We start from the raw sequence: 143,294 nt of genomic DNA, 5'->3' as shown, positions 1-143,294 counted from the left end.
TGAAAACACAGTATCAGACTGAAGGCAGCTTCCCCTATAAGCTGCATGCACCATTTGCCCTCCACAAGGACAACCTGCATTTGAAAATCTGAAGGCACTGACTGGCATACCTAAGCCCGGTAATGTAAACTGCCCTCACCCCAATGCCATTCATTTCCCTTGAAGAAGCCACTTAACAGTGTTTGCACTCCATAAAGCACTCAAAGGAGGGAAGGTAGAACAGACTCATTAACCACACATTAAGTTCCCGAAGGAGTAAGCAGAGTATCTGACACAGGAACGGGTTTCTGAATTCACACAAACTCATCCATTTCATCTGATGCACACACATAAAAGAAGAATCACAGAACATTGTAAACAAGCGTTCCAAAAACGTTCCCTTTAGCTGTAGCTCTTACTGATCGGCTCCTGCACTCCCTCCACCAGCTATGCACTCCTTCAGCCCTCCTCCTTCTTTTATTTTGGGGGCTGGGAGGGAGAGGAATAGAACATGTATAGATTAAAAATCAGGTCTCTAACCTGGCTCAGCACGCAGCCCCGCAGACATACCATCACTACTGAGGTGACAGCACATGGTGGGGAGGGAAGGAAAAAAAAAAACGGCAGATGGGAATACGAGCTGTTTAAGACAGCCCCACCACTAAAAGAAACGTCTGTGTAACCACATCCTCTGTTTTCAGTCTCAGTTCAGCAATGTGTCCAGCAGGAAATAATTAGATTTGGCTTTCCCAGAGTAGGTGTTTGATGGCTTCAGACTGCTGAACAGTTGCTTCTTTTTCTGCTTCCTCTTCAACAGTTTCTCAGAAAAAGACAGTGACCCTCAGGACACACTTAAAAAAAAAATCTTTAAAGGAAGAGCATTGTGTAACTATTAAAAGATTTACTAATTGTTACCTCTTTTCACACAAAGGAAATGAACTGTACTCTTCAAAAGGGATCATAATCATAAGCCTGAGTTATCAGTAAGTAAACAGACATTGAGACAGTCCAATTATATCATCCACAACACAAGAAAGACAGCTGAGTATAGAAAGTAAAGACAGAAGACTCTTGAAATTGCTATAAATCGTGCTTTTGAGATAAAAAAGTATCTATGGAGACACCTCACACATTCCCTGGGAGTGTAACAATCTTGTGATAATGTTTTACACATCCTAACAATTTATCTGCTTTCTGCTCTAACATTCTAATCATTTTTGCTCTGATCCTAATCTGTACCTAGTATGGCTGCCTCCCACCTAGTACCACACAGCAGTGTAATCACAGCTCAACAGTGAAGGAAACCCAGTAGGGCTTTTTATTATTAATACTATTAAATTCAGGGGTATTTTGATTGCCTGAATGTGCATTTTACCTGAAGGTTCAAGGATGTGAAAAATGCTACTGCCATGCTGTGCCAGAAGTCAGAGTTATAAAAACCAGTTGCAAGCATGCATTCCTCCCCAAACCTTTCCTAATCAGTTCATATTCAAGACTAAGACTTTCCTAATCAGTTCATATTCAAGGGGAAGAAGACTTAACCCCTATTTTGGAAAAAAAAACCCAACATATTCTCTTAGGCCTGTGTCAAAATGTCTTTTGCACTCCCTCTCTCTGCATTTTATTTCATGATCTGCCTGTTGCTCAAGATTTGGAAGTCTCCCACATAATGTCAGAGCGGACAGCCTTAATTACAGCTGCTTCCACAGCTGCTGGAACCAGCAAACACAGCACTACTTAGATTTTGTACAGCCAATATGATGTCCAAGAAGCTATAACTACCAATATTTCACTCTCACCCTGAAATCACATTTGGGATCTAAATTGTGAGAAAGGACTGAAAAGGGTGCAGTAAGTTAATATCTGGTAATTAAGAAGTGTACATTCACCTACTTGTGAAAAGCTTATGGCATTTGCTTTCGGCCCTGAGTCTCTCCTTTGAGCAGAAAGCATAAATCCAAAGAACAGAAAAGGAGTTCACACTCAGCCTCAGATCATACACTTATTTTTAAATCTATTATTAGGTTCTACTTAATCACAACTATTAGATCACTCATTTAATCACTGCAGCAAATTGGAACAAATGCATGTCCCTCTTACTTCATACACAGAAATGACTGAAGTATTTTTGGAAATACTTATGAAGAACTAAAGGCCTAACCTACACTTCTAGTAGTTCTACAGTAGGGATTTTAACTGTGTCTTTACCTGAAAGTAAAATTAACATACAATTAAAAAACACACTTTCAGTAAGTTAGCCATGCCTTGGCTAACTAGCCCTGACGTCAAATGCAACGTCAAAATAAAGACAGAATTGCATACTGAATTTTCTCAATGCCCACACTGGAAATGTTTGGATAGACACATTCAGCCCAAAGAAGCTACATTCTCTGTTTTCCAAATATTCAGAGACATGTCTTCAAATCCTTCCCAGAAATAAAAAGCACATTTTTGTTTCCATAATCCAGCAAAGAAGCCGAAGACTTAAACAGAAACATTTTTAATGCCTTCAAAATGTATTTTCTATTGATGGTAGACTAAGATGCAGTTGCATGGCAGAGGCTCTGACACTGCCTGGACAAACATGATACAAGAAAGGAAGCGCTGTAAGAAGCAGCAAACCTGAAAACTCTTACTCAGCCCACTCAAGGCTGATCTTGCAAAAGAGAACCATACGATCATATTAACAAAAACTTCCTATGATGCAGCATAAGGGTACACAGATAAAGAGCATAAAGGTCTCAGGAGCGTATTTCCACGGCGTAAGGTCAGTTTTCATCTTTGATTTGAGGATACATGAAATCTTGAATACAAGATTTTACAGCCGCAGACGGGGGCGATCTAGTCCCCATTGGACAGGCGTCTGGGACACTCTGATGTTACTTTAAAAACACATCTAGCTATAGCACGGACAAGCATCTTCCCAGTGATGAATTAGTCCTGCTTAACACAATCTGGTGTGTGCACGGAGCGGTGGGGACAGCGGGCGACTGCTGCTGCACAAACCCTTGTAAACTACCGTCAGTGCTATCAGACCTATAAAATCAGTAAATTCAGCACCGAAGCATCAGTAAGACACCCACCGCCGACCTACTGAACTCGAAGTGACCGGGACAACGGAGAGGGAAACGGTGCAACGAGCCCCTCGCAGGGGGAGAAGGCGGAGAGAGGTTGGAGCGAGAGTGGCCTAGAGGACACTGACGCGGGGGCTTCGGAAGGAGCTAAGCCGGCCCGCGGCTGAAGGTAGCGGCCATGCCCTAGCGAGGAGAGGCCCCTCAGGGCTGTCCGGGGCCCCGCGGAGCGGAGCTGTCCAGCCGCGCCGGGCAACTGCCTCGCCCCGCGACCGTCCGGAGGAGGCCATGGTGGGCAGGAAGGTGGGCAGCGGACAGGCGGTGCCCCCTCCCGCTCCACACCAACAGCCACCGCTGAGGGGAGGGCCGGGCGGAGACGCGAGACCCGCATCGGGGCGGGACCCCGCGGGCGGGCCCGCGCCCACTCCCTCCTTTCTTTGCCCCTGGGCGCAGAGGTCGCCTCGCAGCTCCCAGCCGCTCTGTACTGTACCTGGTCACGGCTCCATCTCGCTCCGACCCCGCCCGTCCCTGGCGGAGCCGCTGCCGCCACCCGCCGAGAACGCGCTTCCCCGAGCACTGCCACCCGGCCTCACCACAGTCCACCGGCGCCTCGCAACCGCGGAAGCGCCCGCCCCTCGCCTCCCTCCCTCGGCGACACGCGCCAGGCTCCACCAGTCAGAGTGGAGATGTGCGGATGAGCGCCATCAGGACTCACCAATGGACCGCGAGCACCTGGGGAAGCTAACGGGCCCGAGGCAGGGCGAGGGGGCGGGAAGAGGGCGGGCCCTCTGCGCCTGACGGGGCTGGCAGCCAATCGAAAGGCAGGGATGATGTCATCGGCAAGGTGTGGGGGCGGGGCGTCCCCAGGGAAGGCGGGGGCGGGCAGAGGCGGGTTCAGCCCTTAAAGAGACAGCGGCAAGGGCGAACGGGAGGGTGGCTCTGGAGTGGCTGGCGATTAACTTTTGGGGGATTTATTTCTTTATTATTTCTTGAGGATCTGGTTTTCCTAAGTGGGGGTATGGGAATAGCGTGGCAAATTCTTAGTTGGCGTGAGTGGGCAAGTGAGAGATCCCCAGGCCCTGAAACGGCACCGTGGAACCAGACAAGGCATGCTAGGAATCTGGCACAAGCAGGCTGCAAGCCTGCCCCCTACTCCCTTTCCCTTGCCTACCCCAGGCCCGGGACGTGCTTACCCAATACCACCTACCCCTAGCCCTTGAGGTGGACCTGGGTGGGCCCTTGGTCCTGGGGGAAAAGGGCAGCCCTGCCAGAGGTGGCAGGGAGTGACCAGCTGCCATGTTGCCATCATTGTCTGACCTGTGACCTCCGGTGGCTGAAACATCTGCATGGCTGGATGAGGGGGTCTGCTTTTCTCAGAGAAGCATGATTTTTCCTTGATTTAATTTGAAGCTGGGGAAAGAAATAGTAAATGGGTGAAATTTTCATAGCAAAAACTTTGGTTAACTCGGGAAAGATTGTTGAGAAAATAAAGGAATGATGCCCTACCTAAAGTGTCGTGCAGAGGATCATAGTTAGACTATTACAATGCGGTTATAAATAGTTGGTGAATGTCTACCTGCAGCGTTGTTCTCACCCCTGCTTATTGTATCTTAAAAGAATGTTAAGGACATGAATCATAACAGAAGCTGTAACGATGCTCAGTGAAGGATTATCTCACACTGCAAAGTTGAAAAAAAATAAGGTTGCCTTTAAAAACAAAAGGGGACATGAGGAAGGTATAAAATAATAAACAGTATGAAGAAAGCGAGATTAGGCCTCTTGTGTAGTAAAAGAACTAGAGGACATGATATAACTGCAAAGCAGTATATATAAAATAGGGGAAAATGTGCCATGTGCAATTAACCTATGAAATTCATAAGAAGCTTCATGATACAAGAAGAACCAAACAGCCAGTTACTGCCAGTCTACCGTTATCTCACCCTAGTTTCTAATCCTGACAGTTACAGCTCTTTGCTTTTCATTCCCAGAGATCTAGTTCAGCTTTGGCTATACACATAAATCTTAATGTAATGTAATTCTTTTCAATGCTCTTTGACAGGGTTAGCCCTCCAGAAGTAGTTTAGTGAAAGAGTAAAGTCAAAACCATGAAACGTTCTCATGCATGATAGTCATTCTGGGAAGCTTAGGTTTAATGACAACTCAGAAATATTTACCTTCCTTTTCTCCCATGTTTGTTAAGAACAGCTCTTTAGGGATCTGAGAGAAAAGCTCCAAGTGGATGAGAGAGCATGGATGTCTCTCATTTACAGTGCTGGGTTTAGAAAGAATGGTGAGGGGCTTGTTCTTTAAATCCTTTGCTTAGGAGACTCATTAATAGATCTGTTTACATGCGGGCAGTGATGATGTTTTCGAGGGCATATCACAAACTAATGACAAAAATCACAGCTATGCCTATTTTGTCAATTCACAAGCCAGAGTCCTACTCACCAGGCTGTATCTTCCCTCAAACAGATGAATGTTTAAGAGATGGAAGCCTTCCCCTTTGTTTCTATCCTTAGGCTTCAGTGGTTTGCTAATGTCTTTACTGATACACACGTTCTACATATTACTGGTTGTTTTCAATATCTACTCCTACATTTTTCTAAAGTTCCAAAGGTATTTACAGACCTTGATAAAGATACAGAAGGGAAAAAGAGAAAGCAAGAGATCTGCTTGCCCACAAAAGCCTTCTATCTTCACCAGGAATAATGGAATGTGAAGAACATGTATTATGCAAGCTGTGGGTTTTTGTCTTGTTCTATAAGACCTCTTTGTCATTTTCAGTAGCTTCCAATTACCTTAAGACTTATAATGAATGAACTAAATTAACATTTTATTAAGAGCTGTATAAGAACAGTCTGCAGTGTTGATAAAGGCAGCAGATCAAGTATATTAAATTACTTCCATTTGATTTAATACTAGAAGATTTACACTGAATTAAGAGAACACTAGTGAGGTATAACATAAAGCAGAATTCAATCTACATACAATGGGACTAATTCTAAGTACAGACTAATTCTGAGCTCAACTGTGTAATTACAAAATGAAGTTACTTTTGTTGCCTACCATGGGCCACTAAGCTTAGAATCTTCCACAGAAATATTTGATTTTCCTAACCTGTTCTCTTAGTCATCACTTTCTCAGCATTACACTCAGGTTTGCATTTGGATTTCCTTTTTCTTTAAAGAAAAGCAAGAAGAATGTGGAAAAAACAGCAAATTAGAACAAAGCTAAAAGGTGTCCCTAAGAGTATTTCTAAAGGGAAAATTCTTAAAATGGCTTAGTGCTGAGCTTAACCTTAAAGGCTGGATGGCCTTCAGCCATCTAAAGATGACTCTGCTTAAAACCTTAAGCTAATAAAGAAACCTTAATGACTCAACAACTCAGAACATGCCTAATTATGTTTATTGTCTTGACATTAGGCTGGTGGACAAATCATCTCCCAATGGAGAAAGAACTGGGTCAGCTCAGCTATCTATTCCAACTTTTTTTTTTTTTTTTTTTTAATGATGGATTCTTCTAACTTGGCTTCTGACTATTTGTATGCATCTTAGCATCTCAGGAAGATCCCCGTTTTCCCAGTGGTTTGCCTAGGCCACAGCAACAGATGTTCATGTATGTGCATGCACAAGTGAGAGTATGCAGGGGCTTTCCAGGGCCCTGAAAAAACTCCTTCCAGAGGCACTTCTCCAAACAGAGGTGTTTGCCAGCCCTTTGCTTAGGCAGGGCCTGTATGCCAGATGCTGTGGCCAGGCAAGGCACTGACCTGGGCTACAGTGGAAGCTACCTCTGTAGTGCCTCTCCCGCAGCAGCTCTTCTGAGCATTTGCCTGTAGATGGTTTCTCCTGGGTGGTAACTGCTTGCATCCAGGCTGGATGAGCTCTTCCACCAGACCAAGCACTGTCAGTCACTTGATCAGCTCAGCTTCTGTGTATGGCCTCTAGCCAAAGCCTACACTTCCCTCTCAGGCTGCAGGGATGAAGTTGACAAGGAGGGTGTGCCTGGCAGGGGTGGTTAAGGAAAGGAACAGAAGGGTGCAGAAGCAGCTACTGGAGTTCAGGCATGTGTGTTTGAGTACACAGGAGGAGTAGTGGGCTGTTGATGCTCAAGACTGGGCTCCTAATGGAGAGAAAATGGATGTGAAGACAGCATTCTGTGCCTGGTTCAGCTCTGAGCAAGCAGCTGCTTGCAGCCACCTCGGGTAGTACTGCAGTCCTGCTATGTGGGAGCTTTAAAGGCAGTGGTTGAGTTTGGGGTTGTGTTGTAAAACTGGGAGGAGATGGTATGTTCTCAGCCTTGTTTATCAAGTCCTGACAAGTAAGAGCAAAGAGACAACCAGAGGAAGTGCCTAACATGATCCCCTGCCTTCAGAGAGGTCAGTAGCTTGCACTTCTGACTGAATCATGTTCTTTCTATGGTTGCGTTCCTGTTTTCCACGTCCTGCACATCATCAGCTAGTTGCTGTCCTATAACCCCCTCGGTACAAATGCCTCTTGGGAAAGGGGTTGGGAGAGGATAAACATCTTACAAGAGTAGTTCAGCGACTGTGTTCAAAGCATTAGAGACAACCAGTTTTCCTGTCATACTGAGGATTTTCTGTTTTGAAGTGGTTCAATGATTTCAGTCTGGTAAACCCCAACATATTTCTACCAGTGTAAGCTTTGCTAGACAAATAGTCAAGCTTCTCATCTGTTGTTTTTCACAAAAAGAGGATTTTATGTGCTTAGCTGCTCAGAGAAAGAGTAACATATAGGAAAAGGAGAGCAAAAGCAACTGACATCCTTTAAAAAATATGTCCTGTTGGCCAATGCCAGGCACAAGAATTTCTGATAAAAAAAATTGTTGGAGGAAGTGGGAAGTGCATGTCCAAAGTATGTGGACTAGTATCAGAGTTCAGGCTTAGTAACTACTGTGTCTTCTGTCAAAGAATATATAAATTATTAACTTAAGTCTGTGGCTTCCAAGTTGTGATCCACGTGGGTAGAAAAATGGTTACAAACTGATCGATTCAAAAGTGCAGTGATAAAGCTACGTTGTGGTTCATAAGGAAAGTTGAAGGTTGGCCATAATCTCTTTGTCTGAGAGGACTGGAACAGACGCCAGCACGTTTTGGGGGTTCTTGTAGTATTTTACTGCTTCCCATAGATGGAGCCAAACCCACATCGTGCACCTTCAGGTGACTCACCAGCAGTGAATGCATCTTCCCCAGAAACACAGAGCAGAACTGTAGTAGGCCAGTTTGTCATGTGTTCCCAAGCCCCATTTCCTGCCCATTCCCCTAGGTCGATTCCCTAATGCTGTTCTCTCTCAGGTCTGTTCCCACAGTGCGGCAGCAGCAGGCAATGACACACGAAAGCACTAATCTGACACTGACCTTCCCATTCAGCTCGAGGGGAAATGTTTTTCAGATGTTACAAGTATTACCTTTCTTACTACATGCTGTAGCACAGTGAGTCTGTTGGTCTATTCTTATGCTTATTGAATGGATAAAGCATTAGGAAAGGGTCTTAGGAAATAACGTTGGAGGGTTCTGCCTTCTACTGCTGTGCTGTGATCTTGGGCAAAATTCTGCTCTACCAGGTCTTGTGACTCTGGCCTTCCACTTGCAAAGCGTTTGGGATCTACAGATGCAGTACAATGACTTGTACATGAAAGCAGAAACTTCAGAGAATAAAGAGGAGGGTTCTACAGTCTCTGCCACTTGCAAAGTGGTAGCTAAATTACAGCAATTTGATTAAAAAAAAATGTAAAGAAGAAAGGCACAACTATCAGCCAAACAGAGAAAAGAGTATTACAGGGTAAGGAGTGAGCATTTCCTGCCTTTGGATGTAGGAAGTCATAGCTCCTGACTGCAAATCATAGTTTTCTTTGCTCACTTCAAGAGCCATGGAAGACATCTCAACATCTGTGTTCAGAACAGTGCAAAGCTGCTCATGTTCCAGGAAGGAGCAAGAGTAAATATTTCCACACGGATTTTACTTACCTGGCAACAGGTTTCATTACACCAGAGTTGAAAGTGTTGTGAAAACATCTGAGGCAGGTAGTTTTCTCAAAAGATCATTAAATTTAAAGGGACAGACTTACTGTTGTGTTGCTCATGAAAGACTAATTGAAACATGGAGGCTGTGTGTCAATAATATCCCAGTAATACAAACGGGCACCTAACTGGTCTGCATCCAGTTTTGTATCCCTGTGGTTCTATGCCTACAGCTGCATTTGCAGCAGTTCACAGAGACATGCGGTGTGCAGCAAGAGTCTGTGACAATCAACTGAGGAGGCTGGGAGGGATTCTCTGGTGACAGAGCAGTCTTTTGTATTGAGCCTTCTCTTTCAGTGGCTTGCTGTGAAGAAGGAAAAGATGCTGGAGCCTACACTGGTTTAGCAAATTCTCATCAAGACTATTACTTCCCAGCTGCCATTCTAAGTCCAAAGTCTGCTCTTGAAGGAGTCCAGCTTTCTTTCATTGCTAGAGATGGTGCAGCTGAAGGATTTATAAAGAGGAGATCTGAGCCCCACACAACCCTGGGCCTCCCCAGAGAGGTGAGTAATCAGCATGGGTAGAGGAAATGTGTGACACTCAGATCATTACTTTGTTTAGATGTTTCCTGTGCAAATGAGTACAAGAGGATCTTTGGATTTCTCGTTGTAAAGCCCGGGTCTGATTTCGGCTGCGATATCATCCTGAACAAGCTGACTCATCCAGCAGGGTTGCAGCTCCAAGGAACACATGCAGAGGCTGGGAAAGTTCAGAGCTATTTTCAGAGCCTGCACCAGGGAGTTGTAGTGTGGGGTCCCACTCTCTGGAAGAGGTGCTGTCCAAGAGCATTTGAGAGGCTCAGTGAAAACTGGACACTACTGCCATGACCCCACAGGCTTCAAAGCAAACAGACCACAGCAGCAGAAATTAGTAAAGGCAGCAATCACCATCCACTGGGAAATGGTTTCTTCAGCATTTCAGTCTTGCCAATCACCTTCACATAGCTTAGCTGCATCACATAGTCCATGGAGCAAGAATTTGGCAGTGCACAGATGAAGGCAGTCCTCTGCAACCTGACTGGAAGCTCCTCTTCTGCTTCGATTTACATTTACCTCTTTAACTTGACCAGCTACTGTGCCTGGTATTTCCATCTCCCTAGTCCAGCTAGGGCCTGTTAACATAACATTCTGCCTTCCAGATTTAATAACAAGATTTTTTTGTGATAATAAACATTTTAAAATGTGATCTAAAATATATATTAAAAGCAGTGGAGGGAAAAGCTCTGGAGGGAAATCAGAGTATGCTGATTTATGTCTGAGAAAAGAGGGATCAAATGAAAGGAAAAGAAAAACAAGTGTTTAATGTTGTCTGGGGAGCACAGCAGCAGCCTCTCTTGGACAGGCCTGAAGCTCCTTCAGAATAAGAGATCCAGAAATGAGCATCCCAGGGAAAAATAGGGGGGGGGGGAGGGGGGGGAGGGGAAAGAGGCATAAACAAAGGAAGTAAGAATGAAAATTAAGTCGAACTGCTTTCCATTTGCCCCTGCCCCTGCAGCATCACAACACTGAAGTCCAGCAGATGAATCTGCTCCCAAAGAAATTCTTGTGTGGCAGAGCTGCCTGGCTGACACCGAAGACTCTTCCAGCTGCTGGTAACATAACAAGAGCGATGGGCTCCTGGCCAGGGCTCTCCTGAGAAGCCCACACAAACCAGACGAGCGCCTGTGGGCGGTTGGTTAGCACTGGGGACTGCTCAGCATCTTGGATGCCGACACTCCCCAACTCCTTCTGCTCACAGGGAGCCATTTGTCAGAGTCAGAGTTAAATGTCTGGTTAAAGGGCCTGATGATGGAGTGCTCTCTGCAGAGCTGATCTCTCCAGAAATGTGCTGGTTCCAGTGTGCAGTATCAGGAAACAGCTTTGCTTGAAATATGCAGGGGATCTGATTTCAAATAAATGGATGCTGGAGGAAAGGGGTAGGTTGGAATTTAAAGATCAGATATGACTAAGGAGAGGGAGAGATTGCTATACTGAAGTCCCCTGTGAATATTTATTTTACAAGGAGACATCCAGGAAAGGGAATATAGAGTTTTGTTATGTGTGTACTAGAAATGTATTTACTACAGAAAAAATGAGAATTTCACAGGCCATCACTGAGGACAGGAGTCATCTTAAGTCTTAAATAAGATTAGAAGGGGCAGGGGGGGAAAGAGGATAATCAGAGGTTGTTACTTTTATTCTTTCTTTCATGTTTGAGGGATAAAATCCCACTACCTTCAGGACATAGAGCAACCTCAGAAAACTCATGACTGAGAATTAACTTCTTGTGTGGCCAAATTATCCTGTTCTTCTCTTGAACTTTTCTGGGAGTAATCCTCTGCTGGTTTGTGTCATAAATAGGATAGTAGCCTGCAGGGGTATATTTTTTCAGTATGTTTGTTACTGCCAGGGTGTGTTAGTAAAGGTATGAGCTGGAATTTCAAGGACTGTTTCCAGGCCCCTTTTCACTGACAGAAAAGCAGTGACAAATGTAGATAGGGGTATAGTGACTGACACGATTTTTCCACCACTCAATTCTATCCCAGACATGTGGGGGTTTTTTTCACAGCAACTCTGCCTTCAGAGCATCTTTTAGATTAGTATTGTCCGAGATTGTATCTTAAGCATCATCTATCTTCTGGACATTGTCTTCATCTCTATTGCCACCTCTGCTGTAGTGAAGAAATCCAACCTTCTCTGGTGCCATCATGTTCCAGATGTCTTCAGTCTCTCCATGGCAGTTCATCTTTGGGATCTATCAGTGCATGGGCAGTGGGATCTGTCACATTGGGCAACCCCATGTTCACTCCCCTTGCTATGGATGTCACAGTTCCCCAGCACCCCTTTTTTCACTGCTGTGTGCCCAGAATGATGTTTAGCCACTATCCACCAACCTTCTCCCTCAGATGTTTTAATTCTCCTCTTGCTGACTTGGACATTTGCCTCCAGTTGGCATGTCCTTATCAGCATTACCCTGGTTTGGCTCCATGGCAGCTTCATCCTGGCTCTAACAGTGCCAGTGATTGTGGCATTCACAGTCCCTACTCTGTTTGCATGCTGTAGTGACCTTCACTCCTCACATGGTGCTACATGCAAGCAGAAACTTCAAGAGATTAAGTCTCTTCTCCCCCAGCTGCCCAGCAAAGTGCCCAGCTTCAGGTGAAATGAGCCACAGAAATTGCAATTGCTGTATGCTTGGTCTTCTTTATCTGCTGGACATGGTATCAGTTGCTTCTATAGATACATATAATTTCTGATTGTTGTCTGCTCTTGCACCTGAAATGTGGACATCACCCTGGGCTGTGCACAGAGCTGGCTTGTGTTCTTGGAGTGTCACAAGAGCTGTTGCTGGACTTCAGGTCAGTGGTCCAGGACAAGCAGGGACTGACCACCATTTTTCCCAGGAGGCAAATAGCAAGCCAAAGATTAAAAGTATTTGATCTAAAGGGGATACTAAGTGTTGCATGCAGGTGCCTGGATTCAAGACAGCCTTCAAAAGGGGGTTTAATTTCCCTGGTGAATCCATGCTTTAAAATGTTTAAAGAAATCCATTGTATAATTTGGTTGGATGACAGCTGTATAAATTTAGAAGAGAATGGTAATAATGATTCACTAAACTTTGGAGGATATAAATAGTGGAGGAAGGAGGAATGGTTAGAGTGGTGCAAGTGTGATAACCAGAAGGACTCAAGTGGATTTGAGAAAAGGAAAAATTCTGGCTCAGTACAAGGAACAAAAATATAAACTAAATAAAGCGAACTAAAATAAGTAACTGTACAAAGCCTAAAAAACCAAACAAAACCTTTCCTCCAAGTAGTTATTTTGAAAGAGGAAAAGTACCAGATACTACATTGAGTTCTCTGCAAGCTTTGCTCTTGTTATGAGTTTTTATATGGGAGCCACTCAAAAATTTGTGGTGATGGTGGCTGCCTAAAATGGAAAGAGCCAACAATAATAACCGCTGCTTGATTTGAATAATCCCCAAAAGGGAGAGGCTGAAACCCCTCAGAAGCAGTAAATTAAAAGTGAACAGAACCCTGGCACGTGTGGTAAGTGACGCAGCTAGTGAATGGCACAATCTTCTGCTGGGCATTGCACATAGGGAGGGCACACATCATCATTTTCCATGTCTAAAATGAAAAGCCTATAAAAAGCATTTCTTCCACTTATGGAGACAAATAATTGCACAAGAGTGATTTATCTTCTTATTACAGATTTCATCCTCTTTCTCTCTTTTTTTTTGGTTTCCTACTTTCCATGGTGAGTTTTTCAGTGCAGAGGGGAAAAAACAAAAAAAGGTGTGTGATGTGGGTAAGAATCTGGTGCTGATGAGAGGTCTGAAACTGAGAAAATGTCACTGCTTTTCAGGTTGACAAGGCCCTCTCTCCACTGGAGTGTCCCTGGGGTTTAGAAGATGTGATGAAGCACGTGGAGGAAATGTTAAAACATCAGGCAGGAACAGGAACAGTCTTTAAATGCATTCACTGTGCTAGAAAATTGTAACAGTAGCTAAACAAAATGTTTAACGGTGTGGAAATAGAAAGTCAGGCTAAGGGTCAGCAGAGATCAAAGCCAAGCTTCCCAAGTCGACTTTTTCTATTTTCTGATGAAGGTTTCTTAAAATGAAGGCTAGAAATACCTGTATGGCTGCACCTTGGTGGATGAGTGTCAAACAAGGCTGGTCTCAATCAGTGGGACAGATGCTGCAAAGGAGAGCAGCCTCTTCAGCTTTGTGAAGGATTGACTCCTACACAAGCAGGGAGGCAAAGAGCTGCTGTGCCATGTCCACAGTACGTTAACCACTGGTATTTTCAGTACATACCAAACCCCAGATCAAATAACTCTGCTGTTAGATCATGCTAAAGTGCTCTGCTGCTTATTTCTCTCTGTCACATGCAAGTTACCAGGCTGCAGAGGCACCCCTGAAAGCAGTACGTGGAAGTTTTAAACTATATAAACTTTGGGTCTTAAACCAAACAAATGTGCAATCATTGAGCACTCGTTGCTCCGTGTTTATGCTTTGATGAAAAAGCCTGGGATTCCTGCTGGCAAGCAGGATGACAGTTTTAAAAGGGCACAATGCAGTGCCAGGCAGCAAGTCGCCACCCCACCCCCCTCTGCTGGCCCTGGCAGGGCTAAGCCATGCAGAACCATCACTCTACTCCTTCCTGCTCCCCTGGTTTCTGCACCACAGGCACCCGGCCCAGCACTCACCTTTCTGTGGAGCTCTGGATCCAGAGCAGGCCAGTGGTTGTTTGCAGGGAGGAGGCAGGCGACAGGAATGTGTTGCCATCAGAGCACTCTCCATGTTTTTAAGCTTTTGGGCATTTTATTTCAAGGGCAGTGCTCTCAGAACACTTTCATTCACGTGTGTTTGGAACTGCCAGGTGATGTGCCCTTTTTTAACCGGGAAAGTCCTCAGCGTGTTTCACAAGGTGAACATAAGAAGCCCAGGAACCACCAGCAAGCACAAGTATCTGCAGGCTTTCTTCAAAGCCCGCAGGCCTGCTGCTTGCCAGCCCATCAGTGCTCAAAAGAGGTGCTTGGCGTTGTCTGCAGGAGAGGCTCCCTGGCCAGCCCCAGGCCAGAGCCGCAGCCCTGCTGCAGCTCTCACTGGTGGGGCAGAAGTGCCGTGCCGTGCCGTGCCGTGCCGTGCTCTCAGTGCTCTGCTCTTTCTCTGCTCCACAGCAGCCCTCGGTGTGACAGCACTGCTGATATGCTTGAGTAGACTCTGGACTGCTTCAGCCAGTGCAGGCTGGGAGGATGAACTCCAGTGCCCTGTCAACTGGTGAAGCACACGGAGATGAGTTTAATCCCTCTCACCAAGTCCTGCACCATCTTCTCCCTCCCAAGCCCTGTCCTTCCCTCGTTTTTGGTTCTGTTTTATTATTCTCTGCTCCCCAAATTTTTACCACTGATATTTTCCCCATACCTCCTGTTTTTTGTTTTAACCACTTTGTCTCCTCTGCAAACACACACTGAGAACCCTGGGGCTGTTTTAGTCTTGAGAAGACTGAGAGGGGATCTGATCAATGTGTATAAATATCTGAGGGGTGGGTGTCAAGTGGAGGGGGCCAGGCTCTTTTTGGTGGTTCACAGTGATAAGACAAGGAACAATGGGTTCAAACTAGAACATAGAAAAATTCAGCTCACAATGAGAAGAAACTTCTTTACAGTGAGGGTGACAAAGCACTGGAACAGGCTGCCCAGGGGGGTTGTGGAGTCTCCTTCTCTGGAGACTTTCAAAACCCACCTGGATGCATTCCTGTGCAGACTACCCTAAGCGATCCTGCCTTGGCAGGGGATGTTGGACTTAATTGCCTGGAGGTCCCTTCCAACCTCTAATGTACTGTGATACTGTGATACCCAGCTCCCACTTCAACATTAAATATTGGGAGCCCTAACCATGCTAAGAGCAGTCTCTCTCAACATTATTATCATTAAGGTTATCATTATTGGTTTCATTATCTTTATGAGTATCACTGATATTCATGTAATAATTGAACATGACACCATATAATAATTGCAATAATATAAAAAACAGGCAAAATAATGCCAGTAATGTAGCAGTGTCCTGTTATGGGGAGGAACAATCCCCAGGAAAGCTCTGCTTCATCCAAGCATGGCACATGTTGTGGAGACATCATCTGCCCATGCTGAGGGAGATGTAGGAATCAAGTCAGTGGTGCTCTTTTTATTTAAATATATATGAGTTATAATCTCAACAGGCATGTACCAGGGGGTAGTAGAGAGCCCAGCATCACTTCTGAAGTCCCCAGAGTGTGGGGCTGTATTAGAAAATCTTAAGGAAATGGGATGTGGTTTTCTTTTTACACTAACAGATCTTGTTTCCCTTAGTCAGGGTTGAAGTCTCTTTATCTTGAATTTCCCAGAGACAACACAGACCACAGAGAGACTTCAGCCCATACCACTAGTCAATGTTATCAGCAACTTTAAATGAGAGTTACTAAGAGGAAAGGTCAGGTAAACTCAGCTATTTGTATTCCTCCCTGCACCTCTCATAGCGAGATCTAGCCTTGCTCATCTTTCCAGGTCAGCAGTTTTATTGCTAGGTGAGACACTGGAGGAGCCACACGTACCTGCAGGAAGCTGCAATGTTTTGCTATCCTTTTGTTTTGTGGCAGAGGCAGCAATGTAAAAGGACAGAGATATCCAGCACAATGGCTTGTGGAGTGGAGGAAGAACACCTACAGCCTTTGTGAGATCCATCTCTCCATTGCTGCTAGTGATGGGTCTGTAGCACCAGGTAATCTCCAAAGGGATTTCTGCTTGCCACTGAATATGTGACCATGGAAACAGGTGGACAAAGGTTATGTCAGATTCAGCAGGAGCAAAGGTGGTTGTGTGTCTTTTCAGACACCCACATCCTGAGCAAATCAGGCACTGTCCAAACTAGGCAAAGTGTTCGTATGTTTGGCAGCTCAAGAGATGTTTCATTAGTGATAGCAAGAGGGAAAACACAGACATTAGAAAGGTCAAGCCATCTCAGTCCATGCTGGTTTGGATTTGCTGTGAGTGGAGCTCTGTGACCCAGCAGCATGAGCTCCAGCACCTCACTGTGCAGAGGAACATCTCCATCAGCAGAGCCATCCAAGGGGTTGTTGAGGAAGGACTTGGCAACAGCCATCCTCAAGGGAAAAAGATCCAGTTCTGTGGGTTTATTTCTGTTGTCTATGTAGTAAATCTCTAGACAGAAGTCTGAGGCCATCATCTCCTGATTCAAGGCCCTCACTAGCAATACTGATACTCATGGAATCATTGCTTCCCTACACCTCCATCCATTCCTTCCGTCAGGTGCACCTCAGCACCCTGTCACCTCTGCAGCATGATGTATTCCTATCAGGTAAATGATCAAGGCTGAAAACACAATAAAATAGGAGAAGAGGGCCAGATCTCTTTAAATGGCTGTTGCTACAGAAAGCCCTCCAGGAAAATGCAGCCCTTGAGGTTCAGCCAGCCAGCCACAACCATGACCAGTCCTGCCTGGACGCGTGAGCATGGGGCCCTCCTGGTCCTGTCTGCCTTTCTGCGGCAGAGCCGGTGGGCATGAGGAACCAGACAGTCTGTGGCCATATTGGTCCTTCCAGACACCCTGAAGCCTGTTCAGGGCTGGAAACCCCAGACAAATTCCCACAGGCCATGTGGATGACCATTTGAGGTGGGAAAAGCCAAAGAAAATCCATCTTTTTGGTTGCCACTTTGTTCCACTGACCAGGTCTGTTTCTGTGTTCAGAGATATTCTTCATGTGGAAAAAAAGAAGGGGGAGTGTGCCTTTCTGCCTCTACTCTTTTCAAGGGGTTGGGAAAGGGCCCTTCCTCACCTTCCAGTTTTTCCTCTGTGTCAGAAATTTATGTCTTAGCAAAAGGTCTTGAAAGCTTCTGGTGATAAAGAAGGAGAAGTTGTGTGAGCAACCAGCTGCAGCAACATTCAGGAGGAATCTGAGGAAGGAGAACCGAGTTCATTGAGACCACTTGGAATTCTGTGTGCCACTGAGGGGGACCAATAAGCAAGAGGCAGAAAGAACCGATGAAAAGTAAAGTTTCCAAGAGCAATAGGGAAGTAATCATCACACAGGACACTGCTGGGAAATTGGCTTTGCAAATACAAAGCCTCCCAGGCATGGATGGCACTGGCCATGTTATGTCCTAATAAAACCACTCCCTCAAACCACAGCCATGGACCCCAGCTCTCCTTGCCCTTCAGCTTCCTTTTACATGGCTTTTGGCCTTCCTACTGCCACTGTAGCTGATGGCTACCCTGGATCCAGAGCCTCCTGAAGCCTGAGCTCTGTTTACTCAGTTGGTGAAATAGATTGCTGCATATGGTTGTCCTTTTGAAGTTCATCATTCACTTTAACCACAGCCCTGAAAGAGCTGCCCACAGGCAGACACGGGCTGAACCCCAGGCAGATATTGCTGCTGAGTAGTTGGTGAAAGTCAGAGCTCAGTTAACAAGCATGGGACATAGTAAAAGCATGAGTGAGAGCTTTCATGGTGAAAAGGAACAGTAAATTGAGCCTTAAGCACAGCATGTCTCTCTTACACTTAATTTAACACTCATTCCGACAGCTCCTGCTGATGCAGACCTTCTATCTGCCGGCTGCAGCCTCTCCCACAGCCATGACTCAGCCAGCCCTTGCCTACAAGCCTTATTTGAGTGAGACTATCTCCAAGAGGCTCTAATAAAGTTCAGTCCCCATGGCCCAGCCATTTCTCACTAGGGCTGTTAGGCATGATTGCATCAAGCTAAATCCAGGAAGAACTGATCCAAGCCACTCACTGGAAAGGGAAGAAGCACTGCTTCAGGCCTAAGCTCACTTGTGGGCAGGAAAACACCTCCAGGCTGTTGCTGTCTGTCCTCCCTGTCCCATGTACCTGTCCTTGCATTTGAGGACCTGCATATTTTATTACATGAGCATCACTCAAGTAATTGCATTTGCTATTCTGTTTCTATTGGATGGGGGCAGAGGAAAACAAAGCTGCAAAGGCTTGAGAGTGCTGACGGCCATTGTCCTGCAGGTATGAAGTTTGGTTGGTGATTAAATATTTGTGTTTCCTTCATGAACTGGCTTTGCACCCAGTGGTATGCTCCCCTGGCCTGGGCAGAAGAATTCTGCCACTGAGAGAAACCACCCTGCTAACTATCCTTGTGCTGCCCATGACAACATTGCCATCTGATCCCATAGAGAACCAGTTTCAGGGGGTAGAATTTAGAAAAACAATTTAAAAAATATAAATAAGTTAAGCAGAGCTTTAAAAGAACAAACAAAAAAGGTTTTTTTTTGTTGCTGTTGTTGTTTGGGGTTTTTTTTTTGTCAGATCTGCTCCCTGCACTGGCATATTAAAGGCTTCAGCGAGGATTACACCAGAGGGAGAATGGCCCCACTTGCTCCTGTGCTGCATGCCCCCTGCCCTGGCCCTGCCTGACTGCTGGCTGGGTGATACAGAGCCCTGGAGCAAGGGACACTGGATGCAAAAAAAAAAACCAGGTGACATCCAATGAGCTGTTTGAACACATGAATGCTTGGGACAGCTCGAAGCAGGGAATAAACGGCTGGGGAAAGGAAGGTGATGCTGAGCTTAGCCCCCCAAGACCTGCCAAAGAAGTTCCCTGGAATGTTTGGGCGACTTCTTATGTGCTGCAGGACAAACATGGCTGTCTGCAGCCCTGGGGTCAGATATGTTTGCCCTTTTTTTCCTGAAACATTGCCAATTAGTGTTGTAAAAGATGCAGCTTCTCTTCAACCCCTTACCTGCATCCCTCAGAGGGTTGAAGCCATTCACCTCTGCCTGAAGTTTCTACAGGGAGGAAATAAACGTGATTTCAATGGTCTGGCTGCCATCCCCTTCTTCCTTCAGCCATCAGTGTGCCCTCATACAGCTACAAGTCTGGTAGTGAGGGGAGCTCCCATGGACCATATGGCTCCCTCACTGCATCACCCATGCCAGCACCTGCTGTGCACTATGATGCACATGGCCAGCTCATGGAAGAGCTGATGGGGCTGAGGTCCCTGCAAAAGGAGCAGTCTGAAATGTGGTTGTCTGCAAAGCCAGCAAACATCTCCACTCACTGAGGCTCTGGCTGCAGCAGCTGGCAACTTCCACAGAGCCCACAAGAGGCCAGAGGGTCCCTGAGGTGCCAGCCCTGCACCACACTTGGAACCAGGCAAAGGTCATGGTCTGTCAGGGAGATGAGGGGATTTTACTGGAAAAATCAAGAGGTACAAGGGCTCAGAAAGAGAAAAAGAGGCCAGAATGCTAGTTGGAAGTGATGTTCACAGGGCTGACTGGCTGCTGGTGGTGGCTGCAGCCACACAGTGTTCCAAGAAGTCAAGGAAAAACTGCTGAAAGAAGGGAGCCCAAGAGTAGGAATGGTCTATTGAAAAATCCTGTCTGAAGCACACAGGAAGGTGAATTTAGGAGCAAAGAGGACTGAGGCAATACTGCAGCCACACCATGCCACCCACTTCCCACCTTCATCCCAAGAAGGTGCCCAGAGACATTTTTGGTCCTGACTTAAACACTTTGCTCTAAGCAGGAAACTAAGAAATGTGTTTATTTCTTAGTGAAGAGGAAAATAAACCAAAACCAGAGCAAAAGCCTCCCCTCAAGATTACAAGAATGAAAGATGGGCAATGAGAAACACTGCTTACAGTGCTGGGAAATGCAGTTGTCATGTCAACCAGCTGCCATGGGCACAGCATGATGAATGGAATTGGGCTTAGCAGGGAAGCCTGCTGGCTTGCACTGGCCCAATCCTTATGGAAAGAGAAGAGAGCCTGAGGACAGCTGCATCTAGCAGCATGCTGCAGGGTGGATTCTGCAAGCACCAGGTGCCATCAGCACCTCAAACCATGCAGTTTGCCCTTGAGAACAAAAAGAGGTTTCGAGAGAAAAGCCTTCATGATTATCTCCTTCCCATGCCACAAAGCCAACATCCTTGTTCAGTTCAGTCAGACACAACCAGGGAGCAAAATAAGGAAGCAAACAAGCTGAAAGAGGTGCATGTCCTGAAAGCCACAGGTGCCAACTCGTCCCTGCTGGGAGTTTCCATTCACCTGTCACAGATGAAGAAAAGCCACCTGAGAAACCATGCAGGCCACTTCAACAGCATCTGCACCAGCTATGTACCTGATGGAGCCACTACTACCTCATTGACTTCTGCCAGTGACTGAGGGCTGAAAATCCCAGTGGGCAGCTTTGCTCTGGAATAAACGCTGGAAACATGTTGGCTGTGATATCTTTGTAGCCCAGAGAATACACCCCTGCCAGTACCTCTGCAGGATATCCTGCTGATATCCTGGAGAAGCTGGAGCACAGATTCCCCTCCTCTGAAGAAGCCCACATTGCAATTTCATAGAGAGGTCAAGGTGACAGTAATCCCTTCCCACAGGGTCCCCAAAGTGGGAATAAATCCCAACATGGGGGCAGGCACAGACAGCACTGCCAGGCATGGAGCATGACAGGAGTTCCTTCAGCCACAGCAAAACCTCACATCCAAGCCACAGATCAGTCCTGACAGATCATTAGCCTGGGGCTGGGACCTGACATCATCACCAGTCTGGGGCTGGGACCATGCCCCGAGCCTACACGCAGCTCCCTGTTCCCATGTCCCCCAGCACTGCTGAGGCCTTCTCTTGAACGTCTCTCACTGATTGAATTTGTCTTTGCTGAAGTATTGTCAGGTCCCAGCAGCTGTCATGGGGCTGGGAGTTGACAGGAGCTGTAAACTGTTACCAAAAGATGGGGTTTCTCTTGCCAATAAGTGAGTGTTGTTAGGCAAGCTGATCCAAGAAGAGGGAGAAGGAGAAAACCAGAAGGAGAAAAGATCACGTTTCCCTGCCAGTACTCTAGGTCCTGCTAAAACTTTAGCCTGAGCTCCCATCAGAAAGAGCTGAATCAGCACAGAATCAACAACTGAGGAAAAGAAAACAAGAGAGGGAGTGAGAAAACAGAGGTGGGAAAAGCAAGAGAGCAGCAATCCCTGCCACCAGTCCTCACAGCACCTCCTCTGAAGGGCTTCATAGGCTCTTGTCCACCTGCCCTCATACACATACTCACAATGAGAAGTGATATGTTGCACAAAATGAGTCTTAAGTTTCCTTCTTTCCCATCACTAAGCCTTGGCACAGTGCCTCCCTCAGCAGTTTTTATGCACCGAGGGTGTCTGACAGCTGCTAAAACAAACCCAGCCCTTTTCTCTAAGTGTGCCCCTCTCACTGATTGAAGGGTTGCTGACACATTGAGGGGATGAAGACGCCAAAAGCCCAACAGACAAATATTTCAGCATAAAGAAGAATTAGTGGGAGAGTGGGTTGGGGTGGAAGCAGGAGGAAGCAAAGCTGTATGGGCATGAAATGCCAGGAGCACCAAATGATGGCTAGGATGGGCGAAGAAGGGCTTTTAAAAGAGAGGGAGGGACTTGTGCCTTAATTCCAAAGCCTGGAAAAAGGATCCCATCCATTGGCACCTGCAACCCATCTGCACTTGCTGAGGCCACTGGTGGACATGAATATCCATGGTGTCAGATTCCAAACTTAAAAATAATTGGTGCCCCTTGGGTTGACTGTCACCTCTGGAAGGGCCAGCAAAGTCAATCAGAGCACTGAGGAAGCAGCCAGCCAATGAGAAACTCCACAGGCCCCTCAACAGGAGTATGTCAAGCACAGAGGAGCAGGAAATTGGTGGTGTCTAGGCAGGCATGAGGCAGGTAGAATGTCCATCAGGAGCAGGAGTAGAAAGGGAAGAAGGCTCATACAGGATCCTTACTCATCACAGCTTCTTAATGGCTCCCAGGATCCACCTCCACCTGCTCCTCCACAAACATCACAGGCGTTGTGTAGGCACAAGGTGGGGGACAAGCCATGGTCTGGCACTGATCCTGGCTGCCCTGCACACAAAGGCAGGGAAGGTGGTGGAGGGAAGCATCAGGCAGATAGTGCCCTGGTACCGACACAGTGGGTGGGCTTTCTGTTTTAAGCCAGGTTTGCCTTTGCACAAGCACACAGGGACATGATGTTCTCAGAGGTGTGTAGGATCAGACAAGCTGGGTTTGGCCTGCAAAGTGTTAATGTGGCTTTGGGCTCATCCTCCTTAGCTTTTTGCATTGCTGTGGTTCTCAAGCCCAAGCAGAGCCAGCAACACCAGGGGTCCCTCCAATCACGAAGGGGCAGCTGCCGTAATGGTCTTCATGAGAAATGGTCTTTGGTGGAAAACCTGGGGCCTCCACTGGTCCCAAATAACTCCAATATACTGCTGTTCAGGGCTAACCACAACAGCTGCTGGAGGAGGAAGGGATGCTAATGGACCAGGTGCAGGGGAAGGAAAAATGCATTGGCCTTTGCCAAAGGATTTATTGTTTTGCCAGTTGTGTTTTACAGGCAGATACTTTGCAACACCCTTAGGTGGGCGTCCAGGCATGTGAAAGTCCCTTAAGCCACGCATTGTGCAAAGGGAGTGAGTGAGGATGCCAAAGGCAGCCTCTGCAGGGCCTCCAGGATGAGAGCCAGGAGCCAGCAGGCACCAGCAGCAGCACAGGTCGGGGGATGAGCAGGAAGGGTGGCAGGTTTTCACAAGATTAGCTGCTCGCTCGGGTTGCAGAGACCAGCAGCACCAGTTGCCTCTTCTACCCAGCCCGTCTCTGCCAGGAGGTTCCCACCTACAGCACAGGTGGGGTGCAATGTAAGGCTGAGGGTACAGCCCAGCACCATCCCTACCTGGGCAGGAGGGGGTGCCACTGCTGATTTTTTTCTTGGTGACATTAGAAATCAGCCTTCAGAAAGGTGGATTTGGTTGTCTTTATTTTACTCTGCATGTTTGAATGTTTCTAGGGAGAAGATTTGGGTTGTGAAATGATTTTTTTTTCTTCATTTTGGGGCTGTTTGGTCTTTTTGTGTTTTTGTTTGTTTGTTTGTTTGATTGTTTGATTGATTTGGGGTTTCTTGTTTGATTTGGTTTGGTTTTCTGCTTTGTTTCGTTTTTCTTTTACACTTTCTTTAAGTATGTGCTGTGAAAAGAAAGGGCCATTTCCTTCAGGCAGCCAGAGAGTCCCTGTCTCACCCTGCCACAGGGCCATTAGTCCCTTATGGAAAACTCCACCTGCAAAAGCTGACAGGAATTAAAGAATAACATGGATTTATCCAAGCAGCACACATAAGCTTCCTTGTTCCCACAATTACACAGTCAGAAAATTAATTTTGATCAACTGCTCCCAAATACCTTCCTGCGCAAGTAAAACCTGGCAGGACCTCTTTCCTCTGCTGTCACTGAGGAATCTCACAGGGGCTGCAGCTCTCTCTGAGAGACCCTGAAGGCACTTTACAAAGCCACTGTGAGTGCAAGGCCCTTTATGTAAGGGAGAACCGAATTCCTTGTCTGTCCTGGCTGGAAGCACCAGGGACTGCTCCATCTCAACATCCTTTGGCTCAAGGGGATGTAGCAACGGCTTCTCCTGCCCCACCTGTACCAGCTCTATTCACCCTGCCTCAGGCTTCAATCCAATCTAATGAACAACCAATCTATCCAAGAATTAAACTTATGAAAGCTTGGAGACTTGGTTTAGGTTGTGAAGGGAGATGGAAACTGTATGTATGTGACCCACCAGGAAAATTACAAGAGTAATCTTTCATTTAAAAAAAATATTTAAACTACCCAGTGTACTACTGGGTAGCTGCTGTCTGATCTCAAACCAGAGACCTGCTTGAGAATTGATCCAGAACAAGAGGTACTTGCTCTGGAAAATCAACACAACTTCTCAATGAGCATCACAAATTGCAGCCATCCAGTATTCTTCACCAAACAGCCCAAATTTTGCAAGACCAACTGTCAGCCTAGATGAGAGTCTCAAGCTTTTTTGTGTGCTCTAGAAACCAGGTTTATCTTCCTTTTGTTTTCTGATGTATGAATGAAGTTTTAGAAGTCAACCACCAACCCCATCCTAAGTGATTCCAGATGTTTCTGGCTGTAGCCCACTTTTGGGGTAAGGCAGTCCCAGTGGTGGTGGAAGGAGGCAGGAGAGGTGATGGTCCCCTATCCTCAGAACAAGTAGCTCCTGTCTGCAAACAAACCACCCAACTCTACAGCAGACTCCCCAGGCTACCCCTTCCAGCTTAGTAGCAAGCCTGGGAGAGTGGGAAAATGGATACAGTTAAGTTGGACATGAAACATCAGTAGAGACTGCAGGGAGGAGAAAGATGAAAAGTGCTCCTCAGCTGCTTGTGTGAGTGCTGATGCCAGCCTAAACTTGTTTGCTGGTTGCACTCAGTGGGCTGCAGTTGTTTCCTGTCTTGGACCATATGCCTTAGGCAAAGCAGCAAGGGACCCTCCACTGCTGGGAACTCCCGACTAAAATCACCCCTTGACCCATCCTGCTTGGCTTATGAAAGACCAGTGCTGCAACTCCCTTGAGTGTTCTGTAGTCCAGATAAGGGCAACCACAACAAAAATGAGTCAGTTTAGCTCCAATCCTGCTTTTTTTCTTTTCCCCTGAAAAAAGGATGAGGGGAAAGATTACTCATTCTCTGTAAAATTACTAATTCTCTCCTGAGGAGAGACTCCCACTCACCCCAGCTTTGCATCCTAAGCCTGAAAAGTATGCACCCCTATTTTGTACAAAGACCTCCAGCCACTGAGAAGGAAACTACTTCCCCACTGTGTGTATTTTGTCTCCTTTTCTGCCTAGTACCAATTTTAGCAAAGTAACACAGGGGAAATTAAAGCAGAAACTTCACATTTGCCAGGGCCACTGGAAGGGGTCTAAAGCTTAATGTTTCCACCTTTCACCATGGCAGTTTGTACAGTATTTGTACAGTGAAGGTAGAAAGATAAATACCTAAAGGGCAAGTGTCAGGAAGACGGAGCCAGACTCCTCTCAGTGGTGCCCAGGGACAGGACAAGCGGCAATGGACACAAACTGGTGCACAGGAGGTTCCAAGTAATCCTAAGAAAAACTTCCTTCACTTTGAGAGTGGCAGAGCACTGGAACAGGCTGCCCACAAAGGTGGAGTCTCCATCTCTAGAGGCATTCAAAACCTGACGGGACATGTTCCTGTGTGATTTACTGTAGGTGACCCTGCTCTAGCAGGACTACATGAGCCTCTCTAGTTGGACTAGATGATCTTCAGAGGTCCCTTTCAACCTCTATCATTTGGTGATTCTGTGAAAGAGGAAAGGAGGCCCTTCTCTTTTCTGTTTGCATCTTTTTAAATGATCAACACTAGAGAGCAGAACTATAAAACAATGGCCTGATAGAGCCTCTCCTCATTCCTGCTAGATCTTTTCTCAGTAAAAGAGATAGTAAGAGGATCTTTGATGTCTTCTGCACTACCAGCATGCCAAACTTATCTCTCCATGGATTCCTCTAGTGTAAACAACCATAAGTGAGTTCAAACCATGCTTGCATTTCTTACCTGTATTCCACAGAAGAGATAATTGCAAGAGCAGACAAAAAATACAAGCCCACCATAAGATGCAGCATCGCACAAAGTAGGAGGCTTAAAGAAGGAAGGTAGCTTTTGTAGTTCCTGCAATTTTTGGTTTCTCTTACCAAACTCCTTGAAAGACAGGGCAGGAATAAATCATTACCAGTTGTAATGGTGCTGGTATAGTGTAGACTTGTGCCCAGAAGCAGGTAACTGCATCAAACAACTCAGCCCAGCTCATCAAAGCAGCCATCACAGGGGGAATTAATTCCTGGGCCTATGTGATATCTGAGCTGAGGTTTGGGAAGTCTCCTAAAAGTCCCCCACTGGCTGAGAGCGTTTAGCACACACCCCAGCCACAAGTTGCATCACGATCAAGAGAAGAAAGATGTTAAACTGCCATTCCAGGTTCTGTCAGCAGTGACCACTGCAAATGTCAGCATTGAACCAGCTTAATTTTCAAGCTTAAAAGCAGGTCATATTTCCACTGCATTGACCCCAAGGCACTGAAGAATGGAAATCCTTTTATAAAATCCCCATTTTACCGATCATGAGACAGAAAAAGGACCTCATTTTGCTGTAAAGTAAAGCGAACGTTTGCTTTTCCACACAGCATGAGACCCTGGGAAAGGATGATGACGTGGTCTGAACCAAACTAAGATGGCTGGAGGATCACAGAGTATACACTATTGAGCTTGGTAGCCCATGTACATTCTTGAGGAGTTACTCAAAGTCCCTTCACATGGACCAAACTGCATTGTATGCCCCATGCTCACTTTTGGATCATACAGCAGAGCTGCTCAGATGTCGGGTGACACACGCACAACTCACCACATGGCCCAGCTTGCACGCAGATGCTGGTCATTTACTGGGACACATCATCCTCACATCACAGGCCACAGTGCCACATCTGGTGATAGAGTGGCCAAGGAGCTCTGGAGTCCCTCAGCAAAGAAGGGCTGCAGTGAGGAAACACTAGAGAGCAAATCCTTCAGCCTGTGCCTGAAAGGTGAGTGGGAAGGAGAGGGGCCAGGAGGAAGCCCCAGGCAGGGGCCACAGTCAGCCCTTCAGACACAGCTACTGCCTCTGCTCTTGAGGCAGCTTTGCTGCTGCCAACCTCTGCCAAGGACAGTCAGATGTCTTTCTGTGTTACACCGGAAAGCCAAGCTTCATGCTTAGGCATCACAGCATACATCATATCAGCTGCTCAAGCAGCTAGGAAGGGAGAGTCGAGATTCATTAATGTGGCTTTAAAGTTAATTACCTTTGCAGAGCAGTGTTGCAGTGAGGTCTTCTGACAAGCATGTCTGTCCTTGGTGGATGTGCCGTGGCAGGGTGAGGCTACATCACTTTTTCCCTTCCTTTGCCTACCAGAACCACATACACCTTTCCACCAGCAGAAAACAGCACACTAAGATCTATCAGGACAGAATAAAAGGGTTTGTGGTCAGTGTGCTGTCCAGTTAACAGATGATTTTGATACTTCCTCCCTATTTCTTTCAGTATATACAGCACTAGATAACTGCCCTGTGGCAGCTAACTTAAACTGTTCTAACTTCTGGAAAGCAAATGGGCTGGAGAGGTGGTTGCCTGGGACAGTTCTTGTTGCAAAGAGTCAGTTTTCATAACAGCACTTCCAAGTCTTTATGTGTTGCCTCAAACAAAGAAAATAGATGTCTACAACCACTCTACAAACTGCACAGGCTTTTACAACTGAAAAAGCAGGTTTCCAGAGCTATCAGACTGCATTCATTTATTCACCTCTGACTTTCTAATGTGACTAGAAAGGAAACTCCTCAGGGAAAAGGAGTATATCTAGGCAGGATGACAGCTATGTTGAAGTTGTAAATGAGCAGAGGAAGTGTGGCTTAGGGTGAGTTCATCAGAAGAGACTCAGTTGTACAAACCAGAAAGCAGAGACTGAAATCACGACTGCTGGTGGCACTGTGAAATTATTTGGTGATAGCTTTAAGCCAAATGCTCATAACAAATCTGCCCAAAATGCAATCAATCACACAGAGCAACAACATCTACATTTTCCAACCCAAGTAATTCACTCCATCTCACAAAATCACACCAAACCTGCAAAATAAAAACTGCATTCAAATGGCCTAGCAGGTTTTGGTGATGGTGACAGCAATATGAAAATATGATCCCACCACATCCCTGGAGCATCCTGAATTTAAACACAACTCCTTGCCACAATCACTTTACAAAGATGATCCAAAGGCTGGAACACCTCTGCTATGATAGCCTGAGGGAGCAGGGATTGTTCAGCCTTATAGCTGAAATACCAAATGCCAATATAAAGCAAACAAAGTTATACTGAGTCCTGTGAATGTACAGTGGTCACAATAAACAGGAAAGCAGCTCTCAGGAGCAGGAGGGAACTAAGCAGGATCAGGGGCCCGAGCAGGAGCGGGGCTCCGAGCATGAGCGGGGCTCCGAGCATGAGCGGGGGCCTGAGCAGGAGCGGGACCCGAGCAGGAGCGGGGAGCCGAGCAGGAGCGGGACCCGAGCAGGAGCGGGACCCGAGCAGGAGCGGGGGTCCGAGCAGGAGCGGGTCCGAGCAGCGGCTGAGCAGGCGGACCGCAGGAGCGGGATCCACATGAGCGGTCTGAGCAGGAGCGGGGTCCGAGCAGGAGCGGGTCCAGGAGCGGGGCCTGAGCAGGAGCGGGACCGAGCAGCGGGCCGAGCGGGACCGAGCAGGGGGATCCGAGCAGGAGCGGGGTCTGAGCAGGAGCGGGTCGAGCGGGGATCCGAGCAGGAGCGGGGTCTGAGCGGGGAGCCGAGCAGGAGCGGGGACCGCAGAGCGGGAGCCGAGCGGGGGTCTGAGCAGGAGCGGGGGTCTGAGCAGGAGGGGGAGCCGAGCAGGAGCGGGGAGCCGAGCAGGAGCGGGGGTCTGAGCAGGAGCGGGGGTCCGAGCAGGAGCGGGGTTCTGAGCAGGAGCGGGGACCCGAGCAGGAGCGGGGGCCTGAGCAGGAGCGGGGATCCGAGCAGGAGCGGGGATCCGAGCAGGAGCGGGGAGCCGAGCAGGAGCGGGACCCGAGCAGGAGCGGGGGTCTGAGCAGGAGGGGGAGCCGAGCAGGAGCGGGGAGCCGAGCAGGAGCGGGACCCGAGCAGGAGCGGGGACCCGAGCAGGAGCGGTGTGACATTTATGGCATGGGATACACCTGTGAGTCAGCATGGGTCAGCTGTCCTGGGTGAACTGAAACTGCTGATGGTCTACAGACCATGGCAGGCCTACAATTCTGTCCCAGCAAATCCAGGACACCGACTCAAGCGATTCTATGATCCTCCTCCTGCAAGGGGGTGCAGCTTTTCTACGCAGAATGGCATTGACCATATCCTCATCACCAGCTCCTGGTGTGCCCCTTCTGCAGGCTAAGGTTCAAAATCTTCAGACTGTAATTCGGTTTCTTTTGGACCACGTAAAAGCCTCTCTGCTTCGGTTCCTGCCCTGCCCGGTCCCCGGCAGGACGAGCAGGGCTCGGCTGCCATCTGCCGGTGTCCTGCTCCTTCCTCCACCAGGCACATGAAAAACCGCGAGAAATACCAGAAAAAAACCCCAAAACCCGCGACACGCCAAAAATGCAGAAATGCAGGTACATCCCCAGATAGAGCCCTCTTTATCTCAGCAAGAATAAACCAGGCTCCACAAGAAGAAGAGGTGCATGATCGGGTTGCTGAGCTTCACAAAGTAATATCGTTTTAGACTTGGCTATGAAAGCTCATGGTATGCTACAGGAGTGGTTAACATCTTGCAGGCAGGAGCTATACAGTCTCCAGAGTAAATTCTCATTTTTAAAAGGTCAGTCAAACATACGCCCTCTCAAATGTGAAGCCAGCGTGCCACTCCATTACAGAAAGACTTCGATACATTCTTCTGTTCCAGCATTAAAGTTTCTATGTATTTGCTCCAGAACAAAAGGACATTTCTTCTTATTGACAGTGAGGAAAGAATTTATTACCTCTTTCTCCTTTTCTTTGTCCTCTTCCCTCCTTATGAGGGAAGTATTTAGACTGAAGTATTTATAGGTAAAAGTATTTCAGTTTTCCTGGAACATTCTGGTTTATTCTTAATAAATACTTTGAGAGTTTTGAAAGCAGCATATGAAGTCTCTAACCAGTATCTTTCAAAATGTTATAGAAAGGGTAAAAAATGCAACAGGGAGATAATAAGCTCTCTTCCCTTGTGAAAAAAAAAAAATTAAAAGCTCCTCATGCATTGCCTGCTGTCATCTGGGGAATCTCAAAACTATAAAACTGTGGTGTCAAAGCATTTTTGGTTCATGGTCGCAAAGCAAGCCAAGGAGAAATAATTCAGAAGAAAGGAAGACATTTATTTTGCATGCAACAGGTGACTCTGAGGCTTAGGACTGCATGGACACGTGCACAAGAAAAGATGATGAGAAAAATCCATCAAATTAGTTTTCTCGCATCAGCATTCATGAAAGGCAGCACTTCATAAAACCTTCACATCAGCAAGCCAGCACAGCTCCTCAAGGACATTAAAAGAACATCAAACTTCCTAAGAGCAACAGGAGATGTTTTTTGTTCAAAACAGCAACCCTGGGCCTCTTGGCATGCCATCACTCGGCTAAGGGGACATTCAGCAGGGCCCTATTGCATCTCTAATCCATCCAGACATGCTGAAATCTTCTGTCCATCAGAGATTAAGATCAGAAAGGCCAAGTCAAGAATTGTAAAGCGACAATTTTCACTAAGGAACCATAGTGGAGCCTGCCAAAGCCTGGCTGGCATTTGTCTCTAATTCCAAATAAATCCTATCAGAAAAAGAGAACAAACCACGTCCTCCGTATCTGGATGGAAGCGTTCAGCGGAGATTAGTTGTTACTAAGAATAAACGAACACGTGCTGTGATGCCAGCTGGATAACAAGCAATTCTCCCAGTGTGAGCTGAGCACTGGGGGAAGTCAGAAAAAAATGGGGTTTTATGGTTAAACTGGGGCTGATCCCACTGCCCTGAGGCTGTCAGGATTCAACCTTCTGCACAGATGGCCCTGAGGCCAGCACACGTGTTGTCATTTGGCATTACAGATAAAGCTACAAATACAACCTTGTGAAGAGGATTTCCCTGTTGTTAAAATCTTCTCCTCTGAGATTCTGTTCCCAACATGCCCAATAACCATGTGCCTTTTAAGTCGCTTCTGACTCAGTTACAACCTAGCATATCAGTTGGGAGACCTCCTAAGCCTTTTAATGCAATTTTATCAGCCAAAATCCAAGTGAAAATACCAGCAACCTGGACATGCCTATTATTTTCTTCAGCTGCTTTGGAAAAAAATCACAGCAAGCAACACTGCAAATTTAAAGCACTGAATAAAGGGATATTCTACAAGGAAAAAATCCTATCCAGACCCTTTGGGCTCCAAATGAGCTAGTTACTTTAAAAACGAAGGCTCACCACTGATGCAGCTGAGGGGATGATGTGAACTGGTAGTTCATTGCTGCTGCGACAGCACCCCCATGAGCCAGGCACCGCCATGCAAGTGCTGCCTGCAGCAGGATCTGTTAATGTGCTGGAGATGTACAGGGAAGCCTTCACAGATAGTTTTTGCCCTTGCTATCACTTGTGCAACACTGCTAGGTGTGGGGGAAGACCCCTGTCTCACCACTCCACCACCACACTACAGCTCTTCTGTCTCCTCCAGCCACAGTAACTGCACTGGTATCTCTTGGACTGCAGAGGACACAGAAATAAGTATCTTTGTGCAAGCTTCGGCCCCTTTACTTTACAGGGACTGCACTGTCTTCACAGCTGTGTTGACAGGTTCACTACTTTGCTACAAACAACAAACTTGCCAGGCAAATAGTAGATGGATCTCTTTTTAGTAATTTGTCAGAAAGTCTTGGGAGTCTGTTTATTTCAAACACAAACTGAAGGATGAAGAGAGACGTTAAAAGTAATTTTGTACTGGGCAGCTCCCAACCCTGCCATGGCAGGGGGTTGGAACTAGATGATCTTCAAGATCCTTTCCAACCCAAAGAATTCTGTGACTTTATTGCACGGCATCATTTCAGAATGAGCTCTTTTGCTGTTGTTTCTGCAATTTTAAAGCTAACCTATTTCATCCAGCGCTACCCAAACCTGTAAGCTATACATACTATGAAGTAAATTAGATCCTGATGCTACACACTAATGAAGTCTTACACTGGGTCTGCTTGAACAGCCTTGTGTAGACCACACAGTCATGAACAGCTCTGTTTGTGTGAGAGATGGACCTGCCCCTTCTCCAGACCACAAAAGCTTGCGTTGATGAGGCCTCTGCAGCCCACACTGTCAGAGCATGCCCTGAAGGTGAGAGAGGCTTCTGCTGCAGGGGACAGCAACTTCGAGAGGCAGAGAGAGGTCTGTTATGCAAAGAGCAGGCTTTGCATACTTCATGCAGAATTCAACTTTTTAGATTAGGTGATAAAACAATTGTAACAAAACAAGAGGTTTAGATATCCTGGCTCCTCATGCAACACCCTGCTTGAAATCAGAGTGATTTGTTTTGTTTAAAAAGAGAGCAGAATCCATCCCAAACATTAACAGCGGAATCACTTTGCAATCTCTAAGGTTCCATAGGGATTTCCTGTTAGGTTCTCTAAAAGTGAATTAACACAATTTTTTTGGCTGGAACATGCAGTCAAACACTGACCACAGGAAAGATGCAGCTGCGCTCTGAGTCAAAGCTTTAATTTCAAGTACCTGTGAGTGGAGCTTCTTGTGCCACACCACCTCATACTCTATTCTCTGTGTCAGTCTCTAGCTTCAAATGCCAAAACCTGTTTTGATTAGGAGTCACTTTTGTCTAAAAGAACGTTTGTGTGTTTTGTGTTGCGTCATGGCCATGTGTCATTAGCTTTCCTACAAGAAATTTTTCTTTCAGTGAAATGATCCAGCTACAGAGCCAGATTAGCTGAACTGTGTCTTGACACCACCTCCTGAAGACACACAAATATCTGTCTACAAAGACCTGAACGGTGGCTGTCAGGTGGATGGAACCAGTGCTACCCAGAGACAGGACGAGAGGCAATGGATGTAAACTCAATCACAGGAAATTCCATCTCAACATGAGAAAAACTTTTTTACTGTGAGGCTGATGGAGCACTGGAACAGGCTGCCCAAACTGGTTATGGAGTCTCCTTCTCTGGAGATCTTCAAAACCCACCTGGACACATTCCTGTGTGACCTACCCTAAGTGGTCCTGCTTTGCAGGGCAGTTGGACTCAATCTCTGGAGGTCCCTTCCAACCCCTAGCATTCTATGATTCTGTGATTTGCTTGCAAGAGTGGAACTAATAATTTATGTAACATATTGCATAACAGAGCAAAATTACTGTATTTTGCTTTTATTCATGGACAGTATTTATCTACCAGGGATGACTTACTGACATTAGTATTACGATCAGAAATACTGTCTTTTGTAGTTTACTTGGATAAATTACACTTTTTACATCTCAAGGATGCTTACACACACACATCCCCCCCTTTGAAGCCTGAAATAATTTTAGTGATTTCTAACAGAAATGTCAAACTACAACTGAGATAACTTAGGCAGAGGAACAACCCGTAACATGAACATTTGCCTGCTGATTGGGCAAACAACTGAACAGCTCCTCAACCATCTCCAGCTTGGCTCAATCACATGAAGCCAAGTAGTCTTCCAGTTAATTCAGTCTAAGGTCTAAATCAATACTGCAGAATGCAGAAGCAAAAAAAAAAAAAGGTTTTAAATACCACAGATCTATCCCTAAAAGGAGATTGAAGATGCTCCTGACTTCGATAGCTTTTGGGTTCACCCCTTTATGAAGCCATTTCATTATACAAACTGGTCAGCAGAGCCAAGCAGAGTTTAATACAGGGCATCTGTTCCAGGTTTAACACTAACACAGACACAGCTAAGGCCAGCACTCTCTTCTACAGTTTTTCTATATTCAGCTTTTTGGTTTTTTTCTTTTTGCAAGAATGAGATACTCCTTTCTATCCCTTTGAAACAGTATTGGCTGGCAGGCAAGTCTTTTTTGGCTAGATAGCAAGCAACAATTAATTTCTTCTTACAGCTATACCAACGAGAAAAATTATAGAATGGCCTGGGTTGGAAGGGACCTCCAGAGGTCATCTAGTCCAAATCCCCCTGCAGTAAAAGCAAGGACATCCTCAACTAGATCAGGTACCTTTCTGTATTTGCAGGAACTGCTCTTTCATGCCACAGACCAGAAAAATCTAAGAGATGCTGAACTGCATCTTCCAGCAGCCATGCAGATTCCAGCCAAAGTAGCAACACTTTGTGTAAAGCCACCAGCTTCTCTGTTTCCCCACTGCAGGAATTTTAAAATGAGGTAGCTTATCAAGAGCAGCCACACTACTGATGCTGAATGTCTAATTAAAAACATCAAAAAGACAGCAGAGTGTCTTTCCCTGGGATAACTCATTTCAGTCAAAAGAGTATTTTCACTGGAATTTTCAGAATTATGATTGTTTCTTTTCCCACATATGCTCATTAAATTTCATGTCATCTATCAAAGTATAATTATAGCCCATTATGCTTTTTTCATTCTTATTTGTGATATGTAAATCTCATGTGGACTGAAAAGCATCCAGCACTGAATGAAGAGCATTTTTCTTGTATACTCTTAAAAGAAACAGTGTAAAGGGTTTATTCTTGACCAAAAGACAGCACTATCTGCAGAATTGCATTCCAATTTCATACTTAGAGCTGAATCAGCTGAGACCCAAAAAAGGTGCTATTTAGCAATTCAGTAACATTTCCTGCAGCACTTCAATCTTCTTCCAGATATCCTTGGTGTTAAAACTACCATGGAATTTCTCAGTATTTGAAGAGGGAGGGGGACAGGCTCTTGTCATTTGTACTCTGTGCTAGAACAAGGGGCAATGGATATAAACTACAGCACAGGAAGTTCCACCTCAACATCAGAAGGAACTTCTTTACTGTAAGGTTCACAGAGCACTGGAACAGGCTCCCCAGAGAGGTTGTGGAGTCTCCTCTGGAGACTTTCAAGACCCATCTGGATGCATTCCTGTATGACCAGCACTAGATTATATGGCTATGTGGTCCTGCTCTGGCAGGGGGGTTGGACTCGATCTCCAGGAGGTCCCTTCCAACCCCTAACATCCTATGATCCTGTAAAACTCTTCTTTCAGAACAATCCTACTGCAAACTTTACGATGGACACAGCAGGATTTATTTGGATTTTATGGGCTAGAACTATTGAACAAAACTATGCAAAAAGAACACAGAAACTTACAGTAACTGGGACAACTGTTACGACCTTTATGCTTTATGGTCAGGAAAACGTCTGGAAAGATCAGTGGAAAAATAATTAAAGCACGTTTTTGAGAGGGCATGCCACGTCTGCAGCATAGGGTTGAGCTCCCTGCCTGACATGAATTCACATATTCTCACAAGGGACAAGGTTGCAGAACTTCATGCATGTCTGTGGAACAAGCCCATTTCCTTGAAGCAGCTTGAAGTACTCAGCTTGGCAAAGCAAGAGGTTATGTCCGTCCCCTCTAGCCAGTACCTGCATTCAAAATTGCCAAGATTCAGAATAGGTGGATCCAAGAAGGCAGTGTGCCTACTCACTGGCAATGTACATTCTAGCAGTTCAGAAATCTCACCACCAGATATTTGGGGCAATATCCTATCACACTTCAAGTTAAAAGAAAACTATGTCCAAACTCTTGTTCATTATGAATTATTTTAATGAACCAAATATGAAGCGACATAAACACAGATCAAGGAAAATAACATGAAAGCAGCCCCACCAGCTGTTGGCAGAAGGTAAAGACAGAAGAACAGCTGATGATGACTTGAGGAAAGTATAGTGAGATACTCATTCATTCCAAGAATGTCAAACAAATCATATAGTACTCCAAATTGCATGTCAAGTGCTTAAATAAGGTCTCTGCCTTATTTTGTAACAGAGCAAGTCCACAGAAGAGCAGGGAACGGGCTATCCCTGAATTTATGGCAACAGGTCCTAAAGAGTGTATTCCCAAATTTCTCCAAATACTGAAGATGGAAGTGGCTAACAGGAAAGAGAAACAGAGACAGTGAGGACCCTTTGTCACCCAGCCTGGTCTCAGAAAGGAAACATGTTTTCTAGACCCTGTAATCTTTGGCATAGGTTCTTTTTTCAGTGTCTGCGTGAATGCTTTAATCCCATGACTGTGAAGGTGGCAGCTGTCAGTTTCTCATACACTAGAAACATAAGAGCAGCAGTAAGGACTGTCTGCAGGAGCTTTGCTTCAAGGCCTTTGTAGAGTCCCATTAATCCAAAACGCCTAAGGAGGAAAGAAACAAACACGGAAGCAAGCGTGAATGACCTTCTGTAAATCAGTACAATACAAAGAAAAATTAATATCACAAGTTCATGACAACTGTAAGAATCTTATCTTAAATTCATTCTTGGTCTGAGTGACAGATGTTTAATAATAATATTTTAAAGAGAAAACTCCACAGAAAGTTAAGTCTTCTGTGCAAGAAACTTGCTTCTTTTAAATATGAGAGGTGAGGTAATTGGTACCCATAGATATCCTTGATACCACTTACTGTACAAATATTTAGGAGAATTTGGGTTTGCGTACTTATTCTGCAACATATAAGGAAAGCCAGGTTGACCCAAATGGCAACTTTCAGGGAGGAAAACCTCCCAAGTCAGATCCAGCAATATTCTCAACATACTAGCAAGAATCAAGTCTCCTATCACGTTAAAAAAACACCTGGGAAGCTCACCGCACTCTCTGTTGAAGAAGGTAGAGAACGTTTCTCAGGCTGCCTAGCGTTCGGTTCTCTGGGTTCAACCTGTGGCGCCCAAACTGAAATAAAGAAGAGTGTTTCACTGTGCTATTTCCCCATGGTGCCAGGCACAGCAGCCAACACATGTCAAAACATTTTCCAGGTTACACTAGCCATTGGTGAAGAACTAAGGCCAAAGCTGACACTAAAGACCTTTACACAGTAAACATTAAAATGGTCTGGGATATGCTGCAATAGTTCTGGGTTTAAGATGGATTCTAAGAAAGTTTTACACACGGCCATATTTGCTCTCTTTCAGTTGTTCTGGAGGAAACAGCTTTCATGATCTCCAAAGCACAATTTGCTGAGTCTTAGTAGGGATATGACATTCACAGCAAGTTCTTTCTGGCCTGATTAGTTTTCGATTACCAAAGATTCAAAGCCTCCTATATGTCTGAAAACCATTACTACATTGAAAGTGCATAGTTGAACCCAAATTTCTTTGCCCAACAATGGTCTTGGAGGAAAACATTTACAGGTTAACTGCTACAGAAGAATCCAAACTTGTGTCCTAAATACTACTTCTCTTTTACACGCTGTGTTTGCTTATCCCCAAACTGTTTTTCAGTAGGTATGGTAGCTGCTGCTCTAAATTTATGTCTTGGGAGTTCAACCAGAAATTTCAGCAACTCTGATATACATCAACAGTACTTTCAGCAACCTGCAAATATGCATTATTAATAAACTAGGGTTGCCACACTTGTATTTACAACAACACAGCCAAATAGCTTTTGAAGCCTCTATTATGCTTCTTTGCTAAGAGAGGTGAACTTGAGCAACTGCTTATGGATGAGTTTCTCCCAAAACTTAAGCAACTGCTGCTTCTTAGGCATAAGAAATTACCTTTGGCAGTGGGCAGAGCACACAAGCAGATTTAGGCAACTCAGAAATCGTAAGAAAACACAGGGATGACACAGGATCCTTTGCTAATGTCTTAAGAACCCAGGTGGAAACAGCAGCAACAGAATGCTACTGGAAATCTCTGTTAGGCAAATACATGCTCACAATCCATTATCTTCTCATCAGCAACTAACTCATTTGATAGTGATAAATCAATGTTAAGGGTTATTGTCAAGAACTCTGACATGCCCCCAAAAATTGCTAATGAGGTTTCAAATTACAATGCCACTATCCAGATTACTCATGTTTTTCCAAACTACACCAGGATTAGGTGCTTCCTTCTCCTCTTTTTCCACCATCACACTATTTTTGTACTGCAAACAAAGGTTTGCCCAGGGGAGAGGAGAAGGGGAAGCTAATTTCTCCTAGGACATCAATACTTCACTGATTGCTGCAGACAATTTCCCAAACGAACTAGCATTCTCTACACTAGAGAAGAGGCTTTTAAAGAGAAGTTTTCACCCAGGATCAGTAAGAACATTAACAGTATTGCTATTTCTCCAGAGGCAAATTTAATTTACCCACTGTTTACTGACATATAGGCTAAAGAACAATTTCACTGCATAATGAGTAACACCAGTGCCATCTATTTTTAATGACTGAAAAGGAGATAGACATACCAAATGACAAAGCTGGAACCTGCTTCCCACTATCAGTTACACAGAATAACTGTTCATTATAAGGAAGCAGAAGAGTACCTTGTCAAAATGGTGAAAGCAAAAGGTGTAGAGACATCATTACAGAGAACCCTAAACATTTTCAAACAATAAGTTTCTGATGGTTTCAGTTTTCAGGTTGAAGAGTCCTGTACTTATATTTTAATGACAGAACGTAATGATGATGGGCAAGTTTTTATGAATGATGTCAAGTTTCTACTAGCTTGTAAATTTGCTAAAATTGTTTCAAAAAGCCCACAGCTATACAAAACATACTTCATGCAGGATTTTATTTACGAAAATACTCTTTTTTTTTTTTTTACTGTCAGTGTGAATAACAAAAATTTAATCAAATCTAACAATGGCAGCTTTAGATTAGAAAGCAAATTACAAAGTAGTGCAAATCTGAACTGGAGAGCACAAGTGTCACAGATGCATGTTTCTGCTATTCTGGACAGAAGTGTTCAGGATTTCTGGCTATTACTTCTTTCACAGAGCAAAGGGAAAGAAATCACCCATAGTGACTGCAGAACTACAGACAGGGTCCTTGTATTCCACATTACCACAAGGAGAGGATGGACTGGTATTGACAAGTAGCATAGAGGCCACTATTTCACAGTGGCCTGCTGGGAGAAAAATCCTACCACCACCAGGACACTGATGGTTAGCTGTGCTCCAGCAGAAAAGAAGATCATCACTGCTCAGGCAAGTGAGCAGTGAACTAGCTGACTTCAGCTGAGGTGAGCAATATGCAGCAGCTGGTTAGCAAATCAAGCTGGCAGCATAACTTAACAGAACTGCCCTGATTTTGAAGAATGACAGCGTCAGCAAGAGACAGAATTTTCACAATGCCAAAAGGAGACAGACACAACATGAAAAGTCTAGTAACCATTTCTACAGCAACCACAGAAAAGATCAGGGGTTGAAGCTGTAACATTGATACAGCCCTATGGAAACTGCCCTGTCATGCAATGCTAAAGCTGAACTGGAGCTCTCGAACTTTCCTTACAGTTGTGCTTCACTCCAGCAGAGAACACAGCAGATTTAAAACACACTGATGCTGCAACTTATCCAAACTAAGCTGTATTTGCTTACATGTTTGTCTGTATCTGTTACTTCAGTACAAGTCTGTGTTACTAGTTTAACTTCTGACATGTGTCCAGGCTGTTAGAAGTGAAGACACCAAATGAAGGTGCTAGCTCAGCTATCATCAAACTTCAGAAAAGGTGACTGCTGACCAAACTGCAGTGTGGCTGACACATAAATCATGCAGGTGCCATTTTATGCACCATTAGGATGGTGAAATAGAAAGCTTTACAGACAGTTTTACGTAGTGTCTTTTCAGGGTAGCAGTAAACACACAGTAAATATTCAAGTTCTGTTGGTTTGAAATAGAGCATCTGAACTATCAAAAAAAAAATCAAAATACATTTAATCCACTCTAATTAGAGAGAAGAAAAACTAAATTAATCACAAAACCTGCATGAAACCCACTTTTTCCAGATGAACAATTAACAAGAAAAATCTCCAATTAGACAAGTCTAAAAAGAGACAAGCCTGAGAAGAGGCATCTTTAGCATGGGAGGCTCACATTCACAATAATTCTACTAATTCTGCAATTTATATGCATTTCAGAACATGAGAGTGGTTTTACCATGTAAGCAAATTAAGGCTTCCCCTCACTTTGGAAAATATCACTAAATTTCATGGGGAAACATTTATTAGTACTTAACTGTTATAAAAGTCATCAAGAAGCAACTTACAAAAATAGATTAAAAGCACTGAATGCTTGCTTACATATGGCCAGGTCTTTTGTCCACTCACCAACTTTATCTTGTTTCAATATTATATCAATATTGGTGCATACTGAGGGCAGCAGCATTATCCAGCATGCATACAAATCACAAGTGAGAATAAATTCCAGTGTTCCCATTACCATTACAATTAGTGCACAAGGCCAGGCAAGTGGTTAAAGATATTATTTATGAGGGAGCTCAGCTTCCCCTGATGATTCACATCCTGGCTACTAACAAGGGCAGGCCATCACACAAACAAAACCTAAGAAGAGAACTTTTTTGCTATTACTCCAGGTCATCTAGAAACAAACTGGTTTTAGAGGATTTAATTTTAACTGCCCACTTGACACAAAAGATATATTCAAAGAACTAAATGTACATTTTTGTAATGCATAAAAGCAGTATGGAGCATCAGCTTCTGTGAGACACTGTACCAATGCATTATGTTGCCAATCCTAGCAGCCACCTGCAACAAACGTGCATCAGGAATTCCAAGTTCTATCCGAATCTGTCAGTACAGGATCAAAGAAGAGAGGTGTTGTTATCAATGACTCGCATCACACAAAAGGAGCTCCCACAGTGATAGGTTCATTAGCAAAAAAGGAGAACAAGCCATACACACAAGGCTTGCATTATACAGAACCAGTCAGAGGCAGTTGCCCTGAAATGGAATTATTACTTACCCGCAGAATTGACTGTACTGTCTGCAGAGGATAAGTGAGCGTGGTGGCAACTGCTTTGGCTATTGCACCAATGACAAAAGCATCCAAAGATGTGAGCTGTTCAACACATAAAGGACATATTACTTCCACACAGTACCAAACCAGTCAGTTACCCATATGTGTCTGAGGATTCTGGTACCTGCTACCAGGTTCTTTAAGTAATCTTGGCATAAAGATCTCATGAAGTCTTCTCACTTTAAAGATTTAGTTACAGTTCAACCAACTAAAGTGTGTTTGTAACTTCTACCTGCTCAACAAGCTTTTGCATTCCTTACTATAACTAGGTTACTAAAACACAGTGGTGATGGAGCCCTATGACTAGATCAGTTTAAAGCACCAAGAGTAGACAAAAGAGGGGAGTAGCATTTCACATACCACCAATCAATAAGTATTTCAGCTTTTGCAACATGTGAACTAATAAATTGCACAACACTTGTGAAAAAGTAACACTAAAAGACTCCTTGAACATCACTCTATAATCCTGATACATAATCACTATGCTATCAGGCAGAATCTTAGTCTTGATGACATAGGCAAAAAATCTCATCCCTTAAGAACACCTGTTGAAAGCCCATCCTCATCTCCAAAGCCCACAACATTCCATGATGCACCAAATACACCTAAGCTAATTACAGTGCATCTCAGTCTAACAGTGTGAATTATCACTGAAAATGAGTAGGTGCCCAGATCCAACCATGCTCCAAATTTGTAAATTATGTTGATTTCAATCAAAAATACACACACATAGGCACACCTTTGAAAAGACAACCTGATATACTTAAGACAATCAGGGAAAGATAAAATAGGAGGAAAAATGTAGTCCAAAATAAAAATTAACATTGCTAGGGGAAAAAAAAAAGTATGCTTCCTCGCCACTGATCAGGGACAAAACATGCCCTAATTTAAGGCAGAACTAAGTAACCGAAAAGAAACACAAGAAATAAATATAGCAATTGGCCAACAGACAAATAACAACACAGAGGGAAGCTCAGTTTGTTGCTCAAAAAATGTATTGTCCATTGTAACTAGACAGAACCATTAGGTACAGAGTGCTACAGCTATAGCCTTGACTACAGATAAATGAGGCTTGGGGTTTTTACCACGATTCATGATCTCATGTAAAAATAATTTCACTATGTCTTGAGAAGAACCAAAATGGTTTTGTAACATGTCGATATGATCTAACAATTTAACACAGCCAAATGCATTCTGAAGTCACAAATGAATTAGCAAAGCACTGCAGCTCACACATACAACAGTATCATAAATTTTAGCAAAATGCTGTTCAAGTTTGCTCGATCATAAAAGGAACATGAGTTCAGATGAGCTGCTACATCTAATATAAAGAAAAAAGAAAAAGAATCAAGAAAAAAGGGACTGCAAATCAGGGACAAAAAAGTGATTCTACCTCAGTTTAGAGAATCAGGGAGGTATGGTTACAATGCCATGTTCAGTTCTAGTGTCCATCCTTGGAAAAAGAATATTGAAAGTTTGAGGGCTTCAGGAAAAGCACTACTCAAATGACAGAGTCCAGAACAAATCTGTGATACTTCAAAGGTTCTATCTACTTGATGTACTGGAGAAAGGGTTAAAGAGGTGACTTCTAAACAGCCTGTACATCCAGAGCAATATCAAAAAAAAGAGAGAACAAAACAGATATATTAGAATTGAACTCTCTACTTGAAATCAAGACCTGTGACCAAATCTAAACAAATGTGGATAAGAAGTGAACTTTTAATTTTACTGGAAGAGTATCATAGGAATACGTTCCCTAGGGATGTGAGATTCATGTCTCACTTCACGATGATGGAATTTTTAGAAGCTATATGAACTCAAAAGAAACTCAAATATACAAGAATCAAAATCAAACCTACGTTCCTGAATTTGCTCAAGTAACACATGTCAAAGAACTTGTCTTACAACAGAGCATGTCCATCACCTGGCTTCAAAACATACTCACTTGCTGCTGCTTTTTCAAAAGCTTGCGTTTGAAGCCTTCATAAAACATGAACTGTATGGCAGGGTTGAAGACCAGTAGCAAGGAGGGGAAAGTACCATTCCATAAAGCTAAGACTCCTTCATCTCTTACTATCTGATGAAAGGCATCTGAGAAAAAAAGGTGTAAAAATTGTTTAAAAATAGCAAAAAACCCCACTGAGTACAAACTTGTGACTGCAGAAGATGAAAAGTTATACTTAAAGCCTAATATTCAAAGTGTATAAAAATCCACTGCAGCCTTTTATGTGACTTTTTAAAGCTTCCATTCTAATCTGGAAGGTAATGGAAAAAAATAGTGACAAAGGAGGTTCTTGCTCACATTGCCATAACATAAACAAACCTTACCATCTGCTCTTTTTAGTACAAGCTCTTTATAGAAACTACACTGGTTTTAGTACAAGCTCAGCATCAACATGAAGGTCTTCTAAACATTCTTCAAATCATCAATCTTCTATTTTCAAAAGGAAGACAGCCTGAACATGCAGGTAATTAAGAGACTGAGGCAAGTGAAGTTTGATTTGCAGATTGTCTGTCCCAATTCAGACTCCCAGCTACGAGAAGCTACTCTGTTCCAGAAGTGAGCAGGTAACTTTTATTATAAGATGCCTGCTCATGCAAAAGGTATTTTAGTTACAGGTGTGTATACTACAAACTCTTAATTACCATCACAACTGGCTAAGTCCAGATTCCTGTAAAAATCAATGACTGCAAAGTCACAAGGAAACACAGAGATTCCAAAGTGAAATCTATTACATGAATAAAGGTCTTAAAACTTGAGAGTCCTTGGTGTATTTTATGTCATGACATTCTCTTTGCTTGAAGACAAGAACAAGTGCTTACCTATTATGCCTTTATAGTTCGTTGGTACAATGTCTTCATTTCTAAATTTTGCTCCCTGCAGCTTCAGACGTGTGTTCACTACCCAAAGAGGAGTAGTCATGAGTACGTTCACTACACCTAAGGCATAACACAGCACAAACAAAATCAGCAAGACCCAGAAGAAGGTTTTAAACGTTTTATTGCACGCTTTTACCCCAATTCATACACTACTGAAATTACACAGCATAAGTACACTTAAGGTGGGAAACACAGGATTCTGCAAAAATTTCAAGTAAGGCTTAGAAGTGGCCAGAAATGACATGATTACAGTAATAAAACCCAACAGTAAAGCCTGAAAGCCAGAAAAGCCAACTTAATTTCCTTCTTTACTTCCCCCAAGTATTCAACCACTCATTGTGCCTACAAGAAACAAGAGCCTTCCTCTACCCACCACCCCAACAAAACAAACAAACAAAAAGCACAAACAAACACCAAACAAACAAACAAACTCCACCAAACCCAAACAAAACCAGCCCACAACCCAGGCCTTTTAAAATCAGCTTGTATCAGTATCCTTGCATGAGCAATTGTTCCTGCAGAATGTTCTGGCAAACATAGGCACAGAGTAGCAATTTTCCACACTGGATTTGCTAGAAAAGCCACTAATGTCATCGTCCCTTCAAAGAAGCCACTGCAGCATCCCAATAGGAGGAAGGGATGAATAATAACTTATAGTCCCACTGCACCTGCATTTAACTAGGGACTTACTGTCACCTTCAGGTGGCAACCCAAAAAGATGCCTGAAAACTGTCACCCCCATTAAAAACTCTTACTTATTGCAGTTGAAAATACTTCAGAACTGGTAGATAAGAAATAGATTTATTTTATTCCTCTGAAAAAAACCCCTATCATCTCTCCCTGTCACTTGTCTTCAACATCTAAATAATGATGTTTAAAGACCATGGTAAACAACATATCAAACACAAATAGAATACTAGACAACAACAGTGCTGTGCTTTGTGCCAGAATTCACGACAGCAACAATTTATGCACCTAGTTATGAGGTGGGGAAGGCACAGAAGAGCAGTCAGAGCTGTACAATGAAGCAGTATACACAGTGGGACCTCCAGTGGTGTTCACAAACGAAAAAAACATAGCTATAACATACTTGAAAACACATTTTGAATAAAATCCAGATTTTTCAGAATTACCTGCAACAACCCCAAGAACTAAGTCTTTCCCAGTTGTTGAATGTTGACCTTTGACCCAAAGGGCTTTAAGACTATTAAATGTATAAAAATAAACAAAATTGGAGCAGCAAAGGCTGGAGATAACAGGGAACCATCCTCGATATGGTGCTAACCTGATGGAGGAGGAAAAAGTCACAGTAAGGATCAGCAAAGTATTTATCTGGTTGCGTTTAGAAGTTGGTCCCAGAAAAGGACAAAAGCATAGCAAAGAAAACAAAGCTATTTGATAAATACAGAGAGTCCATTTGCTTTACCCAGATGAGAAAAGCAATTTTACACATGTGTAATATGAGACAAGACTCTACAAAATAATGCAAACAAGATGTTTATGATCTTGCATCACATTTCAGATTTGTTGTCATTTGTGGGTTTTCTAGTTACTCTGGACATCTCTCATTGCTTAGTCACGCACTCCCCATACCTATTGAAGAAACAGTGCTCCCCTCTTGCCAGAATTACTAATTTTTTTGTTTCACAGGAAAAGAAGGATAAGCACTTTTGCAGTCTCTCCACTTCACTTAACTTCTTGGTTCTTTTCTTTTTCACCTTTTTTTTTTAATTGAAGTTTACTTGCCACGCTCGTGTGGCAAAAGTAATGCAGGAATGTGAACGAAACAGATCTCTGAAAAGTACTCAAGCACACAACTGCCAACTGCTCAAGTTAAAAGGTGGTAAAACATTACTGGCCAGTTTAAACTTTTGTCAACTTTTGTGTCCTGAAATCTTTAATGTTCCACAGATTTACTTAGGAAAATACTTGTAACAAGGACACACAAACCACTGTTTTTCCCAGCCAGCTCAGCCCAGGCTGCATGACAAATACTAAAGCACAGTGCTGCTGAAAGTTGATAGATCTTGAATCTCACCAGTCCAGAGTCACTTGTTATTTACTTTCACATGCACAGGAGAAAAAAAAAAACTTCTAACTGGGACACCATCTCAATTCTCCCGTTGAAAGTGGCTCAGCCACCCCAGGAGTTTCATCTTGGTTGTGAGAAACAGACACACCCAAGTATCCAGGCATATGAAGCTGGTTTATCAGGTACCCGAAGGGACAATTGTGTACAAACCTGCATTTGCAAGGAGGCACAGCTACCTCATGGAGGCACAGTTACATCACTGAACAGATAATTGCATAAAGTGCTCAAGAAAGTTAATCCAAATTAGTTGAAGTCAAAGATACAAGATTATGCAAGTCCTATCAAACTTACATGTAGACATTTTAATTCAGAAAAAAAAAAATGAAAAACTGTCCACACAAATAGGGGCTAATTATTCCACTTTAAAAGCAAATTCAAATTAGTTTCAGAGCTTGTCTACATGAAGACAAGCAGAAAATTAGTATCTACTCACAGGCCTTCTTCTTTGATTATTTCCAGTAGAACAGCTGGTGTTGTCTTAGACTTCCGCTTCTCATCAACTGGAAAATAGAATCAAACTTTCAAATTATTTTTATTTTTAGCACTCATTCTGAAGTCTTTATCCTTCCTATTCTGAACATACCACAGAGGAGCACATTTCTTCTTTCTAATAAAGGACAGACATTCCCTGTTTCTGCAGCAATTCCAGAAAGCATGACTTATTTTAATTTGCTAGGTAAGGCTGCTTCCTCCTTTAGTTTTTTTCTTTAATTCTTCCCCAGACTAGTTGGCTCTGTTGTGCACCAGAGCATCTGTGGTTACCAATTCTAACCTAACTGTTGTGACATGAACTGAAGGCAAGTTCCCCTTAGGTAACAGACTAGAATTTGCCCCGCCTAACTGCTCATAAAAATTGTTCTTTGCATTCCAGACTAGCACCACTAGCAGAGCAATCTCTTACAGTTAATCTGTAGACAGCTAAGATTAGCAAAACACTGTCTCTTCCTGCACTGAGAGCTGCTCAATAGCGATATGGTGCTCATTTCTCAACCACATATTTCTAATGGTTTGGTTGATGATCTCCCTCTAGTACTCAACAGCACTCTAGTCACAGCACCAAAATGTTTGGTGATTCCATGACTTTTGGTTAGAAGACAGAGCATTAGAGAATAAAAAAGTTCATGCCCACATGCCTTTTTTTTTCTACCCTGATTTTTCCCTTTAAACCATTCTCAGGAATAATTCTAGACTTGTTTTCCATGATGCTGCCCCCGCGTTCTGAAATGTTAGCAGCAGCCAAAAGTGAACAACACACAAATGTAACCCTGGGTAATCTCACATCTTTCCTTTTGGTCATAGATAACAATTTAAAAGCCATGCCTGGCAACAGATCACACAGCCTTTTCAGCTAATTAAAAGGTTGCCCAATACTTTCAAAAGGGCCAATTACCCTCAGCTGGAAAAATGGTATTAGTGATCAAATAGTGTGTTACATAGCTAAGATTCCCACTCATCCCATTCACAGGTCCCCCTACAACCACTCTTAGAAGTGCCCAAGCCAAGATGAACAAAAACATCATCGTATAAAGAAACTACAGTTTGACACTTACCCTGAAGTCTAAGCCTAGCTGTATCCAAAGGAAAAAATACAGTCATTGCAGTCACACTGCCCTGAAAAACAAAATAAACTGGCTATATACCATATTGGTAGCTCTATAATCCCCTTTGTAGCTTTTCACTTCTCATCCAGAAACCAGTCACTGAGTAAGTTTAAAAGGAAGATGAACTCTATGCATAACAATGTCTATTTGAATGGGGGGTTTGGTCCCATGCTTTCAAACAAGTTTTTTCCCCTCTTGTATTAGATCAAGCTAACATTAAAACCATTAGAAGCTTTCTGCCCAAAGAGAAAGTTTTTGAAATATGAGAGGTGATAATGTGGGCACCAGGAGACAAACATACAGCACTTTCTCTACCTTCCATTAGCCTCAGTACCCAACTTCTGGTTTAAAAAATAAAGTACTATGCCACAAGCAAACATTGTATTACAATAACTTTGTTTTGACTTAATAAAACCCCAACACCTAGATTTTTGTTCATTTAAAAACTGATAGTACATGTTTGTTGGGACTTAATCTGCCTACTAAGATCTGCCTACTAAGACACACCCTGAAGCATTAATGACAGGAAATCATTACTAGATGTCACCGGATTAACTTCTTGTGAATCTAACACCTTTCTTCATGTCCTGTGCTATCCAACCACTAAAGCTTCTAAATGGAAGAACCAGCAGCCACTCTCCTTTACAACAGGGTTAAACACTGTACTTGCAAATACTCACCAAGCAGCTGTTCCCTCTCTCTCTCCACTAGCATTCAGCTTAATCTTTCTTTAGCACTCCAGCATCAATATTGCACAGCTTTTGGAAAAGATCTCAAGCTCAAAAAGACCCTGGCTTGGTGTAAGCCTGTTAACACTCTATGGTAGCATTAAATGCATTAAGTGGCTGCTGAAGCTGTGGCATTCTCCCATCATCAGCCATGCCAGCCATTTAAATGGTGGAAAGGTCTGGTACCGCAAGCCACACACGCACTGTGTTTAAAGCATGGGGCATAGTCTGACTTGACCTTTCTAGAGCTATGTTATGCCATACTTAATTTAAGCAAGCTTTGCCTCTGGAAACACTCCAGCTCCTGAGTAGGCTGCTTGGACCTATCACTGCAACAGAAGATTATTTTCCAGGTGGTGTTTCCTCACTAAGACAACTCTTGGCTGAAGTCTTAGCAAGACTTAAGTTTTTCCAGTTTTCATTACACCAGGTAGCAGATGAAAGGAAACACTGGGCCATAACTACCTGGTTATTTTAACTCATTTACTTAGGGCTCAAATCAAAAAGGTTGGTTCTCCTCTCCCATATACATGTCCTATGTGCTTATTCTCAGTACCTGCTGTGTACACAGGCTGGACAGCCAGCAGGACTAGTGAACCCATTTGACTAGAAATTTACAAAAAATAAGTTTCCGTTAGAAGGCTAGTGCCTTCTGCCATAAAAGTGCCAGAAAGAACCAAAACAGACTCCTAATGACAGCTGCATTACAGCAGCTCTGAAAACAATCTCAAAAGTTACACACAGCTATACACAAAACAGCTACATGACTGCAGAGTCACTGCAAGTTCCAGCATTCTGCTACTCCATTTATCCTATCTCCACCCTCCCGAAGTGGTATTTATCCTAAATCCTACTCTCAATGCAATCAACTATACAGCAACACACACACTTGCACTCAAAATCAGAAAATGGGGAAGCAGTTGGGGTAATGGCACACAGGAGAAACGGGTAGACGCAAGGTACAGAATAGAACAGAATACTTCAGCTAGACCTACAATGATCATCTAATCCAACTGCCTGACCACCTCAGGGCTGCACAAAGGTTAAAGCATATCATTAAGGGTATTGTCCAAACACCTTTTAAACACTAACAGTTTTGCAGCATCAACCACCTCTCTAGGAAGCTTGTTCCAGTGTTTGACCATCCTCTCAGTAAAGAAATGTTTCCTAATGTCCAGTCTAAACCTTCCTTGGCAGTTTTGAGCCACTCCCACACAAGCTCGAACTGGTTTAAAACATGTATGAAGCTACAGCTCAGCAGAATAATGAGATAACTCTGCTGATCTAACAGATTACTGCCAGTAAAAGATAACTGGTAGCCTCTACCCTCCTTTTATCGAACACAAAAATAAATTCAGAAAAGCAAAGTTCCACTTACGAACCCAGGAGAAAAGTAAGAACCCAACTACATGGTGAGGTGATTGCCAGAATAATCACAGTATATCAGAGGTTGGAAGGGACCTCAAGAGATCATCAGGTCCAACCCCCCTGCAAGAGCAGGATCACTTAGGGTAGTCTGCACAGGAACGCATCCAGGTGGGTTTTGAAAGTCTCCAGAGAAGGAGACTCCACAACCCCTCTGGGCAGCCTGTTCCAGTGCTCCAGCACCCTCACTGTAAAGAGGTTTTTCCTCATGTTGAGGTGAAATCTTCTATGTTCTAGTTTGAACCCATTGTTCCTTGTCTTATCACTGTGAACCACCAAAAAGAGCCTGGCCCCCTTCACTTGACACCCACCGAAGCATCATATGGAGAAGACAAGATTTCATCACTAGGTAAGAGAGAAATCTTTCTACAGCAACAAAAGGTCTTGAGGTGGGCTCAGATTCCTCAATGAATTGCACTTGAGACCATCAGTTCAATGGTAACTCATACTACTGGTTGCAGGAACGTATCCTGAGATGTAGGGCCCTGTACTGTTGAAAGGGAGAAGTTCAGAGTCAACTTTCCCCACCACCTCCCTGTCTCTGCCGAATCTTGGTAGCTTGCCAAGTCATGCTGTTGCTGAATAATCACTAGGACAGGTACAAACTGGCTTAAGCAATCCCATGTCTTGGTCAACTGTATTCGTGCTCCTGCCTCCTCTGTTTTATCAGCTTAACTTTTTGGGCTCTTACAGGATGATGCAGACGAGGAAACTAATTTGTCAGAAAAGTAACTTTTTCCACTGGGTTACTTCAGCCAGAGCAGTCCCCTCATCAGCCATAACAGCACATAAACAGCTGTGCAGTAGCCAAGAAGTAGCAGTAAGTGGCCAGAATAAACAGCCTGAGGTTACTGCTACCAAAAAACTGATGTGCAGGAGCACAGCCTAAAGTTTGATTTGCTAAATAATAAATAGTTTAATACATTTTAGGAAAAGAAAGAAAAAAATTGTTTTCAGACAACATTCAGAGTCAAAAAATGCAGCTTGACTACTGCTGTGACACTCCTACAAAACTCTCATTCCTATGGCTTTTGTAGCAGGAAGATTACTTTATAGCTATATACAGAGTTAAAGAATACTTATGCAATTCAATTAAATTAACATTCACAGAAAGTCAATCACTGATTTTTACTTTTTTTTTTTTGCTGCTCACTAAAGTATTCAGGTGTACAGCATGATAAGACCTTCCCTCAGCCTCCTTTTCTGTAGGCTAAACACTGCAGTTCCCTCAGCCTCCTTTTCTGTAGGCTAAACACTGCAGTTCCCTCAGCCTCCTTTTCTGTAGGCTAAACACTGCAGTTCCCTCAGCCTCCTTTTCTGTAGGCTAAACACTGCAGTTCCCTCAGCCTCCTTTTCTGTAGGCTAAACACTCCAGTTCCCTCAGCCTCCTTTTCTGTAGGCTAAACACTCCAGTTCCCTCAGCCTCCTTTTCTGTAGGCTAAACACCCCAGCTCCCTCACCCATTCCCTCATAAGACTTGTTCTCTAGACCCTTCAGCAGCTTCGCGGCCTTCTTTCAACACACTGCAGCCTCAATGTCTCTCGTTGTGAGGGCTCCACACCTGAACCCTATATTCGAGGTGCAGCCTCACCAGTACTGAACACGGGGAGTACCACTGCCCTGTCCCTGTTAGCCACACTGGTCCCGATACAAGCCAGGATGATGTTTGCCTTCTTGGCCCCCTGAGCACACTGCTGGATTACGTTCAACCGGTTGTCAAATTCCACATCCAAAACCGGTGACCAGCAAAGCGAGAGGTTTGCAAGCGGCGTGCTCACACGGGATGGGTGCCGGAGAAGAGACTCAGTATCGGGGAACCCTCATCCCAAACTCTCAACTCGTGACTACGAAGATCTCAGGCACGACCGCGCAGGGGTCGCACCTCAGTCCAGTTACCCCAGCCCTGCCAGGCCGCACCGCCCTACCCTCCGCACACCTCCGAAGCCGCCCCCTCAGGCGCGGTCCCCCAGACAGAAGCTTGAGGCAGCCTGCGACCTCCCCAGCGCCTCCCTGCCAGGCCGCCCTGACTGCCCTTCCTCCCCACTCGTCAGCCAGAACCCCCCTCGGCCCCGGCCTGTCGCTGGCCGACGACGATGAGATGCCCCCTCCCCCAACCCGGCGCTGCTCGCAAGGAGCCCCGACCCGCTCGCTCACCACAGCGCCGGACACGGCGTGCACCAGGCTCTCGTAAGAGACGATGGAAGACATGGCCGTAACCCTAGCGGGCTCCGCCGCCAGCCGGTCCGGCCGCACCTCGGCACCGGCTAGACCCGGGCTGCCTGCCGCTGCTGCTGCCGCCACCCCCAGTCCCGCCATGGCGCCCGCCCTCCTGTCACGTGCCGCCTCGCCCCGCCCACCGCCGCCGGGTCCTGCGCGCTGTGGGGCGGAGGGGACAGGCTGGCGGCAGGGGCTGGCTGGGAAACAGCCGCGGGAACGGGCAGGAGAGCGGCGTTAGGCGGGAATTTTAGCTGTAAAACAGCAAGCCGGGGGAGATGTGGGGTTAGTGGATACCCTGGGCACTGAAGAGCTGATTGATCGGAAGACTCTTCAGATCTGCAGTGTTTGTTCTGTATCTATATTTGTATGTCAGGTTGTTTTGTTTTTTTTCCCTCTATATCGAGTAGTCCTTACCTTATATAAGCTTAGAAAAATTTCTATGTCTTAAAAATATAAAAAAATCAGGGTAGTTACCCCATGGGAGGAACGCCATTGTTCTCTCTCTGAAACGACAATAATGTATTTTAGCTTCCCTTTCACAAACATTTAGCATAAGCATTTAATTGTGAAGGGGAGACAATATTTAACATTGTCAGCCACTTCTAGCTAAAGCCCAATATCTTTAAAATTAAACACTTTTCCAAGTCAATGATTTCTTAACTCCATGTGGACCAGCCACGCCTGTTGCCCTTTCCAGCTACTTAATTTTCTCCTGTTTCCAGGCCATAAACCCTTACTTCTCTTCTGCCTTCACAGCTGAGAGGCTGCCCAGTGCCCACAGCCAGAGTACACCATCAGAAACAGCATCTCCTGGGATGTTGTTCCCTTTAGCTGGGGATAGAATGGGAAGCACTACAAAGAGTATCCACACTGGTAGCTGGCCAAGGGCAGGGTACCCACAGCTCTCAGCAGTTAGGTGTCACAGTGTCAAGGCTATTAAATACATAGTTCAGAAAATGTTAAGAATCCTACAGCCCCCTCTTCACCTTTTATGTAGAGGAGGTTCTGCAAGGTAGGAAGATGCTGAAGAAATTAAATGAGGTTGGAGATGCCACATTTGGGATGATCTCTGGCTGTTCTTCCCTTGGTGTTTTTTGCCCATTCTCATGACATATGTACACTGGTTTCCAGATAGCTTCAAGGCTTTGCCTGTGCTATCAATCCTTCTCTTCTTAGCTTTACTTGTACTTTGGAAAGAACTATAATTAGCAGTAAAAATAAATACTCTCCTTAGCTTTGCCTGATGTTATTCCTGGGACCTTCCATTGTTACTCCATCAACTTTCATTCTCTTTCTGAACAGAAAAACAAAACAAAACCAACTTCACAACTTTTTTTTCTTGTTTGCAGCATTTAGTCCTTCAACCACAACTCACCAGCTGCCTTTTGCCTGAGCTGCCAAAGCTCCTAGCACTTATACCTGTGGTAGAAATCACATTATCTAAACAAGAGCAGTGCAGTTCGCACATTACACACTTCCCAAGAGCTTCACTATCACACAGGCAGATAAGCCATTGCCTTCTGGGAAGGCATTGTTTCATCAGGTGGCCTAATAACAGACCATTTGTCTTTTTTTACCCTTCTGTGAGAAAAATCCTATGATCTTCTGTGAAGGGGGGGGGGGGGGGGGGGGGAGCTCTAAGAACATGGGCTACTTTTCCTTTCCATTTGAGAAAAACATTCTTCCAGTGCAGTGCTCCAACATCCCTGTGCTCCAGCTTTGGATGCTGACATGAGCAACCTAAGAGGCCACAACTGTCAGTTCTCTTATGCCAGGCTGACTACCACTGGTAGTCCCACTATTTTTGCTTTCTTTTTTTTTTCCCCCCTCTCCAAATAAGAGTCCCTGCAACAGATGAACACAGAGTGAACAGAGCTTTGGTTCAGGTAGCGCCAACACACAGACCCATCTGAAATCAGCTCTGCAATGCAAACTGAGAATTACTCTATGCCATATCTTCTCAGGAACTAAGGAACTTGGGCTATGCACTTCTCAGAAGCCAACACTACCATCCTGAGCTGGGATTGCAGCCAAACTGAAACTGCTACAGCTGCACAGCTGTGCATACACCAAAAGGGGGTTAATTATGAGTCAGTGCTATGAATCCCTGTAGCTCTTATGAGCCAACTGAGCTCTCCTGTATGGCAGTGAGCTGCTTGGTGATGATCTCTTGGAGCAGGGATGCCTCTCAAGGTTACTCCTTGATGTGGATGCCTTACTTGGCATTTGATATCTGTAATGAGGTAACCAATATTGTAAATTAGGCCTAAAGGTATATTGCATGCTAGCAGCATTTATAAAACTACCTATCTATAGCATAATTACTAGAATTGCAGTAAGTAGTAGAGTGTTTGACCATCAAATCATTATCAAATCACAGTTTAACTACTACTTATTGCTTAATAACCATTCAATTACCATTTCATTTTCAGTCATCGATTAATTTGACCATCATTTAATCATTAATAAAATCCTTTTAGTTAACTCCAAAATGATGACTTCTCTTAATTCACTTGTGACACCCCTCTACATGCAAAAGACTCAAACGTATTGGGGTTTAGAATTGAGGTGTACATATTTCACTGTCTGTCTCCTGCCAGGAGCACCTTAGGTTTTACAAACCCTGGGAACAATTACACACAACGTGGCTTTGCACAGTCAGATACATGAACTGCCCCAAGCAGGACTCGAGCTCAAATTACTGCTGTTCTTGATTCTGTCTCTCTTGTGCCCAGGGAAGCTTTCACCAAGAGTCAGTTTGTACTGCAGACTGGATTCTCATCATGTGCACCCAGATCATTCTGTACTATTACTATTCTATTTAGCAGCATCTTTCATACAGCACTATGCCCTGTATGTGTTGAAAACCAGAATGTTAACAGGTAATGCAACAGCCACAATACTCCACAACTAACAGACTTTGATTTTGCAACATACAGATCTAGCGAAGCTACCCAAGAAAAACTACAGATTATATTAAACCATGCCAGGGTGTTCTGTAGGGAAAACAATGGAACCTACCTGTAAAAAGTTTCATGAAGACATGGCCTTAGGTTTTCACACAAACATTGCAAATCCAACAGTTTTCCAGGTAACCATGTCATTTGTGTAGGCAGAGCTTATTGAAGGACAGAAGGCACACATTCTCTCTTCTTCCTTAAATCTGTCAATTCTACTAGAAAGCCTAGAAAATGTGAATCAACATAAACACCCACAAATACAAACACATTCTCTGTATGTGAACTGCATCTTTGTAATTCCTTATTTGCATAACTGCAATTGTGAAGATTCCTGTACAAAGAGGTAGCACATCTTGAGAAACTTTAAGCTGGACAGATTTTCTTTGGATAGCTCACAGCTTTGATTCTGATTTGTGACAGAGGACACAGTTAATTGCTCCAGAGGTCAAATTTACTGTCTCTCTGCACTGTGTCTTTCCTTAGCAAATAAAAGATGAACTCTGAACCTAAACCAACTTTACCCTGCTACTATAATTAAAAAAAAAAAAAAAATTGGACACGCATGTCTCCCTTTACTATTTTTTTTTGCTTAGTAATTCAACTCACTAGAGGAAAAACATGTTAAGGCAGATTTAATTACTACTTTCAAAGGGACTTTGACTCCATTACAAAACTTTATCTTTCAGAAAATGCTGATAAACTGGATAATACTGCCAGTGCCTCACAGAGTAAAGCAACTAGACATTAACATATGACACTGTGTTGACAACTTGAATTCATTAAATAGCTCAATGTTCGATCACACAAACATGGCAAGATGTGACTTCAGTCTAAGACCATGGAAAGACCAGACTGTTCCAGAAGCAAGCATTATAAACACAAATGCATTCAAAGGCCTGGTTTTTAAGTACATCTGTGAGCACACTTCACCTGAACAGATTTTGACTGAGCCTCTGGAGTGCTGCTGTCTCAACATACCTCATCTAGGCTCAGAGACATCAGAGAAAAACTCTGTCTCAACTCTTGGTATCAAGCCAGAGGGTTTTTCATGAGTGCTACTTCTCCTCCCATCTGTGTGGGGAGAGAGAGGGTCTTATGAGAGTGGGCTCTGTTAACCCAGGCCAACTGCTAACTGATTTAGATGTCACCTCCCTGTTATTTTCTTTACATTTCAGTAAGAAGTACCTTGGTCTTTCTGAATATCTTTATTCCAGACAAATTATGCTTACCCTCTGACTGCTTCAGGTGCTGTATTTCAGAAAGAAATTCCAAGATAAACTGCTACCCCAAATCCTGTAATCTCTCGCATTTAATTTCTGTACAGTTAGTAGCAACTTGTATCCATTGTAGCCACTGAAGTGTTTGTACAGTAAAAAAAAAAAAAAAATCTGGGTTTTAGTAAATGTGCGCAACAAAGGTGCCAAAGTTTGTTACCCACTTAACAAAAAGAGTCATAACACATTCTGCAAATACATTTATTTATTTATTGACAAGATCTCAAGCTTGTCCGAGAGCATCCATCCAGAATATACATTTCAAAGGTTATTTGTACATCAAGGACAGGTACAGTAGTAACTTGTAATCTGCTAACAAAATGTTAACATCTTGGTTAGTCATAAAGGTCAGATTTACAGGAAAGTCCTACATATTTACATTAAGACCTCCAGTTAGTGGGGGTGAAGGAAGGTTTGTCTCATACAAAGTCCCTGTTTGTGAAGACCACACCAGGAAAACATGACTTACCTAACCTCTGATCCCCAAGGTGATCAATGACTTGTAGGCCCAAGTCACCTGAATTTTTTTTCTGCTCCATAGCACAGATCCACTAGACACCACCTGACCTACTGAATTTCTTTTGTCCCATTAAAACCGTTCCTGCATCATCTGAAGTTGCATTTGATTCTGACACTACTGACCTCCTATGTCTTGTCCTGTACCACTCAACATAGTGGTCAGTGTGTCCACTTGGAAGCTACCCTTTCTTCATCTCTTTGGTAATCCAGAATTACTTTTCTACACCACTACCCTCAGTATGTCATGAATGAAACAAGGTTGAGGCCCACCTCTGCAAAGCTCTAAATGAGGTTTATGAGACACCTACCATTTTCTCAGTGAATCCCTCTCCTGCCTGAGGACGCCAATCCACATCTGTACCAGGCTAACCTGCAGCCAAAGATTGGAAAGCAACCCTGTAACCTCTACCACTATTCCAACCACCTGCTTGCCCTACAACCCAAAAAGCACTGCCACATCCCTCAGCCTAGATGCCCTGTGGGATTTCAAAGAGCTGCCAGATACTTTCAGGAAGGAAAATGCAATGGTCTGCAGGAAGGTATATGCCAAAGCCAACCTGGCTCCAACTCACCCTAGCTGAGTCCACAACCTCTTATCACTTTGGGTGAAGGATTCTGCTCAGACAGCAGTTCCCACAGCAATACTGTTTGCTCTTAGGTTGCACAGAAGAGGGATTCTGTGACTCCATGTACGAGCATATGCAAGTGTGGCTTATATGACCTCTATGCAAATGACCTGAGGTAACAAATAACAGTGGCATTTGAAGAGTTATTTTAAACCACAGATATTACTGCTGGCCACTGGCAATGAGCTGTTCCAACATGGTTTTACCTTTGCATAGCTTTTTAATACTCACTGACGCATTCTGACTCTGGCCTATCACTGCTCTGCCCAGTCTTGTCCCACATGCCTTCACCCAACTTTGAGACAGTCTGCCTCCTACCCATCTGATCATTGACCTTCAAAAAATACAAACCAAACCACTTCAACAAATAGCTTTTATTCACAGCCCAACACTGAAGTGAGAGAAGTTTTCAGACAAATTCTGGTAATGGCACCAAGTCTTGCATTCTCCACATTACTACACAACAAGACACACTGCAGAAGTAGAGCCTGGAAGTGGCATCTGACCTGACATTTGTTATTCCTCAAGGCGGCAGCTGGGCAACAAAGGACAGACAAATCACTCAGACAAACACAGTAACAAAGCTATGGCCCTCTACCACCAGCCAGCTGCAGGGATATCGTCACACCTTTTGGCAGATCAGGTTATCTAATGGCACTGGATTGTTCAAACAGCACAGGAGTGACTTTTGACAGCTGAAATGCACACCTGGCCCTGGGTCAGCACCTCCAACATGCACTGCACCACCTGACCCATTCATACATACATGCTGGCAGCTTTCAGACAGCTGAGCTACTACTGACACTGTGCTTGCAAGAACTATGCCTAACTCTGTGCTACAATGGAGACAAGTCACCTAAAGGAGCTCCCAGTAAATACCAGAACAAGCCGTGAAAATAACAATTTCCTTATATAGTTACCTATAGCTGACATTTGGAACTTACCATCATAACTCACCTTCTGTGCAGTTAACTTTCTGCACTTCTGTTCAAACCAGTTTAGCTGCTTAGATGCCCACATGCTAATCTGGGGAACAGAGATGAGGGCCAACCATCTCCTCAAGTAACTTACCAGGTAACAATGAAAACACGAAAACAAAAACCCCACCACACTAAGGAGTCATAGGATGTGCATTCCCAAAGAACAAGAGTTCAGCTAGACTTCTAATGCTGACACCAAAATTGGGGAAAATGTTTTTCTGCAGTCAGTTGACTCTTAATAAGGGCAACTGATGTGTAAGCAAGCAGGGAGGACACAGTAATGATCACTTTTACTAGCTAGGGGCAACTTCCCACTTTTGACTAGTCATGGATAAACAGACATCAACGGCCAAGATTAGCAACAGGAATCTGCAGAGAATAAATATATATATTTCAGATATTCTAATTCATGCACAGCACATGTGTACCAGCCTGAACAAAGAAGTTGAGTGTCAGCCCATGTGGAGGAGGGACCTACTTAAAATTATCTCCTCTGGAGAACAAAGGGGGGGGGGGGGGGGGGAAATCAAGAGTATGAGCAAAAGCCAGGCACACAGCGACACTCAGTCCTTGAGTTCATTTGGTCATGAAGACAAGCCCTTCAGCATTTAGTTCCAATTTCAACTGCCAGTCACACATACAGTTTAATTGAAGCACTTCCATATTTAATTCAAGCAAAATAGTTCTTACCAGAAAGTTACACAAACCCAAAAAGCTTTATTTTTCAAAACCATACTTTATTTTTTAAAGGCTAAGTATTCAGAACTATCTTTCTTAAGCAAAAACGATTCACATTTCTTTCTGCAGGGTCATCAGTATGCCAAAAAGCATTTTGGGACTTTTTTTTTTTTTTTTTTTTTGCAACTGTTGTTGAGTTCCTACAGCAGTCCAGACTTGTTTTAAAATGGTAACATCAGTTATGGCTTAAAATACAGAATTACAAGAGTTAACACAAATGCCGGGACTCAAGTGGTGAACAGGTAACTATGGTAATTTTTCCACAGAAAAATTGTGTTTTAGCTAAGACAAACAGAAGCAACAACTGTCTTTATCAGTAGACAAATCAACTGAACCTCATCAACAGACACTGCTTCACGGATACCCATTGCTGGTAATCCAATCACAAGTGTGAGAACAATGTTCTGTCAGCTTCAAATACTTCAACCTTTTTCTTCACATCACAAGTCTCAAAAATATGGAAGCATGAACCCACAACCACAGCTTTTTGTTTTGTTGGGGTTTTCTGTGGGTCATTTGTGTTTGGTTTTTTTTTTCCTGGTATGTGTGTGTTTGCTTTTTGAAGAAAAAGATACAAGAAAAGATGGAAGACTACAGTATGTGGTGAAGGAAGAGTCATCACCTCTACAGAGACAGCAGGACTTTGGCCAGAAAATTTTAATCAGTAAGCATGTAAGGACTCAAACTGACTCAGAACACAGAGCTGCAATTTTGTTGTGTATTCCCTCCCTTTCACTGATTTGTAACTCTGCATTTACATGTTCTGGATGGCTTGCATTCAGTGGGACAGAGGTAGTGATAAGATTCCTTCCCTAATGTTTCCAAATAGATGAAAGCTGGTAAGCATGGCCCCAAGGAAGGGCAAGTGCAACCAGTGGGGGACCTGCCAACTGGGAAAGGACAAGAGCACAAGCAGACAGTAAGCCGCTCTCCCGTACCCAAACTGATAAATAAAGTGTTATGTAAAGGTGCTGGACAAGAAGTGAGAAAGTCACAAAACCTCTGTGGCCTCTGCAATATGTACTTCATGCCAGGGTGTGCAAAGGATAGGACTGTACCTTTGCTGCACAGATGTGATCCAAAAACATTACGTTACTTGCAGTACTGCCAGAAGTTCCGGTGTGTATCTAGCTAGCATGGTTACATTGACAATTTTAACAGCTATATAAAAAAAAAAGGACTTGTATTTGCAGACAATTCCTTTATCCAGTTAATTCTTCAGATTTGTCCCACCTTTGCTGTTTGTGACTAGGCCAACATTTCTGTCTTAAGAGGATTAAGACAGCCTTCAACTGTTAAGTGTTCCTTCCCCTTTGCTCACTGAGAGTAATTAATAATTATTAAAAAAATCCCAAACAACAACAGCAGGTTTTATACCTTACACTCCTAGAATATTACAATTTTTATAGGAGTGTTAATTCAGAGGAAAACTGTCTGCAGTACTTACAGCAAAAGTTTGCAACTCTAGGTCAAGGAGGGATGGTGGAAACTAGGCCATCTAAATATAATTTGAGTGCTATAAACCAATCATTGAGTAAAGTCAACACTTGGGGCTAAAGAGCAGTCTCCTTCAAACACCCCATTTCTCTTCTTAAGAAGATCAGAGGTACAATGGTTTGTTTTATTGCAACACTGGTTAGCCAAATCCAATCCTTCCCATCGAGATATGATTTTTAAGAACCAGGGATTTTATGGTTTACTGCCAAATTTGGCAGACAATTTACTGATGAGATTCATAACCTTGGGATTATTCTGGTATTTGGACATATTTGCAGGGTTCTGGGCAACATCTTGGAATGCAACCATGACTTCTGGATCCTGCAGAACAAAAAGCAAAAAATTAGGGCATTTAGTCCAGAAAAGTTAGTGGTTATGTGGTTCCAACATGAATCTAGTCTGGCTCAGCTTTTAATGACAGTTTTGGGCACAAGGTGCCTATTTAAAGCCCAATGATAAAATGCAAGTTGTTAACACTGCATCAGTAAACACCATCATCATTACTGAACTTGCTACACTAATAGCTCAACGTGTGATAAGAGTGGGATAAAGTAAGTGTTTTTTCCTTAAAACAGGAGCCAAACATCACAGCCACACCTACTAGATTACTTCAGGCATCTTCAAATGTGTTTTGAAGAAGGCAGGAGCTTTGCATGTAGCATGCACAGCAGGATAACCCTCCTCTGAGAAACAGCTGCTACACCTCCCTTTGAACCCTTTTTGTTTGAGCAGCAGAAACTTTCACCTGTGGAACTGCAAGCAGATGATGTGGCAACATTTGACTTTAAATAAATAAACCTACCAATAAATAAACGAACAAACCAGTACATAAATAAATAAATCTCTCATTCTGAGTCATTCCCCACCTCCTCCAAGAAATCACACTTAGAAGAGAACCTTGTTAGCTTCCATCACACCATGTTGCAGCTCCACTTTCAGCAGTAACTCCTCACTTTGAAAAGCCTCTTAAAATTAGCAATTTGGGAGATTTAGTATCTCCAGATTTTTTCACAACACATCAGAGATAAGCTACATAATAGCTGCCTGGTATCATTATCCATCAACATATTCCATAGCTGCATGGAGTAGAAGCCAAGCAGTAGAAACCTAAAGACTAAAGCTTACACCACCAATTCAGAGCAGACCAGAATATAGTCAGTTGGACATTTAAGAAGGTGGCAGAGCAGACATAGGCAAAATGCTAAATAAATCATATCTAGATGTAAAGTTCTTAAGAGATCAGCAAAACTCAAGTCTTTCCTGACAGGTTCTTCATGTTAAAGCCTGCCTTTATTATCAGGAAACACCATCAACACATTCTTGCAAGAGAGTCCTACAGTATGTTGGGCTATGCGTAATTAGTGTGCAATGAAGCCTTCTTAAAGGCATGTGAGCTGTACCCCAAAGCTCTGTTTCTCAGCAACTCTCATTTCAAACTCCTGCATTTCAGCATAAATTAGCCAAGCCATGAATACAGCTACAAGTCATGGTGGGTTTTTTTTGATGGTTTGTATGGAACATTGCTGATTGTGGCAGCCTAGGTAAAGCTTTGGTTGCTGGTGTTTGGAAACACTGAAGGAACCCATGAACTTCTGCATAGAAAGTGATGCCTTTGTTGTGATTTCAGAGCATAGCATGTAAGGGTCCCTTGTCATCCTTTGATTTAGATGAGGATCATAGCTGTTCAGTGAGCTGGAAACAGCACAGCAATCCAGTAACAAGACTCTTTCTTATATTTGATCATGTTTGTACACAAATGCAACTATATGGTTCAGATTTTTCCTAGCCCACCTGCCCCTAAAACTGATGTCAGATATACTCTAATCTGATGGAAGAGTTTTCTAGCGTAAAAGCAGCCACGACATGGAGCAATTTGCTAATTAGGAAATTAAGCAAGCCCACTAGGGAAGTAAGCTTTCTGAACATGAATTTAGAAAATGCCAGATGCAGAACTATTCTGATGCTTCCTTGCCTCTGGCAATAACCAAACACTCAATCCCCTAAGAGAAAAGAAATGTTCATCTCACTATTATTGTAATATTTGTGTTGCAGTAACATAAACAATCATTGGGGTTTTTTTTGTTTGTGTATAATTATCTCACCACAATGTGTGTCCATTCAAAAAAGGAGCAAGTGAATTATACTGAGTGGAAAATAACAATTCAAGAGACTCAAAAGAGATCGAGAACTCTATATAGCACAGTTTTGCCTATCATAGGCAAGTATGGGGGTGGATCTTTAATTATGTTCCTATCAATCTGAAAAACAGCTAACACTACTTCCAGACAGTCTGATGCCACACACACAAGGAGAAGTTTTCCCAACAGAAACAAGCAAGCATCTCATTATCATAGAACGGTCTGGGTTGGAAGGGACCTCCAAAAGCCATCTAGTCCAACCCCCTCTGCAGTAAGCAGGAGCATCCTCAACTAGATCAGACCACCCAGAGCCCTGCCAAGCCTCACTTGGACTGTCTCCAAGGTCACATCTTTCTTCCTTCCCTTAGCTCACAGGTGATGCTCTTCCATCATTCAGAACATTTAGCTCTAATTTTAAACTAATACTCACCTGCATGGCCGCAAGAACTTCTGGATCACTGAGAATCTCATTGAGACCTGGCATACCTGCCATTCCTGGCATACCTCCAGGCATACCCCCAGGAAATCCACCTGAAAACCCCCAACAAGAAGAAGAATGAATGACGATGAGCATTTAATTCGTCTATACAAGAAGCTCACTTCCTGTGCCACACCTCTAAAGCCATGTCTTCCGTAAAGCTACAGATAGTCATCACATTCTTTCTGTGAAGGCATGTATCTTATTTTATCCATTATTTCTAACCCAGTTGAGTAAGAGCTTGGGTTCTATCACCTTGTGAAGAGATGCAGTTATTTTCCTGGTTAACTTAAATCAGGTGGATCTCAAGCCCAGAAATGTATGGAGTTTGAATGCCTGGGGTGAACAATTCAGAAAAGAAGCAGAGCAGTAGTAGTATGTCCCAGACACATTGTGCTTTTGTCTGGAACTTTGTGTTTGAAAAGATTATACCACCAATGAAAAAAAAAAAACCCAACCAAAAAAAACCTGAAGCAAATGTTCTTGAGGTTCTATTTTTCAATCTGTAATCAGCAGCTTTCCTATAAGGTAAACTGCACTACCTGCTATGAGAATCTATTTTGTTCAACAGTAGCTTGCAATCACCACAGATTTCTCTAATATTCCATCAAAATTTTCAACTTTAAAACTACTCTTAAGCAGTCCAAGGCACCTTGGGTAATTTGGACAACATTTTTATACTATTTTTTCCCACACATTATGCAAACACTGAATCTTTGTATTCTCATACCTAAATCCTTTGTTATTCATAACTTTTGATTTCCATCTTTGCTCTATTTGATACCCAGCATCCATCCTCTTTCATGGAAAGAATCCCATCCCTCCTCCCACTAGTGCTCAAAAGACTTATCTGCAGACAAGTTCTAGACTTCATAAATATTTTTCTCCTTGTACTAAGAACAAATGTTATAAAAGCTGTGGTTATAATATTCCACATAGAAACAACAGTTGCCTCTACCTCAAATATTGGTGCTTAAAAATAAAATACCTGGGAAACCACCGGGGAAACCACCAAACTGAGCTCCTCCTGCCTGTCGTCTTGCTTCTTCCTCCTGCAGATGAAAGTACATCATTCCACACACAATAATGGAACTGCAGCCTGTTTTCTATAGCTCAACTGTTTTTAGGAGAAAAAAAGAAATAGCTGAGACTATTTCAGGCAGGCAGGCTATGGCAATAAACAAAGCACCTCACTACACAGAGAACCACTGACAAGAACTCGCCATGCCTACTCAAATACATTAAGATGTTTTGCAGATAAATTATGCAGAGTATGTTTTCCCTGAATATGAACTGTATGACTTGGTTTAGCTCCTCAACCTGTATTCATAGAACTCCCACTTCCAACATATTAAAATATATCAGAAAGCATGAAGAAAAAACCAAACTGTGTCAGGAAGAAAAGTGAATTATTATCCTGAAATAAAAACCTCCCACTTTGGAAGACAGAAATGTATTAAGTGAAAATTATTCTGGTGCAGTTATACAATAACCAATGTATTAAAATACAGTAGAGATTCCAGAGCCTGTTTTTGTCATAAGCAGCAACAGCAGGTGCAATACAATGCTCTTTCCTCTATATTTTGTTAGTAGTCAAATAAAAAAGACAGAAATCAACTCTGTAAAATTTAATCCTAAGACTGAAGCAATTCTTCTCTGCAATTCATTTTAACCAAAATAACTATGACACTCTACAAATGACTAAGAAATATTAAAACCTAAGTATCTACCCTTTGTGCTCTCTCATGCTCCTCCCGTGCCTTCTTCACTCTTTCCATTCTTTCCTTGATTTCCTTTTCTTCACGCTTCCGCTCATATTTTCGACGATGTTCTGCAATTTTCTGAGCCTGTTACAACACCACAATTTCACACACATTTCTAGCACATGACATAATGTATTCCAATACAAAATACATGTTAAGAGTAAACAGCTGACTTCACATCCTAGAAGCCCCTTTGTTTTAGGAGCCATTTGCTACTTGCTCTTTAATTAAGGCAATCAGCTATCCAGGTCTACTTGGCCCTAACTGGATTCACCAGAACATGCACTCTTAGTATGCTTTTTTGCTAGACCTCTAGGACTTGCACCATAGCTAGAACTTAAAAATGTTGTCATTATCATCTACAACTACCCAAAAGGACGTTGTACAGAGGCTGGTGCTGGTATACTCTCAAATGTAATTAGCAATAGAACAAGAGGGAATGGCCACAAACTTGCAACATAGACTGGACATTAGGAAAAGTTTTTAGTCAGACACTGAAACAGGCTGCCCAAGGAGGTGGTTGAATCACCATCCCTGGATGTGTTTGAAGGTCACTTAAATGTGGTGCTTGAGGATATGGTTTAGGGGTGAAGATTGTAGAGTCAAGTCAACAGTTGGACTTGACGATCCCCGAAGTCTTTCCCAACCTCAACAATTCTATGATTCCATGTGCCTCTGTATTTTTAATGTTTAAATATGACTTCCCCCACAGCTAAAAACAGCAACTGCCCCCCAAGAGGGGATTTTCACTGGCACCACAGGAAATACAACTCCCCCTGCACACACTTTTTAGATAGCGTTATTGCTATTCCAGGTGCCTTTGCAGCATATACAGCTAGATGTAAGCAGACCAAAGAATTAATGAACCAAACCAAGAATGGGCCAGTGGGGAGAAAATCTGCTTCCTATTATAAGCTCTTCTCAAGTCTGTCAGATCTACAGCCCAGCAGAATAGAGTAGTTAGGGATGAGCTCCTCTAGGGTCCTCACTCAGGACTTGTTGTAACAATAGAACCCTAACCACAGGACTGCATTCCTGAAACCAAAATGCATCCTGAAACCAGGGATAGCATTGGAAAAAATGGTTTTATGATTTCACAAATTGTGTGTGATGGCTACTCCTGTAACACAGCAAAATCAAGATTCAAGAACAGGGACAATAACCACAATGGATACTCCTCTATTCTTTCATAAAATCATTTGTTTAAAGTATATTCTAAGTTCTGATAGAAATTATTTTAGTTGAAATATTTGTTCCATACCCCATTATTCTTGGAAGTACTTCTATCAGAGAAGGCAGAGGGCAGACAGCAAGACTGACTGATACTGAATGCAGTTGTGTCTTATCAAAACCCAGTGCTGCAACCACTCAGCAATTCATTAAGAGAGAGGCAAGTGGGTCTGGGGCTTATGTGGGGCATTTTTCATTTGTTTTGCCTTTGTGTGGTTTGTTTTTTTGTGGATTTGTTTGTTGTGATTTTTTTCAGTGAAACAGAAATTTTTCCAAAGTTTTGATTCTCATTGTTTCTAAGTATTTCTCAATGAGCTAAGTATCTTGAGAATTGTACTTTAAGCTGAAAGTCTCAAAAAATTCTAGGAAAGATGGAAATGAATGTATCATCTTCACTTTAATTAAAAAAAAAAAAAATCACCCATAAAATGATCATACATTTTTCCTTGAGCTACATAGACAAATTCCCACAGACATACTCTGCTGTTTCTGTGCACAGGCAGATTAAGAGGGAAATAAAAGTTTCCCCCCTTAGCCAAGCATTGAGTATACCTCTTACAAAGAGGGTTAGGACTCAAGACCTAATTACATTTACCACAAATCAACAGTCACCAACACAAATGACTAATAGGCTGCAAGATGGTTTCCATTGTTGTTTTCCTGAAGACAGACTCTTCTACAAAGACATGGTAAGAAAACTGAAAGCTGAAGTTATTCAATACAGGAATGTTTATTTATGTGGTGGGTTAAGCTTGGCTGGCTGCCAGATACTCACTAAGCTGCTCTCTCAGTCATCCTCCTCACCAGTACAGTGAGAGGAAAAGATGATGGGAGAAGCTCCTGGCTTGAGATAAAGACAAGGAAATTGCCCATCTGCTACCATCATGGGCAAAATAGACTCATTTATTGCAAAGTACAAATAGAGTAGGAGAATGAGAAACAACAACAAAACTAAAAACCATTTTACCCTATTCCCCTTCTTCCCAAAGATCAACTTTACTTTGTTTCCCACTCTTTCACCTCCTCTCTACACCCAGTAGCAACAGTACAGAGGAATAGAGGCTGTGGTCAGTTCAGAACACTGCACATCTGCCACTCCTTCCTCCTCACACTTTCTTTCTGCTCCAGTGTGGGGTCCCCTTCACAGGATACAGTCCTGGACAAACTGTTCCAGCATGGATCCTCTCCACACAGTATGGTCCTTGAACAACAGACTGCTCCAGAATGGGTCCCTCATGGGCCCCATCTCCTGCCAGAAAAATCAGCTTCTGCATGGTCTCCTCTCCATAGGCCACAGTTTCTGCCAGGAACCTGCTCCAGTGTGGACTCCTCATTGGCTGCAGCCTCCTTCAGGGCACATCCACTTGCTCTAGCATGAGGTCATCCATGGGCTGCAGAGTAGAAATCTGCTCCATTGTGGATCTCTATGAACTCAAGGGGGACAACTTGCTTAACCACAGTCTTCTCCACAGGCTGCAGAGGAATCTCTCTACTCCTGTGCCTGCCATACCTCCTCCCCCTCCTTCATTTATCTTGGTGTCAGTAGGGTTGCTTCTTTTTTTACTTTACTCTCATCTCTCACAGCTCTTGCACTGCATTTTGTAACCCTTCCTTACACATGCCACCTCAGAAACACTACCACCATCACTGACTAGCTCAGCTTTGGCCAGCAGTGGGTCTGCTTTGCAGCCAGCTGGAACTGGCTTTCTCTGACATACTGGTAGCCCTACATCTCTTCTTACAGGAGACCAATGCTGCAGTTTCCACTGCCCCTCAATCTTGCCAAGTAAGTCCTATGCAGTGCAACAGCTGCCATCTGTGGTCCATTGACCATTTTAAAAGAATACACAGAGCAGGTGAAGAAGAAAGGCTGCTATCAACACCATCACATTTGTCACACAAAAACTCTTCCTTAGAAGAACGCTGGGGCCAACAAGCTGAAAAAGAGTCTTTAAAAGGTTGTGCTGCCCTCATGGGGTGGACTAAAGAAAGCACAAATCAAAGCAACGAAGGCTTCCTTTGTAAAGCATGTTTAGGATGAAGCTCTGATCAACTCAAAACATCTTGAAAAAAACCTAAATAAAAATCCGTTAAGCATTCTCCTACTCTTCTGAACGTTTTTAGTCTACATTCTAAAGTGTCTGTCAAGCTTCAACTGCTTCAGATTTTTTTCTGATAAGATTTTTTTGAAGGACCACATTTCATAGTTTGGTTACATGCCCAGCCTGAGACTCAATTCCTCTACACACTGCCACGAACAGCTGTGATTGAAGACAGAGGTATTTATAAACGCAGTTTGACCTGTCACATGACACATGAACACATTCCCACAAGATAATACATACTGGAAGACCCTGAAGGCAAGGAATGTCACTCAAACAAATAGAGGAGTGACCCCCATTACACCTCTCCACTTACTCTTGGCTGCACCTCCTTCAGCATGGCACTAGCATCTTCATCATAATCCAGTTTACAAGCTAATGCAAGATCATGAGCAGCTTCCTCCCAGTGTCCCAGAAGTCTGCAATTCAGAAGGAAAAAGCCAACTGAACTCTTACAGTTCTTCACACTATTTACAACCACGCAGCATCCAGTATTTTTACCTGCAGCAGTTCAATGGTCTTGCTGTTCTCTGTAACCTACACATTGTGATACCATTAGAGGATACTTGCTTGCTTTATACCTTTACAATAACTTTTGCATGAAGTAAATTTGAGGAAAAAACAATATTCCCTCACCAGTGTCATTGTTACAAACAAGAAAGCTCTAAGAGGGAGAAGGTACCTACCTAAAACACATGAATGACACTAATAAAAACACTCTGCACCACCAGGGACATGTTCATGTTAAAACTACATGTTCAGTGTTCTGTACAACTCTACACCAAAATTAAGGACCCTCCTCACTCAGCATTCATCCTAGCTAACAGGAGCCACCATGTCTTAACTGAAGAGATCATATGAGCTACTATGTACACTTCTTTATTTTTGTAAACTCTTGATAATCAAAAATCTAGGCAAATGGGATATTCTTAAATGGCCAAAGCACTTCTGTATAGAGACAGAGATGTTACTCCAAACTACGCTCCAGTCTTCTCATTCTAAGGCTCCATGTCCCTGATTAAAACTGTAGACATTAGCAAACTACTCTGAACACTGGTTAAAATGCCTATTTTAAGTTTTATTACCATTTACTCCTTCCACTTTTATACATACTGTAAGAACTGTCATTTTTTTTCACTCATCTATTGTCATTTAAAAAAAAAATAGGTTTACTACAGTTAGAGGGGATGCACACTGGCTTAATGATACTTAAAATAACTATCACTCTTCAGTATCACTCTTACTATCACTCTTCAATTGCAACAAATGGCTCCCTTAACAACTAGGCAGTTCAATTTACTAAGTAAAAGAGCTCTAGGATCTAATGGAATAAGATCAGCAGAGAAACGTTTAAGAATTATAGGTCAGTAAATTAAAAAAACACCAAAACAAACACTAAGTGAAAAAAAGTCCAAACAAGTACAACCCACAATCCTCAAACTCACAATCTTGAAGCAAATGATTAGAAAACGTCATTACAAGATAGGTATAAAAAGACGTGCCAGAAAGACTGCTCATAAATTGCCATCAATAAACCACTACCATCTTTTCTTTCCTGCAAGCCATGCACTCAGCACAATGGTTTCTTGTCTACTGCTCTTAGTTGCAAGACAGATAGTTCATGCATTATCTTCTCTGTTTCTCTGAACAAAACTGGTCAGCCCCATTAAGTAAAGTGATTATCAAGTATGGATGCAGGCCATTACCTGTGTGCTTTCCCCCTCCATTTGTAGGTCTGTGCTGAGTCAGGATTAATCTTGATGGCTCTGTCACAATCTCTAATGGCAGCATTTGGCTTCTGTAGCTTCACAAAAACACTGTGGGAATGAGAACGTTTATTGTGTATACTGAAATACCAAGTTACTAACTTAAGCTAATTTTGGATGACTAACAGGCAAGCTAGTGAGATAATACATTTGAAGAGCTGAGTTCAAAAAGACTTTGTAGTGATAACAAAGTAATTGAAATTTAGTTCCTCCACCCCACCACTATAGGTGCAAGAGCATTCCTTGTTCAGACTCAAGCCTTGCCAGCAAGAGTAACTTCAGTGCACAAGAAAAGGATACATAAATGCTATGGGCAGTTCAGTTTCATGGTGTTTGGCATTTAAAGCAAACAGCAGCTAGCAATTTGAATAATAATATTACACACACTGTATTAAATAGTCCTTAAAACAGTAAGGCAAAGCAAGCATGAGTTATACAGGCTACAAGAATCAACAGCTAGAATCATCAGAAACTACAGGAGTCATCAAAACCAAAATAGGCAAAATAAAACACAAACCCAGGAAGTAGCCCCAATCCCCTGACAGTTAAGTGAAATAACTGCAAATTTTACAATACATAAGTATATCACATTAGTAGAGAAGTACTTTAGGTGGTTCAGGCATTTCAAATTAAAAATCTCTGAAGGAAACACTAAAAAAAAAAAAATCCTGAATTAACAGCAGCATTTGATATCAATATACTCCAACTCAGGACTTCTGCCCTGTTACATCTACTTTAAAGTAATCAGCAATTAAGAATGCCTCTAAGCAACTTCATCATTAAGGCCAGTTAGAAAGCAAGCACAAAGTCACACATTCCCCTCTAGAAACAAACAGGTGGACAATGTGTCAAAAAAACTGCCTCAATGCTGCTGACTGCACAAAACCCCTAATTCCCTAATAAACAACTCCCTCAGAACCAAACCCTAAGCAGAGAGGTAGATTAGTCACAGCACTTGATCCTCACTGCTGTTACACTGCAGGTTTTACAATATCCTAATATATTGTTTATTTCTACAACAGACCAAATTGAGGTAACTTTTAAACTTCTCATAACACTCTTCTGTTTTCCATTGCTAATTCTAGTCCTGAGAAGATATGGCACTGTAAGGTTTTAAAAATACCACTATGGTGGCAACAACAATGTGTTAAGGCACACAAGTTGTGCTACATGCAAAATCTTTGACGTGGAAAGTGAAAAACCAGTAAGGCATCATTTACCAGGAGAGATGTACTGGAATGGAACAGTTAGAAGGACACTAATTAATCACATAGAAGTCATCAAAAGCTGAATGTTTCTTTGAATTATACCTTGCTGTGAAAAAGATCTACTAAGGTATCAAATAACCCATGTTTAGTGGCAGGGGGGAATTGTGTAAAAGGAGAAAATAAAATAATAATTAAAAAAAAAAATCTTTGGGAACTTCTGCTTCTTCAACCCATACTTGCCCAGATTTCTTAAGAATTCAGAATATAAATACGTTTGTGCATTATGCCAAACCTGGCAATGGTCCAAATACATTATTTGCAGTCTAAGGTAAGTATTGAATGGGTTGAAAAATAAGTGTCTTGCTCAAATGTAGGACTGCTGAATCATAGAATTGAATCATAGAATTGTTAGGGTTGGAAGGGACCTCAAGGATCATCCAGTTCCAAACCCCGAGCCGTGGGCAGGGACACCTCACACTAGATCAGGTTGCCCAGAGCCACATCCAGCCTGGCCTTAAAAATCTTCAGGGATGAGGCTTCCACCACCTCCCTGGGCAACCTGTTCCAGTGTCTCACCACCCTCATGGTGAGGAACTTCTTCCTAACATCCAATCTGAATCTACCCATTTCTATTTTTGTTCCATTCCCCCCAGTCCTATCACTACCTGACACCCTAAAAAGTCCCTCACCAGCTTTCTTGTAGGCCCCCATAAGATACTGGAAGGCCACAAATGTTTCTGTTGAACAGAAACAAGTCTATTTCACAGGGAACTACTTGATTTAGCAGGAACAACAGAGGAGCCACATGATCCACAACTAACCTTGCATCCAAAAAGGACATGATTTCAGTCATCACCTTAATCATAAAACACACTTCAGATTATGGCAGCTTTAGCAAATCTGGTCAACCATACGTGTAAAAAAAAAAAAAAAGGCATGAAGTGTACTTTTCTCCTTCCCTTATGTAGTTTAAGTTTACATAGATCCTCAAGTTGCCATTATATTTAGGCTCTTGAAGGAAAACAACAGAACAAGCAGGAACATAAATGACTGGTTTACAATGACTCACCTTGCCCTCTTGGCATACAAAATGGCCAAACAAGGATTCAGCTTGATAGCATCTGTGAACAAGTCGACAGCCTTCTGAAGTTCACCTAAACACAAGTTACAGTGAATTTTCAATCCTGATGCAATGACATTACATCCAAATTGCCAAACCTGCCTTACAGGGTGTTACATCCCTGGGCACTTCTTAAGTACAACATTATCAACAAAAGAAAAATCACTCTCCCTTTTACCATGTTACTGAAGTACAAACTCTAAAAAATAATGCTGGAAGGGAAGAAAGACTTCTACCAGTTAAATTGGTACATTTAACTCTGAAATTAAATAGGAAGTCACCTCTTCATTACACAGCTTTTCATTGCCTTAAGATAACCCACTAGAGACCCACTCATAAGAATATATAGGAAAGTACTGTAACAATTTGTAATAGAGATGCTGCTGTACCTCATTCTCCCCTGCCCAGGACTATAGCTACATTGAAAAGACAATACTAAAGCAGCTTTCATGTCCTGGTTAGTTTTGGCTATCTGCCCTGGTTTCACTGGGACAGAATCACAGGCCAGCTGTAGTATGCAGGCCATTAGCAGTTTCAAATCAGCCAGGAGTTCAAGTTGGGAGAGGCAAAAGCCAGGGCATCCCATACCACAAGCACCACGCTCATAATAAAGGGGGATGTTTGCTGAAGATGAAGGCTCCTTCTCCTCTCAAGGGTAACCATTCCTGGAGGGACCCATTTATTGTATGCATTCACAGGGCTGGATACAGGTTCATATACTTTATATTGGTACTAGTATTAATATTGCCATTTCATTAAATCCTTCTGACTTCAACACACAGGTCTCCTCCTCCTCCTCCCTATTTCTCTTCTTAGCTGTGAGGGGATCACCCTACAATAGAGCAACTGCTACACTTGAGTCCCAGATATGGACTAAATGCAGAGAGTATCCAACAGGGAGTTGGTTTTCTCTTCCTTGAAAGCATTCAAAATGGTCCAAGATATTTTTTTTTAAAGGAGAGCCAGGCCTAAATGTCCTTGATTAAGTACTAAAAAACAATTTATCACCTTCACTTAGAGCATTTATGGCTTCCATCTTCTTCTCATTAGCTTGATCCATCATCTCTTCTGTTACCTAAGAAAATAAAGAAAATTAAAACCACACAAAACAGAAGCTGCAGAGCCCATGACAGAATTACCAAGCTGAGACACTGCCAGAGGAAGAGCTTCAGTTTGTGATTCCAAAATCTTGGTTTTCTTAAAAAAAAAAAAAAACCAAAAAAACAAAAAACTTTGCTTTCAGCTTGGGGACATTAGCCACCATTATTTTTAGCCAGGGAATGCTTAAAAGAGAAGTTGAAGTAACAACACATTTTTATGTATCTACTTTTCACTGGTGTTTTTTTTGTTTGGTTGGTTGGGGTTTTTTGTGTGTGTGTGTTTTCTGACCTGGTTTTCCTCACTGAGCTCTCTGACGAACTCTAATGTTGAATAAGGTTTTATAACAGCTACGTTTTCTCTTTAGGAAAAAGAGCCAAAGCAACATCTGGCCATGCAGCTAATATTGTACTCACCACCCCTCAGCTTCTATCCTTCACTAGCCTTGAAACCTCTCCCTATCTTTCCTATGGCCATGGACACTGAAAGTAGTGTGCTCACCTCCAAATTTTCATCTCCCATTTCTTGAGGGTCATCATTGTCTGGTTCAATCACACCCTCATTGTCAATTTCTGGTGGGGAAATGGAAGGAAAAAAACACAAAACAACACCAAGTTAAAGCTCCTTCCACAAACAGAGAAAGGATTTCCAGAACCATGCTCAAAGTTGTAAAATGTGATAGAGTAATCTATTTTCCACACCTAAGTCACTCTCTTCACTTTCTGGTTCAGGTGATTTAACAGGCTCCTCTGGCTGTTGCTCAGCTTTGCCCTGAAAGAAAAATGTATTTATAAATATACATTATTTCTGACTGATATCCTATTCCCATTGTAATAAATAACAATGCATCAAAAAAAAATCCAAAATTCATTTTCAAAGCATGAGACTGTCTTGTGGCTAAACTGCTTTAAGATACACATCTCCCTTTTCCTCCTCTCAGATTACGTCTATCATGCATGCAAATAATTCAGAGCCCAGATTTTGACTTATGAACTTTTATTATTGTTAAAGCCTGTCCTTCAAATTGTATAATTCAATAATCAAACCCCCCAAAAATCCAGATAACACTCAATTCAGAAGCAGGTTTGCAGTAAATACTAACCAACTCTTCTGCCTTTCTTCAGACATTCTCTGGATCAAAAATCCTCTCTGTCTAATACTATTAAACTGTGGTCCTTCAGCAGTGAACGAAAAGCTGGTGTCACTGATGAAAATATTTTTTCCACTTGCCATAGTGAGAAGTCTTTCAAATAGCTTTCCCATCAGCTTCTAACAATATTACTAATCTCCTTTGAATCCCAGAACTTAGCACATCCTGCTTTAACCACAGACAGTAGCTGCTTGTCTCACTATTCAGTTTCACAGACTGTACTCACTACACACACACAATCCCTCTGTGCAGTTCTTATTAGCCAGCAATTCCAGCATCCACTGTGTTATTAAATCCAAAACAAGAATTCTTCCTAAATAAGTTCAGTCTTAGGACAACCTTGCTATAAATATCTACATGGCAAATTTATTATCTCCCTTAAAACAAAGGAACAAAACCCAACAGAAAACTCTTCCACTATACTGCCTGAAAAAGTCAGCAGTTTAACTGTTCACTTCATTATCTATCATCCTCATTAATATTTGTTAATGCAAAGATTATCATTTAATCCACTGCAGACTACAGAGGAGGTGTATAAATGGAACAAAAACATTAAAAAAGAAGAGGATAAATTGAGACTTTTTGGCATTTGCATTGCACAGAATATCAGGCATTCAGGATTAAGGAAATCAAGCATGATAATACTTGAAATAAACTAGGAAGCCATCTGTAACAAGTCATCTACAACATGCTGTAGGCAGGCTTCAGACTGAACTGTCACACTCACTCACCCTAGTGTATTCACCCACCCTATCTGAATTAAAATTGACAGCACTTCTGACCCTTCCTGCTGCTCAGTTATATTTGCAGAGAATCCAGATGTTAGTTTGCAATTATAAATTATTCATCTCACCTTACTTGTGTCCTCTGTGGAGGTATTGGCTGGAGCAGGTGGTATTGTGCCTCCCATACTTTTCAGCGAAACAAAGAGAAGAAAAACCAAAACAGTAAGATTAAAACACATGTCACTGTTTTGATACTGTTTCAAATCCTTCTGATAATCCCAGCTTTTTGCAGTGACAGAAACATGATGATCCATTCCACTGTAAAACCAGCAAATGAAAAGCACATAGCCACCACAATTTTCTCAGTGTAACATAATGCACAATGTGTCTGTTGGCTCTTTCACCTCCAGCTCCTGTGGCTTGTACTCATGCTCCTCACCCATCACCCACCCATTCTCACAAGGAAAACCTGCCCCCTTGACTGAAATTAATTTTCTCCTTAAAATATAATTCCTGTTTGAAGTCAAAACTAAATAGTACTACAGTTAGTACTACAATTATAATTGGTTTTGGAACAGAGATCAAACAAGTTAAGGGAATCACAATTGCCTAAAATGCTTATGCAGTTAAAAACCTGCTGCCCAGGGTAAGAAAATTCATCTCTCATGTATTGCAATATTCATGCCTTTTCTTAGCTACAAGTTAAGGAGCACTCCCTGTATACACAGCATGCTTTCAGTATAGAATAACTTCTATATTATATCCACTTTGGTGAGCAGCCAGAAGTAAGCATATGCTGAATTCTCCAGCTATTTCATGTAACATCTACTCACACCTCATGGCAGGCTGCCACAAGTACTGCCAATCCCATCCAGCCTCTGCTCCACATTCCCACTTACTAACAGTTTACAAACAGGTTCAACCAACTCATTGGGGCCTCACAGCACTGTTAGATGTGATGCAGGGGAGGGAGGAATGATGGGGGCAAACAGGAGTGGGCAGGAGGAACTAAAAGCGTGCAGAACCGTTTTCAGGAAGGGTGCAACAGAGAACTATATCTAAAGGATGAGATCCTACAGCTTCTAAAGTCAAGCTGCTGCCATCCTGTTCTCCCCTCTCCTCCCTCCCATCACCACCACCATCCCAGAGTCAGACCCTAAACTGTCTGAAAACAAACCTGGATAAGACAGGATGAGGACAAGGATGAATAGGGGCAGAGAGGATAGAAGGACAAGGAAGTGCCAAGACTGACAGGTCCTAGCACGAGGCTCTGCAGCAAAAAGCAAGCAAACAGCACTACATTACCTCTAGTTTACAAGGATAAACTGTTGAGAAAAAGTCACAAGTTACAAAAACTGGCATCCTATGAAGTTATTGCAAAAGTCAAGATGTGTCCTTGGAATGTTGACATCATTTAATCAAGTTACACTGCAAGGACAAAATAAAGGTAGTCTGACAAACTGTAACCTACAGTACATGGAGTAACTGTTCCTACCAAAATTTTACTTTCATATGCTGACAGTAGGGCACAGAGTTCTCTACCAGTCTGTAAAAATTAAAAGTTTTCTCTAGGATTATGAGGATTGTTTAAGGAAGCCTTGGAATTTCTCTTCTGCACAAAGGAAACTATAAATTCTGAAGAATTTTAGTAGTGCTGAAAGCTAAGAGGGTAAAACACAATGCTCACAAATTGAAAGTCATCTAATGCCTGTTGGCACCACCTTTTTTTCCTTGTCTCCAAACAGTAAGAGTCTTTCAGAGCCTGCCTCACTAGAAAAAAAAGACTAGGAACCCTCTAACTCAAGAAGGTCAGTAACATCTACAGCTTCCAATCATGTATTTAAGAACACCTCAAGCTAAAAAACACATGGGAAACAAATTCTTGAACAGTTGCAAATTATTGGTCTCAAGATGAGCTGGTTATAAGCCTGACACCTTGAATCATCTCAAGGATGAAACAACTTGGTTCATCTTCTCTACCTGCTTTACATCCACCCAAAAGGACCCATGCTTAGAACATACATATAAGATCTTTAACTAATACATATGCATATTTTATAACAAGCTATTTCATGAACTGCCAAGGCTAAACAGTTTGACTCCTAGTCCTTGGAAGTGTTTTTACTATCCAGTTATTCTCCATTTAAACTAGAGTTACAATCCCAGAGCAATTCAAACACAAGTTACACTAAAATTCCTTAAACTAGTATTTGATTACAATGATTAAATGCATAGCAAGAATATATATATATACAAGTTTGCAATGTATTTAACCTCAAGATGTTCGAGACACTTGTAGGAAAAGGCAGGTACTGAGCTATATAAATAGCACAGAGAGGAGAAAAAAATTAAATGAAACCTTTGTGCTGAAACAGAGTTGTGCAATTCCAGTAACAACTCTTGGGAGCCACAGGGCTCTAATGCAACAATGACTCCATACTTCTACTCATCAGCGGGGAAAACTGCTGCTTTTACAACTTGTTGGAAGAACTGCAACCATTATTTCTGCAGCCACTTTTGTAATTGACAACAAAATGATCTTAAAAAAAAAAAAAAAAGAATTACCACGAATTCAAAGTGGCCATAATATGTGAAGAAAACAACAAAAACAAAAGAAGAAAAAAGGCAAAAAGCCTTGTTCAACTGGCCAGGGATTCTGTGCTTTACTTTTAAGGACTGCTATTGTTTCTTTGCTGAATCGCAGATTCCTGAAACATGCTCCCTTTAATGCCTCATTTCACAGCAATTCAAGTCAAAACATTTGTATTTATGCAATTATGAAAATGCAGATATGACTAAAAGGGATGTCAAAACACTTTGCAAACAAGACCGTACACTAGTGTGTGCTTTTCTATACATATATTAAATAAAACAGCTAAATAGAAAGCTTAGAATATAACATGTGCATGAAAACAGGTAAGGCAACGTTTCTGATGCAATATTAACAGCATCCCATTCTGGGTTTACAAGCAGTTAGTATATTTAAGTTAGATTTGCTAGCTTTAAGGAAAAAAAAAAAAGATCAAAAGATCATCAGAATTTTACTTGAAAAACTTAATGATGGATTCCACTATCATTTAATTATTCTGTAATCACCCACAGTGATTAAACCTGTCTTTCTTTTTTAATATATGTCAGCCTGACAGGTATAGGACTTGTAGAGTGTATTTCCCCCTGAAGCCCAGCTATGCTAAGTTTCAAGCAGTTTCCAAAGAATAAGACACTATAAATACATTTAATTGTCCTACTGCAAACAGTGCTACTATGGAAGGGCAGAGAGGAACCCACCAGACTTCCATTTTGATGTGAAAATTTATTTGGTTACCATTCCTAAATATGTAAAGAAAACCAGAAACCCTGAGAGGGCTATAGGAGGTTCTATTCTGAAATATTTTTCAGTTCCTAAGATAAAGATAGCTAGTGAAGACTTTATATGGAAAAAACCCCACTCCACAGTTCAAACTCTGATTTTTATACTTGTAATACAAGCATCCTTCTATTAACCAAACAGAATTCATTTGGAAGTTAAGAGTCCTCCCCATTAACACGAAGGAAGTTAGAAGTCAGATGATCACCTTTCCATTCCCTAATGCTTTCTCTGGCCAAAAGAAGTTAGTGTTCTTCCTCTCCCTCCCAAAATACTCTGTCCACACCTTCAGAATTACACAGCAGAAGAAAGGAATCAACCTAGGGTGAGGCACTTAAGTCTTTTTTCACGGTAGCAAAAGGAACTGAAGATCTGCATGCAGGAAGGTAAGAAACGTGCATCTCCTTCCTAGGCGTACATGCAGATACTAGTAGCACTGCACAGTGAGGTTCAACAGGAGTGGTTTTTACAGCCATGCTAACATTCAGATGCATAAAAAAGGTTTCAACACCACTGGAAAATAACCAACAAACAAAAAAAACCCAAACAAAACCAACCCCAACAGTAGTCCATTGCAAGCCACTGTCATTACATGACATACTGTGAAACGCCAGTATCTACTTACATATACACACAAAGCCCTGCTAGTTTTTCAACTAACTGCAAGTGCTATACAGCAGAGAAGTACAGCTAAAATACTTTCAGATTAAAATGTAAAGCACATTTTCTCAAACAAATCTCAGGTCACCCTTAGATAATAATCTTTCCACTTCCCATTTAATAAAAAATGTGTTGTCTGCATGGACCTTCCTCACTTCTCCGAGTTCTTTAGCATAAGGAGGGTTGCAGCCACGAAAACCAAGCAGTGGTACCCTACCTGAATACAGGGTGGTTATGGGTTGCCTGCCAGCAGCAAACGACTTTTCGAGCCTGGCTTTTCTGCGCACTCAGGATGGAACCCAGGATGATTTGCTTGTAGAGAAGCTTCTGCTATGACAGGCCACTCGCGCAAAGGCGCTGCGCAGCACGAATAGCAGGCGTTTGAAGCGCCTCACAGGGGAGCAAGATTACAACTACTCGATACAGGGAACTCGAAGGGGCGAACCATGTTCTGGCCTGAAACTACTCCGCGTATTGAAGTACTTTATGCTTGTGAGTACCAGGATGTAAATCAACGCCACTCACCTCCCCACAACTCGTCTCTTTTTAAGACAGGCTAGCTAGCCAACTCTGCTGCATAATGCGAGAATTAGCTCGGTAAGTATTACTCTGGGGCTTTCCAGCCTGGAAAGCTGAGCAACTGAGATGGCCGGGGGGCAGGCTTTTGCAACAGGAATAGCCAGAGTTTAAAGCAAAACAAAACACAAAAATAAGTCTTTTCAATGACCGAGTTGTAACACCGGCGTGCCCTGCGGCGACAAAAGACGGGAGAAGGCAGTGCACCGGAGCTGCTCCTCGGCGAAGACCCCGCCGCACAGGACCGAGCCGGACCCGCAGCGACAAACCCCTACCCTCGCTCCCGCTTCCTCTCCGGGCGACACAGCAGGGCTGCGCGCCGGCACGTGCCGCCACCACCTCCCTCCCCTCCCCCTCTCTCACTGACGAGACGCGACCCCTCCCCCCAACTCCGCGTCCCGCGCGAAACCACAAACCACCCCTCCCCCTTCCCCTCCCAAGCCCTCCACTCCCCTTACGGCCACCTGAACGGCGGCGCGGCCCATGACCGACCTCTCCACCCACTCGCGAAGAAAGGCCAGCTCCTCGGAGTGCAGCAGGCCCGGGTTCTGCTTGCAGAGCCTGACGAAGGCCCGCAGCTCGCTCAGCTTGCGGGAGTCCATGGCGGAGCAGTAGCAGCAACAGCACTCAACCCAGGCTCACTTGCCCGCTGCTGCCCGACCCAACCGCCGCGCGGCGCCGTAGAAGCTTCCAGCCCGCCCCTCCTACCTCGAGGCACCGCCCCCGTTTGGTGAACCCCGCCCCCGCCAGGGCCTAGCCCCGCCCCGCCGCCGGGCAGTGGCGGGAACGTTCTAGAAAGGAAGGTGGCCGGTGAGCGGCCCGATCCTGCCAGGAGCAGCAGCATTTTTCTCCTTGGCGTTGTTGTCCGCCCCCACCGCACTGCCGGAGTCCTGCCGCGGACCGGGTTCCTCCTCGCGTCTCCACTGCGGGCGAGACAGGCGGCCTCGCCGGGCGCCTAAGCCGGTGTAGCGCCGCTCATTGGCGGCTAAGTGGGCGGTGCTGGGCTCCCGCGCTCGTTGATGGCGTCAGCGCTTAGCGCCGCAGCGGGAGGAGGTCCTGCCACGCGCGGGGCCGGCCGGCGTAGGGGTGCGGGGGACGCGCGAGCCCCGCGCTAGCCGTGTCCTTCGGGCATGTCGCGCCTTCCGGCTCAGAGGCTTGTGGCGGCGGTGAGGGGCTGGCGCGGCTTCCCAGGTCAGAGACTCCTCTTTCCCCTACGCGCCGTACTTCACCGGTGTAGCCCAGCTCGGTCACGCCGGGTCCTGCCCAGCCCCGCGCCTGTGTGTGCTTCCGACCCCAGGGCTCTGGTAGCTGACAGCCCGGGATACGCTAAGCGTTACTGCTGGGTAGAGCCTGCCTTTCTACCCCCCGACACTGGCGGTGCTAAGGGGCGAGCGGGCGAGCTGTATGGCCGCCCTCGTCTCCTTTGGGCTGTAGGTGCGAGAGGCACGGGAAGGCAATTCTCTCCGGAAGCGAAGTTGTAGCCCCAATCACGGTTGAATCCGAGGGAAGAACAGTCTGCTATGTGAAAAATAAAGCAACGATATGGAACGCTTCTTGCTGTCGTCAGAATACTACTTTATTTAGTGCCTCTTGTGTTCGCTTGTTTCGTTGTAAGCCATCGTGTTTATCTTCAGTGTAGGTGGAGAGAAACGGTGAAAACACTTTTAAAACTGCACAACAAATCTGCAATACATTTCACTGGTTGCCAGGCTCTTAATGCAGGCAGTCATCACATAATGAATACTTTGTTATGACTATCACTTGTCATACATAAATACTCTTCAATTAGTGGCTAATAATACTGGCTCCCACAGAAAACCCACAGCCTGTATATTCTGCTGTCTTTGAGCCTGAAAGGCAGGCAGCTGGTTTGCTTTTGTTGTACTTATTTGTGCTAGTGACTGAGTTGGTTAAAATTTGTTCTAAGAATCTAGTGCCATGCTATAGTAGCACGAATTGCTTTTGTCGTAGGCACATAGTAAGTGGCATAATAGAGAACCATCTTCCAAAACATCAGCTGGTAGATGTGAGGAGATTGATTACTATCTCCTACCATGTGTTTAATTGTATCTGGGCAAAAGCTGTCTCTTTCCATGTGCTTATTTGTCTCTAGGAAGAAGCAGTTCTTTAGTTGCAAAAGGCTGTGACTAAGAATTCCAAAGTAGGTAACGTTTGTGACAGTTAGATATAATTTTATCTTTTATCATGCACACTCCCAGCTTCCAGAAGCACACTTGTAATTCTCTTTGGCTGTGTGTGAATTTGAAGAGGGACGTCTAACTCTATGCTTCTGAGGAACTGTGTTTGATCTGGTTAATGCTTCTGTCAAGTAAATACATCAACAGGGAATCTTAAAACATTGCATGTCAAGCCCTGCAGTGTTTGAGTAAAGTGAGCTAGGAAGACCAGAGTGCAGCATGAACACCAAGTACAGAAATCAGGCCTCTGCAAACCAGCATAGCTTTCTGAGTTTTCTTGCTGGATTGTCAGGTTTAGCATATGAATCTGTTTTATGAATATTTGATCATTAGTTGAGTCATGTGCCCATCATTTCATAAGCTGTTACGGTACACAACAATTTGAGAAGGGGGATATTTATGTGATAAGGTGAATGAATGCTATTGAGTTAGGTGTATGGAGTATAATTCTTCATCTTGCTAATTGGAAAGGTGTTTTACCTTGACATGGTGCATTTCTTTTCCTCTAGTTTGTGAGTCATGTGCTCTCCGAAGATTTTCCATCCAGCCTGCCCAGCAGAAGATTCCAAGCCGATATCTGGGCCAGCCCAGCCCCTTCACACACCCACACCTTCTCAAACCAGGTTAGGTTCAGGCCCTGTGTAAGCCAATCATTGGTATTCATTCTTGCCTCTATTTTTCTGAGATGTCTGGGACAGAGTATTGATTTGCTGCATCATACAGGTGTCCATGATTTCAACTGTTTGTGATTAGCTTCAATAGGCAGTAATTATATTCAGTATTTAATTTCCTTGTCTGTGATGATAGTGATTCCAAAAATAGGCTTCACATGTTAGCTTTTTACCTTTTTCTTACAGAGTGCTTGGTGGCAGTGGCATCTTTAGGAGCTCATTGTCCTGCAAATACAATACAATTTATATTAGGGAGGAGTCCTTTGTGCAAGCTGAACTGCTTTGTATCTAATGTCTTGTGGGTCACAGAATAAAAATGCTATTCGGAAAAGGAGATCAGGGGGAGACATCCTGAGAGTTGGGCACCTCTTGTTTAAAGACCATACCCCATGCAAAAGAGTATTTAAGTTGTGAGGAAAAGAAGAAACAGAAATTTGTGGCTATGAAGTTAGAAGGTAATGATGAAAGAGAAGTTGAGGTTGTGAACTTTTACGAGATTAATGAAAATGAGCATGTGGGTATGTGTGCACCATGATTAATCTAAAAGAAATTTGAAGTAAAAATACATTCCAGAATATGTCCAGGAAAATATTCTAGTTTTGTATTCTTTATCCATAGATAGGTATACAGAGAGATGAGATTAATATGTAATTATATACTTACGTATTTAAATATAGAACAATTCAGGTCAGAGGAACCTTAGGAAGTTACTGGTCCCACTGTAGGTAAAGAGCAGGTTCAAGAGCATCTAAAGAAACTGAAGGTGCACAGTTCTATGGGGCCTGACAATATCCTGAGGGAGCTGGCTGATGAAGTTGCCAAACCATGGTCCATCATATTCCAAAAGTCACAGTGATGTGGTGAAGTCCCTGCTGACTGGAAAAGGGGAAACATAAGCCCCATCTTCAAAAAGGGGAAGAAGGAAGACCCCAGAAACTGTAGGCCAGTCATTCTCACCAGTGACAAGTGGTGTCCCTCAGGGGCTGGTACTGGAACCAGTGCTGTTTGACATCTTTGTCAGTGACATGGAGAGTGGGGTTGAGGCATCCTCAGCAAGTTTGCAGGTGACATGCTGGAGGGAAAGGATGCCATCCAGATAGACTTGGACAGGCTTGAGACATGGGCCCAAGCCAGCCTCAAGAAGTTCAGCAAGGCCAAGTGCAAGGTTCTATACCTGGGTCAGGGCAATCCCAAGCACAAATATAGGCTGGGCAAGGAGTGGCTCAAGCAGTCTCAAGAAGGACTTGGGGGTGTCAGATAAACTCAACATGAGCCATCAATGGTCGCTTGCAGCCGAGAAGAGCAACTGTATCATGGGATACATCAAAAGAAGTGTAACCAGCAGGACGAGGGAGGTGATTCTCCCCCTCTGCTCTCATGAGACCCCACCTGGAGTACCACGTCCAGTTCCGGTATCCGCAGCATAAGAGGGACATGGAGCTGCTGGGGTGGGTCCAGAGAAGTGCCACAAAGATGATCAGAGGGCTGGAGAATCTGCCCTATGGAAAAAGGCTGAGAATTGGGGCTGTTCAGCCTGGAGAAGAGAAAACTCTGGGAGACCTTATAGCAGCATTCCAGTACTTGAAGGGCCTTACAAAGAAAGCTGGGGAGGGACTTTCACAAGGGTTTTTAGTGATAGAACAAGAGGGAATGGATTGAAGCTTGAGGAGGGTAGATATTAGGAGGAAATTCTTTATAGTGAGGATGGTGAGAATCTGGAACACGTTGCCCAGGGAGGCCTTGGATGCTCCCTTCATGGAGGTGTTCAAGGCCAGGTTGGATAAGGCCTTGAGCAACCCAGTCTAGTGGAAGGTGTCCCTGCCCATGTCAGGGGTTTGGAACTAGATCTTTAAGATTGTTTCCAACATAAACCATTCTGTGAGTGTATGAATCTCTGCTCAAAGATGAGCAAACTTCAATATTAGATCAGGTTAATTAACAGCCCACAGTAAATGAGGCTGACACTTTGAAAGTATTCACAGCTGAAACACTGGAGATGAATTTTCCGTTTAATTAGGTGTTTTCCTTAAGATCATACAATCCACCTTGCTGCAGCTTCTGAACTTCACTGGGCTATTGTGGTCGTTAGCTGACTGAAATGCAGCAGAGCATAAGAAATCGACAGCATAATGTAGAGACGTGGGATCAGATTGCAATAAACCAGTTTCTGTGTTCTCTAGCATTTCTAGATTTGCAGAGTAAACCAGACTTTGCAGGTTTGGGGTTTTTTCTTTAAAAAAACACACCACCTTTTACACTAAATAGGTGCTGGCGTTCTGTGGTGTAAAGTTAAATGCAAATACAACATCCACGATTCTTCTTAAACTCTTTTTAGAGGGAAAAGGATTCTGGATAGAACTTGCCTGTCCCACCCCATCTATGCAAGAATCTACTTACAGTACAAGTCAAAGGTCCACTTTTATTCTAGAATTGTCGCAGCATGATACATTAAAGAGGAAGAAAAGATTATGAAAGTAGAAAGTTAACTGCATGAAAATGCAACTTATGTTAAAATAGGGTATTAGCCAAAGTACTGAGTAAGGTTTATGTATTAATTGAAATCATAGTCTTACATTTTTAAAAATACATACTTTGTTGTTGGTTGTTCTTCCAGCTTCAGTCTGGTTTTGGTGAGTATCTTGGTTGCTGTACTTGGTATTCTTTGTGACTGCAGTAATGTAAAATGTGCTTTCATCTAAGAGATCATTTGTTTAGTTAGAGTCATTAGAAATATTAGTATTCAACTTTGGAAAAATCCAAAGTGTTAATTATTGAGAAAAGCTACATCTGCCCTGGAGAAAATTCCTTCTCTTAATCAGAGTCTGACACCAGCGTACAGCCGGTGGTTTGTTTCTGCCTGGAATCTTGTGACTGGTTAGACTCTGCAACCCCTGTCTTTCTGCCTGATCTCCCAGTATCTGTAACACTCAAACTGCCCCTTGGGGTTTAGAACTGGTTACTTAATGAGTTGACTTAGTGTGTATTTGAATAGACATTCTAGCTTTATCTGAGAAAATTAGTTCCTGGGGAGATAATCTTCTGTTCAATGTTCAGATACTATAAAACCCATCAGTTTTCAGCAGTCAAAGTCCAGTTTGTTCTGCCCCTTCCCCTTTTGTAAACATCTCTGAAAACATCCATCTGGTTTGGATGTTTGTCTAAATCTACCAGGTTTTTGTGATTTCTGCTTTTGCGCAGAAATGCATAAGAGAAAATCCAATTTGTTAAAACAAATTGCTGTCTTTGCATGATGGAGGAGCAGTTTGAGTGAGGGTGTGCTGTAGGGGGGTGGAAGCTGAAGAGATGCATGGGAAAGCACGGAAAGGCTAATGAGGACCACAATGAAAGACATCAGGGGATAGACAGGAATCAGGCAAAATATCCTGAGTGCCTTGAATTTCTTGATCTGTTCTGTTTTGTATTTGTAGGAGAGGTAACCCCAGGAGTGTCGCAGGTGGAATATGCACTTCGCCGACACAAACTGATGGCACTGATCCAGAAAGAGGGCCATGGGTGGGACGGCTTGGAACACACAGTGATTCTGCTGTCCAACCCCACATACTACATGAGCAATGACATCCCCTACGTTTTCCACCAGGACACTAACTTTCTGTACCTCTGTGGGTTCCAGGAGCCTGACAGCATTCTGGTGCTGCAGAGCATTCCTGGCAAAGCGCTGCCCGCCCACAAATCCATACTTTTTGTGCCCCGGAGAGATCCAAGCAGAGAGCTGTGGGATGGGCCCAGATCAGGCACGGATGGAGCAATTGCTCTCACAGGAGTGGATGAAGCTTACACCATTGAGGAGTTCAGGCACTTGGTGGCCAAGCTGAAAGGTAACAAAAAATGGAGAGAGAGTGAGGTGAAATGTGATTTGCAGGGCCTGGATGGTATGGGTTTGGAGGTTGATTTGCAAAGACGTGGGGATTTGTCAAATGTACATGCTATGAATTGGTAATCTTCCAGATTTGGAAGAGGTTGCTAATGTCCTGTGACAGTGAAAGCATTTATGTGGTTTGTAAGTGCAGAGTCGGGGGAAATTCATGCCTCAAATAAAGCAACAAATCTAGTTCAGTATGGGGAGGACATTTCTACATTTATTTTCATCTGTGTCAGCTTTTGTTTTGCATTGCAGGTGAGTCAAACATTGTTTGGTATGACATGAGAAAACCAGTGCACACAGAGCTACACTCTGACTACATGCAGCCACTGGCTGAGATAAAAGCTCGGAACAAAAACCATATCCAGGGCATCCGACACCTAGTGCAGAACCTTCGTCTGATCAAATCTCCTGCAGAGATTGAAAGGATGAAGATAGCTGGACGAGTGACAGCAGAGGTAAGGGATTGTGTGCTCTCCTAATGAACCAATACATTCCTTTAAAGAAAAAAGGGGGGAGAGCTGTTTGTGAGGTGACATGGATAGCTTTGGTCTAATCTCTTACTGGACTGGAGAGGGCTGTTTGTGAGGTGACATGGATAGCTTTGGTCTAATCTCTTACTGGACTGGAGAGGGCTGTTTGTGAGGTGACATGGATAGCTTTGGTCTAATCTCTTACTGAACTGCTTTGTTGCAACTATTGCCTGTACTCAGCTCCCTCCACATGACAAGGAGAAGCAAGATGACTGCTTGAACTGCCAGTTTCTCCCAATTAGTTTAATTCCATCGAAGACAAGCTAGCAGCTGTTAGACTTTTAAGTATTGTGGTTTAGCCCCAGCCAGCAACTGAGCACTGTGCAGCCACTTGCTCACTCCTCCCCCATTGTGGGATGAGGAGGAGAATCAAAACACAAAAAAAAAGTCAAAACTCATAGGTTGAGATAAGAACAGCTTAATAACTATAATAATAATGGTAATGAAAATAATCACAGCAAAAAGAGACAGAAATAAAACCCAAGAAAAGTGATGTTCAATGCAGTTGATCACCAACCTGCTGACCCTCCCAGCCAACTCCCCCCGTGTTTATCTGAACATCCTATGGTATGGAATGTTGCTTTGTTTAGTTTGGGTCAGCTGTCCTGGTCATGCTCCCTCCCAGCTTCTTGTGCACCTGCTTGCTGGCACAGCATGGGAAAATGAGAAATCCTTCACTTAGGATAAGTGCTACTTAGGAACAACTAAAACATCAGTGTATTATCCACATTATTCTCACACTGAATCCAAAACACAGCACTGTACCAGCCACCAGGAGAAAAATTAACTCTGTTCCAGCCAAAACCTGGAGAAAAAGCAGTATCTGTTCTGGAGCAAGGGTAGCCTCTTCACTTTTTTCCCACCTTCCCCTCTCCTTCCCCAAACTATTTTCTTGCCCATTTATCGAGTTGATTTTGAGGAAACAGGTCTTCTGTAAACGAATTACCTGTGTATGTATCTGTATTCCCCCTTCTCCTTCAAAAACTCCTTTTGAACTCATGGGGCAATTTTAAACAAATCTGAGAGATGCTGGAAATGCTGTTATGGTTTTGTAAATATTACTACAATAGATAGCCAAATAGAAAAGAGAGGCACAGCTTGTCAGTCTCTGAAGGAAAAGCTGCATAAGACACCCCTATTATAGGTGAGGGAGTCCATAGGTGAGGCAGCTTGTAAAATGCCAACCCCTGGGATCAGCTTCCATCATCTAATCCTTTTTTAAAAACTAGAATCAATCATCTTCTAAACACAGTGTCACAGGAACCAGAGTTTAATTGATTCCAGTCTTGACAAGACTGCATTTTCAGCTACCTCTCGTCCTTTGTTCTGGGCCAGGTCATTTCAGACCTTCCTAAAAAGACAGCAGGTAAAAAACAAACTTCCCTTAAGTTCAGGCTCCTTTGCTAACTGAAAGGCTGTTCTTTTTCCTAGGCTTTCATAGAGACAATGTTTGCCAGCAAATCCCCAGTGGATGAAGCCTTTCTGTATGCAAAGGTGAGTACATGGTAGCTGGAGGTGAGATAGATGGGGGGCTGTTGTTTATCCTTCCAATTTTACTTTATGTTGCACAAATCAAGAAAGTAGTTGTAGGATATGAATTAAAATAGCCCCAGGGCAGTTCATCACCTGAATCAGCACTAATGGTCTCCTCCTCTCTGGATTGATATTCCAGTTTGAATTTGAGTGCCGAGCTCGTGGTGCTGACATCTTGGCGTACCCCCCTGTTGTTGCTGGTGGCAACAGATCAAACACTTTGCACTATGTGAAGAACAATCAGCTCATCAAGGTAAACCATGTGCAGTTCAGCAATTTAAAATGCAGTGCTGTGATATGCTGTTCCCATATGAGTCCCCAGGCTGCTCTTTGCTTGAACTGAACAGATCAAAACACTTCAATAAGTATTTTCAAGTGAGCCGGGGAAAGGAATCCTGTCCTGGTTAGAATTACTGTCAGTGACAGATTAACTTCACTCCATCTAGCCTCTTCCTCTCCTCTTTGCACTTGCTGCAGTGTTTCCTCAACACTCTTTCCTCAACACTCTTTCCTCAACACTCTTTCCTCAACACTGTTTCCTCAACACTGTTTCCGTACTCAACAGTGTTTCTTCAACAAGTGGAAGGACTTGCATGCAAGCTTACAAATACTTCATTTAGTGAGCACGTCTGCTCCCATACCATGCAGCAGTGTGCAGTGCTCTGTGGGTTGCTAACCTCACAAAAGAGAGGACCTCTGCAGCAGGCAGAGAGAAGGCACGAGAGGGTGGAAGATGTCTTCTGCCATCTCTTGCATTGCTTGGCCTTGCTTTGCAGCATAAGGTGCATTACTGCATTCCTACCTTGGTGAATCCAAAATGCATTTTGGATTCTGTAGGCCAGCAAAACGGAAAAAGGGAACAAAGAGGGAAGGGGTTAGTGTTAAGTGGTGAGAGGTGGGTTAGATGGCTGTAGGTAAATTAGCATGTCTTAACTTGAAAATTCACATTATTGAACTGAATCCTCTCCAGCTTTCCTAACAATACACCTTTAGATTCAGATAAGCATTTTCAGAAGCAGTATTCCTCTACTGCTCTACTCATGATTAATTTTTCAGAGGAGCATGTTTTTCCTCTGTCTTAATGCAAGATGAAGCTTTCGCACTAGCATTGTCTTTTCTTGAAGTTGGCATGCTAGCAGACCTTGAAATGATCTGCAGAGACAGACATACAAAAGATATGACAGGCTGCTTTTGGCAGAAAGAAGCCTCCTTTGTTGTACTGTCATCCAAGGTCAGGCGTGCTCTTGTAACTCCAGTTGCTTCTGTTAAAGTTGTTCAGTTAAATGACTGCCACTTGGGTTTTTTCAGAACAGTTAAGGAGGTTAAACCCATAAACTTGACTCTTCCTTTGTGTGCTACTTCCTATAGATCTTTTTGCCAAATGGGCTAACAAACTGTCTAATTTGGAAGGTATCTGAAGGCCTTATGTGGGCTTTATTCATTCCACCACTCAGTGGAGTCAGCTTTAAAGAACGAGGACAAGGTGCATGACATGAGACACTCACTGGACAATCAAACCACAGGCTGAACTGACTTTGCCAATCAATTGTTACTTAGCTTGTTTAATTGCTTGGAAGAGGGTAGGTGTTATAATTTCGTATTTTACTTAAAGAATCAAATGATTCAGCTATTCTGATTAAAAAATACAATTTAAATGGATAGTTTGTGCTCTGTCTATTCACTGGGAAAGTGAGATCTGTTCACTGCTTGTTTATCTACTGTGTAGGTGTTTGTGGCACTTCACTGTACACAATGGTAGCAGCTAGCACTGGAAGTAGTGCTAGCAATTAAATTTGCTTCTTATTTTTCCTGTTAATGTGCTATGTCATTCCACACCCTGGCTGCTGGCACAGTCATGGATCTGTGGAATGACTCTCAATAAAAGGCCTTGCAGTACGTGTAGTGTAAATCCTTAGAGAGTTTAATTCAAACCTTTTACTGATCTTGCTTCTCCCTTTGTTTTCAGCCTCTTTAAAGAGGGAAGGCAAGGCAGCAATTTTGTTCTTAGCCCTTTGTCTTTTTGGCATGGCTTTCTGGGAGATGTGCAGTCAGTGATTTAATAGACATGGAACAGTTTTGCTGAAATGAATTGGAAGTTCGCACCTCCAAAAGATTTTTCTTCATCACCAGATAGGTTCAGAAGAGTATCTTCGAACAATCAAAAAAGTCCCAGATGGGAAGATGGTCAAAGCTATTAAAATTACATTTTCAGTAGTGGTACACTGTCAGGTGATTTTGTTGGGTCCTCCTACCTTGTGACAATCTCTAGCTGTTAGTGATCGTGGGGATAGCTCACAAATCTTACGTTTTTGTTGCAAAACTCTTCTATCTCAGTCACTAGCAGAGAATTTCTAGTGAAAGGAGTCAGTGGTGTAATTTGCTGGAGTAAGCAATCCATGTATGAATAGGACTGATGTCTTGAGCACAAAGTAGTTCCAGGAAAATGCTTTTTTTTACTCCACAATGTGTTTGAAAATCAGTGGTAAGCATAACAGTCAGAGAGACTGTCATGCAGAGGAGCAATCCAACTGGAATAGCCTATTTATAAAACAGTTGCACTTGCAGTGTTGGTCTGCAAAAGGAATTCACATCTCTGCAGCTGCTTTGCAAAAATAGGTATGTAATCTCCTTTCATGCTCTCAGACAGAAAAATCAATTCAGTCAATGGCTGGACTGGCTCACAGGGCATTTTTCCTGTTATTCTCCAGGATGGTGAACTGGTCTTGCTAGATGGTGGATGTGAGTCTTCCTGCTATGTAAGTGACATCACACGTACCTGGCCCGTCAATGGAAGGTATGCTGTGATAAGGCTGTTTTGAAGAACTTTGAGAAGCTCTTAAATAATTGATGGGTTTAATATATGTATGTATTCTGTGTGAGTAGTTTCAACATGTACCATTCTGTGGTTCTTCAGAGTAATCAAATTATATAAACTAATCTTTCAGCATGAGAAACTGTATTCCCCACTGCCTTATTAATTGCTGCATGAATATGTGTGGTTACTGCTATTTTCAGCTATTGCAGCATGCTTCAAGTGCAGGGAGGGGTTTTGTGCATTCAGCTGTGACTGACTTTGATTGTGTGTAAGAAAACAGGAGTTTAGTTGACCTGTACATAGCTCTGTCAGTTCTGGATTTGCTGCTGTGATGTCCTTGTGATTGTGTCTTTGAATCCAGTATGTTTTGGCTCAAGTGCATTCTTTTTCCTGCAGTAGCTTTGCCTTGCTTTACTTTGGGGTTAAGTTGTCAGCTGAGAAACCCTGCCTCTGTGTATTGACTGGTATGTTGCAGTGATGTTTGTCTGGCACTTCTTGTAAGGAGCCAGTTGCTTTCATTTCTGACTTTCCCTGCTCCAAAGATGAGCTGAATCTGCCCACAGAATAGGTTCTAGGTAGAGGTTTAGTTGTGAGAAATGTCATTTGTTCCTTTTCTGAATGATTTACAGGTTCACCAAACCCCAAGCAGAACTATACCAGGCTGTCCTGGATATCCAGAAGTCCTGCCTGAGCCTCTGCTCCCCAGGCATGAGTCTAGAAAATATCTACAGCCTCATGCTGAGTCTTATTGGACAGAAACTGAAAGACTTGGGGGTCCTAAAGAGCAGTGTCACTGACAGCCACTACTTCAAGGTACTCAGCCTGACTGTTTTCTCCTTGGATTATGTTAGTGGCTATAGTTTGGCTCAGGAATGTGCTTTTCAGGTGTATCTTCTAATTGCTGCCATGTATTGTGCTTCAATTCATGCTATGGGCTGGTCTCAACCCAGGACTGGATTTGTCTCAGAGAAGGCTAAACTTGAAGATGCCCACAATTTGGTGTGAAGTAACCCCCTCAGTCTTATATGCACATAATGTGATAGCTTCATCTAAACATAAGGAGAAATTTCTTTAAGGATAATGGAGCACTGGAACATGCTCCAGAGAGGTGGTAGAGTCTCCATCTCTGAAGGCATTCAAAACCTGCCTGGATGTGTTCCTCTGTGACCTTCTGTAGGTGAACTGCCTTGGCAGGGGGTTGGACTTGATCTCCAGAGATCTTTTCCAACCCCTACAATGCTGTGATCATGTGTGTGATTCTGTGATGTGTTCCTCTGCTATTTCCTTCTGCAAGCCCATTCCTGTTGGTGGACACTACTTGTTAGTGTAGATGCAGCTTTACAGTACAGGTAGTCTGAAGGGACCTACACAAAATTCTGGGTCCAGGGCTGGCTGCAGGCACTTAGCCACACTTTCATGATCTGTGTAACAGCAGAAATCTGCAATGCTACCAAGAGGTGCAGCCCATTCTTCTCAGTCCTTCCACTTTTTGCCTCTTCTGTGCTATTTTGTGTCAGTGTTGGGATTCACAGAGCTACCTGGTGAACAAGGCTGGGAAACTTGTCTGCTGAACCTGCAGGTAAAATAGGATTGGCTTGTGGTTAGAGAAGTTCATCCGGTCCCAGTCACTGCAAACCTGCATGACTGCTGATGCCGATACAAGAAAGAATGTGGAACCGGGTGATGGAACCACCCCTTTGGCAGCAGGACAGATTTCTACCAGATTTGGTTGTCCTACCCGTGTGAGTGCAGAACATGAAGGAAGGCTACCACGCCAGCTCTTCCCGGCAGGCGGCAGCACAGCCAGATGAGACCAGCGCTCACAGCTCCCTACCCAGTGAATGTGAGGAGCGTGAGAGAGAGGAGGGATTAGCTCTTTGATTCCTGCTGTCAAGGAGCTCCTCTCTGGAGGGAGGGGGATTAGAATGCTGCAGGGAGAGGTGCTGTCTGTGCCCTGCAGGGGTGGATTAAAATCCTGCTGTAGCTACTGAGTGAAATTGGCACAGCATTTGCTCTGTCCTGCATAGGAGATCTTTTTGCCACATCATGTAGCAGCTCTATCAGCTACTGCTGGTTGTCAGGGTCTGCTGCTGGGAGCAATGCAGGACTTGGATGTTTAAAAAATACAAAGGGTTGGGGCAGCAAAGCTCAGTGAGTGGAAAACTGAAGTCTCACCTGACACACTGAGGGGCTTGGGCTCTTCTTTTCAGTGGGGGAAAAGGCAGTCTGCAATATGCTTACAACAGGCACCTGGTACTGATGGGTTTTGAGGGCTATCCAGTTCTGGTAAATGGAATGCAGCCCCTGATGAGCTAGTCGTGGCAGTGAGTTCGCTAGTTAAACACATAACTACTCTGCCTCTTCTCCCCACCTTTTCTATTAGAACGAGTGACTGGGATGCGTTTAACTGCCTCTGTGACACTTGCTTTGTCTTCTGCTAGGCTGTTCGAAAGTACTGCCCACATCACGTAGGCCATTACCTGGGGATGGATGTTCATGACACGCCAGATATGTCCCGGTCACTCCCACTCCAGCCGGGCATGGTGATAACCATTGAACCAGGTAAAAAGATACACAGTCAGTGGTGGACAGAAGCGTGCAGCACTGGGGATAACAGTCTCGCTTTCAGTAGTTAGTTGGTCCCTCAGGACAGAGCATTCGGGTCCTTTCTGGTGAAACTGAAAATGGTTACAGAGTTGGAAAACCTTGAGTTATCCCCTTCCCAAAGTCAGTACTGTATCTCCCTCCCAGGTACAGCCAAGGTAATAAATTATGGGAGCAAGCTCTCAGAAAGTGCCTGTGCAGCAGAAAGCAGAGCAATGAAGACCTCAAACTGACAGTGTTTGACCTGCAGCAGTACAGGTCAATTGCAGTGCAGAGAAATAGAGTCAATTCACTTGTGCTGTGTTCTGTGTTATTGTGACTGAACTACTACCAGTCCCTGGTAGTGTCTCAAGCCTTGCAGTCTACAGTTACAGGCATCCATAACTTAGCTTTGCAAGTTGGGGATTTTGTGATGAATCTTTCTTTCTGCTTGCCAGTAGATTTGGAGCTGTCAGCTGGAAATTGGTATTTAATGCTTGGCTCTTCTCTCTCTCTATTCAGAACATTGTTAAAATCATCATTGTGAACATAGCATTGAGAGCAAGAAGCGTGGAAAGACCAGCTGTAATTGTGGAAGCTTTTTATTAATATGTCAATGTCTGTAGGCACTGAGGGACACTTTTCTTTCTTTGCCTACCATCTGCCGTGAGTGAGGGAGAAAAGAGAGAAGTTTTCCTTACTAAACATTTTTGGGATCAAACTCATGTTGCTGAAAATCCAGCCCTGCTCTCATGATGGTGCAGTAAGGGAAAGATGTTGTTGTGCAGGGTGCTGTATGGTTTAATTCCCCTTCTTCTTCCAGGCATCTATATCCCTGAGGACGACGTGAGTGCCCCGGAGAGGTTTCGCGGCATTGGTGTGCGCATTGAGGACGATGTTGTGATAACTGAGGATGCTCCTCTCGTCTTGTCTGCTGACTGTCCCAAGGAGATCTACCACATTGAGCAGATCTGTGGCCGCAGCTCATGATGCTCCTTCTCTGCCTCTTTCACCTTCCTTAGGAGACACAGCCCTCCAGGGATGCAGATCCTCCTAGCTGGCTGTAGTTGTCAAGAGGTGGAGGACATGGATAGTTGATGCCTCCTTCCACAGCAGGAGCTGGGAAGTGGAATGCAAAAGGCTTGGATACCCAGGGATGAAAAAGTAAAGAAACCTTTTCTGTGTGCATTTTCCTTCTGATGTGATTAGTGCTAATGTTGAGCTGTTGTAGGATATGGGGAAGTGAATGCATCCCTCTGCTGCGTGGATCCATCTGTTCCGGTGCCTTTGGAGGGATGAATTTTGTCAGTCCCACCAGCAGGGCTTCTGCCTGGTCCTTCCCCAGACACATAGGTGCAAGTGCTGAAGCCAGGGCCTGTTTTTTCCCCTTGACATAACGATCCCTTTTCACAACTGATTTTAAAAATGAAGCTTTGATAAATGCTATTCTGGAGGAAAAAAGTCTCATCAAACAGCTTTGATTTTTACAGAGCCCTGAAAGGAGGGAAGGGGTTTGGTAGTCAGGAAGATGGGTTTTCTTGGGAGGTAGTTTAATCTGAAGCCTGTAGAACACTTCTAGTATTTTAAGGGTAAGGACATGTTTGGACCTTGTTCAAACATATGCAAGATAGGCCAGCAGCAGAGAAAAGCATCTCTTCTGGTCTTTCAGTTGATTGGAGTGTTTGGTAATATCAAAAAGGACAGACAGAGCTCAGATTGAACAGACCCATTCTTGCTGTCTTCCACATTCCCTTCTTCTTGTCCCGAGTGTCCATTCCAGTCTCCTGTTCTCAACCTGTCTCTACCCTGGGAATCAGGGCTATGTTGGCTGTGCTGGACCCCACTGGTGAGCTGCTAGGTGTGAGGTGCCTGATTGTGGGACAGTCACAGCACCTTTCTATTCTATGCTGTAAGTGCCAGCAAATTCAACAGAGTATTTTAGACAAGTCTGCCCTATGGCAAGTCTCAAGTCCATGATCACAGCTGCCTGTTGGGTATTGCCAAGTGTGGTCAGTAACTAGCACTCTGTGATAGTGTTTTTGAGGGAGCTGCAGATGTGATTAGGGGCTAGGATGGATGAGGAATTAAGAGAAGAGTTGTCTTCTCTCAACATTGGTCAACTCAGGCCACTGTATGCAGTAGTAAATACACCTGTTAGAGGCAAACGTGGTGTCTGTGTATTTACTAACAATATTTTGACAATCAGCTATCTAACACGTCTGAAAAATGCCTCTCATCAGTGCATCTCCTTTTATTTATGCTTATTATTGCAAGACATCATCCTACTTCCTTTCTGATGGCAGCTTTCAGTATTTTCTTTCTGTTATTCTCAATAGTCTTTCTTTTCTCATATCATCTATTACTGCCCCACTATAATGTCACTGATTTCTAATCCATTTTGCTTTCTAGGTAATGTCACTGCCTCTATTCCCTAATTTGCCTTAATTCCCCACAGTGGATGTTGTCAAAATCATGTAGGGGAGGTTGGCAGGGTTCCCAGGTTCAACCTCTGTCTCTGTTGCTGTGTTAACTTTTAGTAAAATCTGCCCATTTTTTCCCCTTTTCCCTTTTTTTCCCCCTTTTCCCTTTTTTCCCATGTTTCTTTTCACTTAGTGAAGGCCAAGTGGACAATGTTTTTTATCTCTCATTGCTTTTAATGGGAGCTGGCTCTATGCACTGAGGTTTAGATTTGGCACTTGAATGGCAGCCAGGACAAGCCATCATTTTATTTTGTTAAACCTGACAAAAAAGTAAATGCTTTTACACAAGTTTCACCTGTCTAGGAGAATCTGCTAAACTTTGATGGAGGCCTCTGTTAGATGAGCATGTTTACAGTGACATGTACAGTGTGAATTGTTAGAAGAAAGGCTTGGTAAGTGTGGGAACAGAACTGATGAGTACTTTTGGGGTTATGATCTGTTAACACATTTGTTGTTCCAGTTACACCTGTCAGAGCCACGTCAGCTGGGAGAAATCCTGGATTTTTGAACTATGTAAGAAGCTTAAAATAACATTAACCTGGGAGTTGCATGTGTGTGCTGATCTCCACATCTGCCCATGGAGTCAACAGAATTAATGATTGTAGTTACTGTAAATAAGCACATATGAAAAAACATTGGTTTTAAAATAAAACAATTTGTATAATGTTATTTCTTGGGCCATCGAGTTGCATGGCTGTGGAACAGATAAAAGCACCTCCAGAAAAAAAAAAATCTTTTTTTTCAGGGAGATTTGTAAATTCTGTAACCTATCTTGCACTTGAAATAACCTTGTCAAGTGTAGGCACACACCAATTCCTGCTCCTCTCAGGAAAATCCTGCAACATGCAGACACCAATAGATCTCAGCAATGTTGTGGATGAATATTTCTGTCAGTAAAGAAGTGTTTGTGAGCCTGCTGAGTGGGGAGTAATGGATCTGCTAGGGCTGCTGTGCTCCACTGTGCCAAGTGTGTCCGGTTTTGGCTGTAATTCCTCCACAGCGTTCAGCCTAAACTGCTGCTAATGTTTTGAGTCTATTGTTCCATGTAAAGAAGAGTGCGTTTTGCAGAATATATTTGAGTCTTATCAACATACATTTTTGAAGGCTTTCTTTCACTTGTTGCAGAAATGGATAATCAGGGTACCATTTGGGGCCAACACACACGGTGCAGTGTCCCTTGAATACAACTAAATCCATAAGGATTTTGCATGACCTTCATCAAGAAACCCTTCTCCACTGGCACATCCTCCCTAATGGCCTGTCCCATACTGCTGGATTTCCAGCGTCTCTGCCACAGAAGAGATTCCTCACTCCAACCACTTGGGTGCAGGAGCTGCTCTTGGTGGCAGCACAAGTTGCCAGTGGCATGGTGAGGGCGTTGGTGGGATCGCTGGAAGTGAAAGAGAAATTGAGATACATGCAAGTTCGCTTTTTATTGCAGCTGTGGCACAGGTCTAAAGGGAACCCAGAGTGAGGGAGAAAATTTCCAAATGAAAGCCAGCCATCTGTAGAGAAGCTGCTTTGCTTTCAGAGGAAGCCCAGGAGGTTTTTTTCCTTTGCTTTCCCATCTCACTTTCTACCAGGGGCCTGCTTTGCCTTGCAGGGAACTAGTTAGCAGTCAAAGTCCTGTTGTTAAAGTAACAGTCTGAGTAGTGGTGCTGATCTGCAGATGTGATTCTGTCATCAGTGTGAAAAGGGATTTGGCATTTAACACAATTTGGCATTCTGTCTCTATTATCTGTGAAAAAATAGAATATGTCTTTCCTAAAATTGCATTCATTATTTTGCAAAGGAACCTGATGGCACAGGGAGAGGCAAACTGGGCGAGCACATAGAAGAGAATGGAGATGGAGAGGCTTGGGATTGTACAATGCAATAAAGGAGATGCAGGAGAAGGGTCTGATTTGGAGCTGTGGGATGTGTGCAGGTGGATGTGAAAGCAAGGAGAGAACAACAGAGTGTAGAAGATCTATTCAGTGTGTTGTCAGGGTGGTGCAATAGCTCCAGGAAACTGGTTATGCTAACCAGGAGACCCTGATTGATTTTTCCTACTCAGGACAGGAGCAGGGCAGGGGAGGGTGGAACAAAGGAGTCAGATTGTATTGATGAACTTGGTCTTAACAGTTAGTTTAATTATTTCTTTTTAAAATCAATAGAGAATTATCATATGATAAAGTTTCCTGTAGTTTCACATTATTGATCATGTATCATATTTTAAATTATGTGAAGGGGTGGTGGGAGCACATTTCTAGGCAAAATATTCACTGTGATGGAGGGAGCAAGGCTGAATTTACATGCTCTTATGCTACCCAAATTAACCGCTATAGAAAGTTAGTAATTACTTCCAGGAGAATTACCACAAAGCAAAGAGTCAGTGCTAAATTTAAGAAAAAAAACCCTGTGTGAAATAATTGACAAAAATGCTTTAATTATGATGAGATGCTTAATACTTTGTGTAATTGGATCATGAGATTCTGCCCTGCAATAAATTGACATTTTTGATTTCTTTTAAATCAAGTTGTCTAGAAGCCTAGGTAGGCATCTCTTCATTAGTATGCAGATCTAAACTGCATTTAAGTTTATAATTTTCTGAGATCATTACAGCATCTCTGGTATATGTGCTCCCTACATGCATGCTTAGCCTCTACTTGATTAAAAATCATCATTTAAACACTTTACTCAGCACTGGCTCTAGGAGTGGGCCTGACTTATAAAATTCGTTATCTTTCAGAGGTGTAACAATAAGTTACTTTTTTAAAGCAGAATTTATAATCAAAATGTATGGTGAGGCACTGTGGCCTTAGTGGCACTGTTTTTCCCCCTCGGCTCCTTTCACATTCTTGGAGTTTTTCTTGCTCTCTTAACTGGGTGCCAGCTCTGAGCCTTCCTCACTAGCAGCAAGTGGAGCAGTCAATTCCTGTCTGTGACAAGTTATGCCTCAGCTCACCTACTTGTTTCTCTGAAGCACCATCTGACATTTGGCTAAGCAAAACTAGACTCTTCAGAAGATGGGCAGAAAAGAACAAGGAGGAATTTCAATGTCCTCCATAAGTGTTACCTTCTCTTGCTGACTCATACCAACTATGCCTTTTTTAACTACCGTGACAGAGTTATCCATTAACAATGGCAAAGGAAAAAAAAAATAAATACCTGTGTGGGAAAACCTGATGACCAGATCTCTCAGCAAAGGAAGAATTAACAAGAAAGCTCATTGCAGACCCAGGAGTAAGAATGGCTGCTGTTCAATATGTTCCTTCCCCTTTGATGTTGGAGAAACAAGTAGCACTGCAGGAGTGACGTGCAGTCTTGGTTTGAGAATTCCTTGGGTCTCAGACATGCTGTGGTGGGCCAGAATTGACAGTGTTTGAAGCTCTTTGTTGGTTTTCTCAAAAGAATGAAGAGCCTGTGCCTTTTTTAAGGAATCTTTTTGTTGTTTTTGTTTTGTCTTTGTTTGTTTGTGGTTTTTTGTTTTGTTGGGGGTTTTGATGGCTTTTTTTTTTTTTTTTGGTTGGTGGGTTGGGTTGGGTTTTTGGGGGGTTTTTTGTTTTCTTTTTCATGATTCAGGCAGGAATATCATGGCATCAGAAGGTGGGAACAGCCTGTGAATCAGTGATCAGGACCAGGAGAAGCTGTCAGTCCAGCAAAAACTGGTAGAAATGCAATTAATTTTAGGGAAATAGGCTCACTGCTTTTTTGTTTTGTTTTGTCAGTAAATTGGGCCGTTATGAAGAATCTTGTGTGAGGAGGAGAGGGGCTCAGCTTCTTTTCATTCCTAGGCAAAACCAGGCTTCTCTGACCATGCCCCCTTTTGAGAGATTAATACAAAACAGGATTGGCCACTGATTCAATTTAAGATTGAGCAGTCTGATTGTTGTACCAGGAAACAGCAGATCTCAGGTAACTTCTTATCACGTGAATCTCTTACTCAGAAAGGTAATGCTTTAAGTTTGGGGATAATGAACTTTGTTTTTCTAGTCTGTGTGCACACAGAGGGCAACACATAACATCAGGTTTGCCTATGGCAACTACAAGCCATATCTCTGTAATTAGTAGACCTGCATCTTGGTTATGGACATGGTAGTCAGAGGAAGTGCAGCTGCTGATGGTATGGAAGGGGTGGAAGTTCAAGCTTTCTCAGTGCAAGTCTCTTACCAGGCTACACAAACAGGCAGTGAATGCTACCTACAAACACCCTTTCTTACCTCCTTTTGTCAGATGAATCATTTCCATTTAGTAGCCTCTCTGCGCTGACATTTCTGTGCTTGTCCTACTGTGCCATCAGGATCCCGTTGTGATCCAGTAACAGCTTAACATTTTCCCCGTTGCTTCTGGGGAGACCAGGTTTGATGTAGCATCAGGGATCATCAGAGTTCCCATCAGAGGACTGGAAGTGCGGTGGAGCCTGGTCCAGCTGACTCCTCACACGAGGTGCCTGTGCTCCTTCAGCCCAGCCGCACAACTCCTCTTCTTCTCAGAGGGGCAGAGTGAAAGAGCCCTACTGGCAGCTCAGGAATCTCCAGTCCTCACAGCCCCGTGCAACCACCCCTGTCACAGAGGTCTTAAATCTCCAGCTCTCTTTCTAGCTGTTTCCACTCTGAACTTGTAGAGCTGCCAGCCTGCAGCAAAAAGAGCCCCTGGAGTGCTCCTTGCACTGACCTGTTTCTTGTCAGATTCTATATGGTACTGTTGAGGTTCCTGTGATGCATTGCAGCTATCTGCTATGTATATTGCTTTCCAATTTATGCTTTACCCTGTTCTCTTTTTTTTTTTTCTTTCTCATTTTTTCCAGGAGATGAGCTTTTTAAAAACAGCTCCATGAGTGTTACTGTGGTGACTGTAACCAGGCAAAAACATCCAGTTCATATTGAGATGGTTCTACACTTGTGGACTTGGTTATGATAAAGAGATTTGCTTTTTTATAAAGGCATGCTGTATTTTCTGCCCTTCCTTGCAGAGCAGACAGTGCTTTCTGACAAACTCTGTTACACACTCCAAAGTGAGAAGGTGTGAATCATCTTCAAAAGCATGTGCATGCTAGTATAGAAATACAAACACACACACACACATTATGCAAACAAATGTTGTGACTTTTACCTACTTTGAGTTTAGAAGAGATTTTCTCCAAGCCAAATTAAGATTATTTAGGTATTTAACTCTTCGCTTCTTTATGCTTTATTTGGACTCATTGATAAATTTAATTTCACCTAAGAATGTCCAGGGTTTATAATTCCTAGGGTTGAATAATTGCAGTATCTCTTTAACATATTTTACTGTAATTCACTGCCATGTAGCCTCAACATCACCTCCATCTTCAGGGTTTTTCTCAGTTTTGTAATGTAATTTCTTTGCAGTTTGAGGCTTTTGAGGAGACAGCATTCTGTGATTCTCACCTGAGAAGTGCCTTTCCCAAAAAGGTGAGAACGTGCTATCTGAAGGATGTGATTATTACTCTTGAAATTCAGAACTCTCAACTACATGAGTTTTGAACCCAAATGCATAATTCTAACTTAGTTTCTTCGATAAATAAAATAGAACAAGTGTAGCAATTAATGAAAAGGAGGCTTGTAGTGCAAGTCTAAATTCCTAATATACTGATAGCTGCAAATTAATCTCAGCAATTACATATGAGAGCTATTTGCCTCCAGTGTGAAACTCTCTCTGAAATTTTAGTGAATATTAATAATAAATTAGAAGACTGATAAGCTGTTTCTCTAAGCTCGTTTAAGACAAGAAATGCCCCAAATGCTACATCTCTTAAGGCCTCAATTTTTAATGAGTCACAAGCTAATAGAGGACTGTTAAAAATCCTCTAGAATATTGTCTGTCTTCAGTTAATAGAGTCACTGAATGAAAGGGTAGCAGCCACTCTTTGATCAAGTAGCTTGAGCACCATCCTATTACAGCCATTGCACTTTACCTCCTCAATTTAGTGCTGAGCCAGGTAGCTGGTGTGTGACGGCAGCAGATCCCTCAGGAAAGCATCAAGCCTTGATCTGAGGGGTGGGGGAGGGAGAAGGATGAGGTGGAGAATTGTTCCAGTTGTTACCCACCCCATCATTAAAAATCTATCTACTTTTTTGTTGGTTTTTTTTTGGTTTGGTTTGGTTTGGTTTGGTTTGGTTTTTTGTTTTGTTTTGTTTTTCCTCCCCCTTACACTCCCCAAAGGCATTATAGGGAAGATAAGGAGAACCTTTATATGTTTAATGAAGAGCTTTGGATACCTGCTCTTGGTTCAGTTTAGCCTTGAACTGTGGAACTGTCTGTACTTCCATATAAATATCTACAACTCTGAACTTCATGTCCTCCTTCAGTTCTACTTCTCAGAGTTCCTGGAGCTGCACAACAGGGCCATTCACAGTTTAGCAAGGGAAAAAAAAACTTCCAGTGAGTAGTGCCATCTCCTTTTTACTCTTTTTTTTTTTTTCCCCCTAGTACTTAAAATAATCTTTGTGTTTAAAAAATTAAATGTAAAGTTGCAAAAGGGCTTCGCTGGACCTGCATCCATACAGCACTGGGGCCTATCCCTTTTTATGCCATCCTCTTTGTTCCCGTAAAACAAGCAATTGTGCAGGATATGAGCATAGTCCAGCTGTTATCTAAGTCTTCCATTTATTCCCTGAATCACCTGGCTTTGCAGATCTCAGACTACTCATGCCAACACAAAGTGAAAGGAAAAATCCAGATCCTGAAGAGCAAGCACAAAAGAGGGAACCGAGCAACCAACTGAATTGGTGATGCTGGTTAGGTTAGGTTCTGGACTTAGGATCTGGTGGTTTAGAAAAGTCCCATTTTTGCAACTGCCTTTTGATCACTTTAACCTCCTCAATAGCAAAAACCTTCCCCTGAAATCCTCAATGTCTACCTTCTTGCTTTATATTTGAAATTTAACAGGCACGATACAGATTTCATCTACCTCCAGCTTCTGTCAGTCCCAGCTGGTAAACTTGTACTGATCCAATTGTGATAGATCTAACAGGTCACAAACATGCTGTGGCAGAAGATGTTTCCATCCTGTCACCTGATGTTTTCAGAACAATGTTTCCATGGGAATGCTTGCTCCAATTTGCATGCTGGAAGATAGGAATGCTACTTGAGTAGTGTAGTGAAAAGGAGGGGTGACAGGGTCTGTAACTTGGGTTTGCCCTGGAAAAAAAGCTTGCAGAAAGTCTGCAGGAGACTGATCAGGGCGGCCTGTCCCAACCAAAAGCACAGACCAAGAAAACGTCTTCATGAGAGTTTTATTCCATGCCTGGAGGAGAAGGGGTGTGAGCCACGGTGTGCTTTCCTTCTTGTTTTCTTTCCCATTCAAACTGGGGATAGGAGGTACTCCCCTACTTTCCTCTCTTTGGTAATTAATCCAAGAGAAGTGACTGATGCAGCAATTGCAAACTGAGCACACAGCGATGGGCAGCCTCTAGTGCTTATTTTGAATTCATTATTTCCTCTATCTTTTCAGGTTAGTCGTATCAACAGTTTGCTCTCGCTGTGCCTTACTCCATTTGAATTTTGCTCTGCTTAGGATTTTCCATGCAGTCTCTTGTAACCTGCTTGTGCACAAATCATTTTTTCATTTTATCTGGAAGTGGCTGGACTGATGATAGTGTTTAATCTGTTTCAGGAAGTTTTTAGAGGTCACCAGAGTCAAGGAACAACAATTTGCATTATCTACTTTATTACGTGTATTGTTTTTTTTCAGAATAATATTATTTAACTGCCACATGGCAGCTAGAACCATTATTGACATTTATGCTTGCTGAAGATATCATATCCTCTTTCCCCAACTGTGAAATCACCTCATAAATTAGAAGATTAAAACATTATTATTATTATTATTATTATTATTATTATTATTATTATTATTATTATTATTATTATTATTATTATTATTATTAAAATCTGGGCAAGAGGGAAGTTGATTTTTTTTTATTCAAGAAACAAATTAATTTTTATAAACAAATGAAGTATTTTAATAATAATGTAGAATAAAAGAAATAAAATTTTAAGTAGAAGATGAATATATTTAGGAAAGTTAGCAAGACAAATTGTAATTAATTTTGTAACTGTATAATATGTAAAAGTTTTAGAGTGTCCTGATAAAAAGGCCAGCTGAAGTATTGCTGAGCCTATGGCAACAGGAACAAGTGTTTCCAGCTATCCTAGCAATCTTGTAATTGTTTGGATAGGACTTCTGCTCCTATGAATTCTGGTCTTGATGGAAGTGACTGTTTTACCCTAATGAGTATTTGAAATTTAAATATTCATCATGCATTCAAATTATGGAAACAAAAATTTCTCCCAACTGATCTGGCCACTCCTGTACTCAAAGGCCCATTCTCCAGGTGACAACTGCTGTCCTTGGATACAATGAGGCTGCAAGCTCTAGTTGAGCTTTTGCATGTGGTGGACCAGCAAGAAACTTCCATTCTGTGAAGAAGCAAGTTCAGTTTTTTTGTTTGGTTTGGTTGGTTTGGGTTGGTTGTTTTCAAATCTGGATGAATGTGCAAGTGCTAATAGCAGGAATCACAATTCCCCTTTTAATTAAAATATTCAATGTTCTAATAAAAAAGATGCTTATTCTGTGATTTTAGAATCAAAATAAACTGGAGCAATGGTCTTGGCCTAATGCATGCAGTGTTCATAGAGGAACACTTCATCCACTCATTACTTGGGCAGTTTGTATCTTCTTGGGAAAAGTACTTGGCTTCTTTGACCCTTGACTGCTTTCCAGCAGTTCTCTGTGCATCATAGTAAATTAAAAAAAAACCAAAATTAAAATTATTGTTGCTTCTTTTTCACACTCTTTCCATGACTGTTCAGAAAATGAAACGTCCTCAGTCTAGAGTCAAATCCCACACACGCTGCCGTGTGCACCTGGTCTTTTCCGTGCAGTCTGAATAAAGCATGAACGTTCCAAATGCTGTTAGAACCATCTGGGCAACAATAATATAAATACTGTTCATAGCCAGTCTAAAGGAGTTTGGATTAGCATGAGCAGTCCACTGCACAGCCATAGTGTTTAGAGGATGGAAAGGCAATGCTGTTCGAGCTCTCTGAAGTAAAATTCAGAGGCAGTTTACACCAGGCAGGATGAAGGACACACTTTGATCTCAGAGAAACATATCCTTGAAAGTGATATGTAGACTTTGGTGATGTGCACCTGTGATTCAGGAACAGAGAACAAATTATAACCTTGCAAATTTGTATAGATCTGTTCTTTCCAGTCATGGAAATAGGTTGATTTTATTATTTTTAATTTCTTGTTTAATATAGTTTTGGATTTGCAGAGGGACAGTTTCTGCAGAGTTCCTCAGTGTTAGCTACATTAGCATTTTCTAGGCAGCTCATGTAAACTCTAGAGCTTTCACAGCTCTCAGTATTAGCTTTTTAATATAACACAGTCCATACTGGCTTTTATTGCTGTTTGATTTAGGTTGGGGATTTTTTTATGTGGCTCCTCAGCTGCAAGGAATGTGGCCTACATTTGTTGGACTCTTTTCTCCTATGTGTAAACCTGCTCTTGATGTCCTTTTTTCTTTCCTATTGGAATACTCTCAAGGAGCCAGACTTGCCTGTATTTGTCATGCAGATCAATTCCTCTACACAGCAAACTCAGATCTTTTATTAAAGGTAGGAACCCACAACATCTGGATAGTAACTGGAAATCCCTCCTGCCTTTGTACCATATTTTGGTTGTTCCACAGATATAGAAATCCATACCTGAATTGTCTACATAAATTGCTCATAGCAAATAATGCCTCTTATTCAAAAGACACACGCAAGTAATTCCCAGCCAAGTGTTTGTGATTGGCTTTTAGGTTCATGTGATTTTTTAAGTTATTCAAATAGCACTCTTCTCTTTTGGGCACCTGAAATTGTTCAAAGCAAAAATGTGGTTTCTCACCCTTCTACAAGACAAACACAATTTCTAAATAGGGTGTATAAAAGAGTTTTTTAAATAAAACTGTATTCTAATTTGGATATTCAGGTATACAGCAGAAGTTTTACTACCTGAAATGATCTTTTTTTAATAGTTATTCTAGATAAACTCATATGGACAATTCATACTGTTTTCAAAATTCCTTCTAAGATACTGAGAGGAGCAAAGCTTACATTTTCACAAGTTTTATGAAAAAGTGATGTTCTTCTCTTCCCTGTGCATTAGTGTGTTTCATCAGAATTCCTGGGAAGCTGTGCAGATATACATAGTAAATATTTCACATACCAATAAAGTGATTCCTCAGCAATTCAACCTCTTGGCACAAATGAGATTTCATTTATGATGAGCATCTTACCTGCACCTGTTGAACAGCAGCATAGGTTCCTGACATAAGTGATCCTTTCATGCTGTTATTTATCTGAATTTTGTAAAAGGTCCAGATTATAATATTTTAAAGACCATAACCTGAAAACATCTCCAGGCCTGAATTCTGAACTTTCGTATGGAAGAGGGAATATTTGTGCTTTTGAGTTAAGATTGACACCACCAAGGGAAGGCATAAAATATGCCTATTACTAAATCAGGCATTTGTTTTGTATAACTAATGATAAAATCAATACATGGCTCTGTCAGAGGAGACATCCATCAGCCTCTGTCTTGCCAGCATTCACTCAAGAGATTGACTTTGCAAGCTTCAAGGGGTAGGAATGTTTCTCCATCTTTTGACAATCCCTATTACAGTAATTCAGACAGCTTTTACACAGAGCTACAGCAGTTTACTCGAGTGTTGCTTTCAATATCATTTCATTAAATCAATGCAAGAGGCCGTGCTGACCTTTTAAATACATATTTAAATCTGATCAGCAGAGCTTAAATCGATTAGGAGCTGATTTTAAGCCAACTCTTAAGGCACATCAGTGTGTCCACACGGGGTTCCTCAGCTGTTCAATGAATTGATGTGAAATCCAATTTAAATTAAGCTGCTGCCAGCAAACCACTGTTGTGTTGTACACAAATCCCAAATGATATCTCCAGGTTCTTTAAGAACTTTCTTAAGTTAAACAGTGAACCCGAGGGAGATCAGTTAATGGAGTGAAATCTGCTCATCCCTGTCAGGAAAGGAGGGGTGACTTTGAACTGTGGTAAAAGCTTCCAAACATCTAAGGTTCAGCTGAAAGCTGTGTTTATGAAGCTGTTCACTGTCAAATGATGGACATTTTTTGCATTCTCACCAGACTGTGGCAGGAGAAGGCCTCCTCCATGTATCACAGGCTAAAAGGATCCAAAGTGAGTTTAAAGGAAATCCCCTCTGGTTTGTGTGTGCTAGAGACTGAGACACCTAAAGTTTCCTACCTCCAGTTTTCTTTCACGGCAGCGCTGGTGTTTTCACAGGGTAGATTATTGTTCCTCTCTCCTGAAACTTCACTAAAGGTGCTTGGAGGACTGCAGAGAAGCCCCTTTATCTTCACAACCTCTAAATCTATAGGGAAATTTCTGTAGCAATCTCTCTCCACAGAGAGATTTTGCTCTCACAGCAAAGAAATGGGAGATGCAAAATGAACCATGCTCCATTTTGACTGCAAAGAAGATGGAATTAAAGAGGGAGTTGTAGAAGGAGAAGACTACCTGATAATTTCTACATGCCAGCAAACCTGCAACCTGGGTTTTAATGGTTGAGTTTAAAAATACAGTGAGATGCAAACATACAATCATACAATAAATTGCACTGTCAGAGAGCGCAGGGGTGGAAGGAGGAAACAGAAGGAAATAGGCAAGTTGAGGAAAAACTGGTTTAGCATGGGCAGATGCCTTAATTATTTATCAAATAACATGGGAATGCAAGTTGCTTCTGGAGCCTATTGGTCTTTCAGTGTCCCCCACCTCACTCTTAACCTGATAAATTGTCATCTGCTCCATATTTTCCTGTCCTAGAACTGAAGAATTGTTTTCTCACACTTTTCAAAATATTTTAACCAATTGACAGTTTTGCTGTATGAAAGAAGACTTTTAAGGCCTTTTCCCTCAAGGTCAGACCCCTGTCTACCCAAGGGCTGTTGTTCACTGTGCATATGCAGAAGCTGTCTTTGCCAGTCCAACCCCCAGCAGGAAAAATGTCTCTAAATGCAATGGTAGGTACTTTGTCACTCTCTGAACAAAGGAAGCTAAGAGAATAGGGCTTTATTTTGGGTTGATGGTTTGGATGTGTATAGCATTGCCAGATCTCTGGCCTCTTTTTCCAGCTTTAGTGGTTCCTCCAAATTATTTATAATATTCCCCTTTAAATCTGTGCAACTGGTGGTTTGAATGATTGCAGAGTTGTGAAGAAGGTTATGGGATGTGAATGAACTTGGACATAAGAATCTTCCATGATAACTTCATGAGTATTTTTATATATTGAGGTAAAGGAATTACCTCCTTGATGGTTGTAGTAAACTCTCACTCCGTACAGAACTTTGTTTGTCATGCTAAAACCTCCCTGAAGCGGTTGCATCTTGTTCTGTTCTTCTTAAAAGTCTTGATGATACTGCAGGTGGGTGGGAGAGTATTCCTAGTGCTGGATATAGCTCTTTCCTCTTTCTCCTAGCACAGACAGGAATTAGTTAATCCTTCATTGCTTTGACAAATATAATTTATGAGTGTGGTGAGCAGAGAGAGAAAGGAAAAAAATAACACACATAACACACACACCCCAGTAACTGAAGTGGAGAAAGGAAGGGACTATACTACTTTGCAGTGGTAAATTACCAAAAGCAAAACTTAGCAAAGCACCAGCACTATGCCTTACACTTATTTGTCTGCTTGCTCCTATTTTCTGCTTTTCCTGAAGCTGTCAGGATTGGGGAGCTCATGCTTTATGATCAGTGAGAGCTTGCTGCTTCATATGGCCCTTTTTTCCATGAGGGCTCTGAAAATTCAATTGTGTTCAGTGTTAAAGTAAAGGAAGTTTGACACAGCAAGGTGCATTCAAGGTATATGAACCTGCAAAGAAATATGACAGTTTATTAATTTATTTTATTGTTCAGTACAGAACTGGCAGGCAGACCATCTCTGGTGGGAGTCACTGACCTAGATGCTGTAATGAACTTTCCAGGGGAATCCAAAGTAAGACTAAACTCAGTATATTACCTTTATTTAGGCATTCATGACAGAGAGTTGTTAAATGGCATAAACCTTGCCTTCTGAGAACTAAGTTAGGTACCAGAATTTTTTGTTCCTGCTTATGGTGGTATGGGAGGCAGGGGACTGCTGGCTCGCTCACTCTTGGCTTATTTTGTAATAGCCATGTAGTTTTTGCACTAGTAATAGCCATGTCTGTGGGCCACATAATCTCTTTCTCCCACTTCTTTGTGTCTTTCCAAGATGTGGTATAATTTTCTTTTTTTCATTTTTCCCCTCTAAGATCACATCTGAACTCCACCTTCAAGTCTCCCCACCCTAAAAAAGACAAGCTTGGATTTGGATTTTTACATTTTTTATTTGCCAAATGGTGACTACCAGGAGCTTCAACAAAATGCTTTTACTGAATAGCAGCATCTCTCCTATTAAAAACAAAGCAGGATGGCAAAGGACGTCTTGTGAATTGTGTCTTGGTGAGCAGGGCCTACAATTAGGAACTTGATTCAGCTAGAAGAGATCATTGGAGGAATTTTGGGATACTGTATTTTTTTTAGACAGAGAATTACTGGGGGAAGACAAGTGCAAAGCTGTAGCTCAGTGGTTCTCACCTCCTTTCAAACAGCATCAAAACCTTTGACTCAGTGGAGATAGCTTCCAGACCTCCTTTTGTTGATAATGTTTTGGGTTTTTTTCGTCATTTGAGTGCTTATTCCCTCTGTGACTCTCACATTCAAGACTGTCAGGGAGAAATTGTAGATAAGAATATCTGTAAACAGTGCTTTAGTGTCTCCCACACAGCAGTCTGGAACTGCCTCTCCTTGTGTTACTGAAGGTTCATGGATTTCTCAAATCAGTAGGAGTTCATTGATTTGCAGGCAAGTTTGTGCTACTACTTTGGTTACTCTTGTGGTTTTTCCTGGCTACTGTTAAGTAGCCTGGCAGATCTTCCAATGTTGCTTACATGCAGTAGTAGATAAATAAAACTACTTGTGTTGAGCTATCACAACATTCTCCCTTTTTATGCACTCTCTTTAAAAAAGCATAAAAAGCACTTTGAAAACTCTTGTCTGAGCAACAAAAGAGATCCAGACTGTGACCTAGTGCTCAAATGATGTCTCTGCTGTGGTTAGTGATGCTGTCTCCTGCACTTGGACAGTAGCCTCTTTGTCCCATAGCCTGTGGTTGCCTTATGCAGTTCTTCTGGGACATATGTTCAGACTGAAAACAATCACTTTCCTGCTAGCACTTTCCTGTTACCCTCTGAAAGACTCGCCCTCTCTCTGAATTATAATCCCAGTCTGTCTTTGACATCTCTCCAGGATCCCAGCCCAGGTTAAAGCAGGACTCTTCTCTCTCAAGCCCTCATTTTTTCCCATGTATGCATTTTTTGCTCAGTTGCTGTAGGCGGTCTCACTCTTCCACCTCTTCTTCAGCCCTGTGAATAAAAGAGGCAGCTGGCTGCAGCTGAGGTATAATGACTCTCGGACCCCTGCCTCGCCTCCCCAGGCTATGGGCAGGTTGGAGAGCCCTGGCTTCCCTGGGTACCCAGGCCTAGACCGCAGGCCTGGCTGCAGAACATGTCCTCTCCTCCGAGCAGAAGCTGGGATGCTGGTTTCCCTCGGAAGGTGGCAGCACAGCCAGATGTGATCCGCATCTGCAGCTTGGCGCCCAGCACTGCAAAGGGGCTGCAGCGAGGAGGTGGGGATGGTGTTGGGTTCCTTCTGAGGGGGAGCTCCTTAATTGGGGGTGAGGATTAGGATGGGGAGCATGTGGATGTTGATGCACAGGAGGGATATCTTCAAACCTTTTATCGAAGCACAGTGGAATCAGCCCAACATCCTCACCTAATGCACTGGGGTCCATCTATCCTGATCATCCGTCTCTGTATCAGCTGCAGCTCACTGTCAAACGTGGTGTGGGGCTGCGATGCCCACTGTGGAGACAGTGTCAGTCACTGAGCCTAGACCCACACCCCTAGCTCCCTTTTTTCCCCTTACGTGTAGGGAAAGGCTGTCTGCAGAAGGTTGGGCACAGTCATTAAATATCCTGTGGTTTGCAAGCTCCTGCTTACCTCCGGCTGCCATGATGGTTGTGTGTTATCTGCAAGTTATCAAGTAGCTTTAGGTAAAATGCCATGAGAAAGGAAGAGCAACAACTAGTCACCATCTCATTAACTTCTACAGCCTGCTCCTCTCCCAGAATCTCATTGTTCTTTTTACCTAGATTATTGGGGACTGGAAACTCCATTTCTCTCCTGAGGTTTTAGTAATGGGTTACAAAGCCCTAGTACTGTATGTGGAATAATGTGACCATTATCTGGAAAACATGCATAGAGGCAGGGGGGTTGGGTCTCTGCAGAAACCAAGCACAGCCTGGTCCTGGGATATATTGCCTAATCTATCCCTCTGGCTCTGTTCTTTGAATTCAGCTTTCCTATGCTAAGCACACTAAATCAGCTGGGGATACTACAGAACCCTGATGAGAGGCTGTTTGCTTACTTTGTGAACCTCAAGAAGTTTTGTAGCAACATGGAAAGACAGTGGATTCAGTTTTGCCCCAATAGTAATTTGTGAATGCTGTCTGTGTGTCTGGGCATCCAAAAGCAAAGGGCACTAGAAATCCCAACTTAGTTCAGCTGACTCTAGTAGCATCAGCAACTTCAGAGCAGGCAGACAGCCCCACAGTGCTTCAAAAAGTAATAAAATGCACTTGAACCTTACTCCTTGGTTTGGAACCATTGGATGGCAACTAGTCTCATATACTAGGTAATTCGTGCTTGATGCTGCTTAGAGTGCCACAGAAACCACACCTCAAGCAGGTAGCACTGAAAGGGTGAAGCACAGAATGCCAAGAGAAAAACCTGAGATTTCTAGGCACTCAGAAAGGGACCACCTCCCTTTTCCCCCCACTCTGGTGCTGGCAGTCTTGGAAAGCCCATCCCCACTCATGACTGCTACAGTAAAGTTGCTGTTCTGGAAAGGGTTTGAAAGTACTGCAGTTCTCTCTTTCAGAGTAGTTTCATTTCTGAGAGTGACCTGAGCGCTCCAGAGAGATCCTGTGGCACTGGAGTGTATGCTGAGGGTGCATGGAGTCATGACAAGAGGATAGAATCACAGAATGGTTTGAGGTTGGAAAGGACTTTAAAGATCATCTAGCTCCAACCCCCCTGCCATGGGCAGGGACACCATCCCTTAGACCAGGTTGCTAAAGGCCCTATCCAAGCTGGCATCCACAACCTCCCTGGGCAACTTGCTCCAGTTTCTTACCACCCTCACTGAAAAGAATTTCTTCCTAATATCCAGTCTAAATCTACCCTCTTCAGTCCTTTCTCTCTCATCCTATTACTACCAGCCCTTGCAAAAAGTCCCTTCCCAGCTTTCTTGTAGGCCCCCTTCAGGTACTGGAAGGCTGCTCTAAGGTCTCCCCAGAGCCTTCTCTTCTCCAGACCGAACAGACCCAGCTCTTGCAGCGTGTCGCCATAGGGGAGGTGCTCCAGCAGGGCTGGGAAGTGGAATGCAAAAGGCTCAGGCAGTGAGGACTGGAAAGCAAAGCAACCTTTTATGTGTGCATTTTCCTTCTGACACAGTTAGTTCTGGGCCATCCTTCCACTGTTGTGTGGATGTTTCTGTCCTGGTGCCTTGGAGGGACAAATTTTGTCACAAGCATCACTACCAGGCCTTCTACCCTACCCCTGCCATGTGGGTGCAGTTGTGGCAAGCCAGAAACACAAGCAGCTGCCCCTCCAGTAGCAGTTCCACAGCAGCCCAGACAGGCAGACACTTTCAAAGGGTACATGGGGAAGGGGAGAATCATTTAGGGGACAAATCCCATATAGAAAAATATGGGTGGCTGCAGAAAAAGGAAAAAAAAAAACAACAAAACAAAACAACAAACCGTCAACAGAATGAGTGTAAAGAAGAAAGGCAATGACCAAAATGAAATGCACTAATTTCGGAAGGTAATTGCCCTAGAGTCATCAGGTTGTTGGTAGTGTCTATTGGAGCAGTTTTTGACAACTAGGAGAGGGAGTTTGTCTCATTTTAATTGGAACTAACCATATTCAGAGCAGTTGTTACATGTCACCTAGCCTGTCTGTCTCCCTGCTTTTTTTTTGTCTTAGCAGTCTCCTCTTTTTCCCCTGCATGTCCTGATGATTTGAAAGATGATCCATTCCTCAAAGCATCCCTGGTAATGTGGACCACAGAATTCCATTTCTTTTGAGGCTGACATTTTTCAAAGCTACAGACTTTCCTTCTGCAGCAGCTACTGACACTGCAGATAGAGCCCTAGGAAGAGGGAATCAGGTCTGAGTGGCTGCACTTTGAGGAAAGAATTAAGAGATAGCAGTAAAATCAACAAACCCCAGATTATTTCATTTAAAGAGGGTAGCTTAGACCTTTTTACGAAGTTCAGGCTATTGAAGACTATAATCACTAATTTCACCTTGGGAAGCACACTGGAGAGCTCTGAATACACTTCCCATTGTACGTCTTGTGTATCTGCATACATGATTCGGTAAATATTAATTAAATAAGCATGCAGATATATATTCTATTCTGCACCATATTTGTTACCTTCTGTTCTGAAAACACCACCACCTCTTTAGCAAGACTTAAGATCTGCATTGCTATATTCTTTTTGCTGCCAGATACAGAAAGATAAACCCAGCCCATATGATTGCTGGCTACTGGCAGCCATCTCCCTGTGGTGACATCAGCTGAGGTGACCAGACTACACTTCTATATTGCAGTAGTCATTTAAAATAAAAATGACTGTTAACATTTCTCTGGTATGCATATTCCCTAATGTACATGTTTGTTCAATGCCTTACATTCCTACTGAGCAATGTCCTGCTGGGGACATAGCTGCCCACAGATTTAGAGTTGAAATTAATATTTCCATTATAAATAAAATCCTGCAAATTCTCCTTTGAAAAGAGATATTTTTCTGAAGATGAAAAATTAATTTTCTCAAGCACCCCACCTCTTAATTTCAAAATTCTCCTTTGTAATGGCCATCACACTGCAGCCCTGAATAAGGAGCAATAAGACAAAAACCTGAATCTGTGCAGCTTCATTTTATTGTCATAAGAGATGCACCATAACTGAGCAGCACCTGGGGAAAGGGGCAGTGAAGTGAAATGGAAGCTTTCCATGTAGGCAACTAGAGGTGTTAAAAGGTGTATTACTCTGTGTGCAACTTCCATGCTCAGCTGGACTCTGCAGAACATTGACGTACTTAACTCCAAGCACAAGTGTGACATGTCTTTCAGATATGAATACCACTGAAAATTATTCCCAAACATCAAACAGTAGCATCATCTTCTTACCAAGGCCCTTGCTTGACTGTATTTGGAGACTTCTAGACATCCCATCCCAGTGGCCACTGTATCTCAGGTAAAACCTCCATGCATTCAGCAGGATGGAAATGATAGAGGCAGACCAGAATAGTGCTGCTTGGCCCAAATGCTTATGATAGGTTCAAGACAGATGCTACTTGCCTATATGCATATAACATAATGTTCTTTCCAGGCTTCTATTATCTCCTCCTTACTGCATACATGCAGTTACACGGTGTACAAATTGCTTCAGAGTTGACTCTGCAGAATCTACAACACATCTACAAGGACCTGTAAAGCTGGGTGATGTTTTCAGGACCTGCTGGGAAGTACTATCCCCTCAGTTTCCACATTCTGGGGTACACTATTACTGACCTTCTCAGCAGAGTACTTTGGGCTGTACTGACAGTTCTGAATACAAGCTCCACCACCCGTTGTCTCCACCTTTGCAACAGAATAGGCAGGACTTGGGCAGCTCCAGTCACTCAAGTTACTCTCAGATTAATTATAATTAGCGTTAGCCTAATTTGCGTGCTAAAAGAGCAGCTTGGACACTCAAATTCTGTCTCTAGAAATTTGGTGTTCTGTTTAAAATAAAAGCTGGACTGCTAGCGAACAAAGCAAACTGGTGGTACAGTAGCAACACCACAAATCCTGCCTCGTTTTGCACTTGCTAGAGATTAATTACGGTGGAAGAAAACAAGACAGAAGTTTAAGGACCGAAGCCATTCATATGAGGTCAGACAAATCCCAAGTGATTTTTAGAGAAGTGCTGCATGAAACTCAGAGCCCAAGTATGAAGAGCAGGTTTGTATGGTCTGGGGTTGGGACTTAAAAGTGATCCTTCTGCCGGGGAGTCGAAGAGAGGGCGGGAGAGAGGGAGGGTGGGAGAGAGGGAAGGAAGGAGTCGCGGGGCTAACGCAGATTTCGGTGAACCCCTCTCTGCTTCGCTTGACGGGCGAAAGGGCCTCAACCCAGCAGCGCCGCACAAGGCAAAATCGGAGCCGCGCAGGTCTTTAAATGCACCACCCCCACCGGCCCCTCGCTCTCCCCTCTGGTTGTGCAACCCCGCGGGGGAGAGGGAGGGAGGAAAGGGGAGGGGAGGAAAGGGGAGGGGAGGAAAGGGGAGGGGAGGACGGCGATGAGGTAACGGCGGAAGAGGCTCGCGGCCCCGCCCTAGCCGGCGCCTTTAAGAGCCAGCCTCACGTGACCGCGCTCCCGGCCTGCCCCGCCGGTTCTCGCGGCCTTCCCCGCACCTGTTGGCGATGGGGCGAGGCGAACGCCAGCCCCACCTCCTTCCTCACTCACCCCGCCCGCTCCTTCCGTTTGCTGTCCCCGCGCCCCTCCCCTCCTCGCCGCGCATGCGCGCGAGCAGGACGGGCGATTCACGCATCCAAAATGGCGGCCGCAATGGATGTGGATACTCCTAGTGGCACCAACAGCGGCGCCGGCAAGAAGCGCTTCGAAGTGAAAAAAGTGAGGCCCGCCGGCTCGCTCCTCCAGCTGGCCACAGAGAGGGGGGAGAGGCCAGGGCTGGCCTGTGGGGCAGGGGAGAAGCGACTTCCCGCTCCCCTCACGGAGCCGGGAGCCCGGTTCCGCACCGGCGCGGCGGGAGGGGTGGGACGGTGCCTGCGGGGAGTCTTGGCATGCGTCCGGGCCAATGGTTGAGGCGGAGCGCTGCACGTGGAGCAGAGGCTGGCCAATCAACGGGCGCAGGCGGCGTGGGCTGTGCGGGCGGGAGGAGGAAGATCTGAGGCAGCTGCCCCTGTCAGGGGGCTCCGCCGCCCTTGGGGTGGTCCGTGTTTTTTTCTGTTTCGGCCGCGCTGCATGGAGCCTCTGAGCAGCTCGGGTCGAGGAGCAGGGGTGGAGTCCTGCCGCCACCTCAGCCCCGGCTGCTCTGGCCCAGCCGGCTGAGCTAGCCCATGTGGTGCGTAAGACACTCAGCACAAATTTGTGCCCTTGATTATTGCCTCCCACCCCGTTCTTCGAAGGAAATATCAACAACGTGTATGTGGTCAGTAAATTCTCCTCTGTCACGCTGGCTTTGCTTCCCCAAACCAGCCATAATACAGCTGTCTGTTCAGTGCCACGTTTGTCAGCTGGATAGTAGTGATAGGCCAAGCCTGTGCAGAGCAAGTGGGGTGGCTGTGTGTACTTGTACTAAGGTAGAATTTGAGGAGAAATGGCCTCTGATTGGATATTGGCAAACGTTTCCTGTGATTCCTGCTTGTAGATGCGGTTTGAAATGTGGTTGCCATCAGTGATAGTGGAAACCCCTATCTGTACAGGGCTGCAGGCGTGTGCGGAGGGAGGTGTTTGGGTGACGTGATTGCTTGCTCTTTGGGAATAGGGACAAATATCATAGCATATGAAAGGAGCAGGCAGGGACACTTTTTATGTGTCAGTGGCATTGCTCCGCCCCAGCAAGGTACCAAGGGGTACTTGTTGCATGTGTGATTCAGTACGGGTCTGTAGGTCACAAGTGAAGTTTATGTTGGAACGAGAGATTCAAGTACCTGAGATTGTGAGACAGATAAGGGTGCTGGGAGCTTTTATCTTAGCTGCCGTCTAGTGCAGATGAAGTCCTTGAGAGATGAGTACCTCAGTCAGAAGGCTGGCTAGACTTGAAGTTGGAAGATGGGGATTAAAAATGAGATCACTACTGGTCTGGTTGTATTATGATGGCTTTTTATATGAGTACTAATGAAAAACTGGAAGTGCTTATCAAAACTGATACTGCTTATCAATACTTGGCAGTCTGCATTCCTCTTTCAGAATCCAGAACTGGGGGAAAAACAGTGAAAACATGGAGACATAAATGGCACACAGTAGATAGTCAGTACAATCATATCCTGAAAAAAATGGAAGGGAAAAAATCTAGACCACTAAAGTAATAAATGAAGATTATCCTGACTACCATGTGATTTTGGATTGCTTTGAATATTGAAGGCAACCCCGTTTATTTAAGGAATTTACGGAACACCTGATTATGGGGTTTGTAGAGGAATAAAAAGGTGCTGTGCTTTTCTGCATAGCTTTTTTAAAGTCCTCATTCTGAATCAATTTTCTAAAGTTGCCATAGAAGTTTGTAGCCAGCCCTTCCCATGAAGTAGTGTGGGACAGAGATACTCCTTTTTGTTGTTGTTTCTTTTTTATAAACAAAGTCTTTGAAAGGTTAATTTAGTAGTACTTCCAGAAGTTTGTGTTCAGCCTTGCTGGTAGGTCGTTGTCTAGCAAGCTTTTTGCAGAGGAGACTGTTTAGGGGCCAGTGAAGGGATTTTAGTTCTTGACCTCAGCTGCTTTGGGGGATGATTACTATAAAAACTGATGCAAATAATGGAAATTTCCCTTAACAAAATGACACCTGGATTGGCCTTTCTGCAAGTCACTGCTATTTCCATCAGAACTGAAGATGTGTGAGCTGTATCCTTGCCTTGAATAGAATGGAGGCGTTTGCATTTGTTTCACCAAAAAAAAAAAAAAAGGCAACTGTAGGAGTTCTGTAGTTGGAAGGAGACATTGAGTCTGAGACGTCTGTGAGAGGAATGAACCACTGCTTTCTAGTAACCAGAAATCATGATAAAGAATTACTCTGAACTTCTAAAACATTTTTTTAAATTATTTAAAAACATTTAAAAGTTACATGAGATCTTGAGGAATAAGAAGGATTTCTGCATGCTGTAAACTGAATCGCAATTATGTTTTTCTTTCTTTTTTTCCCCTCTTTCTCTAGTGGAACGCAGTAGCTCTGTGGGCATGGGACATTGTGGTTGATAACTGTGCCATTTGCAGAAATCATATTATGGATCTATGTAAGTAAATGGTTTGGACTTGTATGTGATACACAGCTGAAATTTTCCTTGTTGAGGGTAGAATTTAGGAAATGCATCTTTTAGTTAGGAACTAACTCTTCACAGTGCAAATGTTAAGCTCTAGTTTATGTAATACTGAAGTCCGATAATCTGTTTTTGTGAACTCTGTCACCATACTGCTTTTCCCTCATCCTGTTCTTGTAAAGAGTAGAACACATGATACCACATCCTCAGTCAAAATGATGCTGCTAAGTCTGTTTCAGATGCAACAAAGAGGAAAAGGAGTAATAATCAAGAGCCAGGAGGAACTGAAATTATTGACACAACAGCTATTGCTCACAAAGAGAGATATTAGATTTTAGAGTTGGGGATGTTGCTGTGGGTATCAACTTTTTATTAACACTTATTAGGATGAAATCTTGTAGCACCTTCTGTGTCTTGCCAGGAAGGGCTTGGAGCAGTGACTTCATTGGAGTCCTTGTTCTACAAAAACTACCTTGCATAAATTAGTTAGTTAATGTTATAGGGAATTGTGTAAACACCTAGAGAATTAATTGTTCATTTACAAAGGAAGATAATCAAATGCCTAAATCAAACCCAATATATTGCTAGTATTGGTTTGATTTCTTTCTGTATAATCATGTTTGCTATGTAGGAAAATAAAGTGATAACGGATCTAAGTATACAAATTTCTATCATGAAATAGGTATGCAAGCATTTCAGTCCCTTAAAGGATTGGTAATGAGTACAAAACTTTTTTCTTTTTCCCTCAAAATGGACAAGATACTGTTGACACCATAACTGTCCATCTTGTTTCAGTTATGAGGGATATATGACACTTTAATATTCCCAAGATAGAAATTTGTCTTATTCACCTGTATTAGTAAAATGTGAAGATTGTGGAACCCTCAAAACAAGGATGCAGGTACGTTATGATGGGTTTGTTGCACTTTGATTTTACACAATCACCCTTGCAACTACTGATAATGGTAACTTGCTGTCAGTAAGCCTGTATGAAAATAAAATGCTTCAGACAATTGAGACCTCAAGTTTATAGTCACAGCTAGTGAGAGGTGCACCTGTTTTTGCCTCCTATTTAAATAATAATTACAAAGCTATGTTCAGACATTGTTTTACTTAATGAAGAGAAAACACACAGGGCTGAAAATGGGTTAAGCCAGTTCACCTCTTTGCTTTGGGACAGAGCTGTTTGTATTTTGATATATTGGAAAGGAAACCACATTGCTGGCAGGCAAATGGAATTTTTAAAGATTTGTGTAGAACAGAAATTGCATTTGTAACATTTACATATATCTACATTTATATAACTATATCAATGTATGTTTATATAAATTTATATATATAATCCTGTCATTCAGGATAATTATTCATAATAAGTGGGATATCTTGTAAAATAGGGGATGCTGGTGTGTTTCGTTCTATGGATTTGCCTCAAAATTTCTGGTGTCTCCCATGAGAGACCAAATGCTGTCTCACATATTTACTGTTTTTTATAAATAGCAAATAGGGCATATGAGGATGAAAGAGAGGTGTGGAAGAACTGAAGAGAGCATGGACCGATGTCGTTTTCCAGTAATGAATTTTGCATGTTAGTTCTTAAAAAAAAACCCAAGGTCCTGCCAAAATGGGAGTGGGGTTGAGAAACTGCAGGTAGATTAGGAAAAAAAGTAAAGGAAAAATTACATAGGTGGCTTTTTTGTTTGTTTTGGTTTTTTAGTTCCTCAAGCATAATTTGTTATTAATTTGGGTATGAGCAATGTTATGAAAAGCCTGGACTGAAAATGACAAACTGATGTTGACAGTGTACAGAATAGAAGGAGTATCTAAATTGGTGTTCCAAGATCAGTGCTGGCTCTGGCTTTACTTACTTCCTTGTTAACAGATCATTAATGTTGTTAAACAACACTTTAATTAGATTTTCAAACATAAGATGTGAAGTGATGGGAAATTGAGGAAAAATTAATAGAATGTGAAGGGAAGAACAGCACAAGATTCAATTTGATACAATGCAGGATAGAAATATCTTTCTCTCCTAGTGAGGAAGAGAAACCTTAGAAGGGAAGACATGAAAAGAGTTATAGGTAATGCCAGCTATGCTAAGAGAAGATTGTTAACTTTATGAAGTCAGGTGTCATGCAGTTCTCCTCGTGCATGTACATTATGACTCAGTAATAATATAGTCTGAGGATTCCCCTTACCCTCAATTAGGTTTGTATTCAGTGCACAGGAGGAATAAGATTTTCAGTGTTTTCTTTTCAGTCTTCTCTGAAAAGACCCAGGTCCTGTTTAGATTTTACTTGAGGAGTGTTCTTGATTTCTTCAAAGGCTTTCTCTCTGGTACTCTCATTGCAGCATCGTAGGTTGGGGAGTGTTAACTAAACCCTGTGTTGAGTGCAGTGGATTACCTTCTGGTGTGCAATGTGGAATGTAGTATTGCACTAAGGTAACTGGCATTGTTTTGAACTATGTAAAATGTGCCATCAAGATGGCAAGATGGAAAGTACCACATTTGGTATGCCAGCCTCACAAAGATAGACATATTGCATAGAATCTAAACAAGAGTCTCGGGATGCTTAACAGCTTGAATGATTTGGAATTTCTGAGAAGAATAAAAGAACAGAACTCAGTATATACAGTTTGCGAAGTCATAAGTAGGAATGGAAGATGATAGCTGAGTACATATATTTTGAGAGTGTGATACTGACAGGAAATACTGAGTGTATTACATGAGTGTTATGAGTAGAAGGAGTCATATGATGGGGGGGAACTTAGGGTAAGTATTTAGTAAAATCTGCAGATAATTCCTAAGAAACTGGGGAGAACTGCAAGGGCAAAATTCTGAAGTTCTGAAGTTTGAAAAACTAAATTGAAGGGCTCACTCTGCACTTTGGGGGAACAGACTGAACTAGACTAGAATAGTTTAGCTGGAAGAGACATACAGCAATCATCTTGTTCAACTGCCTGACCAGTTCAGGGCTGACCAAAAGTTAAAAATGTCGTTAAGGGCATTGTCCAAACACCTTTTGAATACTGACAGGCTTGGAGCATCAACCACCTCTCTAGAAAGCTTATTCCAGTGTTTTACTGCCCTCTCGGTAAAGAAATGCTTCCTAATATGCAGTTGTAAACCTCCCTGCTCAGGAAGCTGTGGAGGGCAATGAGCTTGTCCCTTAACCTCCTTTCCTCCAGACTAGACAAGCCCAAAGTCCTTAGCTGCTCCTCAAAGGGCTAAACCTCTCACTCCGAGTCAAGCTGGAGATGCCTTTAAAGTCTGGGAAAAATTAAATAAAAATGGGCTAGATGGACTTCAGATCTAATATGATAAATATCCTGTTTCCAACAGAGAAAGAGGAGAAGAACCAAGTTAAGGCTATTATGTGCTAGAATATTTTCCTTGCTTTCAGCAGAGATTTCTTGAGTTAAAGTTTGCTTACCAGTTGACTTCTTTCAAATGAATTTCCCCTCCTTTACGTGCTACTCATCCTCTCACAGTTTTCTGTTACTGTAGAGGTTCATGCCAATTATTTAGAACTCAGTAAGATCATGAGTCTACGCTGCAGTAGCAGTAAAGTTATTGCAGGAATTATGGGTGTCAAATTTTAAACAAATGTCCAAAGTAAGTGAAGCTCTTCAAGATTCTTGACCATCTTCCATTTCCTTAATCACATTTTCCAGCCAAACCTGTGAGGTTTGAAAGTTGTTGGTTTGTTTTGTTTTTAATCTTTAATTGGTGAATCAAGTTCCTTTTCCTCTGAGCATATTTGGCCACATGAACAGTGAACAGAGAATTGGATCGCGTTCAGACATTTTCTTTGCCAGGAAAATAAGATCTGAAAAACAAGCAAGCAAGAAGCCCATGTATTGAGTTCTAAACTGATCATCTCTCAGCACATCTTTTAAAATCATTTAGACTTGACTTTTAAAGAACCCATCTTTTAGCAGGAAATAAAATGTTAGTCTTAGGTTTGTGCTGCTGACTGTGGAAGAGTTGGAAGTACCTTTTTTTCCTCCTGAAGTTTCCTCTTACGCTGGAGCAGAGGTGAGTTGTTCAGGGTCTAAAATGAAGAACCAGGTTGCTACGTTTATTTTTTCAGTGCTGTTCTTCCCTCTTTCCTCATTCTCTCTCATCTTCATCCATGCCACCTGACACAAAAATCCAAGCTATAACCCAAACCTATACTCTTTATCTTTTTTGTGATCATCCTGTGTACACAGCTTCAAAGTATAAAAGATTTTAAGCATACATTTTAAAATTGTATTTCCTATTGTGCCTGCCACAAGACTACAGAATAAAGACAAGCAAACTCCAGCATTACATGAGCTAAGGAATTTGTAAATACAACTGATAGTACATAATTCTGACAAGAGAGTGAATTGATATTTAGAGAAACCTGGTGTTGTGGCTAAGAAGTTTTAAATAAATGTATCTTCACCTGATCATCAAAAGACATCTCTTAAAACAGAAGAGAAAAAAAATGTCCTTAAAGTTAGGGAAGCAGACACATGTCATCATTAGATGAGCTGTATACCTTTGTCCCCTGTTTTGATCTGATACACTTGAGAAAACAGTGCACATTAAACCATTGCTCTTGACACTATCTGATGTATTAAATGAAAAAAAAAAGCTCTTTCCCCCTCCTTTTCACTTGTTATTATGAAGATATTTACTACTAGGTGTTGCATGTACATCTACTCCTGCATATATGTGTTTGTTTTCACAGGCATAGAATGTCAAGCAAACCAAGCATCAGCTACTTCTGAAGAGTGCACAGTTGCATGGGGTGTCTGCAATGTAAGGAACACTGATTTACTGCAGAGCTTGTGTGTGATGATGCTCTCCCCCTTTTTTCATGACTGGACAAAACAAATTCTATCAAGTGTTCCAGATAATCCATCAGAAAAAAAAAACTTTAAACACTGTATGTTTAGTAGAGTATAGAAAAAGGGGGAGAGAAGGGGAAACAAAAGGAAGAGTGGAAGTTGGGAGAGATGTAATAGAGAAGATGAAGAGAAGGGAGGAAGTTAGGCCTTTATATACACATCCTGCCCCTGCCCTGTTCCCCACACCTTCCCCCCCTCTTTTTTTTTCCTTTTTTTTTTTTTTAAGAATAATAGATCTTTCATTCTGAGCATGATTTTCCTGATCAAGAGTCTGCCTGAGAGCTATGCCTTTTTTTTTTTTTTTTCCCCTGGTAATAGGATTACTTGGGTGTCAGCATGCTTGATTTGTCTTTTGCAGGCTGATTCAAGGAGTCAGTATGGGGTAACTAGGTGATTTGCTTCCCATTTTGGAGGAAGATCAAATCAGTTGTAGTGTATAATCTCCAGCTCTTCTTTGCTGTATGCGCTCCTTTGTGCGTGGTCCCACTAGCACGTGAACTCAAGCTTGCATACCTTTTAGCTAGCCTGGGCCTGAGTTGGAAGATAAAATTTTCCATAATGGAATAACTACCTGTTCCTCAGTCCCATCCTCACTATGCTGTGGGATCAAGTTACAGCGTGATAGTGTTGGGACAGGATTATAAATGTTCCAGTTCTGGTTGTAGAGAACAAGAGCAACTTTTTTAACCATGTCAGAATATGCCAGTATCAAAATTAGGTTTTTGTCTGCAGGAGTTACCAAGTGGAACCTTGTTTTTGAGTAGCTGTATGGGATATGGAAAAGGGTGTCTTTATTAAGCATGTAATAGGTTTTTTTGTTGGTTTATTTTTAATTTCTAATTTAGCAAGTTCATTTTTATTCAGGCTTTGGTTTGTCCAGAAGACTGGCAGAAAGCTTCAGCATTTATACATACATATCATCCCTTCACTGTGAAATCCTTTTTCTTGTCTTTCTGATTATGCTTCTTATCAGCATCTGCTCTGCCAATTTTAGCAGCTGCTCAACTCTGTTCTCTCCTTCATCAGAAGTCAGTCAGTTGCCATTGCATTCACTGTGGAACAGGCTCCCTGCTGCCATTTCCCTAATGTTCCCTTCCTCCCTGAAAATGTGGATCAATTCCTTGGTGTTTACCAGTGAGCTGGCTGATTAGTCCTCCCCACCTTTGCATGCACTCTTCTTACCATGGTGCTTTCAGTGGTAGTTTTCACACTGAGATACATTCATGTGTTCTGCAATGATGTGATCTGGACTTTCTCTTCCAGCATGCTTTTCACTTCCACTGCATCTCTCGCTGGCTCAAGACTCGCCAAGTATGTCCGCTGGACAACAGGGAATGGGAGTTCCAAAAGTAGGTATCCTGCACAGATCTCAAGATGAGAAATCCAATTCTCCTTCTGTTAATAGAAATTATCAGTGTCAGATAAGCAGATAGTCTTTCTCATTTGTGGGCTTGAGGGTATAGTTGCTGTTGGGAAAGAATTTTTTCTACACCTTCCTTGATAAGGACCTTTCCTTAGTCACCTGGTGCTAAATGAGCTCTGAAGGAAGCCCAAATAGCTGTGGGGTAAGAGAGTTGTTACAAAATAGTGATTTCTGTTGACATTCTCTCCAAAGAATGGAGAGCAGAAGAGAAATGGAATTCACTGCAAGTGAAGCCTCAGGTGAATACTGTACTGCCACATGGGCAATTTAGGTGTAGAAAATAACCTGAATTTAGCTGCTTGTGTTGCAGACCATTTCTGATAAGATCCCAGAAGTCTTATTGGGTCCCCCTGTATCTTGGTGATTTGTTTTATAGCTCTAATAGGCACAGAAATTAATAGACTGATTTCCTAGCATCTGGAAATCAAATGTCCATGTAGCCATTACTACAGCCTTGGCCCATTTATTCATAATTTTTGTATTCTTTATTTTGTTTTGTGTTTTTCAAAGGTCTATTGTTAGAATAATAATAGGAGAGCCATGGAAGGCTAATTGTATTTGGAGAGAGAGAATTGTAACGTTGAGAGCAGTTAGGAAGTTTGCCAAGTTACTTGCATCATTCTGCACCATTTATCCATGAATCTTCTCAACTGGATTTTCCCTCTCCCCATCCCCCTGTTTTTTTAATAATTAATTCAAATTAAACCAAAGCAAAACAAGTATTAAAACTGTTCAGGATTACCTTTGGGATCTGGTTCACAAGCAGTTGTGCGAATTGTCATTGACATGACAGGCACCATAGTTTTGATATGAAGATGTTTTAATGAATACATAATGAAAACAGCCCATATTGCCTGCCTAGTGACTTAATATTGCATGGGCAGCATGATGAGAAATGGAGACACGGATGAACATCTTCTGGGTGTTCAGTAAGATCTCTGGTGCTCAGACAAGCTTTGACCTTGTTTCCATGCAGGAGTGGGATTCAAGGCAAAAGATGATTATTCTGCATGTAATATTGTGAGTTGCTGAAACTCCTTCTGACTAGTATCTGGATAGACTTTGGGGGGAATTGAAATGTGGGACTCTTCCTAAGGTTACGTGTTAATTAGCTCATGGTGGAATGAGAATAAATCTAGCAGCATTAGTAGGACACACGGTTCTTTAAAAGGCATTAACGTATTGTGTATTTGCAGGTATGGACACTAGAGACATGGTCACCATGCTTCTTGTTACATCGTCAGCCTCAAGTCATTCTTGTCACTATGGGTTTGTTTTAGCAACTTGAAACATCAGTAGTGTGTACAATTCTTCTGTAATCTTCATTTCTCCCTATTGTATACCATTGAATAAAACGTGCTGGAGCTTCCTGTCAAAGTCTGTTGTCTTGTGTTCAGGAGTGGGCAGTCAGTGAAGGAGGGAGGAGAATGATCTGCAGACCAGGGGCTTGAGCTAGACAACTCAAGATGGGCAGCTCTTTGTTACTGTGTCCAGATTTTGACTGTGAGTTTGGTCTTACTCCCACACAACTGAGAACCGTGCCTGTGACTCACCGAGGTCAACATTGAGTTCCACCATGTAAGTGCAGTGGGTGCAGGACTTGGCCTGTGTAATTTATGCAAATAGCATTTTGTGTGGACATGCTTTCTTGAAGCTGAGTCAACCCTTATACAATTAGGGGTTGTGTCATTATTAGAAACTGATCACTCCTGCTTCTTCTCTTGGCTTTGACTAGACCACCTCCCATGGAGAGGAAAATTTCACTAACTGTCCCAGTTCTGTCTGTTTAGCTTCTAAGCCATTAACTGAATGTTAGTTTTCATCAGGGTTCATAAAGCACTTCCATGCATCAGGTGAAAGTCAACTCAGGAACTTCACAAGCTAGGTTGACTGCAAAGCTAAAAGTAAGCAGTCTATGAACAAACTTCATTCTTGGCTGGCTTTCTACTGGTGTTTTCCCAGTTCAGGCTGGGCTGTAGTTCTTGCTGGCCAAAATTTGAAAGCTCCATAATGTTTTCTTTCATGTCTTCTCTACCAAATGGCCTGCTATCCTCACTGCATCAAACTGTGACTCCTATGTCAACAGCCTCAGCAGATGCTGGGAAGTCAAAGAAGGTCCCAGAAATTCTTCCTGCTACAAGAGGCTGTGTTCCTTTGTGTCAGCAGTGATCCATACAGTGAAGTTCTCTCGTTGGCTGTTCCCAGTGCTACTTTTGGGTCAACACTTTGCTAGTTACTGAGGGTGGGAAATCTGATGTCCAACATTAGTGTACTCTTGTGACAGAGAATACAGATGGCTATTGACAGAACCAAAACTTACAGGTTTTTTAGCAATTGCTGGAGCTTTCTTTAATCTGCAGCAAGCAAATGTCAGGATTATGTTATCAGCTAATGTTTCTGCTCTGAAGTGATATGGTTTGCTGGTTTCCACCCTGAAGAAGAGGAACAGCCTGAATCAGGAGAGTTTAAAGTTAGATAATTTATTTCCTGGGTGTTGGTAGAGAGCTCATCCTGAATTTGCAAGACAGTTTTGGTGATGGAAGCAAGACTGAAACAGAAGAGGAGGGAGATGACCTCAGCAGTGGAGAAAGTATTCATCTGGGCAGCAGAATATCCAGGTTAAATGCCATTCCCTGAAATCTGAACTCCCATTTAATGTCCCATCCAGCTGAGTAGAATGTCAGATGTCCTTGTTTATGGTTGTCCATTTTGTATGCAGTGTTTGTTTGTTCAGGACCTGGAGCCCAGATGCTGACTGATCAGGGAATTTATTTCCTTGAGGACTTTGTTTTGGGTCCAGAGACATCATTCTGGTTTGTCTCCCTTCAGTTTGTGCACATTGCCCTAAGCATATTTTTTTGGCTGAGGACAGACACATCACTGCAGGCATTTCCCTCTCTTTTGTGGCTTCATGTGCATTTACTTGAGGCTGTGCCTGCAAGAAGGCTTTTGGAGGGGGGTTGGTTTTTTTTGTTATTGCTTCTTTAAATGGATCCCTCCAACTGGCAAGCTGCAGGCACTCCCCTCCCCTTTGAACCTCTGTTCTGCTGCAGTGCATAGAGGCCTAACTGTTAAATCTGATTTCAGATTGCTGTTGTAGCATCTGTCCCAAACCTGGTTTTCCCAAGTGGAAAAATACGGACTGTAAAGCAGCAATTGCTTACAGACCCAGGAAGGAAAATCTCTTTTCAGCTACTGCCTGCTGAAACAGCCCTACTCCTGCTTCTCCTGCTGCAAAGGGCCTGAGCTCTGTGATGAGCCACAGCAGCTCCAGCACAGGGCTGCTGGCAGCCCCATTTACTGTAGCACATTAAGGGTTGTGTTTGGGAGGGAAGGGGAAAAGCTTCAGCAAGCCACCAAAGAGAGAAGCTCCTTGGCACAGGCAGCATTGAGCAAAGGTAAGAGGCAATTTTCTGTCCAGAGGCACAAAGTGCCCCATTTCCCCAGGGCATGGATGCATGCTCAGGCTGGCATCACTGTGTCCTGACTCTCATGGTTTGGTCTCCATCTCCACTGGATGTGGTGGTGGGAGGGAGTGAGCCCATTCATCCCCATCTCCTTTCTTTTTCCTGAAGGAACAACTGTTTACAAGTACAGCTTCTCCTTCCTGCAAAATACAGAGAGCTTTGTGGAGTGGAAGGAGGGCTGGAGACATTCCTAAGCATCCCAAGGGAAGGTAGGTGTGCAGGGGAGAAGTGATGGCCGTGTCGGTGCCATTTGCTCATTCTAAAACTGGAGGATGCATCTGAACCCTGGACTCAAAATAAAATTAGGTTGTTCAGCCTGGAGAAGAGGAGGCTGAAGGGAGACCTCATGACTCTACAACTACCTGAAAGGAGGTGTAGCAAGCTGGGGGCTGGCCTCTTCTCCACATAACAAGTGATAGGATGAGAGGAAATGACCTCAAGTTGCACCAGGGGAGGTTTAGATTGGATATTAGGAAAAATTTCTTCTCCAAAAGGGTCATTGGGCACTGGAACAGGATGCTCAGGGAAGTGGTGGAGTCACCATTCCTGGAGGTGTTCCTCTACCTTGTGCACCAAATCATTCAGTGCTCTTGCATTGAAATGCCAGAATTTGGACAACGTGGCACTGAGACAGCATGCTGGTGTGTGTGGAAGTAGGGGATGGGTAGGAGTTTCCCACTCTAGGACATACATTAAAAGAAATGTCAGGACATCAGGAGTCTGCTGGTTGAAAGGTGTTTGTTATCCTAGGAGAAACGGCTGAAGCCTCAACCAGTTTGTCAGATATGTAGCAACACTCCATGGAATTACTTTCATAATTGTGTCCTCCTGCCTCAGATAGTGAAGGAATATCTTTGGAAATGCAGATGTTTGGGTTGAAATAAATAAGCTTTGCAACTGCTTTAGGTGATCCTGTGCAGGCAACCCTTACATGGGAGTTCCAGGAGCTGCTCCCATCACTGTGTAGTCAGACATGATGGTGAAATCCCATTCATACGCTGGAAAATACACCTTCAAGAGGGGAGGCAGGAGCACCATCTGCATTGGATATTAGAAGAAACTTCTTCACTCAAAGGTTTATCAAATACTGGAATAGGCTCCCCAGAGGGGTATTTGAATTGCCATCCCTGGAGGTGTTTAAAAGACACATAGATGTGATGCTAAGGGGCATGGTTTAGCACCAGACTGGTAGAGTTAGGTAATGGTTGTATTCAATGCTCTCAACGGTCTTTTCCAACCAAAAGATTCTGTGAGCCTATGATCTGTGTGATTGGTCAAGTAAAGGCACCAACACCCACCAGCTCTTTCCCACTGGTTCCTAATGGAGGAGCCAATGGCCACAGAATGCTCAGTAAAGTTGATGTAAAGATGATGTAAAGCAGCACCAGAGCTGTGTGAGCTGGAGCAATGCCAGTGCAGACAGAGACCTGAGCACCCATGTGGGGAGACCTGTGCTCATTCTGAATAACTCCCCCCTCCAAAGGCAACAGGGCAGAAGACAGTAGCAACATGACTTCCCCAACTGTGGGTTTCATTCCCTCAACTGAAAAGGAGCATCCAAGAAGAATGTTTGGGTAGATAACTCAAAGAAGAAATGGAGAGAGGCAGACTGAGACTAAGTCACTGCCTGTGCTTGGCCAAGACACTGCTCCTAGCAGCAGGCAGGCAGGCAGATGTCCCAGCAGGGGGGGACTATTCTTGGTGGAGAGCTCAATCTCTTCCCCTTGGCAGCATGGAAATGCTCTCATACTGCTCTTGAGCAGCAGAAACCTTGTGCCATCATGGGACAGCAGAGAGGCACTTGCAAGGTGCAGAGCTAACGCCTGTGAGCAATACTTCGCCAGCCCACTGCTGGTCTTCTCCCTGGCTCACCATGAACTCCCATGCTTCCACCCTGGAAGGTGGCTTGCCACAAAGTGAAGGGCTGAGCGTCTCAGCAGTGAGCTTTGGGTGGGCTCAATGGCCACTGGTACCCCAGGTTGCTTACCACAGCCTGAGTGAAACCTGCTGCTGTCTGGGGACTCCCCGGCTATGGCTGGAGAGGAGCAGGTGACACTGCTGAGGGTATTTTCCTACCACAGGCTCCCCAGAGGGCTGGAGGGGAGGAGGAGGATGGGTGTGGAGAAGTATCCCATGTCTCCTTTCTTTGATCACCCTGTTCTTCTGCTCCCCATGCAACCTGTGGGAAGAGCAAGCCCTTCTTGCCTGCTTCTGCTTTTTCTCACAAGCTCGCTCTGCCAATATTGCTGCCAGCTTTAATCTGCCGTGAGGAAACACGCCATTCCCCCACCACACTCTCCATACATAGCTCCATTGTCTTCCCCAAGGCAGCAGCTTTTGCAGCAAGCCTGTTCCTGCTCACCACAGGGCATCTCAGGTGCACAGAGGGCTTCTCTTCCCAACACCACCCCCTCCCTTTTCCAGTCTGCTCTCTGCTTTTCTCTTTCTCTTTCCCCCTCTCTGATCTGGTTCCCATGGAGACCCAGAGGCATCAGTGGTGATGCTTCTTCCTCCTCAGCCTGAGGGAAGGGGTCAGTGGGATGATTTTTGTCTCACCTGGGAGGAAGTTGCATCCAGTTCCAGAAGAAAAGCTACTAGTTGCTGGAAGGTCTGTTTTGTTTCTCTGACACTTGAGTCCTTCACAAGGACACAACCTTGTCCTGTTGTCTCACATTTTTTCAGCTGCTTTCCAGCCTCTCCCTGTTGGACACAGAAGGGGATGCTACCCAAAACTCAGCTCAGTGGCTCACCAGGCCTTCACAGCATGCCATCACCAGCAATGGTCCCAGCTGCAAAAGAAGAAAAAAAAGCATAAAATATAAAAGCGTTTGAGGTTGCAGCTTAAAAATCTGTTCAAAATTAGTACCAGCTGATTCCACAAAGGCCAGATCTGGGGGTGGGGACACACCACTGCCTGCTGCCTTGCTGAATTTACCCACTCCACTGCAGCAGCCTGGAGTTTCTCTGTTTGCTTTCTTTTCTTTCCATATGACAGTGAACATGCTCAGTCACCTGATTTCTTGGTCCTTGCATCAAAGGTGACTTCTGGCCTTGCTGCTCCAGCTCATAAGCCAGGAGGAAGGGTGCAGCTGTTGCCTCTGGAAAGATACCAGAGCTACCAGTGTGGTAGGTATCAAAATTCAGGATGGGACTGCAAAGCAGTATGACATGGGCACATCAGGACTTTCTCTCCACGGGGCATCAGCAAGGTATTTTCAACTGATCTGCTGTCACAAGCAGATGACCCTAGACGGTAGCACACTAGTGGTGCTTTTGAGAACATGTCCTCTTCTTCTGGTTGTGCTGTTCTTTCTTGGTCACTCCCATCTCTTCATTGTCTTCCCGTGCCAATTCTCAGGTGGATGCTTATGTGCTGGGGAAGGGGATTACAGGAGGTCTTCATTTAAAGAGAGGAAGGATATAACTCTATGACAGAGGTTTTCTACTCTGGAGAGGCAGTCTGTTTAGTATCCTTTTCCTCCTCCTTCCTTGTCCATGTCCTGGAAGACATCAGCTACAATGCAAATCAAAAGGGGCATTCACATCCCATCCACATGCTAAGGGAGGTGGCATGCTGTTAGAGCAGTCTCTTCACGCCGGTTGTATCAGCTGCATTGACAGGATTCATTTTGACGTTTTAGACATGAAATGTTGTAATTTTTTAATGAAAAACATGGGCTGGTTGCTTTGTGTTCCTCCTCCCCCAAATGTCAGTATTGTGGAGCTCTTGAAGGGTGTGTGATTGCCAGAATTCATCCCAGAGATGCAGCCTTTTCTGTAAAATGTGAGCTTGGCTTTGCGTGGTTTCAGTGTGTAAGTCGTCATGCTCGGCACAAAACCCTTTCACTGATGGTCAGCTCTGGGGGTGAGAGCTGGCTCCAGGTGCCAAGGCTTTGGCATCTCACACTGCTCCATGCAGAGCAACTGGCCATCCATCCTCCATTTAAAATACTCTCAAACCACTGATCTCTCAACCGTTCAGAGATGAAAGGCCGTGAAAAAAAGACAGTGGTTCTGTGAGGATTGTCCCTGGGCCTCTGGTTTCTCCAGAAACCTTCCAACAGGATAAACCACTTTCTAAAAGGCCTGGTGTGAGGAACAACCCAGACTTGTCTACCTAGTCAGATATTTTGGGTGCCTCTCAAGACCAGTGTGTACCTTTCCTGCAGGGCAGTGAGATGGCAAAGAGATATTGCTCCCAGGTAGGAGGCAGAACAAGATACCTCATCCTTCCTCAGTCATTCTAGGACAGATTGCATTTTATCCATGTGGGATCTTCAGGAAAGGGTTGAAGTAAATGCAAATCCCATTAGGTCTACTGGATAACACTTACAGGAGGGTAAAATTCAGAAATGCCTGTGTTGGATTTGCTTCAGGAGGTTTTTGTCTGTTTCCCAGATCTTCACCTTGTCCACTCTGGTGTCACTCACAAGCATCAGCCTCTTTTCAGACAGTCACCAGCTGTTGGTAAACCCAAATTAAAGTCTCCTCTTTTTGGTCCAGGTGCTACACACCTTTAAAACCTGAGACTGGCAATCAGGAGTGCTCCTTCTGCTGATGAAGGAATGGAGCCCATCCTTATTCTGCTCCCATATTACAGATGACATCTCCCTCAAACACTGCTTTTACTATTCCTGCAACCACTGTGTTCATGCAATATTTCTCTCCTGGGTTGTGACTGTCTCCATCACCTCAAACCATGTCTTGTCCTGCTTAGAGCTGGAAACCTCTAGGGGGGGAGGGTGGTATCCAAGAGAAAGGGACAAAGCAAATCCTCAAAACCACATCAGCCACAGCATTTGTGCTGAAAATCATCATATCCCCTGCCACTGCTCATTTTGTGGCTGTCTCCTCAGCCCAGTTGTGTTGGCAGAATGGAGCTATAGGTGATGATGGTGACCTCTTTTATACTCCGAGCTGTGGCCGCTCTTGAAGCACCAAAAGCAGCTCCTGGAAGACAAAGCAGTCTCATTTCCTTTCTCCTTTCCCACTTGTCTCTTCTGTGGTCAGTACATTGTCTTTGGCTTACTCCTTTGGGCTCTTTGTCAAGCAATTGGAGTTGTCTATAAATGGAGTATCTTCATTAGCATTTAATCAGCACCACGTAGGGTCATCTGTGAGCAGCCACCCACAAAGATGAGGTGCTGCAGACGGGAGGCACCTGTGGTCAGCCATATCTGATGGGGCAGCACATGCTCATTATTGCTTTGCACACAGGGTGGATGTTCCTGGGGCGAAGCTGATGACCTCAACCCAGCTCCTTTTCTGCTGCCCATAAATCACATTAGAGTATATCAAAGTCCTGAACTGTCAGTGCTACCTAGATGTAAACACTGTAATTATCTTAAGTAAAATTAACAGTTTATCAGACTTCCTGTGTTGAATCTTTTTATTAGAGGCTCTTTTTTTTCACCACAGATTTGATTTGCCATAGACTTTACATGACCCTGAATTATAAATCTCTGGCTTTCAAGTACTACCTGACATCATGAGCTGTTGCAGCAGCTAATTGGCAGCTGCTCAGAAGCTCATTTTGCTGAGGAGAAGGCTTTTTTTTCCCTGCCTGCCCTGAAATTTGCTGGTCTCTTTCAATAAAAGGTTTGGCCACGCAATAAGCGATGCTGGGTCTGTAACAAGGTCCTGTGGGATCCAGGTGCAGATGCAACCCTACACAGCTAATGAAATGAGCCAGTGTCAAGGAGCACGTGGGGTGGTGGATATGGGGACAGACCTCAAGCCTCCCTCATCTCTGGCAAAGCAGAAGGTGGCAATGTCACAGGATGAATGCAAAGATCTCCTCATGCCAATGTCCCCACCAGCAACTTCCATCATGGAAGCCTCCCCTCCATGTTAGGGTAGGCTGCTGACAGTGGCTGCCAAGGTAGGCACTTCAGAGAGGAGCATGCACAAAGCTGTGCTAGCATCAGAAGTTATTTATGACACAGTCAAAGCTCTCTAATGATGGTATCAGGCTGCAAAGTTCAAGTCATGTGAAATATTTTTTTTTCCCTATTAGAACAAATGCTGCTGAGCCAAATTGCTCCAGTACCAGGGAAGCACTCAGCAAAACCCAGCACTGCATTTTCCACTGCCCACCTGCCCGCAGCAAAAGCCAGCCGAGAGTCACCATGAGTTACAAGTGGCAGATTTAAGAAAACAGAGGCTATACTTCAAACACACACAAGAAATGAGCCTTTCCTTACATGTCTGCACAACATTAGGATACAAGGAATGCTACTGCTTTTGTCTCAATGCATCCTGGCACGGCAGGTTCACTTCAGATGTTTTTTCCTGCCTTTGCCTCTCAGCCTGTTCGGTGTCTTTCCACCAACTCCACGCCTCCTGAAGGTGATTCAAAAAATGAAACATGACAAAACAAAACTCATTTTAATAGCTTGTCTTGGCCAGGGCCAACTAAGAATAGAGCTGTGTTATTATCGTGAGCTAGAACGTGAAGATGTTTACTTCATTAGCAGGAAAGACAACAAAATAGCAGTCCATGGTGTTGGCAAGGCAGAGAGTCAGAACTAAAACATTGCCTACAAAATACAAAAAAAGACCTGGAATAAACTCCTTTTTTTGGGACAGAAAGTAATTTTTCTTAGACAAAACAGGCTCAGAGCGCTCCAAGAGGCTCCTTGAAAAGCATGGGTTTCTCTGACATCTGACTGTGCAAACTTCTGGCATCCTGAGGAGATGCCTCCAGACATGAGCCAGGGGCTGGCACTTCACTGAGGAGTGAGTGCTTAGAGGGTGGAAATTTAAGAAGGACAGAACTAAAACTATTAACCAAAGAGGTTTTACACTTTGGATTGACTACACTTCTGGAACCAGGACTGGCATTGAATTTGTGTTTCCATCCCCAGCCACTGCAGAAAAACTGCAGGTGGAGTAAAATAAGAGTAGGATGAATTGCTTATCATGGGAAGAACATAATCAGATTGGTTTTATATTTTATTGCATTGTGTTATTTTATTTTTTTATTTAAATGCTCCCGATACAATTTTGAGAAGTCTTTTCACTGCTTATGGAAAAATTTCTTTCAAGGAGATTTCATTCCCCAGCCAGACCTGGAGCAGCTGCCCCAGCAACATGGACATGGAGATGTTGCCTTCCTTTGAGAGAACAGATCATCAGAAGTACCAAGCATGAGGATAAAAAGTAGAAAGATCTTCAGTAAAATCTACTTATCTTTGACAAAGGAACAGAGTATTTATCTGGTTGTAACAACATGAAGGCCTTCAGTTTGGTTCCAGATTTTCAGTCTTTCTTGGACTATCTTTCGCATCTTAAGTAAATCAAGCTGCCCTAAATCCCCCATGAGCATACCTGAAAGCAATATGTGCTGTATCTTGAACATTCAAAACTTCTTCCTCCTCAGTCCAATAGAGAAGTCTTTTCAAACAGCCTTCCAAGTGAGGAACCCATCCCTTTGTGGGATTTCAATTTTGTTTCCATGTACTGCACATTCAGTCCATCTGCCCTGCCTCATGCCACCCCATTTCCCCAGCTGTGCCTCTGCTCACATCCTGTGTGATGCAGACACTTGCAGGCACTACCAGAGAATCCTCTGTGCCCACCTGCCCTAGCAAGCTGGGAGGTGGCTAGGAGAGGTGAGCACCAAAGATTTCTGACATCTTCAGGAGCCATCACAGAGAGCATCTCAATGGGCACCATGGTGTGCAAAGCTGCACCACCAACTCTCCAACACAGCAGCCCCTGGAAAACTGCTTGCTCTCAGGGCAACAGATTGTCTTGCTCCCATTCAAAACAGCTGTGAGTGATGACCATGGCTGCATGTGCTTCCTCAAAGCTGTGTATGTTCATGACAATTTTGGGAGGAGATACAAGAGCTGGCAGAGCTGCTCTGGCTTCCTTTTTTCCTGGAATTGTTTTCATCACCATTTTTCCCCACACTGCTGCTTTGGGTTTAGCAGTGGTATAAGGCATGTGAAGGCTTGAAGAAGACAAGATAATGTACATGCCCTGGAAAGGATGAGCTCTGAGATATTTAGTCCATGGACAGGTTTGTGCACAGGATGGTGTTCAAAGGGACAGCAGGAAGAGAAATACAGACAGCAAGTCCTGGCTCCGACTTTCTCAAAAGTCTGTGTGCAGCAGGGAGAGCTGAAAATCTCAGCAACCCCCACACTCTCTCGGTCTGAGTCTGCAGCCTTTCCAGGACGTTGGGCTCACCCTCCACCTCAGCTTTCTCATCAGCAGGCCTGGGAAAGCAATGTGAACACCAGCAGTATGGGGTTAGAAATGATAACTCTGAGCCTACAGTGCTCTCGATCAGAAAACTGCAGCGCAAGCACTTTTCGTGTAGGTGCTGAAGGTGTGGTAACTTTTCACTGTTGTGTTTGGGTTTGAAAAAAGAGAACCACCACCAATCAGTTGTCAGTAAGGATGAGCTAAGGTAGTGAAATTCCTGTAGTGGTGAGATCAGAAGTAATTTATTGGTGACTTCCTATCCTGGGCTGTCTGTCCTGAGCAGCCACTCAGCGTCCTGTGGGTGGCCTCCAGGCAGCCACCTGCTGCCAGCTGCAGCATCCCTATGCATGGTCCCAGTCCTCACCTGTCTTCTGTGAGTCACAGTGCATGGGTCCCACTGTATGCCTCTGCTTCCATATCTTTTTTCCTCCCTAAAATATACTCTTTGGGTTATTTTTCATGGGTTATCCAGAATACGAGAGAGATTTATGCTGGGCTTAGAATGTAAGATCTTCCTTTTACAAGTCATATTGTTTGGATAGAAGGAAAACCAGAAATCAATTTGCTTCCCCTCCTCCTGCTCACACACTGTTAGAAACACAGACTAAATTAATTGCAGGAACATCAGGCACCAGAGGGGTAGAGAAAAAAAAATAATAACCCAAAGCCTTGTAGTACAACATTAACAGCACTTCGTGTTCTCTGGGGTTTTCACTCGCAGTGACTCTCAATCGAGGTTTCAGTCACACAGAATTTAATGTCAATTTTTATTCTTATCATTCTGTGCTGGGGATGTGAGCCTGACCTCTGCAAAAATCCCAACCCTCTGAGGTCTCAATGCACCAGTGCTCTTCGGGACTCAGGTAAGAGCAGGGCCCCAAAATAATTTCTTTCTTTGATTTGCTATGAAACAACCAAGTTTTTCCTCCCTTCTCCTCTCCAGTGCTGGATTAACAGATAGGCACTATCCATCTGTGCCAAAGTCCCAGCTCCTGGAACTAGGTGATGAAATTGAAATCCCAACTCCAGGAGCTGAGGTTATTTCTTTTACTAAATTGAACTTCCAGACTTCCATCACACTGAGAGGAAATTTGAAAACATCACCTAGAAGATGTCGGCTGGAGTCCATGGAGGTGCTGGAGCTCAAACGAGATGTGTTGTACCATGCATCTCAACAAGGACTTAATGACAAGGCTGATTTCTATAAGGGCTCCCTGGCTTGTGGCTGGAGATGAGCATGGCAGGCCCAGCCTTTTGCCAACCCATAAATTCAGCACCTGGGTGGGAGGTCTAGCAGAAGTCTCTCTTACTGCCAGAGATGTGGGAACCTCACAGCTTGATATAGGGTTCAACACTGTACCAAGTATGGTGGACTATCCACTACTGAATTGCCAACAGGGGTATTTAGGATCACCTTTGGAGATTATTTGGAGGATACAGGCAAATGGCAGCTTGCATCTGGTTGCTGGCCCAGGGAAAAGAGCCCCACAAATGCAGCCTTCCACACTTGGGGAGCCAACACTGCAGCTTCTTTTGGGGGCTAGTTACAGCATAGGAAGTCCTTCATAGGAATATTTAGCAATCTTCAAGAGTGCTTTGTGCTTCCCATCAGGAGCACTGCAATCACTGCAACTTCTACCTATTCATTTCTGGGGATGGATTTTCCAGGGTCAGTGACCCAGGTGGTGGCGTGAGAATCAAATTGCTCTGATAAAGCCCTCCAGGTGCCCATGAGCAAAATGCCTGCATTGGAAAAAGAATCCACCAAGATTTTAGGCAACCAAGCATCTTAAAACATATGATACTGAATGTTCTTGGTAGAAACTTTTCTCTATAGCACCATCCTCGTCTTACAGCATGTCAGAGCCTGGATGTCTCAGTCTTCAGAGCCCTGTGGAGTTGCACTGGGGAAAGCCAGCCTCAGGGCAGTCATTTTCTCAGCTCTGAATAAGGTCAGATGAAACTGAAGCAGGCAGTTAGGAGAGTCCTGATTACTTGTTTTGCCGTCAGTCTGTGCACCTTCGTGCAGAGAAATATTTCCTGGGCCACCACTCAGGCGCTCACAGCCCCCATTTCCCGGGAGATGATTCAGACTTTCTATAACAAAGGAACTCGTTTGGGATTCTGCTGCTTTAAACTGCTCACTTCCTCTTACTTATCTGCTTGTTGGTTTTCTTGTTTTGTTTTGTTTTTTAGTATTTTTTCCTTGAGCAAGTGAAAGTAATTTGCCTTTTCCTTCCCCAGGACTGAGACATCGCTGCTGGGACCAGGAGGTGACTAAGGGCTTCACGAACACACAGGCAGAGCAGTTTGTAAAGTCGCATGTCCTATAGCGGGAAATGCTAAATAGGACCAAACAACTTTCAGGGCTTGGCAGCCAGCACCAATTACTCCCGGGCCGGGATGAATCACCCTGGAGCTGCTGTCAACCTCAGGCAGCTGCAGCAGAGCAGGGAGAGGGCTGCTCTGTTGCTGCCAGAGCCCTCCCATCACCTTCACTGTGGCCTTTCCCATCTCCCGGTGATGTTTTATCCAGCAGCAGCAGCGTGAGTACAGCAGAGCTGCAAGCCCTCTCCCTCTCCCTCTCCCTCTCCCTCTCCCTCTCCCTCTCCCTCTCCCTCTCCCTCTCCCTCTCCCTCTCCCAGCCTGTCTGCTGTGGTGGGACATCATTATGGACTTACTAGATGGCACCAGAAAAACAGGAGAGAGAATGTGCAGCTGGGAGGTCTTATGGGGAGCGTGTGGACTAGCTGCTGGTCACCCTGAGCCCATGCAATTTTGTGCCAGCAATATGTGCTGCTATTGGATCCCCCCACTCCTTAGAGAGGCAGAGGAATTCAGTGACTCCCAAGTGGAGTGAAAAAGGGCTGTGGGATCAGCTTCTCTCAGAGAAGCACCTAAACAGGGATCATAGGGTAGGGGTGAGCTTGAGAGGTGTCTGAAAACCCCAGTGAGTTCCACAATCTGTTCACATGCTGCCTGCATCACTGCCTGCTGACTGGTGCTTGTGTTTAAAGTGTTCACAGGGTGTTTGGGGGCAGATGAGGCTAGGTATTTGCTCAGGAAGCAGGCTGCAGCATCCCAATTCAGTCCTGCTTTGTCCTGATTGCATAAATGACCCCAGAACAACACACATCTCTGGGCAGTAAGGGGCCAAACACATTTACAGTTGAGGTCTTCCACTGGCAGTATTCTGCAAATCATTTCCCTGCTTGGCATGGGTACTGCTAAACTGTGTGGATGGGACATGTGTCCTCTGCTCTGCACAGCACCCTCTGGATCCTCAGGCCTGTTTCATGCCATGCTGTGCCATGAAAGCTGGGCTTAGTAACCACCACAGAGCCATTGCTGTCTGATCATGGACATCCTGATCACACCAGTCTGGTACCTGCTTGTAGCTCCAGGAAACAACCATCTGAGGAGGGGCTGCTGCAAGGCAAGCTTGTGTCTCAGCCTAGTTAAGTGGCGATTCAGGGTTGAGCTGGTAATAGTTTGAAACTGGGTCCTTCAGCAAACATGGGTGACTAGAAGATGATTGGTTTTGTAGTTGGATAGAAAGATGAAAATGCAGTAAAATGGAGATTTTTTTCAGATGGACTCCTGTTATTAGTAATGGAAGATAAGGGCAATGCTGAGCCAATGTACTGAGCTGTGGCTCGAGGTTATAAGGGGGGTGGATAACTCCAGTGTGGCAGCCTGGACTACAACAAGTTCAACAGTTTTCATCTTTTTCCCTGTTGTTTGTCCCTAAACAGCCTTTGGACTCTCTGCATCAAAGGAGGGTTGTGCTGAGTGAAAGCCAGCCATGCAGCATCAGCCTGAGGCAGGGTGGGGGGGTTCTGTCTTGGGTTTGGGGTTTTTTTTCCCTTTCCTTGGACACTAAATGAAGCAGCTGTTTTGTAAGCACCAGTTGTTTACATTCTTTCCAACAGAAGCTGGGATTTCTTTTGATGCTAATAACCTTGTCACTAATGCATACAGCCAGCCACAACACTTGGAATAACTTTTTAATAAGGTCTGGGCCAACTTGAGTGTGCTCATCGCTGATAGGAACAACCTTCCTTAAGTCAGCGTGGTGCCACCAGAACAGGGAGGTGACTTTTCATTGCCACCTTCTTCAGCAAGGGAAAAGAGCAGACATTGCTCCCTGCAAACCTCAGGCCAAGGGCTGCACCACAACTGCAGTGCCAAAGCACATACTTTGTGCTTTGACTTGCTGATGCCCATCAGAATCCCTGATGTGTGGGGGCATGATCATTCAAGGCACCTCGGACCAGTCCTGGGCATCCAGCCAGGTTTTCCACATTTGTATTTGTTCTGTCTACTAACTTAAGCTGATGTTTTCTCTCTGAGCATTTCTGTGCCATCTCAGTATTTTGTTTATTTCCCCTCCAAGTGGCAGCATTTGGCACAGCCACTGGGGACAGCTTCTGCCAGGTATTTGCTGGTGCAAATAGGAAAGGGACTTTCCTCAAGGAGCCAGTCTTGGCAGCCACCACCTCACAGTTGTATTGCTGTGTATTTGTTAAAATAGTCATCAAATCAGAAGCACTACAATCTGGCAGCTAAAATCATTAACTCCTTAGCTGAGAGGAGCAACCTCCAGGGTTTGAAATAGCCCTTGGTGATGAACAGGCATCCACAGGTGAGCAAAGGAGAGTGCAGTTTCTATGTGCACACTCTCAGGCTTCACCTTCATTGCTCCTCCTTTCCATTTGTCCCAGGCCAAAACTGCCTTTACACTGCAGACCCTGAAGGGCTCCTGGCCCATCCTGCCTGGGTCCTGCCAGTCATCCATGGACTGGGGCAGGGAAGTTCCTGGGCAGCCCTGATGCTCCTCTAGCTGCCACAGGCCACCTTGTCTGGGTCATAATGAACAGTCTGGTGGGTTTTGCATCCAAACCAGAAGGCAAAGTAAAGAATTTTCTCTTTTTCTCCTCTGTTCTCCAAACACTGTGACAAAGACATAAAATGCATACAGAACGGACAAAAAGTTTCTTTTAATCACTAAAAAAAAAAAAAAAATTAAAAAAATCAGTGCAACAGTGGCCCACAAAGATTTCTGAAAGATTTTCCTTCTAGTGTATCAGTTTCCCTCTTGAATTCAAACCACCTACTAGCAATTTGAATTGAAATCACTGGAAATATAAAAGCTCCAGAAGTGTTCCTGATTGAAATAGGTGGACAACAAACAGATCATAAAGCTGCACACAGTCTCCATAGCGACAGGGCTTCCAAAAGGATGTAGGGGAGCCTCAGCCTTCAGGAGTATCACCAGCCTCCACACAACCAGGAGGGAGAAGCACACAAATCCCAAAAGGGGAGCTGGGTTTCTCCTTTGCAGGGAGCCATTCAGGGGGACAGGTGGGAGGTTGCACAGACAGGGTCCACCCTGCCAAAAGAGTCATTGGGAAGATTTGGGGGTTTTTGGATCTTGAGGAAGGATCTTCAGAAAGATGGCCACAGGACAGCCTCTGAGTCATCTGGGCTTACTGTGGGGGCTGGGCACAGGAGGTGACCTTCCAGTCTTCACCAGCCCAAATTTCTATTTGAGAGTGAGCCCTGAAGAACTTTAAAAAAAAATAAATACACAAACCAAACAGAAACCAGAATGAACCAGCTTGGCTCCCCACTCAACCTTCCCTGTTGTGACTTAAAATGACTTTTAAAATCAGCATTGGACCACCCTGGCTCTAGCACGGGGCACAATTCACAGAGGACTTCATCTCATATCATAATAAGAACATGATTATGGAAAAGGGTTGCTCTGCTACCCAATAAATAGCAGATGCTAATGATAAATAATGCCAAAGTGCTTAATACTTTTTGTCTGATCAGTCTTCAGTGAATATATTGACATGGAGCAAGCAGACAAAAAAGGGAATGAGATGCAAGCCTGGAAGAAAGAAGTGGTTAGAGAGCACCTGGGTGAGGCAAATGTTTTGAATCCCACTGTGCAGGAGGAATTTCACCCAGCACCAACTGGCATTACCTCAGAAGGGTAGGTGATTAATTTGGGGAATTTGTCAGACACATGGAGGCAGCCCCAGCTTAAAAAAGAGCAAAGGAGTTCCCATCAACAGAAAAGGGAAGGTGAGAGGAGCCAAGGGATTCACTGTCCAGCCAGCTTCATTTTAACTCTCTGGAACAAATAATCAATTTATTTGTAAACATCCAGGAGATGGCAATGAGATGAGAAGCAGCCAGCTTGAGTTTGTCAAGAGCAAGCCAGACCAAACCAATCCACTGTCTCCCAAAGCAGACTAGCAGCAGGCTCTGGGGCAAAAGGAGAAGCCCCAGATGTGCTGCAGCCAGGCTTTAGCACAATCTCAGGCAGAGAAACTTGCTGGAGCAAATCAGTAGAGGACAAGTGGCAAACCCCTGTGCTATTCTGGTGCTTAGCAGTGATTCTTTTCCAAAATGAAAGGCTGCACAGAGTGAGGATGAGCCAGGATCCACTCAGGGCACAAGCCCCTACACAGCTTTCATATAAATTATCTGCCTGAAAGAAGAAAGATTAGGTTTGTTAAACCTGCAGATGACCCAAAGCT

At 43.4% G+C, this 143,294-nt stretch overlaps 4 protein-coding genes across 7 annotated transcripts; 2 read left to right on the top strand and 2 right to left on the bottom strand.

The window, feature by feature from the left end:
- Positions 1-35,801: 35,801 nt before the first annotated feature.
- On the bottom strand, positions 35,802-51,856 carry SLC25A17 (solute carrier family 25 member 17). 2 transcript variants are annotated; one of them, XM_054386699.1, is made up of 9 exons: positions 51,803-51,856; positions 47,445-47,505; positions 46,328-46,394; positions 44,936-45,087; positions 43,746-43,862; positions 42,868-43,013; positions 40,869-40,964; positions 36,771-36,853; positions 35,802-36,319 (listed from the first exon to the last, which is right to left on the bottom strand). In XM_054386699.1, the coding sequence occupies exons 1-9, from the start codon at positions 51,854-51,856 to the stop codon at positions 36,172-36,174; spliced, it is 924 nt and encodes a 307-aa protein (XP_054242674.1). In that variant the 3' UTR covers positions 35,802-36,171. The 2 variants fall into 2 exon arrangements, with proteins under 2 accessions (XP_054242674.1, XP_054242675.1); XM_054386700.1 differs by lacking the exons at positions 44,936-45,087; positions 46,328-46,394.
- A 7,213-nt stretch (positions 51,857-59,069) lies between these two features.
- ST13 (ST13 Hsp70 interacting protein) lies at positions 59,070-80,471 on the bottom strand. 3 transcript variants are annotated; one of them, XM_054386510.1, is made up of 13 exons: positions 80,333-80,471; positions 75,366-75,423; positions 74,281-74,295; positions 74,064-74,133; positions 73,864-73,934; positions 73,273-73,339; positions 72,214-72,298; positions 69,877-69,987; positions 68,487-68,589; positions 64,806-64,922; positions 64,064-64,127; positions 63,028-63,140; positions 59,070-60,780 (listed from the first exon to the last, which is right to left on the bottom strand). In XM_054386510.1, exons 1-13 carry the CDS (start codon positions 80,440-80,442, stop codon positions 60,652-60,654), a joined length of 1,113 nt encoding a protein of 370 aa, XP_054242485.1. In that variant the 5' UTR covers positions 80,443-80,471; the 3' UTR covers positions 59,070-60,651. The 3 variants fall into 3 exon arrangements, with proteins under 3 accessions (XP_054242485.1, XP_054242484.1, XP_054242486.1); XM_054386509.1 differs by lacking the exon at positions 74,281-74,295 and having other exon boundaries at positions 63,028-63,128; XM_054386511.1 differs by lacking the exon at positions 74,281-74,295 and having other exon boundaries at positions 74,064-74,109.
- Positions 80,472-80,970: 499 nt separating this feature from the next.
- On the top strand, positions 80,971-95,043 carry XPNPEP3 (X-prolyl aminopeptidase 3). The gene is made up of 10 exons (XM_054386847.1): positions 80,971-81,031; positions 82,548-82,661; positions 86,138-86,545; positions 86,845-87,047; positions 88,554-88,616; positions 88,795-88,908; positions 91,364-91,449; positions 92,100-92,283; positions 93,912-94,032; positions 94,877-95,043. Exons 1-10 carry the CDS (start codon positions 80,971-80,973, stop codon positions 95,041-95,043), a joined length of 1,521 nt encoding a protein of 506 aa, XP_054242822.1.
- Positions 95,044-116,317: 21,274 nt separating this feature from the next.
- Positions 116,318-126,421, top strand: RBX1 (ring-box 1). The gene is made up of 5 exons (XM_054386746.1): positions 116,318-116,401; positions 118,659-118,737; positions 123,480-123,550; positions 124,903-124,988; positions 126,259-126,421. The coding sequence occupies exons 1-5, from the start codon at positions 116,324-116,326 to the stop codon at positions 126,269-126,271; spliced, it is 327 nt and encodes a 108-aa protein (XP_054242721.1). The 5' UTR covers positions 116,318-116,323; the 3' UTR covers positions 126,272-126,421.
- Positions 126,422-143,294: the final 16,873 nt, after the last annotated feature.

The sequence above is a fragment of the Indicator indicator genome, chromosome 14 (assembly GCF_027791375.1).
Source record: "Indicator indicator isolate 239-I01 chromosome 14, UM_Iind_1.1, whole genome shotgun sequence".
Classification (NCBI taxonomy): domain Eukaryota; kingdom Metazoa; phylum Chordata; class Aves; order Piciformes; family Indicatoridae; genus Indicator; species Indicator indicator.
Note: the sequence above shows the minus strand (reverse complement) of the source record. Positions and strands in the feature narration are given on the sequence as shown.

Bases quoted from the DNA above. Each gene is read 5' to 3' on its own strand.
- RBX1 (XM_054386746.1), top strand. From the start codon at position 116,324: ATGGCGGCCGCAATGGATGTGGATACTCCTAGTGGCACCAACAGCGGC. The intron at 116,402-118,658 runs GTGAGGCCCGCC...CTCTTTCTCTAG, and splicing joins AGCGCTTCGAAGTGAAAAAA to TGGAACGCAGTAGCTCTGTG. The intron at 123,551-124,902 runs GTAAGGAACACT...TTTCTCTTCCAG, and splicing joins TTGCATGGGGTGTCTGCAAT to CATGCTTTTCACTTCCACTG.
- ST13 (XM_054386510.1), bottom strand. From the start codon at position 80,442: ATGGACTCCCGCAAGCTGAGCGAGCTGCGGGCCTTCGTCAGGCTCTGC. The intron at 72,299-73,272 runs GTGATAAATTGT...ACTTGTGTTTAG, and splicing joins CATAAATGCTCTAAGTGAAG to GTGAACTTCAGAAGGCTGTC. The intron at 64,923-68,486 runs GTAAGTGGAGAG...GTGTTGTAACAG, and splicing joins TGAAGGAGGTGCAGCCAAGA to GCTCAGAAAATTGCAGAACA.
- XPNPEP3 (XM_054386847.1), top strand. From the start codon at position 80,971: ATGTCGCGCCTTCCGGCTCAGAGGCTTGTGGCGGCGGTGAGGGGCTGG. The intron at 86,546-86,844 runs GTAACAAAAAAT...TTTGCATTGCAG, and splicing joins CTTGGTGGCCAAGCTGAAAG to GTGAGTCAAACATTGTTTGG. The intron at 88,909-91,363 runs GTAAACCATGTG...GTTATTCTCCAG, and splicing joins AGAACAATCAGCTCATCAAG to GATGGTGAACTGGTCTTGCT.
- SLC25A17 (XM_054386699.1), bottom strand. From the start codon at position 51,856: ATGTCTTCCATCGTCTCTTACGAGAGCCTGGTGCACGCCGTGTCCGGC. The intron at 47,506-51,802 runs GTGAGCGAGCGG...TTTGTTTTTCAG, and splicing joins ACGCCGTGTCCGGCGCTGTG to GGCAGTGTGACTGCAATGAC. The intron at 36,320-36,770 runs GTGAGCTTCCCA...TTTCCTCCTTAG, and splicing joins CTTCTTCAACAGAGAGTGCG to GCGTTTTGGATTAATGGGAC.